Source organism: Theropithecus gelada, chromosome 1, assembly GCF_003255815.1.
Source record: "Theropithecus gelada isolate Dixy chromosome 1, Tgel_1.0, whole genome shotgun sequence".
NCBI lineage: Eukaryota > Metazoa > Chordata > Mammalia > Primates > Cercopithecidae > Theropithecus > Theropithecus gelada.
The window spans coordinates 25,703,888-25,829,796 of NC_037668.1; the positions used below are offsets into that span (position 1 = coordinate 25,703,888).

The 125,909-nt window shown below is 45.0% G+C and overlaps 4 protein-coding genes across 12 annotated transcripts; 3 read left to right on the plus strand and 1 right to left on the minus strand.

The window, feature by feature from the left end:
• The first annotated feature begins 4,621 nt into the window (after positions 1 to 4,621).
• On the plus strand, positions 4,622 to 41,614 carry LOC112619203 (sodium/potassium-transporting ATPase subunit alpha-4). Its single transcript, XM_025377155.1, has 22 exons — positions 4,622 to 5,234; positions 6,232 to 6,291; positions 8,129 to 8,332; positions 9,146 to 9,259; positions 14,089 to 14,223; positions 14,499 to 14,616; positions 19,055 to 19,323; positions 21,131 to 21,329; positions 21,570 to 21,679; positions 21,882 to 22,016; positions 25,742 to 25,931; positions 26,074 to 26,246; positions 28,067 to 28,203; positions 28,524 to 28,674; positions 28,992 to 29,160; positions 30,496 to 30,650; positions 30,883 to 31,006; positions 31,932 to 32,077; positions 36,104 to 36,234; positions 36,351 to 36,452; positions 40,913 to 41,004; positions 41,308 to 41,614. Exons 1-22 carry the CDS (start codon positions 5,088 to 5,090, stop codon positions 41,334 to 41,336), a joined length of 3,090 nt encoding a protein of 1,029 aa, XP_025232940.1. The 5' UTR covers positions 4,622 to 5,087; the 3' UTR covers positions 41,337 to 41,614.
• Positions 41,615 to 44,829: 3,215 nt separating this feature from the next.
• Positions 44,830 to 56,049, plus strand: CASQ1 (calsequestrin 1). Its single transcript, XM_025380008.1, has 11 exons — positions 44,830 to 45,665; positions 47,469 to 47,553; positions 48,392 to 48,492; positions 49,581 to 49,692; positions 50,067 to 50,140; positions 50,497 to 50,627; positions 52,101 to 52,146; positions 52,891 to 52,945; positions 53,118 to 53,218; positions 54,007 to 54,081; positions 55,393 to 56,049. The coding sequence occupies exons 1-11, from the start codon at positions 45,387 to 45,389 to the stop codon at positions 55,534 to 55,536; spliced, it is 1,203 nt and encodes a 400-aa protein (XP_025235793.1). The 5' UTR covers positions 44,830 to 45,386; the 3' UTR covers positions 55,537 to 56,049.
• Positions 56,050 to 59,348: 3,299 nt separating this feature from the next.
• On the plus strand, positions 59,349 to 69,320 carry PEA15 (proliferation and apoptosis adaptor protein 15). Of its 5 annotated transcripts, XM_025380054.1 has the most exons (7): positions 59,385 to 59,549; positions 61,132 to 61,235; positions 62,431 to 62,632; positions 65,493 to 65,666; positions 67,056 to 67,211; positions 67,368 to 67,456; positions 68,217 to 69,320. In XM_025380054.1, the coding sequence occupies exons 3-6, from the start codon at positions 62,572 to 62,574 to the stop codon at positions 67,430 to 67,432; spliced, it is 456 nt and encodes a 151-aa protein (XP_025235839.1). In that variant the 5' UTR covers positions 59,385 to 59,549; positions 61,132 to 61,235; positions 62,431 to 62,571; the 3' UTR covers positions 67,433 to 67,456; positions 68,217 to 69,320. The 5 variants fall into 5 exon arrangements, with proteins under 5 accessions (XP_025235855.1, XP_025235847.1, XP_025235868.1 ...); XM_025380070.1 differs by lacking the exon at positions 62,431 to 62,632 and having other exon boundaries at positions 59,349 to 59,549; positions 67,368 to 69,320; XM_025380062.1 differs by lacking the exons at positions 61,132 to 61,235; positions 62,431 to 62,632 and having other exon boundaries at positions 59,349 to 59,549; positions 67,368 to 69,320.
• A 336-nt stretch (positions 69,321 to 69,656) lies between these two features.
• On the minus strand, positions 69,657 to 116,424 carry DCAF8 (DDB1 and CUL4 associated factor 8). 5 transcript variants are annotated; one of them, XM_025379997.1, is made up of 15 exons: positions 115,768 to 116,117; positions 114,940 to 115,013; positions 97,432 to 97,506; positions 93,117 to 93,790; positions 92,030 to 92,170; positions 90,568 to 90,662; positions 85,594 to 85,704; positions 79,511 to 79,583; positions 78,981 to 79,038; positions 78,361 to 78,468; positions 76,583 to 76,713; positions 72,787 to 72,906; positions 72,260 to 72,376; positions 71,514 to 71,644; positions 69,665 to 71,412 (listed from the first exon to the last, which is right to left on the minus strand). In XM_025379997.1, exons 3-14 carry the CDS (start codon positions 97,478 to 97,480, stop codon positions 71,528 to 71,530), a joined length of 1,794 nt encoding a protein of 597 aa, XP_025235782.1. In that variant the 5' UTR covers positions 97,481 to 97,506; positions 114,940 to 115,013; positions 115,768 to 116,117; the 3' UTR covers positions 69,665 to 71,412; positions 71,514 to 71,527. The 5 variants fall into 5 exon arrangements, with proteins under 5 accessions (XP_025235764.1, XP_025235773.1, XP_025235782.1 ...); XM_025379979.1 differs by having other exon boundaries at positions 69,657 to 71,644; positions 116,099 to 116,424; XM_025379959.1 differs by having other exon boundaries at positions 69,665 to 71,644; positions 115,768 to 116,184.
• Between the last annotated feature and the right edge of the window lie 9,485 nt (positions 116,425 to 125,909).

Consider the following 125,909-nt stretch of genomic DNA (forward strand, 5'->3'; position numbering starts at 1 on the left):
TTTGAGACCAGCCTGGGTAACATAGTGAGACCTCATCTCTACTTAAAAAAAAAAAAAAAATAGCCAGGTGTGTTGGCCCACACCTATGGTCCCAGTCACTCGGGATGCTGAGGGAGGAGGATCACTTGAGTCTGAGAGGTTGAAGCTGCAATGAGCCATGAATGGACCACTGCACTCCAGCCTGGGTAACAGAGCAAGCCTCCGTTTCAAAAAATAAAAATAAATAAATAAATAAATAAAAGTTCTAAATAAATAAAAACTTTGTGTTTTAGCAAGCATAACTCCCTAAAAATCCAAGAAATTCAACCAATACAAAGCAACAGCATCAATAGCAAAAAAAAAAATCCTAGAAGCAATAACTTCAAAGTTACAGGGTACATGATATCAGTTTTCAAAGAATCAAATGTATCCCTAAATATTAGGGAGACAGAAAATACAGCATAAAGAGCTTCTATTTACAATAGAATGGAAACAAATTATACTCAGGGTTTACCATGTGCAGCATATAGTAATTATTAAAGAAAATTTAAAAGTACAGTGAAAGAAATTTTAAAAACATGAATTCATGGAAAGCTAAACTTGACTGCCATTTGGGAAGGCAGAATGTAGTAAAGATAAAAATAAGTTACTATGAAAGAGTCAATTCAATATCAATTAAAATCCTCGCTATATTTTTATAAAACATGACATATGGGTTGTGACATTCAGCTGCAAAAGTAATCAGGCACAGGGAATCTCAGAGGTTTTTTTCTAAGTAATTTTGAAGCAAATGAATAGATCACTGATGCTAACATATTTACCCCAACAGATTTTAAAACACGTCAGACCACTGGCTGGGCGCGGTGGCTCACGCCTGTAATACCAACACTTTGGGAGGCTGAGGTCGGCAGATCACAAGGTCAGGAGTTCAAGACTAGCCTGGCCAACATAGTGAAACCCCGTCTTTACTAAAAACACAAAAATTCGCCAGACATGGTAGCGTATGTCTGTATTCCCAGCTACTCAGGAGGCTGAGGCAGGAGAATCGCTTGAACCCAGTAGGTGGAGGTTGCAGTGAACCGAGATTACACCACTGCACTCCAGCTTGGGCAACAGAGTGAGACTTCATCTCAAAAATTAAAAAAAGGAAAAAAGAAAAAATCCGACCAAAGTGGCAATTATCAAAACTTTGTAGCATTAAGATAAAACCTGAAAACTCATCAGTCATTCAACATCTATTCAGGGACTATTTGTGGACCAGCTGCTCTGTGCCAAGCACTATCCTAGGAGCCAGGTATACAGCTGAGAAAAAAACAGGGAAGGTCCCTAGGGTCATGGAGAACCAGACAAGTCAACAAGACAAGTCAATCAGCCAAGTCAACAGTTAATGGGCAGGATAATTTCAGAGGGAGAGAAGTGTTGTGAAGACCAAAAGTGATAGAGAGAGGGCTGGCGCCGGAGGGGCTGTTTTGGATTTAACTATGAGAGAAGGCCTCTCCGAAGAGGTGGACTTTTGAGCTAAGATCTCTAGAACAAAATGAGGCTTCTAAAAATTGATTGTATCTCCATAAAGTTGCTTTTGGGCAATCCCCATGTGCAAGACTGAGCCAAGTGTTACTGTCGCATAGATGATGCATAGAAAAAATAGGAATTTTAACTTTAATTCTAACCTTGTTCTTAAGAATTTTATGTTCATCTATATTAAACACAAAGACTGGGAGAAAACATTTGTAATGTATGTGACAAGGGTTTCCTACAAATCAATATAAAAAAGAAAACAATGGAAAATTGGGCAAATCGTAAGAACGACAAGTCACAAATTAAATAAATAAAGTCCAAGACCAGGCATGGTGGCTCATGACTGTAATCCCAGCACTTTGGAAGGCCCAGGTGGGCAGATCACCCAAGGTCAGGAGTTCAAGATCAGCCTGGCCAACATGGCGAAACCCTATCTCTACTAAAAAATACAAAAAAATCAGCTGGATATGGTGGCTTGTGCCTGTAGTCTCAGCTACTTAAGAGGCTGAGGCACGAGAATCACTTGATCCCAGGCGGTGGAGATTGCAGTGAGCCTGAGATCACACCACTGCACTCCAGCCCGTCGAAAGAAAGAAAGAAAGACAGGAGAGAAGGAAGGAAGGAAGGAAGGAAGGAAGGAAGGAAGGAAGGAAGGAAGGAAGGAAGGAAGGAAGGAAGGAAGGAAGGAAGGAAGGAAGGAAGGAAGGAAGGGTAAAAACCAGAAAGCCAGTAAACATAAGACAAAATGCTCACATTGACAATTTAAAAATGCAAATTAAAACTACAAGATATCAAAGTTCACTGATTATAATAGTAAAAACCAAGGTCATCTAGCATAATCAAAGGTGTGGAGAGTGGACATTCTTGCATCTTGTTGTTGGGATGTAGATAGATAAACCCTTTTAAAGACCAATTGGCAGAATCTTTTAAGATTGTTAATGAGTGTACTCTATGATTCAGCAACAGGAACTGATTCTACAGAAATAGAAGCTCAAGGGCCACATTCTGTGTGCCAGAATGACACTAGCTATTTTATTAATGGTTAAAAAATGGAAAATATCTCATAAATCCAGCAGTAATGGGAATGATTGAATAGAGCATGGTCAATACAGACTGTAGAAGCCTCACAGCACTGAAAAAAATAAGCTTTATGTACATGACAGGTTGATAGAGAGTTGAATGATTGTATAAAAGTTGAAAAATATCTCCTTTTAGATATCTATTTGTATAAACATAGAAAAAAGACTGGAAGGACATGCAGCACATTGTTACCAGCAGTAACTTCAGCAGTGGGGAGAATCTGAGTTTGGAGGGAGGGAAGGTGGGGCTTTCAATTTTTATCTTATACATTTTTAATAGAGAGAAAAATCCAATCTGTTAAAGAAATAGATGATCATTTATCCCAGCTGGGAAGGGAACATTTCTATTTCTGAATATTGAAGGAGGATTGCATCAGCACCAAGATGAATGTTTCCAGATACAGTCATATTTTTAAAAAGCATGCCCAACCAAAATGCAATTAAATAAATATCAGGCCAGGCTTGGTGGCTCACTTATGTAATCCCAACACTTTGGGAGGCCGAGGCCAAGGATTGCTTGAGCCCAGGAGTTTGAGACTAGCCTGGGCAACACAGGGGGACCCCGTCTTTGCTAAAATAAAAAAAACTTTAGCTAGGCATGGTGGCACATGCCTGTGGTCCCAGCTACTTGTGAGGCTCTGGTGGGAGGATCACTTGGACCTGGGAGGTTGACGATAGAGTAAGCCATAGTCGTATCACTACACTCCAGCCTGGGCAACAAAGTGAGATCCTGTCTCAAAAAGTAAATAAGCAAATATCAAACAACAGAAAGGGAAAATCTATGTGACGTGCATAATTGAAAATATATATAATGGTTGATAGAAATGTATAGATGCTTCAGATTATTCTTGGAAGGAGGTGGAATCCTATGGACATGCAAAACATATATACAAATAATATAGTCAAAGCACTTACTGAGACACCAGAGAAGGTCAATGGAAGAGATAAGTACATCATTTTACAACGAGAAAATGCAATGCTGTCACATGGAAAAGCATATTTTTACTCTCACTGAGAAGAGCTGCATTTTAAGCCACAAATAAAACTTCTACTACTAAATTCAAGCTACCTATTGAGCACATACTATATATGTCACATAGTGCCTTTTGTAGAGCACCTCACTTAAGGTTAAAGGCATCGTCTTTTACAAACAAGAAAAGAAAGGTACAGAGGTTCGGTAACTTGCTCAAAGCCACACAGCTGACAAGTGGAGGAGCCGGGATTGAAATCTAGGACTGGTTCCAGAGCCCAAAATCTGATCTATTCTGCTAGCTGATCTCCTAAAATTAAAAGATCAAACCCAATGTTGGTGGAAAAGTGTGCCTCACTAAAAAACCATACTCACACACAGAGTACCTGCTTTTTCTTTTTTTGAGATGGAATCTCAAAAACAGACTGGAGAATATTAGTCCATACTGCAGCTGCACCATTTTGGAAGCTCCCTGCTATGGTTTTTTGTTTTGTTTGTTTGTTTTGTTTGTTTAAGATGGAGTCACTCTGTCACTGAGGCTGGAGTGCAGTGATGCAATCTCAATTCACTGCAACCTCTGCCTCCTGGATTCAGATGTTTCTCCTGCCTCAGCCTCCCGAGCAGCTGGGATTACAGGTGCCCACCACCACACCCAGCTAATTTTTGTATTTCTAGTAGAGATAGGGTTTCACCATGTCGGCCAGGATGGTCTCAATTTCCTGACCTCGTGATCCACCTGCCTCGGCCTCCCAAAGTGTTGGGATTACAGGCGTAAGCCACTGTGCCTGGCTGAGTACCCGCTTTATTTTTGAGTCAGCTGTTTGGGATACCTCTAAGCCTCCAAAGTCTGCAGGACCACACAAGAACTTTGTTCTAGTTCTGCCCTCAGACTGAAACTCTCTCTGTAGCAGGGCCTGCTCCAATCGTCCTCAAACCCAAAGACTGAGACTTCTAGGTTCTTGGTTAAAACCTTCATGAGGCCTTTGCAACAGCAGACCTGGACGATCGCCAAGGCAAGACTTCTGGATTCTTGGTTAGAACTTTCACGAGGCCTTTGTGATGCCAGACCTGGGTCATTGCCCCGGCAACCACAGGGCCTGGGATCCCTGAAGCTCACTCTGCCTCCTCACTCTCACTGCATTTCCCACCTGCCCGTGGGCCCTGCTGCATCTTCATCACTGAGGCACCTGGTTAAGCTTCACCTCCTGTTTCCTGAGGCCCTCACTGCATTTCCTCACCTCTACCTCTTCATCCTTCCACCCTAGACTCCTCTCCTCCCTCCTCCTTCACTCCTGACTCTTCCTCCTCCCGGCGGACTGCTCGAGGACCGCTGGGTCTTTCCTCCCTCACTCCCCTTCCCCTCTCTCACCTTCACCACCCAACGCCTCCCTCCGTGCCTCTTCCTTTCTGCTCCCTCATTCTCTCCCCATCACTCTCTTCTCGTGGCCCCCTGGCCCACACACCCTCTTCCCTTCCCCTTCCCTCACTCTCTCAGCTTTCTTCCCACAGTTCAGCTCAGGCATCTCTTTCTGGGGATAGCTATGGGGCTTCAGGGAAAGAAACGGACAGTGGCTCCCCAAGACCAGAACCCAAGCCGAAGACCTAAAAAGGGGCTTAACAAGAAAAAAATGGTGAAGAGGAAAAAACAGAAGAGCAATATGGAGGAACTGAAGAAGGAAGTGGTCATGGTGAGGTCACCCAAAGTGGGCGCTGACAGCTGCCCTCTCAAAACACTCCTCCACATATTTTTAACATCTTACCTTGAGAATGAAACACACAGGCCAGAGCCACATCTCTTCTCTGTTAGGTTTTGGAGGGAAGGAGAGGGTTAAAAAAAAAAAAAAAAAAAAAAAAAAAGACACACACAGAGAGACAGGGCAGCTCAACCGCAAACACAGGTATATTGTAGACACCTGCGGAAGTCGGGGACCAGCTTCATTCCACAGTCCACTGCCACTTACAGGCTGGGGTACTTTTAGGGATGGGCAGGAGGGGTCTGGGCTGTATGGCCTGCTGCCTGACAGGACATTGATAAGATGTTCTCATGATGAGGTGATTTTTGGCCCTTATTTCCACAGAATATGATCATGGTATTCCTTGGACCTTTGCCCAGCAGGATGTGATAGGGATGTTTCTTTCGTGGTGCCTTTGTCTTTAACTATGCCTTTGTCTGCCTTGTGGTCAGGTGATTAGGTAGGCTGTTTCTCCCGCCCAAACCCCCATGAAATGTTTCACTTTGACCAAAGTCTGTAAAATAGTGGGGAGCTAGGCCGGGCATGGTGGCTCACATCTGTAATCCCAGCACTTTGGGAGGCTAAGGCGGGCAGATCACCTGAGGTCAGGAGTTCGAGACCAGCCTGGCCAACATGGTGAAACCTCGCCTCTAAAAATACAAAAATCAGTCAGGCGTGGTGATGGGCCCCTGTAATCCCAGCTGCTCGGGAGGCTGAGGCAGAAGAATCACCTGAACCCGGGAGGCAGAGGTAGCAGTGAGTCGAGATCGTACCACTGCACTCCAGCCTGGATGACAGAGTGACCCCCTTTCAAAAAAAAAAAAAATTACAAGGAGCTTACAAAATGGTGCAGTTACAGTTTGCACTAACATTCTCCAGTCTGTTTCTCCCCCTCTCCCTGGAAATGACCTGGGCCACCGCCTGTCCCTCAATGCCTCTACTGTCCCCTCAGGATGATCACAAATTAACCTTGGAAGAACTGAGCACCAAGTACTCTGTGGACCTGACAAAGGTGAGTAAGAAGCTCCCTGAGGAGGCAGAGAGTCTCCAACTTCAACTGTGAGGCTGCCAGGACAAAAGCTGAACTAGGAATCCAGCCCCCTAACTTTAAGTCCAATGTTCCCACCCCTCACCCTCTGCCTGGCCACGTTCCATGGACACTACCTGGAAAAAGCTAAAAATGGTAGCTACCCCCAAAGAGAGTTTAGGACTAGATAAGAGAATAAGAATGCTTTAGGGCAGTGCTGGTCAAACATCTTATCCTTAGGTCTCCTTTACACTCTTAGAATTTATTTAGGACTGCAAAGATCTTGTGCTTATGTGGCTTACGTCTGTCTATATTTACCATATTAGAAATTAAAATTGACAGTTTTAAAATGCATTTCTCAATTCATTTAAAAATAACAAAAACAATATCATATATTCATATATAATATGTTTTGACAAATAGCTGTATTTTTCAAAACAAAAAAATTAGCAGCATCTTACAGTTTTGCAAACTTCTTCAATGTCTTGCGTTTTAATGGAAGATAGCTAGATTCTCAAATATTTTCCGTATAAAATCTGTTGGATGTTATGCCAGTTGGCCTTCAGAAAATTCCACTATATACTCTTAAGAAAATGAGAGTAAAAAAAGGCAAACAATGATTTAGTATTACTATGAAAATTGACCTTGTGGACCCCCTGAAACGGTCTTGGGGCCCCTTGGGTGTTTCAGGCAGAGGTTGGGGAGTGGCTGATGGGGACTGGCAGGTTCTAGTATCATTTTCATTAACAGGAAAAAGCATATAAGCTTGTGCACAAGAGTGGAATGAGAATCTATGCATTCATGGTTTTTGTTGGTGTTCTTTTCTATTTATATTTTTTAAAACTTTATGGGCCAGGTGCCATGGCTCACACCTGTAATCCAAGGCAGGCAGATCACTTGAGATCAGGAGTTCAAGACCAGCCTGGCCAACATGGTGAAACCCCATCTCTACTCAGAATACAAAAATTATCCAGGCATGGTGGCACACAACTGTAATCTCAGTTACTTGGGAGGCTGAGGCAGGAGAATCACTTGAACGCAGGAGAATCACTTGAACCCAGGAGATAGAGGTTGCAGTAAGCCAAGATCACGCCACTGCACTCCAGCCTGGGTGACAGAGCGAGACTCTGTCTCAAAAAAAAAAATGGATATGTAGATGTACGTATTTATGGTGTAGATGTACATATTTATGGTATACATGTAATATTCTGATATAAGGATACAATGTGTAACGATCAAATCAGGGTATTTAGGATAACCTCAAATATTTATCATTTCTTTGCATGGGAACATTCTAAAGCCACTCCTCTAATTATTTTGATATCTATAATAAATTATTAACTATAGTTGTCCTACTGTGCTACCAAACACTAGATCTTATTCCCTCTAAGTTGGAGAGTCAAAGTGTGAGTGTTAATATGTTATCAACATTAAGTATTATATTTCATCATGACATTAGCCCTGCACATTATAATTATCTGTATGTATTTATCTCCCCACTGGAGCACCTTAAGGGTGGGGATCATTCTTACTCAAGTTGGTATCCTCAGCACCTAGGACCCAAGATAGGTTCTCAAGTTCAAAAAGGTTTGTGAATCAATCCATAAACAAAAACTTTCCTATGTAAGCATGCTAAATGACATCCCTCCTCTGATGCAAATTTTAAAACCTCACCTTATCTAGGAAGAACTTCCAGACTGACCTTCCGAAAGTGTCTCTAGTCTCTAGACCCGTCCTGGGGCTCCAAATGTCAGGTTCCCCTTTGTAATGGCTGTTCCTCTTTTCACAGCTCTCTATCCAACCCTATTTCTTCTCTACACAGGGCCATAGCCACCAAATGGCAAGGGAAATCCTGACTCGAAATGGACCCAATACCCTTACCCCACCCCCCACCACTCCAGAATGGGTCAAATTCTGTAAGCAACTGTTTGGAGGCTTCTCCCTCCTACTATGGACTGGGGCCATTCTCTGCTTTGTGGCCTACAGCATCCAGATATATTTCAATGAGGAGCCTGCAAACGACAACGTGAGTCTGTTCAGCTACTACTAGCCAGCCCTATCTCTGCTCAGCCCCAGACACTCTTGCTCAGCAGTCTAGCACTCCTGAAGTCCTCTGGCCCAAATCCCTAATAACATTATTACATTAATGTAATAATGTAATAAATGTACATTAATTGTAAATGTAATTGATTGTAATTAATTGCAATGTAATTCATTAATTACACTGATTACAATGTAATTAAGTGTGCATTATATAATGCACATATAAAATATAATTGTGCATTAATATAATAAATGTACATTACATAATAATGTAATAAATGTACATTAATGTAATAAACCAAAATCCCTAATACTCCCAGCACTTTCTAAGTGCCATCTTGGTTTCTCTCACCTTTTATCTAAAAAGCTTCTGGTCCAGTTCCTTGAGATGCACAATGTCCCCGAAAAACTTGCTGTTCTTTGACGACCTTCCCAGTTGATCCCCAAAGCACTTTGCAGTCTCTTTCTCTTCTCCACAATTTTAACCTCATCTCCTTCCTCCCAGCCTCCCTCACGATCCGCTCCCTCCATCCAGAAATTAGCCTTCCTGGAGAGAAAAATACAGGCCTTCTGTGACCAGGAATTTTGCTGATGGCTCACCATGGCTCAGGGTTCCTTCACCAGGAAGCCAAGTGTACTGGCCCCACCTCAGATTCTTCTCTAACCCTCTGCTCTCAACTCAGTCCTATGGTCTCTTACACCTGGTGAAACAGCCATGCCCCTTGCAAACTGATTTTCTGAGGATGAAGAGAAAGACAAGGCCCCACTGATAAATGCTTTCTTTCCCCACCCCCAGCTCTACCTGAGCATCGTACTCTCCGTCGTGGTCATCATCACCGGCTGCTTCTCCTATTATCAGGAGGCCAAGAGCTCCAGGATCATGGAGTCTTTTAAGAACATGGTGCCTCAGGTAGGATTGGAGTGGGAGGATCTAGTGGGACGAGGAGCAGGATATGGCCAAATACACAATGATGAAGTCCCGTGGAAAATTATATCCTACGACGAGTGAGCTGAGTGAGGTTGGTGATGAGGTCAAGGTACTCTATTAGTCCTTAAAAGTACCTGGAAAAGCTGTGAAAGCCTGAGAAAGACATAACGTCATCTATGAAGTGGTCTGATCTAGAAGGCAGAATCTGAATCTGAAGAAGAAACACCATATAAACCCTAAATAAGAACATTCTATTTTTTTAAAGGGACAAGTGTTGGTGGGTCTGGGAGGGGGGTGAGGTGGGGCGGCTGGAATCTTCAAATGTCAGTGACCTCAAAGACAAAGAACAGCTGTGGGGATGTTCCAGATTAGACAGACCAGGCATCATGGCTCATGCCTGTAATCCCAGCACTCTGGGAGGCTGAGGCAACAGGATCACCCAGGATTTTGAGACGCTATCTCTACAAAAATAAAATAAAATAAAATAGCTGGTCTACATCTGTAGTCCAAGCTACACAGGCAGCTGAGGCGGGAGGATTACTTGAACCCAGAAATTTAAGCCTGCAGTGAACTATGACTAACCTGGGCAAGACCCTACCTCAAAAAAAAAAAAGAGGCTGAAGAGGCATGACAACTATTCCGAGGGTGGTGGCTCCCGCCTGTAATCCCAACCGTTTGGGGGAGGGAGGCAAGAGGACTGCTTGAGTCTAGGAGCTCAAGACAAGCCTGAGTAGTATAGTGAGACCTTATCTCTACAAAAAATTTAAAAATTAGCTGAGCGTGCCTGTAGTGCCAGCTACTCAGGAGGCCGAGATGGGAGGATTGCTTGAGCACAGAAGGCAGAGATCACGTGCCTTTGCACTCCAGCCTGGTGACAGAGAGAGATGCTGTCTCAAAAAAAAAGACACAGACATGGCAACTAAATGCAATATCTAACCCTAGATCTGATTCTGTGCCAGAGGAGAAAATAATGCTTTATTTTTACTTTTTATTTTGAGCTTTTATTTTAGGTTCGGGGATATATGTGCAGGTTTGTTTTATAAGTAAACTGTGTGTCACAGGGATTTGGTGTACAAATTATTTCATCACCCAGGTAATAAGCAGAGTACCTGATAGGTAGTTTTTCTATCCTCACCCTCCTCCCACCCTCCCGCCTCAAGTAGGCCTTGGTGTCTGTTGTTGTTCTTCTTTGTGTCCATATGTACTCAGTGTTTAGCTTCCAGTTATAAGTGAGAAGATATTTTAGAAAACCCCATTGTCTCAGCCCAAAATCTCCTTAAGCTGATAAGCAACTTCAGCAAAGTCTCAGGATACAAAATTAATGTGCAAAAATCACAAGCATTCTTATACACCAGTAACAGACAAACACAGAGCCAAATCATGAATGAACTTCCATCCACAATTGCTTCAAAGAGAATAAAATACCTAGGAATCCAACTGACAAGGGATGTAAAGGACCTCTTCAAGGAGAACTACAAACCACTGCTCAGTGAAATAAAAGAGGACACAAACAAATGGAAGAACATACCATGCTCATGGATAGGAAGAATCAATATCGTGAAAATGGCCATACTGCCCAAGGTAATTTATAGATTCAATGCCATCCCCATCAAGCTACCAATGAGTTTCTTCACAGAATTGGAAAAAACTGCTTTAAAGTTCATATGGAACCAAAAAAGAGCCCGCATCTCCAAGACAATCCTAAGTCAAAAGAACAAAGCTGGAGGCATCACACTACCTGACTTCAAACTATACTACAAGGCTACAGTAACCAAAACAGCATGGTACTGGTACCAAAACAGAGATATAGACCAATGGAACAGAACAGAGTCCTCAGAAATAATACCACACATCTACAGCCATCTGATCTTTGACAAACCTGAGAAAAACAAGAAATGGGGAAAGGATTCCCTATTTAATAAATGGTGCTGGGAAAATTGGCTAGCCATAAGTAGAAAGCTGAAACTGGATCCTTTCCTTACTCCTTATACGAAAATTAATTCAAGATGGATTAGAGACTTAAATGTTAGACCTAATACCATAAAAATCCTAGAGGAAAACCTAGGTAGTACCATTCAGGACATAGGCATGGGCAAAGACTTCATGTCTAAAACACCAAAAGCAACGGCAGCAAAAGCTAAAATTGACAAATGGGATCTAATTAAACTAAAGAGCTTCTGCACAGCAAAAGAAACTACCATCAGAGTGAACAGGCAACCTACAGAATGGGAGAAAATTTTTGCAATCTACTCATCTGACAAAGGGCTAATATCCAGAACCTACAAAGAACTCAAACAAATTTACAAGAAAAAAACAAACAACCCCATCAAAAAGTGGGCAAAGGATATGAACAGACATTTCTCAAAAGAAGACATTCATACAGCCAACAGACATATGAAAAAATGCTCATCATCACTGGCCATCAGAGAAATGCAAATCAAAACCACAATGAGATACCATCTCACACCAGTTAGAATGGCGATCATTCAAAAGTCAGGAAACAACAGGTGCTGGAGAGGATGTGGAGAAATAGGAACACTTTTACACTGTTGGTGGGATTGTAAACTAGTTCAACCATTATGGAAAACAGTATGGCGATTCCTCAAGGATCTAGAACTAGATGTACCATATGACCCAGCCATCCCATTACTGGGGATATACCCAAAGGATTATAAATTATGCTGCTATAAAGACACATGCACACGTATGTTTATTGCGGCACTATTCACAATAGCAAAGACTTGGAATCAACCCAAATGTCCATCAGTGACAGATTGGATTAAGAAAATGTGGCACATAAACACCATGGAATACTATGCAGCCATAAAAAAGGATGAGTTTGCGTCCTTTGTAGGGACATGGATGCAGCTGGAAACCATCATTCTTAGCAAACTATCACAAGAACAGAAAACCAAACACCGCATGTTCTCACTCATAGGTGGGAACTGAACAATGAGATCACTTGGACTCAGGAAGGGTAACATCACACACCGGGGCCTATCATGGGGAGGGGGGAGGGGGGAGGGATTGCATTGGGAGTTATACCTGATGTAAATGACGAGTTGATGGGTGCAGTAGACCAACATGGCACAAGTATACATATGTAACAAACCTGCACGTTATGCACATGTACCCTACAACTTAAAGTATAATAATAATAAATAAATTAAAAAAAAAAAGAGAAGATAAGGTATTTGATTTTCTGTTCCTGTTAGTTTGCTTAGGACAATGTCCTCCAGCTCCACTGAAAATAATGCTTTAAAGGATGTATTGGGTCCACTGGCAAAACTGGAATGCTGACAGATTAATACAGTAGATTAAAGTTATCAATGTGAAACTTACTGAAATTGATAACTACATTGTGGTTATTTAAGATAATATCTTAATTCTTAGGAAATACACATGAAGTTTTTAGGATAAAAGATCATGATGTAGGTAACTTACCCTCAAGTAGTTCAGGAAAAGAGTACACACACACACACACACACACACACAGTGGGGGGGAGAGAGAGAGAGAGAGAGAGAGAGAGAGAGAGAGGATGAAAACAATGACAGAGTAACTGGGGTGAAATGTTAATAGGTGAATCTGGATAAAGGTTATGTAGGTGTTCTTGGTACTATTTTTATTCTTGCAACTTTTCTGAAAGTTTAAAATTATTTTCAAGTTAAATGTTTTTTAAAGGTACTTGGAAAGAATACAACGGTAAACAGAGGTTCCTAGGCACAGGGCTGGAAACTTGCAAAGGAATAGTCTCCACATTTTCCCAAGAATATGATCATGTTCCAGTAGTATAGCCCAGGATTTCCTTCTCTCTTTGGTATCACTTAATTCCTTCCTTGGGTAAGAGATTTGGGACAACGTGTTTGGGCAGTTTTGGAGACTAGGAGTTTAGAGGTCAGTTAGCTTTTGCTACCTAACAAGCTACCCCAAAACTTAGTAGCTTAAAATAGCAAACTCCTATTTCTTATAATTCTGTGGTTGTGCTGTTGTTCAGATCTAAGCTGACCTCAGCTGGGGTTGGATGGTCTTAGATGACCTCATTCACATGTCTGGGCCCTCAGCTAAGATGACTGAGACAGTTGGAGCCTTTTTCTTCGTGATCTCTCTTTTTACAGAGAGGTTAGCTTGGGCTTGTTCGTATGGTGGCAGAGGATTCTCAGAAACAGGAATGCAAGCCCCAGCATGAAAGCACTTTTCTTTTTATTTTTTGAGACAAGGTCTCACTTCTCAGACTGAAGTGTAGTGACATGATCATGGCTCACTGCAGCCTTAACCTTCCGGGCTTAAGCGATCCTCCAACTTTAGCCTCCCAAACAGCTGGGACTACAGGTGCATGCCACCACACTTGCCTAATTTTTTTTCATTTTTTGTAGAGACAAGGTCTCACTATATTGCCCAGTCTGGTCTTAAACTCCTGGGTTCAAGCAGTCCTCCTACCTTGGCCTCCCAGTGTGCTAGGATTATAGGTGTGAGCCACCAGTCCCAGCCTGAAAGCACTTTTTAAACTCTTCTTTCCATCACATTCATTCTATGGGCCAAAGCAAGTCACATGGCCAAGCCCAGGTTTAGGGGTAGAGAGATAGACTCCACCTCTTAACGGGAAGAGCGTCAAAGTCACATTGCAAAGGGCCCTGCAAACAGCATCATGGGAATTTGCAATCTACCAAAGACACCTTCAAGAATGATGTGGTGAGTGATAGTAAGAAACGGGAGTAAGGAGGAAGGAGACCAGTAACAGCAGGTTTTAGGCTAAGAACGGGATGGGGGAAGCCAACAGTTTTGGAAATGATCCTGCACTATCCTCCCACAGCAAGCTCTGGTAATTCGAGAAGGAGAGAAAATGCAAATTAATGTACAAGAGGTGGTATTGGGGGACCTGGTGGAAATCAAGGGTGGAGATCGAGTCCCTGCTGACCTCCGGCTTATCTCTGCACAAGGATGTAAGGTAAGGGGATGCAGAAAGCTATGTGAGGCACCCAAGCATGATCTCATGGCAAGGTAGACACCTGTGCTGTTAGAGAAAGTATAAGCTTATTACTCAGAATCTTGAGAAGTTACAAGTGCAGATTTGATGTTAGAGACAATAGACGTTGTGTAAATGTGTTTCTCTCTGTCTGTCAATGATGACGTTGGTCACCAGATGAAGACATGCTATCTTTGTAAATAAATCTGCCTTTTTTCCTATGCTTACCTTACAACCCATCCCCTCTCCCATCCCAGGTGGACAACTCATCCTTGACTGGGGAGTCAGAACCCCAGACACGCTCCCCTGACTTCACCCATGAGAACCCTCTGGAGACCCGAAACATCTGCTTCTTTTCTACCAACTGTGTGGAAGGTGAATATCAAACCATAAGTAGCATAGATTCAAAAGCAGACACCAAAACATAAAGATTTTAATAACTGTCTTCTAAAGGTAGCTGGGTAGGTAAGAGCCAGTAACAGTCAAGTTTCTCCATCACTCATGAGCTGTATGACCTCTGGTGAAAGGTCAAGGCCATCATTTCCACATTTGCACAATGATAACAGTAAAAGTCGTTACTCCATAGATTTTTGTGTGAATTGAGATAATATATGTAAAATGCCCAGCACAAGGCCTAATACATTGTAAGTGACCTACAATTATTAGCTATTATTTTAGCTTGTAAATGGACTATGCTCTATAAGCTGAAAATGGCACAGAAGGGAGGAAAATTGTTCAGCCCTGCTAAGTCATTCTTCTCCTAAGGTAAACCCTAACTTCTAACTATTCCCCTATCCAAGAGAAGATATTGGCATTGGAAACTTGAATTACCAGAGGTGCCACTTAGACTTTACCACTTAAACTTTCGCTTTGTTCCTAGAATCTAGGAATCCTTGAACTGGGAGACAGTTCTGGCAAAGTGGTCATAAAAAGGGACTGAACATCATTCTGTCAATTTCTCCTTTGCCCTTTTGCCTTAAGGAGGCCTGAAGATTCCATGGAGCACACTTGAAAACCATTATTCATGCTTAAGAACAAATGTTTAGTTATCTAAAAATAGTTCTTTTGTTTGTTTTGTGTTTTTTTGAGACGGAGTCTCTCTGTCACCCAGGCTGGAATGCAGTGGTGTGATCTCAGCTCACTGCAACCTCTACCTCCCAGGTTCAAGCAATTATTCTGCCTCAGCCTTCTAAGTAGCTGGGATTACAGGTGCCCACCACCATGCCCAGCTATTTTTTGTATTTTTAGTAGAGATGGGGTTTCACCATGTTGGCCAGGCTGGTCTCGAACTCCTGACCTCAAGTGATCTGCCTGCCTCGGCCTCCCAAAGTGCTGAGATTACAGGCATGAGCCACCATGCCCAGCCTAGAAATAGTTATTTTTTAATTGAATGCATAGTATTTGTTAAATGTTATAAATATTATCTCTAATTCCCACAATGTGCACAATACCAGATATTATCCCTATTTTACACATGGCAGACTAAGGTTCAAAGAAATTAAGCACCATATCCAAGAGTACAGCTCAATAGAAAGGAGGTGGGTCAGGGATTCTAACATAGGTCTGTCTCCATAGCTCACGCTTCTTCCACAGTCCCTACTCTGTACTGAAAGATTGCTATTTAATTTGAAAATACCTTTAAGAAGAAGAGTCATGTTAAGACAGAATAGACTATGAGAAAGAATCCAACTAGAAAATAAAATACATATATTAAAAATGTTTTAAAATTGATTGGACAGAAGCAAGTTAGCAAGCTTTCCCCCAAAACAGTAGATATCTACTATTAGATTTTAGGAAAAAATTAGCCCAAATTTATCCTTACAAAGGAGGGTTTTCATCAACTAAGTACATGTTCAGATAAAGCGTATGGAGGAAAGTGGGTGGTGGCATTTCGACTGGGAAGCAAGGGTCTGTTTAGATAGAAAATGGTTTTGTAGGAGACTAACAAAACCCAAGATGTGGCGAAGAAGGTGGAGCTAGGTTGAAGGAGCTGAGCTGAAGGACTTTCAGTTGAGGAATTTCTCAGCAACTCTCATGCATCTTCAAGGGAGCCCAGGCTATTTCTCTGGCAATATATGGAAGGTGTATGAAGGAGCCAGTCTGGCCTGGGGTGCCGGATGCTTGGCTTTCTCAGCCTTCCCCGAGGTTGACATCAACCCATCCCCTTCTCTAGACACACTGAGATTAATTATTAAATCCCGTTTCTCCAATTGTGAGGAAACCATAGCAGAAGGAATAAAACGGAAGAACTAGACTAAACCATGACACAAAATATATGTAGGTGACACCATATTCTACCCACCCTCCCCCACCCGACCCAAAATAGAAAACTCCTCAGCATCTCTCAAGTATTTCAGCATCTTCATTCCACAGGACCAAATATATGCCTTTGGCAACCAGTTTGAAGCCCATCTATAGAATGCCTCGGCCTGGGAACCTTTTCAGGATTCCTCTTCCACATAAACACTGACCTGACCTGTCTGCTCCTTGAGTAGTACCCTGCTCTCAGACTCATACAGCTAAAGACAACCTTAGAAAATGGAGACCACCACGTGCAACAATGTTCACGGGCGCTCCCAGATTAGAGCTGCCCCTACTAAGTCACAAGCATGATTCTATGTTGGTCCTACTGGAATCCCTAAGTTCATCTAAATGATGAGAAGAAAGAAACTAATTTTCGAGTGCCTATGATGTGCCTAACCTTCTTCTGGACTCTTAAAAATAGTTTAGTAAGTGCTTTCATTCCATTTTAAAGATAAGGAAGCCTGACTCTCAGAGTTTAAGTAATTTGCCCCATTGAAAAGAGCTAGTAATTTAGAAAGCTGAACTTCCAGCCCTGAGTCTTTCTGCTTTTAAAATAAATGCAGTTTCGGTGATATGCTGCCTGTCTGAATGATTCTGACTCTGGTTTTAATGGTAGAAATTTCAGTCATTATGGTAAAGCAGGAAGAATTACTTTAAGAAAAAAATTTTGTCGTGTCCCTCATTTCAAGGTGAGTAGCCTGCATCATGTGTGTGTAAAGCCAAACATGACGTCCAAGCTGCCCTTCTGACTGGGGCGCTGCTGGTGGAGAGGAAAGAGGGACCTCATAAGCACAGAAGCCCAGCTGTTATGGCCCATGCTACCCAGCAGAGGTCAGACTGGCTCCAGCCAGCAAAGCAGGGAGGGGGTGCAGGTTAGAGCAGGATTTCTCAACCATTCACATTTGGAGCTGGATAATTCTTTGTTGTGCGGGACAGGAGGGCTGTCCTGTGCATGGCAGGATGTTTAGTAGCATCCCTGGCCTCTACCCACCGCATGCCAGTAGCAGCCTTCTCCCACCCCAGTTGTGGCAACCAAAAATGTTTCCAAGCATTGCCAAATGTCCCCGGGGAAGGGGGTTGGTGGGTAGGTATTGCCTCCAGTTGAGAACCACTGGGTTACGGGATAAGGGGATGTTGGAACATAGGGCTCCACCAGAAGGGTAACCACTCTTCCTGGGATCTAGAAACTCCTTAGCTGCTGAGGACAATATAAGAACTATATAGGCAATAGAAGATACTCAGATTAAGTATAATAAAGGCCTTCTTGACAGTGAAGGCAATTAGGCAATAAAATTGGGTGTTTCAGGAGAACTGTGAGACCTCTTCAGAGATTTTTCAGACTAGAAGACCTTTATTTGTATAAACTAAATATGAGGAGAGTAGAACATAATGACCTCTCAGAGGGCCTTGAGTCTCCACTTCGTTTTTGACCATTGACAGCTTCCTCTTTGTAGGAACCAAACCAAACAGCTTCCTCAATTCAGACTTGGCATGTCTTGGGTGACCATCTCTGATGGAAAAAAAAAGAAACAGCTTTTTTTTTTTCCTACACTTACACTGAACACAGGACACTTCTGTGGCCAACATGTAGACAGTTCTCCCCACCAACAACCAGTTCTCCAAAGGACGATGATTGGGTGTCCTATAATTCAATTCAGTTCTGACACAATCCACCTGGAGATAGTATCAGATCCCACACGTTAGGGCTCAGCCCCACAAGACAGTCCCTAACTCTAGACACCAATCCAAGTCCTAGGTTCTGGCCTGGCTGTAAATTGGGGTTCCCACGACTCCCTCCTCAGGTTTGATTAATTTGCTAGAATGGCTCACAGAACTCAGGGAAACACCTTACTTAGGTTTACCCATTATTATAAAGGATATTACAAGGATACAGATGAACAGTCATATGGAAGAGATGCATAGTGCAAGGCACGTGGGAAGGGGCATGGAGGAGCATCCGTGCCACATCCTGTCCAGGCTGCTCTCCAGTAACCCTCCACATGGTCACACATGTAGACATTTTCCAAACCCAGTCCTGTGGGGTTTTTAATGGATGTTTCATTACATAGGTATAATCAATTACATTATTGGCCATTGGTGATCAACTCAACCTTCATCCCTCCTCCCCTCCAAAGAGGTCAGGCCATGAACTGCAAGTTCCAACTCTCTAATCACATGGTTATCTGCCCTGGCGACCAGCCCCATCCTGTGGCTATCCAGGAAGCCACAAAGAGTCACCTCATTAGAACAAAGATACTCCTATCACCCAGGAAACTCCAAGGCATTTAAGAGTTCTACGTCCAGACGCTCCTATCATTCAAGAAATTACAAAGGTCTTAGGAGCTCTGTGTCCAGAACTGGGTCAGAGACCAAATATTAGAACAAAAGATTCTCCTAGCACCCTTATCTTCAAGGGTTTTAGAAGTTCTATGTCAGGAAGTGGGGGCAGAGACCAATATCTATACTTCTTATCACAACATCACATTGCCCTCTCCTGCTTCATCCACAGGAACCGCCCGGGGTATTGTGATTGCTACGGGTGACTCCACAGTGATGGGCAGAATTGCCTCCCTGACGTCAGGCCTGGCGGTTGGCCAGACACCTATTGCTGCTGAGATCCAACACTTCATCCATCTGATCACTGTGGTGGCCGTCTTCCTTGGTGTCACTTTTTTTGTGCTGTCACTTCTCTTGGGCTATGGCTGGCTGGAGGCTATCATTTTTCTCATTGGCATCATTGTGGCCAATGTGCCTGAGGGGCTGTTGGCCACGGTCACTGTGAGTAGACAGGGTGGAAAATGGCCGCAGGGCAGACAAATCACCCCAGGGAAAAGGGATCACTAGCATCTCTTTTGTCATCGAATCTCTCAAGTGCAGAGTCTTCCTGATATGTACCTAGGTATCAGGAATAATTCAGTTCTCAATATTACACTGACTCCTTCTGCCCATATATTTTGGTGCCTTCTCTTTCCTCAATGAGAGAGGAAGCAAGTTTCAATGGAAAATGCATTGGATTATCAGTCACTGAGAGTGAGTTCTAGTATTGGCTGAATCACTTAACATCTCCAGACCTTAATTTATTCATCAGTTTATAGAGGAAGATTAATTTAGAATTATAGAATCTTACAGGAAAGGACTTCAAAGATCATATAAATTCAACCTTTCAACCAATGCTGAATATCCTCTATAAAACCCATGGGAGATGATTATCACTTCTAGTCCACCCCTTTCTGTCTCAATTCATTTCATTGTTGGCTTGCTCTATTTAAATTTCATTGTGTTAAGCAGAACTATAAATCCCTGTTTGTCCTAAGTTTCCCAGCTGAAGAAACAAAATAAGTCAATTCTTTCTCTTCTACAGACTAGCCCTTTAGATTTTTGATGGTAGCCATTATGTCCCCTCAAACTCTTGTGGTAGCAGGTGAAATAATCCCTCTTCCCTTAGCCATTCTTCCTATGACATGGTCTGTAGGCCACCTGTCTTGATGATCACCTGTTGAGGGTATACTCTAGTTTGTCAATATTCTTAAAAGAGAAATGAGAACAATACTTGGGGTGTGTTTGGACTAGCACAAAAATGTAGGGTCTAGTGATATTATGTAAATAAATTATAACCCCTAATCCTATTATTAGAAGTCCATACTTAACATAACCACAGCCTAAGAATTCATTAGCTTTTAAAACAATCTTGCCTCACACTTGACTTACATTGCCTTCACGATCAACAAAAGTCTTTGCATTTAAATGATTTTTCAAGTCCTTTTCAATGCTGTGATATTATTGTTATCTCCTCCACATTCTTTGTTTAAACTATTGGTCCAACACCCCCTCTTATACCATCACCTAGCATCTTATACCATCATAAAAGATTAGCTATCTATGTGGTCCTTGGAAAGATTGGACTTAAAGGGGTGGGGCCTAAACTTGAATGAAAAAGAGATTGCTGAATAGAAAAGATGCAAGGATCCTGAGGGAGAGGAATATTCCAGGGGGGAATAAAGAGGATCCTTGTCTATGATACCCTAGTAAAGAAATACGCTCTTTTTTGGCCAGACACAGTGGCTCACATCTGTAATCCCAGCACTTTGGGAGGCCAAGGTGCACAGATCACTTGAGCCCAGGAGTTCGAGACCAGCCTGGCCAACCTGGTGAAACCCTGTCTCTACTAAAAATACAAAACTTAACTGGACATGGTGGTGCATGTCTGTAGTCCCAGTTACTCGGGAGGCTGAGGCAGAAGAATCGCTTTAACCTGGGAGATGGAGGTTGCAGTTAGCCGAGATCACTCTGCACTCCAGTCTGGGCAACACAGAGCGAGACTCTGTCTCAAAAACAAAAACAGAAAAAGACATTTTTTAAAAAATGCACTATTTTTTGAAACTCTTACCATAAAGCACAAACCACAATCACTTTCTTAATTCCTTTACCACAGCCAGAAATGAAATGTTTAAAGAGTAGGTGGGAACAAAAGGGAAATAAGTACAAAAAATTAAAATAGCATTAAAAATGATCAAACGTCCACAATGCAAAGTGGCGTGAGTATTCCATCTCCTGTGTGTATTCTCTCCTCTCTTCTTGGCTTTAGGTGTGCCTGACCCTCACAGCCAAGCGTATGGCGCGGAAGAACTGCCTGGTGAAGAACCTGGAGGCGGTGGAGACGCTGGGCTCCACATCCACCATCTGCTCAGACAAGACGGGCACCCTCACCCAGAACCGCATGACCGTCGCCCACATGTGGTTTGATATGACCGTGTATGAGGCTGACACCACCGAAGAACAGACTGGTGACTAGTGGTATTGGTGGAAGAAGAGTGGAGGGATTTGGGGGATGTGATGAGTGAGCTGAGAGAGAATGGTGAGTCCAGACAGAGAGGAGGGAGCCTGAAAGTAGAGTGAAGAAGAGGGAGGTGTGAAGGAAAGAAACACTGCTCCTGTGAAGTATCTGGGTGCCAAAGAGGATGTGAATAACTGCTTGCTTAAAATTCTCATTCCCTGCTCACAGTTCTTCTTTTCTTTCTCCCTAGGAAAAACATTTGCCAAGAGCTCTGATACCTGGTTTATCCTGGCCCAAATCGCTGGCCTCTGCAACCGGGCTGACTTTAAGGCCAATCAGGAGATCCTGCCCATTGCTAAGGTGTCAGGCCCAAAGGGGAAGAGGGTACCTCAGTGTCCAGGACATAACCTGCCCTCTCCCAAAAAATCCTCTCCTGGAGCTCAGTAATTTCACCCCAGGTACCCGCCCTCCCCCATTTGTCCGCTCTCCATGTTGCCACAGGTATGCCTCATGCCCAGGTGGCATGCCCCTGGGGCTTACTATACAAACCCCATCCTGGCAGAGAGCCACAACGGGTGATGCTTCTGAGTCAGCCCTCCTCAAGTTCGTCGAGCAGTCTTACAGCTCTGTGGCGGAGATGAGAGAGAAAAACCCCAAGGTGGCAGAGATTCCCTTTAATTCCACCAACAAGTACCAGGTACAGAACCCACAAAGGTAGGAGAATGCTGGTGGGGGATGGGCTCATCACTGGAGCAAGGGGAGCTTTGCCTCTGCCTTCAACTTCACCTCTGAGCAGTGGAGGAGCTCAGTAGAACCTGCATCCCAATTAACAGAAGACTCACATCAAGAGAACCTGACAAACAGGTAAAGAGAAGTGAAACAGGTGATAAAGGAAGAGGCATCAGTCAGTCCTATGCAGAGCTCTGAGCTGTGCCACTTGGGGAAAAAGCGAGTCATAAAATGCTCTCTGAAATGTCTGTAGATAGCAGAAGCTGGTTGATGAAAGTCATGTTGGAGTCACATGCAGCTGTTAGGGGGCCCCTCTGTGTCTACTAGGAGATTTGCCACTGCAGAATTAGGTTGCATTTGCAAGACACTTTATTTCGTTAGCCATCAAGTATTTCCTTTCACCCCACACTTGACTTGCAGTTCTAGTGGCTGTCAGTGGGTAGGCGATCAGGGGTCTCTGCCTCTGTTGGCACCTGACCCTCTCCCTTGTGTGTCTTGTATCTTCTTTTCTGATAAGAATGCAAATCATATTAGATTAGGGCCTCCCCTACTTCTACGTAACCTTAACTAATTACATGTGTTCATGTGCGTGAAGTTTTTCATTTCCCAGGAACATTTTGGTCCACTCTCCAGGGAGGAGTGGACGAGAGCAGGGGAAGTGCTGAGTGAGAGACTGTGGAGGGACAGGAAAGAGAGTCTTCTCTCCCAAGTAGAATCTGGGCAGACTGAAGAGAGGGTTATGGTAGGATGCAGGAACAGTGGCATTATCAGAACTGGAGCTTTGCCAGGCACGAACTGAGTTCCACAGGGCAATCAAGATTTGCTTAGGGAAGTAGATTCTTCGACTCCATGCATTACTGAAAAGGCCAGACATTCAGGTGTTGGGAAAACGTGTCAGAGAAAATGACAACGAGACTCCCAAGTCAGCTGGTATCTTTTTTTTTCTTTTTTCAGACAGAGTTTCGCTCTTGTTGCCCAGGCTGGAGTGCAATGGCGCGATCTTGGCTCACTGCAACCTCCATCTCCCGGGTTCAAGCGATTCTTCTGCCTCAGCCTCCGGGTAGCTGGGATTACAGGCATGTGCCACCACGCCCAGCTAATTTTTTATATTTTTAGTAGAGATGAGATTTTATCATGTTGGCTATGCTGGTCTCGAACTCCTGACCTCAGGTATCCAGCCGCCACAGCCTCCCAAAGTGCTAGGATTACACGTGTGATCCACCGTGCCTGGCCTCTATATAAATTTTTTTAAACTGAATTACTCATAGTTTTACACTGAACACTGAGCAAGTAAGGGTTAAATAGATCTATCCTTTTCTGTCTCAACTGGTTTTTAGTCAGTGTAATAAAATAGGTCTTTTAGGCCCAAATGGCAAGCTTATTCCCATCTTTTTCTGATGTTTAGTGGCCTCACTAGTCAGACAGGAATTCTGTGGCTTGGCAGGGCCTTTGACGGCAGCACAGCCTCTAACTGGAAAGAATTAGGTACCTCTCCTTCCATGTGATTCAAAATAAAAGCAAAAAATATTCACAACATATGTTGGCGCATCCAACAAATAGTGACTTTCTCCCAAATGACTATGTTGGTGCCTCTTCTGAGCTACTGAACATGTGGCTCAAATGGCAGACTTGTCCTCAGTGGTTCACCAAGTGTGACAGACTGTCCCACTGGCCACCAAGCTCTGGCAGGCACTTGCTCTGGGAGGCCCTCAGTTTGTGCCTTCCTTAGCTTGCCCTAACGATGGAGACTCCAGTCTTTGCAAGAGACATCTCAGACTGCTGGTGGTTTGCAGAGCTTGGTCTGTTTCCCTCTGAGATAAAAAGGAAACGAAGAAGATGCTCTGTTCCAGCATTTCCAGACTTTTCCCTCCGTCTCTTTTATTTGTAATTTTCTATCAACATGTGATTTTCTTCCGTGACCAAATTACTAATAGGTCTTGCCTTCACCTCCTGGGCCCTTCACTTATTCAACACATTTTACTGAGCACTTAGAAAACTGAGCTCTTTAAACCTTCTCCAGCTTTCTGCTTAAGTGAGTTACGGTTCTTCCTCTTAATTGCTTAAGCATATTTTGAATGTAACTGAACAAACTAAAAGAACAGTTGTAACCACGTTTTGTGCACTGGTTTCCCACCCCGCTTACTGTACTGTGGGCAGTACAGTCTGGCCTCCTCTGCACTCCCACTGTTCCTTTCAATGCCTCGATTTTGTTCTCAACAGGCGACCTAGCGGGCATTTCCTGTCCATCACAAGAGGAACCCCATGGAGAGCTCCTTTTCATACATCAGAGATCAAGAGGAAATGCAAAACCCACATTTCTCTCTCCTTGCTGTGGGTTGTCCCCTCGGGTTCATTTCATGAATGTGCCCTTTCCCTCCCTCACCACAGCCACAAGGATCCCCATGCCCAGCCACACTAGCTAGCCCCTCTCAGGAGACTTCTCATGCTTTTAGGAGACAGAGGCCCAGGCACTAGAATGACTAACTTATTTTTGGATTGTACTTCACAGTTGTCAAAGTATTTTCTACACTATCTCTTATAAAAACCCAATGAAGGGCCACGTGTGGTGGTTCATGCCTATAATCCCAGCAGTTTGGGAGGCCAATGTGGGCAGATGACCTGAGGTCAGGAGTTCAAGACCAGCCTGACCAACATGGTGAAACCCCCGTCTCTGCGAAAAATGCAAAAAATCAGCCCAGCATAGTGGCGGTGCCTGTACTCCCAGCTACTCAGGAGGCTGAAGCAGGAGAATCACTTGAACCCAGAGGCAGAGGTTGCTGTGAGCTGAGATCACACCACTGCACTCCAGCCTGGGTGACAGAGTAAGACTCCGTCTTCAAACACAAAAACGAAACACAACAAAAAACCCCAGGAAGGAGGCCAGGCAGACACTTTTATGTTTCGTCGAAGGAACTAAGATTTTGCAAGGTTAAATGAACTGATCTGAGGCCATAATGCATTCTTGCTGGCCCCAGAACATAGGTCTTTGGACTTTTTTTTTTTTTTTTTTTTTTTTTTTTTTTTTTTTTTTTTTTGAGGTAGAATCTGGCTCTGTCACCCAGGCTGGAGTGCAATAGTGCAATCTTGGCTCACTGCAACCTCTGCCTCCAGGGTTCCAGCGATTCTCCTGCCTCAGCCTCCCAAGTGGCTGGGATTACAGGCACATACCACCATGCCCAGCTAATTTTTGTATTTTTAGTAGAGACGGGGCTTTGCCATGCTGGCCAGGCTAGTCTTGAATGCCTGACCTCAAGCAATCCACCCGCCTCAGCCTCCCAAAGTGCTGGGATTACAGGCATGAGCCTCTACGCCTGGCCTTCAGACTCTTTTTCTTTCCTGTCTACTCTGCTTTCTTTCTTTGCCAGTCCCACTATTTCTGCTCTCTTGCCATCCAGTTGGCAAGGAAGGATGCAGGGGGAAAGTGAGAGTGCCTGGTCCTGCCCCCAGGGAGCTTCCGGCTGAGAAGATAATAGAGATTCCTGTGCAAATAATACCAGGCTGCAGTTTCCTGGAAAAAGGAGGAGGAGCTGGGCTCAACCTGGGCGAGATGTGACTGGGGAGGGGAGGGAACAAAAGAAATGGGAGTATGAAACACGTTGTCTGTCTTTTTACCTTTGAAATCTTCCCCTTCTTTTTGCCCCTGATCCTTGTTCTCTCCTCCTGTCCCATCAGTGCTCCCTCTGCTCTCCCTAGATGTCCATCCACCTTCGGGAGGACAGCTCCCAGACCCACGTACTGATGATGAAGGGTGCTCCGGAGAGGATCTTGGAGTTTTGTTCTACTTTTCTTCTGAATGGGCAAGAGTACCCAATGAACGATGAAATGAAGGAAGCCTTCCAAAAGGCCTATTTAGAACTGGGAGGTCTTGGGGAACGTGTGCTAGGTGAGGAGCTATAGGAGAATTTTTTAAAGAATGGCATCAAAATGGTTATTATCCGTGGCGTGAGAAATCAGGGATGTTGGGGTAAGCAGATAGGAATGTAGAGTGCTGGATGATACTGGTCCCTCCCTCTGTGTCTCTCCAGGCTTCTGCTTCTTGAATCTGCCTAGCAGCTTCTCCAAGGGATTCCCGTTTAATACAGATGAAATAAATTTCCCCATGGATAACCTTTGTTTTGTGGGCCTCATATCCATGATTGACCCTCCCCGAGCTGCCGTGCCTGATGCTGTGAGCAAGTGTCGTAGTGCAGGAATTAAGGTAAATAACTTGCCAGCCCAGGAGCCCCCCACCTGTCACAAGTTGGAGCATCTACTAGAAGGCCTTGCACAGAGTAGGTGCTCAATAATCTTAGTTTAATTGAGCCGATTTCTGTTTCCTTGGGCTTCTGATTCCTATTTAATAGTAAGTTTCCTCTCTAGTTAGAATTCCACTTGTATTGAACATTAGAATCACCAGGCAGCCTTTAAAAATTGGATGTCTGGGACACACCCCAGACTAATTTAATTAGAAACTCTCAGGATAGGATCCTGGCAACAGTATTTTTAAAAACTTTCCTGGAGTTTCCAATGAGCAGAGAAGTCTGAGAACCAGTGTCCAGCACAGTGCTTCTCAGACCAGCGTGCGTGCAGATCCCTCAGGGATCGTTCTGAAATGCATATCTGGCTTCAGAAGGTCCAGGAAAACCTGAGAGACTGCATTTTTGACAAGCTCCCAGGCGATGCTGTTGCTGCTGGTCTGCAGACCACACTAGGAATAGCAAAGTGCTAGAAGACATCGTGTAAATGTGCTGCCGAGATGGGTGGTAAAAGGGTGAGGCTAGGAGGGCTGGGGCTCTGGACCAGGCAATAGTGAGAACGAGATATTGAGAGCTGAAGGATCTTCAGTGGGTGTGAACAGCTGCCCTAAGAGGTATATGTCCAGGTGTAAAAACTGGAAACCAAAAATCAGTCCAACCGAGAGTGAAGTTCAGCTTCAGAACAAACCCAGAGGTAGAAAATCCTCTTTGGTCAGGTTGGGCCTTGAACTTCATGGAATGGCAGCAATAGAATTCTTCAAATTCTGAGATGTTCTGTGTCCCATGTGTCCTGGGTCAAATTCTAAGACTCATACACATCTTTACAGCTTAGATATAGACACCTTCCCTGCTCATACCTTACATTCTGGATTACCTGTATATTCTGGCTCCTAGGTTTGGGGGATTGGAGGTATTTAAAGAGAACTAGGTGCTCTCTGTTGGAACTGGCTCTATGTTAGACCTGTGACTGTTGGCAGTTTGTCTGGGGTCAGTCTGGGCCGTGTGTGCTGGGAGGGACTTGGGAACCTTGAGCAGTGATTTCCAGGTAGTGATCATTCCTCCATTCCTTCATTCAGTAATTATTTGTTGATGGCTTACTACGTGCTAGGCATTGTGCTAGGGCAGGAAACTTTACAAGGAAGCCACCCTTGCAGAGCTCTCAGTCTAGTGCGGGAGAGAGAGAAACAGGCAATCACCATACAGAGAAGTGTGGCAAGTGCTGAAATATGACAGGAATGGAATGCTATGAAAGCACATAGCCTGGGTATTCATCTTTGGGTAGAAATGGGACAGGACTAGGTACCAGGTATCCAAAACCAAGCTGAAACCAAGGGGCAGGGTGAGGCCACAGAAAGAAGAAAGGTAGAGTGAGAATTTCAACGCACTGGGCCTTAGATGAAATTTTGCTAGGCAGATGGATTATTCCAGACATTCCTTTATTACCACTTGTTCTATGTGTAGGTGTTTCTGCCTTTGCACTTAAGAAAGCAGAATAGCTTCTGGAGCAATTAAATGAAATTCTGAATATAGTCAAATCTCTGGCTTATTCCTGGTAAATCTAGGACCCAAATTGTCCTGTTTTATGGTCTCATGGTCTTGACCCACTCCCGAGGGTTGAAATCACAGTAGCATGGTTTTTGGTCTACACCACAAGTTCTTGGGAATGAGCAACTAAAATCCTTGTTGGAAAAAAGCAGTGGTCTGTCAGTTCTTAGAGGAGAAAGATGAAGGATCCAGGCTCTGAAGATGATTCTGCTCCTCTTCCCTCCCCTTCCCAACCCAGGTGATCATGGTAACAGGAGATCATCCCATTACAGCTAAGGCCATTGCCAAGGGTGTGGGCATCATCTCAGAAGGCACTGAGACGGCAGAGGAAGTTGCTGCCCGGCTTAAGATCCCTATTAGCAAGGTTGATGCCAGGTGAGATCACTAAAGAACTCAAGATCTGCCATGTTCCCTCCATCCCCAGCCTGCCCCACCCAGAGGCCACTTTACTAAAGTTCTTGGAGTCTCCTTCAATAGGTAGGAAGCAAGATGAAGAAAGAAGTAAAGAGAGAAGTGGTTGACAAAAGTGTGGGGAGGGAATAGGATGTGTTAATTTGGGGACAATATAGGGCTAGGGACAAGTGAGGAGACTAGGTTGAAAGAAGAAGCAATGAAGCTATAGTCAAGATTGGCACCAAGACCCCTGGTGAATTCTCAACACCCAAAACTAGCCTTTTGAAATTATTTTCCCTCAGTGCTGCCAAAGCCATTGTGGTGCATGGTACAGAACTAAAGGACTTACAGTCACAGCAGCTTGATCAGATCCTCCAGAACCACGCTGAGATTGTGTTTGCTCGGACCTCCCCTCAGCAGAAGCTCATCATTGTCGAGGGATGTCAGAGGCTGGTAAGGAAGGAAAAGGAGCCCCAAGGAAACTGGCAGAACTCCTGTGGCTTAACCCAGTTCCAAATCAAGCAGAGGAACATATGGGCTGGGCTGGAGGAGACTCCAGAGAGTACCCATCTGGAACCTCCGTGGTGGCCTTCAGTTTGGGGGCTCCCTGAAAGTTTAAATATCTCAGGAGGAGTGGAAGAAGAACAGGAGCCCTAGATCAAGCATGATTACATCAGGAAACGAGGGATGCAGTAATCATACTGATCTTTGGGACTAGTTCTGGATCTGATGCAATAAATTTTTCACTCCCTCTGTCTGGACTTCCTCAGGGAGCCATTGTGGCCGTGACGGGTGATGGGGTGAACGACTCCCCTGCACTGAAGAAGGCTGACATTGGCATTGCCATGGGCATCTCTGGCTCTGACGTCTCTAAGCAGGCAGCCGACATGATCCTGCTGGACGACAACTTTGCCTCCATCGTCACAGGGGTGGAGGAGGGTGAGGAGGCAGGGTGCCCAGGGTGGAGACTTCAACCTTGTACTCAGGTGGGGGTTGGTGTACATCCCCTCTTTCTGTGTTCCCATCATCCAACCTCCATGAGCCTGTACGGGCTCGGAAGAAAATCACTATAAGACAAAATTTTGCAAATTAGATCAGCTGGTACATCACTATCTGCACCTTTTGATGAGAGCAGAGAAAAGTCCACTTTATTCATTTTATTTTCCTATCAGGGAGACTGGGACTCTGGTATAACATAATATCTTCATTGTCCTCTCATTGGAATTCAAGTAGGCCCACAGCAAGTTCCAAGATGTAGCCACACCCCTGGAACTATTCCATGCGCTGCCATCTTTAGGAGGGTCTTCTAGGTACCTGTTGCCTAAATAATGGTGACACATCAGGATCAGCTGGAGCTTGACCCATGAATTGACTGCATGAGCCCAATTACACACCCTCTGCCCCAGAGAATTGTGAAGAGCATGCCCTCCGGCAAACAGGAGAGCCCAAGAATTCTGCATTCCAGGTTCCCTGCTTTCTGCCTGGAGCTATCTTACTAAAACATATAGCAATCCACATCATAATAATGATTACCATTTTATTGAAACCTTGCATAATCCTGACACTTTGCTTGGTATTTTATATCCACTCAATTCGATAAGTTCGTTTGAACACTGATTATGTGGGAGGCACTATGCTTGATACTGGGGATACAACAGTAGGGAGAACAAAAGACACAAATCCCTGCCCTCATGTAACTTAATTTCTAGTGGGGATGACAGACAATCAAATAAGTAAATTCTATAGTATGTTAAAAGAAGATAAGTGTCATGGGACAGACCAAGCAGAGAGTGCAGAGAGGGATTCGATCTTTGAAAAGGCAGTCAAGATGGATGCAGCAATCTTGCAAGGCAGGAGGAATGAAACTCACAGACGTGAGGGTGCCCAAGGTCACAGCTAGCTATGGCAGAAGATGGGATTTGAACGCAAGCCTGTCCCAAGCCCCGGCTCTTTCCATTTCAGCCTTAATCTTGTAAAGGCTTTTATACTGACATTCTCAAACATCGCAGGATTAACCAGGCCCAACCCTGCTAATTTTCAGAGATCAGATAACGTTAGCTAGGGTGAATCTAAGAACAGAGAGTACACAGACGGCATGGCTCCGATTAAAAGGCACACAATTTTGAAACAATACTGGGACCCTAGAGGTCTAGGACTTCCAGACCCTTTCCTGGACTGTGACACTTCTTTGAGGTGGCCTGTCTGTCCTGGAGCTGGTATGAGGAAGGTGTGTTCTCCCAGGGCTTCTCACAGAAGGTTGACCATCCTCTCCAGGCCGCCTGATCTTTGACAACCTGAAGAAATCCATCATGTACACCCTGACCAGCAACATCCCTGAGATCACCCCCTTCCTGATGTTCATCATCCTCGGTATACCCCTGCCTCTGGGAACCATAACCATCCTCTGCATTGATCTCGGCACTGACATGGTAAGGGCCAAGCTGGTGAGCCGGAGGTTCCCAGAATTCTGCCTCCTAAGCTCCCTTCTTTCTGCCTGGAGCTACCTTACTAAAACTCATGACAACCTACTTATGACCCAGCTCTCGCACCTCCTGTGAGATGGATTGAGGCTGCGTCAAGACAGAGGGGTAGAGCTCGAATTACTGCTGAGTTTCCTTCTGAACTTTGTGACCCCTGTCGTCCCCACCCTCCATCCTCCAGGTCCCTGCCATCTCCTTGGCTTATGAGTCAGCTGAAAGCGACATCATGAAGAGGCTTCCACGGAACCCAAAGACGGATAATCTGGTGAACCACCGTCTCATTGGCATGGCCTATGGACAGATTGGTGCGCCCAGAGGAATGAGGAGTGGAGGGAGCGGGGAGTGGTTGCCCCTGCCTGGCAACGTAAGCCATCTCAGTTTGGAAGTCAGGGAGATATTTTCTCAGCAACAAACTGTTCTAGGCCCTGAAAACACAAAGAACCACTCACCTCTGATCTGCCCTTGACTTAGAGTCCAGTACAAAAGGAACAAAGATACATAAAATGATAGCATCTCCAAGTGCCAAGTAATGAGTATAGACAGAACATGCTACAGGATTACAAAGCAAGTAGGCTCACCATTATGAGGATAGCCAGAGAAGCCTTTTGCAGGAAATAGGACTTAAACTTGGTGTGGGAAAATGGGGCTTAGACTAGTAAGTGTATGGTCAGGTGTGGGAGACCAAAGGAGTGGGGAATTTCATATGGCACAGTTAGAGAAGAGTGAATAAACCAGGTTGGTAGAACCCTTAGTCTTTATAAAGTAGTGAAAAATAAGGCTGTAGACATAGATATCACTTGTGTTGGGGTCAGCCTTGACAGACATTTGAGAGTCATTAGAAGTCTTTGTTCTTGAGTTTCCAAGTGCAATGGTATTTCAGAAAATAGGGTGAGCGATGAACAGAGTAAGATCCTGTCTCAAAAAAAAAAAAAAAAAAAATTGGGAGAGGGAATCAGTGGCCTCTAAAGTCCTTTTTAGTTTTAAGATTATATGATTCAAAGCTGACTCTGGGTCAGAGTTTAGAAATAAATGTCAGGGCTTGAAGGAAAGTCCCACAGAGATGAGAGATGACAGGCTCAGGCGGCTGATGGCAAGACTCTTCCACGTTACTCTTCACACACACACCAGCCCAGCCAGAAGCAAGTCCCAGCCCCCAGCCCTCCCCTGGCCTACCTTTTGGGGCCCTTCTCTGAACCAAGCTCCCCTGTCCTGCAACTCTGTCATTCACAGGGATGATCCAGGCTCTGGCTGGATTCTTTACCTACTTTGTAATCCTGGCTGAGAATGGTTTTAGGCCTGTTGATCTGCTGGGCATCCGCCTCCACTGGGAAGATAAATACTTGAATGACCTGGAGGACAGCTACGGACAGCAGTGGGTGAGTAGAAGGGATAAGGTAGGAGCTGAGACCAGTAAGAGTGAGAGTGACAGGGGAGAGTGGGTCTAGCAAATTTTTTAAGAGGGAAGAAGGGAAGCACCACACAAGCAGAGCTGATGCCTTTTCTTCAGTCCTGTATGAGCATTCTCACACTTGCCCTCAGTCTCCAGTCACAACAGCAAATCCTCTTCTGTTTAGCATAGGCTCATTCCAGCTGGCCCCTCCTGTCTGTTGTCTGGCCCTGCCTGTCTGGGTCCTTTGGCTCCTTGAAGTCTGTCATATCAACTTTTCTGAGCCGGTTTCTGTTGTCCCAGGTTCTAACCATGATTGCCCCAGAAATAAATGCTGGGTCCTCTCCTGTTATACTCTTCCTCCCTGACAGTTCAAATGATATGATTTAAAATTTGAGACCAGACACGGTGGCTCACATCTGCAATCCCAGCACTTTGGGAGGCCGAGGCGGGTGGATCACCTGAGGTTGGGAGTCAAGACCAGTCTGACCAACATGGAGATACCCCATCTCTACTAAAAGTACAAAATTAGCCGGGCCTGGTGGCGTGTGCCTGTAATCCCAACCACTCAGGAGGCTGAGACAGGAGAATCACTTGAACCCGGGGGGCAAATGTTGCAGTGAGCCCAAATCATGCCATTGCACTCCAGCCTGGACAACAAGAGTAAAACTCTGTCTCAAAAACTAACTAAATAAATAAATATAAATTCTGAAAACCAGCCGGGCACAGGGACTCACGCCTGTAATCCCAGCCCTTTGGGAGGCAGAGGTAGGTGGATTACGAGGTCAAGAGATCGAGACCATCCTGGCCAACATGAGGAAACCCCGTCTCTACTAAAAATACAAAAATTAGCTGGGGATGGTGGCGCATGCCTGTAATCCCAGCTACTCAGGAGGCTGAGGCAGGAGAATCGCTTGATCCCAGGAGGCAGAGATTGCAGTGAGCCGAGATTGCGCCACTGTACTTCAGCCTGGTGACAGAGCGAGACTCCATCTCAAAGAAAAAAAAACCTGAAAACCTATTTTCTTTGTATATCCCTTCCTAATCATTCTAAACCTTTTTAACCTAGAGGATACCTCTCTATAGTTGTCTTTTCTAACATCCAAGATGAATGAAGCTCAAACTGAAGCCCTCTCCCCAACAATATGTGTGCAAGAATTTTAGTAAGTATGCTTTTTTGGTATCTGTGAATACTCTTGTCCCAATTTCTAAGATAGTGGGACATGTGACATGTGACACCAATTATTGCTAGAATTGTGGTGTCATAGAGGACACAGTCAATTATCATCATTCTACAGATGAGGAAACTGATCTAGGAAGATTCTGTAACTTGCTCAAAGTCCCACAGTGAATTCCTAAAAGAGCTGGACTTGAATTCTGGACTCTTGATCCCTGCCCAGCACTTTCCCACTTCACCATGATGTCTCCAAACCTAGCCAATTGCAGGTTTCTCAAATTGTGTTCAAATCTGAATTGCTGGGAAGATGCCCCTCACTTGGCTTCCACTAGCTGAGTCTTATAAAGGCCATCAGATGTCAATATTCCCAGCTATCAACACTGCTCCAGGATCCAATGACACCCAAAGTTCTCATTGCTGTGCACCCTGCTGACATCTCAACTCCCAGCTCAAGCCCTTGTTTTCCATCTTGATACTTCCTCCCTGCTGCCAAGATGCAGCATGGCATAAATTTATTGACAGTAAATTAATGGTAATTAAAAGTAATTTGAGGTAAAAAGTTAAGAATTCCCCCCTGCACATTGAAGACATCTTGAAGTATCACAAAAATGTGTTGAGAACAGTTGCCCTGAGCAACAAACTCTATAAAGGCACGTCCGTGTCTCTTGTATGACTGTAATTTTCAGATAATCTAGTATAGAGCCACCCACCCAGGAAGTGCATGATGCACTGTAGAAGCAAGGATCGCTCCTTGCTTTCTAAATATCTTTCATTAATTCCAGTGATTCCCCCACTCACTTGTTCATTCAGACAATGTTTACTGAGCATCTTCTATGTACCAGGTACTGTTCTAGGGCCTGGGGATATGACAGTGAACAAAAATCATCAAGTTATTGCTCTCATGGAGCTTATTTCTAGGTGGGGATGGGAAGACAGATAATAACCAAATATATAACACATTTAATCAAGAGATTGTAAGTCCAGGGGGGGTCCAAGAAGTGTTGGAACTAGGATACTAGAGTGAGATGGAATTATAAAAATGCTGGTCAGAGAGAGAAAGATGCTTGAAATTACAAAGAAATAATAGGTATTGGAAAGGACAATATCTAGAGTTTAAGGATGGGAGCAAGCAGCCCAGGTGGGGAGTGGAGGACAGTATCATTGGAGGAGAAGATCAAGGAACTGTGAGACCACAGCATTGGAAGGATCATCAACATGGACATTTCAATCTCCAAAAACAAGGACAGAAGTAATAGTGGAGTAACAGTGTCAGAAGCTAAAATCTTCAAGAAATGATAGTGAGTGATGCAGGAAATGGCAACTGACTGTGATGGACAGTGGTGGGATGATCTGATGCACACAAACATGCTGATTGGTCTTAATCTAAGTTCCATGCTTGGCTCATCAATTTCCAGCCTTTGTCTTGTCTTCTATCGTTTAAGGCTCTATATTCCTCTCCAAGTACAACTTTACCCCATCCCATGCGGTCTGATACGTAGTATTTCATGATTGTGCAGTCTTCCATATTTTCAAATTTATTTGATCTACGAGTTATTTATAAACATGCTGTTTTAGTTTTTAAAACAGAAGCTTTTCTCTCCAGTGTAATTTAGATGCACCTCTTCTGTGTTCCCATAGCCCTCTGCAATCTCTCTTTTATAACCTATCTATTGTGCTGACATGGTGAGCATATTTATTTTCCCCACTAGACTCTAAGTTCCTTATGTGTAAAGTGTGAATGAAAGAGCAAGCGAATGAATGAATGTCTCCTATCTGATACCACTCTTTGGGGTATTTCTTTCCCCCCTGTATTCACACTGTCCTCTGGCCCCACCCTTTCTGACCTATATCTCCTGACTCTGCCTTCCTCTCTTTTTATTGCTTTTTTTTTTTTTTTTTTTTTTTTTTTTTTGAGACAGAGTCTCACTCTGTTGCCCAGACTGGAGTGCAGTGGCGCCTCCCAGGTTCACGCCATTCTCTCACCTCAGCCTCCCAAGCAGCTGGGACTACAGGCACCCGCCACCACGTCCGGCTAATTTTTTGTATTTTTCAGTACAGACAGGGTTTCACCATGTTGGCCAGGATGGTCTTGATCTCCTGACCTCGTGATCCGCCTGCCTCAGCCTCCCAAAGTGCTGGGATTACAGGCGTGAGTCACCATGCCCAGCCCTGCCTTCCTCTCTAACTCCACCTTCTTCTCTTACCCCTTCCTTCTTATTAACTCAATCCATATTTATTGACCACGCTACATGCCATCCACTGAACTAAGCACAGGGAGAGGACATAGAGCTAAATAAGGCAAGTAGTTTTTCTTGAGAAGCTCTCAGTCAGGCAAGGAAAACATAAACAAATCATAATACAACATGAAAAGCGCTAAAACAGAGACATCTGTGAAGTGCTGTGGGGGTCTAAAGAGTGAGGACCTGGCTGGGCGTGGTGGCTCACGCCTGTAATCCCAGCACTTTGGAAGGCAGAGGCGGTCAAATCGCCTGAGGTCAGGAGTTCGAGACCAGTCTGGCCAACATGGTGAAACCCCGTCTCTACTAAAAATACACAAAATTAGCCAGGCGTGGTGGCAGGTGCCTGTAGTCCCAGCTATTCAGGAGGCTGAGGCAGGATAATTGCTTGAACTGGGGAGGCAGAAGTTGCAGTAAGCAAAGACCACACCATTGCACTCCAGCCTGGGCAACAAGAGTGATACTTCGTCTCAAAAAAAAAAAAAAAAAAAAAATGAGGACCTGACTCAGCCCCAGGGTCCTGGAAGGTGGGAGAGGGAAGAAGCCTTAGGGTGTACAGAATCCCCTTCTGACACTGTCTCCTCCTCCCTGCCCTCTCCAGACCTATGAGCAACGAAAAGTTGTGGAGTTCACGTGCCAAACGGCCTTTTTTGTCACCATCGTGGTTGTGCAGTGGGCGGATCTCATCATCTCCAAGACTCGCCGCAACTCAGCTTTCCAGCAGGGCATGAGGTGAACATCCCACAAAACAGCCCCAACACTCTCCCAAACCCTACACACCAGAACACACCATTTCCCCTTGCCTTTTCCTCTCCCTCACCGTCACACCCATGTATGTTTCTACCCAGAAACAAAGTCCTAATATTTGGGATCCTGGAGGAGACACTCTTGGCTGCATTTCTGTCCTACACTCCAGGCATGGACGTGGCCCTGCGAATGTACCCACTCAAGTGAGTAAGGGAAGGGATGCAAGCAGGGGATGTCCAGGAATGGGGGAGCATGTAGAGGAAGGGTGTGTTTCACTAGGATTGTAATGAGCCAGGAGCTGCCTGGATACGTGGGGCTACATGTACACTCAGTGGTACAAGGAGAGTCATCTGTGCTCTGATAAGTGGATCTTATTTAGGGAGATATTAGAGACTGTGCCAAATGATCACAACCCACTAGACACACAAATTTAGCAGACTTACCAGTGTTTAACAGAATGAAATCTTTTTCGTGATGATGTGTGCTGTAGTTGTCCAAGGATACATATTGCTTGGAGCTGAAGTAACCATAAAAATAGCCTAATCTATGCTTAGCTAATTCTGTTGTACTTATGCAAATATGTTTTAATGTATATGTATGTGATCGTGCCTACTGAAATTCTTATTGTCTGGTGCCTTCTCTTGTTCAACTCCAGGTGTTTGCTTTGTTTTGCTTTGCATTAACATTAGTATATGCTTGATGTGGAAAAATTTATATTTAAAAATGTACAGAGAAGAAAGCAAATGTTCCATTCCACTCCCATCCCCATTACCCAACCCAACTTGCATAGGTAGCCTCAATTAAGGATGTAGTATGTATTCTTCCAACACATTTTTTTTTTTTTTTTTTTTTGAGATAGAGTTTTGCTCTTATTGCCCAGGCTGGAGTGAAATGGCACATTCTCGGCTCACTGCAACCTCCACCTCCCGGGTTCAAGTGATTCTCCTGCCTCAGCCTCCCGAGTAGCTGGGATTACAGGCACCCACCACCATGCCCAGCTAATTTTTTGTATCTTTAGTAGAGACGGGGTTTCACCATGTTGGCCAGGCTGGTCTCGAGCTCCCAACCTCAGGTGATCCACCCATCTCTGCCTCCCAAAGTGCTGGGATTACAGGCATGAGCCACCACACCCGTCCTTCTTCCAACACATTTCTGTGTATGTCCGTACTCTGCTCACCTTTCCATCCTTGTAGTGTTTTACATGATGCTTTATACAATGTAGGTACTCAATTAATGTTTAATAGGAGACGTTGGCACTGGCCTTAGACACTGACAATCCCAGGTGGAAATCTCATCTCTACTATGTATTATTCTGTGACCTTGGACAAGTACGGCACCACTCTGAGCCTCAGCTACACCTGCAAAGTCTCAATAATACACTCCAGGGATGGACCTTGCAGAGTGTTGTGAGATTTACACGTAGAAATGGGCATAAAGCACCAAGCATGCTTGGGTCATGGTGGACGCCTTGTTACTAGTAGCTTTATTCTTGTTGCTATTAATGCCATTATAGACATAATAACAAATGCCGTTGAGTATTATCTGTGCTTTCAAACACTGTGTACACCTTAACCATAAAACTTAGCACCTAATATTGCGATTCTGTATTCTGTGTGTGTGTGTTCACCCTCTTTTCTCTGATTCCCCTGAGCTCCTTGAGAGCTACATGAGACCAACATGTTATCATTTTTATTTCCCCAATACCTAACACAGACACACAGTATATAAAACAATTGTTTGTTGAATGAAGGGGTGGGGTGGCTGTTTGTGTAGAAATGTATATATTTGTCCGGGGCCTATCATGGGGAGGGGGTGAGGGAGGAGGGGGGAGGGATTGCATTGGGAGTTATACCTGATGCAAATGATGAGTTGACGGGTGCTGACGAGTTGATGGGTGCAGCACACCAACATGGCACAAGTATACATATGTAACAAACCTGCACGTTATGCACATGTACCCTAGAACTTAAAGCATAATAATAATTAAAAAAAAAAAAGAAATGTATATATTTGTGTGCATGTGGAATGAGCCATGGCCCAGGCCTGTACTGTCCAATACGGTATATCCATATACCGTATATCCATATACGACTACTGTGCTTTCAACATATGAGACTAGTGAGACTGGGGAAGTAAATTTGTAATTTTATTCAATTTTAATTAAAGTCAAAAACTAAAGCAATGTGAAATATTTTTCTATATTACAACTTCATTATTTTGGTTGGACCACATTCCCCTTCAACTGTTGAAATTTTATATCTGAGTTCAGACATTCTGTCAGTGAAAAATATTCACTGAATTTCCAAGACTTAGGATGAGAAGAAGAATGTAAAGTATCTTATTGATAATGCCTTTTTTTTTTTTTTTTTTGAGATGGGGTCTCACTCAGTTGCCCAGGCTGGAGTGCAGTACCACAATCTCAGCTCACTGCAACCTCCGCTTCCTTGGTGCAAGCAATTCTCCTGCCTCAGCCTCCTGAGTAGCTGGGATTATAGGCACGCATCACCATGCCCAGCTAATTTTTGTATTTTTAGTTTAATCATGTTGGTCAGGCTGGTCTTAAACTCCTGACCTTGTGATCCACCCACCTCGGCCTCCCAAAGTGCTGGGATTACAGGCGTGAGCCACCACGCCCGACCTTGATAATGCTAATATTGAGGCGGGGGTGTAGTGGCTCCAATCCCAGCACTTTGGGAGGCCAAGATGGAGGGATCACGTAAGGCCAGGAGTTCAAGACCAGACTGTACACAAAGTGAGACATTGTCTCAACAAAAAAATTTAAAACTTAGCCAGGTGTAGCCGTGCACACCGACGGTCCCAGCTACTCAGGAGGCTGAGGCAGTAAGATCGCTTGAGCCCAGGAGTTCCAGACTGCAGCGAGTTATGATCGTGCCACTGCACTCCAGCCTGGAGGACACAGCAAGTCCCTGTTTCTATAAAACACATTAAATGTAATTAAAATAAATAATGTTTATATTGATTACATATTTAAATGATAATGTTTTTGATATATTGGGTTAAATAAAAATATTATTAAAATTAATTTCATCTGTTTCATTTTACTTATGTTAATGTGGCTACTAGAAAATATTAAATTTTACATGTGGCTCACATTATATTTCTATTGGACAGTGCTGGTCTAGGCCATTTCTTCTGTCATCCAAGGGAACAACTGCTGTCCTGATTCAGCCCCTCCCCAGAATCCATCTTCCTGGTCTAATTATAAAAAGAGGTGGAGGAAGAAAACAATGTCCCCATCTTTGTAATACAGAAGCATCAGTATACTCGCTGACAAAGTATCCCCACACTAGATGTCTCAGATAGACCCCTCCTGCTCAGACAACCTCCCCTTTGTGGGCACAAGCCCTAGAGTATGCGGAGAGCACACGGGTCTCCCTCAGTGGCTCCACAAAAGTTGGCAGAGAATCTTGTGAACATTGCATGTACCTCTAATATGACATTTATCATATTATATTATCATTGGCTTTTTTTTTTTTTCCCGAGGAAGTCTCGGTCTCGCTCTGTCGCCCAGGCTGGAGCACCGTGGTGCGATCTCCGCTCACTGCAACCTCCACTACCCAGGTTCAAGCAATTCTCCTGCCTCAGCCTCCTGAGTAGCTGGGATTACAGGCACATGCCACCACACCCAGCTAATTTTTGTATTTTTAGTAGAGACGGGGTTTCATCACGTTGGTCAGGATGGTCTCAAACTCCTGACCTCATGATCCGCCTGCCTCGGCCTCCCAAAGTGCTGGGACTACAAGTGTGAGCCATCGCGCCCGGCTATCACTGGCTCTTTATGTTTCTGTCTCATGCCTCTCTTCTCCACTCCCAATCACTAATCCCACAGGCTTTGACCTCCTCAAAGGTAGGTCTCAGGCCGGGCACGATGGCTCATGCCTATAATCCTAGCACTTTGGGAGGCTGAGGAGGGCAGATTGCCTGAGTTCAAAAGTTCAAGACCAGTCTGGGCAAAGTGGCGAAAATCCAAAAAATTTAGTCTCTACTAAAAATACAAAAAATTGTCCAGGCACGGTGGCTCACGCCTGTAATCCCAGCACTTTGGGAGGCCGAAGCAGGAGGATCACAAGGTCAGGAGTTGGAGACCATCTTGATCAACACGGTGAAACCCCATCTCTACTAAAAATACAAAAGTTAGCTGGGCGTGGTGGTGCATGCCTGTAGTCCCAGCTACTCGGGCGGCTGAGGCAGGAGAATCGCTTGAATCTGGGAGGTGGAGTTTGCAGTGAGCTGAGATCATGCCACTGCACTCCACCCTCGGTGACAGAGTGAGACTGTCTCAAAAAAAAAAAAAAATGCAAAAAATTAGCTGGGAGTGGTGGTGCGCACCTGTAATCTCAGCTACTCAGGAGGCTGAGGCATGAGAATCACTCAAATCAGGGAGGCAGAGGTTGCCTCACTAGCCGAGATTGCGCCACTGCACTCCGGCCTGGGCAACAGAATGACACTGTCTCAAAAAAAAAAAAAAAAAAAAAAAGGAAAGATCAACCAGATGTTACGCAACTGCACTGTCCCCAGCACAGTCCCAGGCACACAGTAGACACAAGCAATGAAACACGCAATTCCTGTGCATATTACTCTCTGCACCTGTCCTCTAGCATCTGTCTCTCCTGCCACGCTGACTGGCTCTTGCTCTCTACAGGATAACCTGGTGGCTCTGTGCCATTCCCTACAGTATTCTCATCTTCATCTATGATGAAATCAGAAAACTCCTCATCCGTCAGCACCCGGGTGGTGAGGCTCCCCTGGGCCCCGCTCTGACTGAGTGGTCACCAGCCCCCTGACTAGCTCCGCCATCCCGCCTAGTCCCTCCAGACCCACCACTGACTTTCTCCCCTCCTCGCTGCCAGCCTTGACTGCACCTGGAACCCAGACCTCTCCACCCCTTGGCTGCACCCCCCTGCTCCATCTGACCCTCAGTGCCCTGTGTTCCAGACCTCCCACCTCCAACCTTGTCCCTGCTTTCCCTTCTGCCTGTCTACCCCGGATGCCTCTCCTCCCTTCTTCCAGTTCACACTGGCCTCTTCTCTTCCACAGGCTGGGTGGAGAGGGAGACGTACTACTAAACTCAGCAGAGGAAGAGCTTCCTGTGACACAGGGGTGTCGTGAGAGCTGGGGTGGGGCCAGAGATTATAAGTTTGACACAACATCTGAGACACTAGGATGAATTATCTTGGATGAGAAAGATGGGCAATCCTGGGCTGGCTTGAGGGCATCACAGGCAGAGGATGAGGTGGGCTGAAGGGAAGCCCGGCCTGCCTCTAGCTGGAGCCCTGCAGGGAGGGGCATGGTCCTGCTGAATCCTGTAGCCAGTCTAGACAGTAAATGTCTGGAAAAGCCCTCACCGGCTGGATGTGTCAAATCTGATATTGGGGGAGTGGGGATTACTGTGAAGCTCCCTCCACAGGTCTTCATGATGACCAGGCTGGGGAAGTGTTTTAAGGACCAGAGTCAAGGCTGGGATAGGATCAGTATCAAGCATCCTTGCCCTTTAAAGTCACTCTCCGAGCCACTGGACAGCAAGGACAGGGCAAGTGACTGCCTCAAAACTCCAGCTGAGATCAGAGAAATGGAAGGTGGAGGAGAGAGGAGCAGCTGAGCCACACATAGGAGAGGGTCCACAGCATCCACACGGGGTGGGTGGGGTGGACTCATCCGACCACACCTTGCAGTTTGTGAGACCAGCTTGCAGACCACAGCGCTGTGGTGCTAGAAGAGATCAGACTGCATCAGTGAAAAGCCTGAAGTCCGGAGAGGTTAAATGACTTGGGAACGGTCATGTGCTGAGTGGTGTCCCTCATCTGAGAAAGGGACAGGTAGGAGGGACAGACTCCAGGCATACTGGTGGTCCCTGCCCTCTGTCATCAGGACTCCTCAACCCCATTCTGACCCTCAGCCTGTTTTCTCTGGTGTAACCTTGAGATAGAGGCTATAACAAGACTTTCTGAATCCCTGTGGCCTTTACTATAGGTAAAGCAGCCGCCCGCGCTCTGCATGGGGTGATGGACTTTCCCAAGAGCCTGGCCTCTGTGCCTGGGCCCAGGTGCCTTCTCAGATGAGTGAAAAGTCCTGGGGGGCCTTCCTCTCCTGCCCCTCTTCATCTCAGCATTTCTTCCTTCCCCTTCACCCGCTCATTCACTTTTGCTCTGTGAGCCCCTCCACCGTGCCATGTGGGTCAGTTCATTCTCAGGCCTCTTTCAGAGTAGACCATTGGCTGTGCCAATGTCTACAGGGTGGAAGAGAAATGCTAAAGAAAGCCAGGGGAAAACCATCAGCTATTATCCAAAACAAAACACATGTACTAGGAGTCAGCACACTATGCCTAACACTGGGACGAGGGCTTTATATACACCATCAAGTAAGTCACAAAAATATTTCCCTACCACACACTCCATGTTATCCAAGAAGAAACCAAGGTCTGTCAGTTTTCAGAACATGTGCCCTTAATCACTTTCAGACTAGTCTTTCAGCGAGGGCTGGGTCAAAAATACACAAAAACAAAGCAAACAAAACAACAACAAGAAAAAAAACAGGCTAGTGATGGGGAAGGACCCGGGGTGGGTCTGGAGGATGAGGGGCCATGGGCTAGCAAGGAGAAGGCCATCATGAGTATTGCCTGCCATTTTCCCTACATCAGGCCCCTCCTCAGAGGTCTCTCTCCCTCTTCTCCTCCCTCTTCCAACACAAGGTCTCCTAGGGACAGTGCTATATCAGCCTGGGGTCCTTCCCCAGTTGCTGACATGGCTGAACCAGACCCTGGAAGATCAGTGGTCCAGGGTATATGTGAGTGAGGTGGGAAGCGGGAGCACAGAGGGGCCAGCTCCTCAGGTTTCAGTAGCAGGAGCTTCAGGTGTCTGGTGGGTTAAAAATACAGAGGCCCCAACTCACGGTCATTTGATACCAGTGGTTGAGGCTTCTCAAGTCCAAGGGCCTGAAGGAAAGGAGACTGAGTAGAAAGCAGAGAGAGTGAAGCATCAAGAGAGAGAGCAGCAGGGACAGGCGCTGGAAAGGGGAAGGGTGGGACTGGAGCCAGAGAGGGCAATGAGAGGGAATGGGATGGATGGCAATGTCCAGTAGCTGTAGGAAAGGACTAGGAGATGGAGCAGACTCGCCATCAGAGTCCCATCTCACACTCTTGGGGGTACAAAAGGTCAGATTCAAGATGGAACAAGTTTTATATTCCAGCATCTCTGTCCCAGTGTCTCCCTCCTCCCCTGGAATGCAGAAGTGAGAAATCGGGGCTGGACATCACCTAGGTCATCTGCTTCTGGCCAGGCCTCCCCATCTCACCTGGCTGTCTTCCTCTGGCCATGGTGCTTTCCCACATTAGTCACTCTTCAGGGAGACCAGAAGATGGGCTTCTGAGGTCTCTTCAGCTCCAACGTGCTGTGCTTAGGCTAGCTCCGACCTCTCCTACTACAGTGACAGCTGTCCCTCTTGGCCTCACTCCTGCCATGCTTTTGAGATTTTCTGTGGCCTTCTTGTTTAGCTGTGTAAGGTCCACTGCACAGACATGTGGAAAAGTTATTCTGCTAACATAATTACATGCCCCTCCCTGGATGCAAAAACGAAAACAAAAAACCGGCACTCTCTCTCTAGAATCAGAGATACCTCAGGGTGCGGCGGCAGCATGTGACTTTGATCTGACCCTCTATGGTCTCCCTCATGCCTCAGTTTACCTGTGCATAGTAAGAACCCTGGAGGGCCATGAAGAGGATCCTTCCTTCCTACGTATCCAGAGTTAAACTCACTACTCTGTCCTCACCCCCAAGCTGGATCCAGAAGTTTAAGCCCCTGCCTGCCCAACTCTGCTTCGGATCTCGGGTGCACAGAATTAATCATCAGTCTTGGTTCAGGGCACAGGGTTCACCTCTTCATACTTACCTAATGTTAATTTTTTTTGCCCTAGTGTCAGTAACTGATCCTCTTTGTCTTGTCAAAGACGTGGGAATAAATAGTAGCTATTCACTCTCCTTGGAAGCAGGCAGCCTGGGAAAACCTCCCTTCCCACTGTGCCCCAGAAAACTGAGTCCCATAGGATCAGGGGAGGGAGTGCACACACAGGTGGCAACCAAATGACAGTTCCCTTCTCACTGTGGGCTGTATGGGCAGAGAAACCCCAAACCCACATCTCTACAGGACAGGATCCAGGTCAGCCCTGTCCTTCCCTGCATTCCCAAGTTAGGAGTGCTGAGTGAAGCAAAGGAAACTGGCTGGAGCTGAGCCAGGTCGCCAGTCTTGGACGCGGCTCCATCTTTTATTCAGAGAATGACCTCATCCTTGGTCCTGATTCTTTAAAAGAAAGTGGAGGGGGGTCTCTTTCCTGCAGCCTGGCTTGCACTTTCATTGCCCCACTCTCCTACACAGGATCAAAGAATCAGAATCAGACTTCACCTACAGAAGATTCCCAGGCTTGAGGACATACAGCCAACACCACATGTGCCCCCTTTTACCCTATATTATCAATTTAGCCTCTGACCCCGTTAGCTCCTCCTCTCCACTGCATTTAACTTCTAATTACCCTTGCCCTACCCTCGGCCCTCCCTAATTACCCTTATTCCTCCCCTCCCCCAGCCCCAGCTTCATTTACCTCCGACTCATCTGGTCTTATTTTTAGCTCCGGCATCTCTCCTTTTCCTTTCTTAATATGGCGATGAGCTCTTAGGCCAGCATGGGGACCAGGGCTGAGGTGCCCTGGACACCAGAGGAGGGGGAGGGAAGGAGCCCCCGGGAGCCTGGGGTAGAAGTGTAGGAGGTGGGAGGATTTCAGCCCACATGGAGCTGTCCTGGCCTCAGAAGGTTATCCGTCTCTCCTGCCAACCATGGAGACATATTTAGACAGGACCAGGTGGGGACTGAGGGGTGCCAATTTAAGGGGGCAGCTCCGGTTCCCTCCCCGCCCCCTGCTCCTATTCCTCCTCCTGATCCCTTTTTCCCTTGGCTCTGTCGGCAGTTTCTCCAGGACTCAGCAGTGTCCTCTGTCCACTGCTCTGGGCCATTCCCCAATCCCCCCTCCCACTTGAGCCCCTAACTCAGAATCTGGGACCCAGGGGCCCCTCCCTACCCCAGCTAACCTCTTCTGGACCAGGAGAGCCAACCCAGATCCCACTGCCTCCATGAGTGCTACAGGCAGGATGGGGCCCAGAGCTGTGCCGGGCCTGCGGCTAGCACTGCTGCTGCTGCTGGTGCTAGGGACACCCAAGTCAGGGGTACAGGGGGAGGAAGGGCTGGACTTCCCTGAATACGATGGTGTGGACCGTGTGATCAATGTCAATGCAAAGAACTACAAGAATGTGTTCAAGAAGTATGAGGTGCTGGCACTCCTCTACCATGAACCCCCCGAGGATGACAAGGCCTCACAAAGACAATTTGAGATGGAGGAGCTGATCCTGGAGGTGAGTTGGGGGCACTGCAGGCCTGCAAAGCATGTCTGGCCCCTCTCTGGAATCCCCTATCCTACATCCCAGCTCTTTGAGGATGGGATCTGGGGGCAAGGGGCAGTGTGGTAGGACCCCTGTCTTGACCAACAGGACGCAAGTGGCATGTGGCTTTAGTCAAATGAGAAGCAGAGTCTCAGGAACCTCAAAGTACTGTCGTCGTTAGGTAATCCTTTAGTGGGGGTGCTGCCGGAAGAACTCCCCTCCCTGCTGTAGGAGGCTGGTAGTATTTGACTTAGGTTTCGCTAGGACAGTGGGGGGGGGAAAGGGAAAAAGGTACTTGGAGGGCCAGGGGAGAACAGCAGTGTATATTGCACTCCCCTACCCCACCCATCCACTTAGCCAGAACACACCTCTCCATATATTTCAGGGGCTGCACCCCAACGAAATCCAAATTGAGTGTAAATGTAAATGTTATGATACTTGTGTGCCATGTTTAAATATCTTCTAGAGATCATGCCTCCCACTGGACTCCCGGTCCCCCCCCTTTCTTCCCCCTCCCTAATTCCCCATTTGTCTCCATTGGATGAGCCGGATGCCTTCACTGGAAAATTTCTTACGGTTGCGGGAGGTGTCAGAATGTCTTCCCCAATCTTCTCTTTGTGGGAAGAGCCTTCTCACCTCCAAAATGACTTCAGGTCCAAAGGAGAAACGAGTTATCATAAGAAAAGAAAAAAAAAAAACCCTATGTTTGGGAATGACGGGGCTATGTGGTCGTACACACCCCTTTAGGAGCTGGGATGTGTGAGTTTTCTTGTCCAAGCTCCTGTGGCCCCTTCTCTGGCTTGGCATGCAGATAGGACTCAGCTTGTCCAGAGCTTGGAGCATTTCAGGGTGAGACACCAGAACCACAGGCTCTCATTTTGTACACCCCTGCTGGGTGCTAGAACCTGCCATCTGATTAATGAGCCGAGTATTTTTATCCTGACTGCTCAGTATCCCTGGCCATCCACCTGCCAACCGCCTCCCTTCCCTGCCCCTCTGAGAATCACAGTGCCTGAGTCTGTGCTGAGTGGGGGTAGAGCTGCAAGCTGTGCCCACAACAGAGAGAATCAGGGTTGAACGCTAAGCTGGAAGACTTACGGCGGCAGGGACCTCCAGGAGTGACTGTCCACAGCCTAAGGACAGGCTGAAGTAGAGTGTGGAAGGGGAAAGTTGGGCCCTGATGGGGAGAACTGTCCAGTCGTCGTCAGTCTCTCTCCCTCTGGGGGATGACAAATAGTGACCTCTTCTCTCAGCTCTCTGGCCTTCCCCACTCCTCAGCAACATGACCAGACCCACCACTACCCTCCCACCCTCCAAAATTCTTCCCATTGGGAGTCATTCTGAAGAATCTCAGGGACTTCCAAGATCAACCCCACACTAAGCTTGGCCCTTGACCAGGTACAGGGACCTCCAGGTGTGACTTGACCCAGATAGAATGCAGGGCTCAACCCTGAAGGAAGGAAGGGGCCCTCAGTCACTCTGAAGCCAGAATCCTCAGCACCTCTCAGGCACTAGGAAGTATTGAGTGCAGTGTCTTCAAGTCCAACATAATAAGCACATTGCAAACGAGCAATCAATATTCATGAACTAAGTTGAGCCAAAAACAGAACTGTGTGACTGTAGGGAATCTGGGGGATATTCTGGATCTCAGCAAAGGGTCAAGGTCAACTCTTATATCTCTTGCACCTCTACTGACCCAACCTGAAAGCATGAGAGGGAGAATAGGGTATAATAAAAATTCCAGGGGCTAATTTTCATCATAATCCTTCCCTCCAGTTAGCAGCCCAAGTCCTAGAAGACAAGGGTGTTGGCTTCGGGCTGGTAGACTCTGAGAAGGATGCAGCTGTGGCCAAGAAACTGGGTAAGAGAGGGCAGGGCAGGGGAGGGGAAGGTGGCATTGAGACCAAGGGAGGCTTAGGGCGGAGGACCTGTCAGACAGACCTTGGGATCTGAGGGGCTTGGAAATCTCAGATTTATGTCTATTCTGAAAGAGGGGGTGAGAAAATATGAAGTTGGGAGGGTTATGGCTGGGAGACTCTGGCTCTCTATTCCTTATCAAGTTCCATGCTCAAATCCCAGAAAGAGGTAGGGGAGGCCTTCTTTATACTTACCTAAAAAACATGGTAGGTGCTGGAGCAAAGGAATACAGGCTGGGCTGGCCAGACCTCTGCAAACTCCGCTTCCAACTCCTCCCCTACAGAGCCATGGTTGTTACAGCAGCGAGCCACCAGGGGGAAGCACAGGCTTGAGACGGGATTCTGGACATGGATGGGGGAGGGGTGGTTAGTAATAATGAAGTCATCTGGTCAGTAATAGCAATTAAAGAGCTTGACTGGGAACCAGCTATTGGAGTCCTCAGAGGGGGTGGCATGAATACTCATCTCCTAGTCGTGGCAGTCAGAGAAGGGGAGAAATACTGCTAGAATCTACACCTCTCTATTCCCTCCCCTCACCCTACCTGATCCCCCAGCTCCTCCCTAGAAAGCCCTGGGGCCAGGCTAGCCTCCTGGGCTAAATCCAGCAGCAGAGACATCAGGCCTGTCGGCCTCGGGGTCAGAGGAGGTGGGGGGGGCAGCGGGCTCATGTGGTGGAGCATGTGGGGCCCCGGTGATTATCAAATGGGCTGTGGCCCAGGATTTGGACCTTGGATCTGTGGGAAGCCTGGGATCATGGCTCACTCGCCCTGGCTCACTCCCTAGGCCTAACTGAAGTGGACAGCGTGTATGTATTCAAGGGAGATGAAGTCATTGAGTACGATGGCGAGTTTTCTGCTGACACCATCGTGGAGTTTCTGCTTGATGTAAGGACTCTCCTGGACCTGATGGCTTTGCTTGAAAACTCCACTGCCTGCCCCCTAGTCCCTACCAACCCCAACCTGACACTGCACACACACACCACACGCACACACATACACCACATGCACACACACCACATGCACACACACCACACGCACACACACCACCTGCATACACACCACACACATGGACGCACATGCACACAATAGGCCACACATCACCTACATACCACACACTACACATATGCACCACATGCACACCACACACACTACACACACCACACACACATCATATACATACCACACACCCACCACCACACATATCACATGCACACACACCACACATGCACACCACACACTCCACGCACATCACACACCACATGCACGTACACCACACACACCAGACATGCACACACACCACATACATGCCACACACATGCACGTACTACACACACCACACATGTACAAACACTACACACATGCACACACATCACATATGCCACACATGTACACAATAGGCCACATACCACCTGCATGCCACACACTATGCATATGCACACCACACACACACTACACACACCACACACACACCATCCATACACACCACACACACATCATATACATACAACACACCCACCAGATATACCACATGCACACACACCAAACATGCACACACACACCACATGCACACATATACATGCACACCACACATGCACACACACTACACAGATGCACACACACCACACACATTCACACACATCACACACATGCCACACATGCACACAGTAGACCACACATCACCTACATAGCACACAGTACGCATACGCACCATATGCACACCACACACATACCATCGACACACATCACACACAGATCATATACATACCACACACCCACCATGCATATATATCACATGCACACACACCACACATGCACACCACACACTCTGCACGCATTGCACACAATACACACACACACACACACTGTCAACATCTAGCCCCCTCCTCCAGTTCCCCAGCCTTCTTTTCCCTAGGTCCCTTTCTGGTTCTACTCAAGGATAGAAACCCTCTTCCTGCAATGTCCTCCTCTTTCAGGTCCTAGAGGACCCTGTGGAATTGATTGAAGGTGAACGAGAGCTGCAGGCATTTGAGAATATTGAGGATGAGATCAAACTCATTGGCTACTTCAAGAGCAAAGACTCAGAGCGTGGGTAACCCTCAGACTCCACTGTACCCCTCCCTGGATCCCCATCTCACCCGTCCTCCCACCTCCCCATGTCACCCAATGTCTCAGCCTCTACCTCTACACTTCCCACCTCTTCCTCTGGCTGTGGTCGGCACCATCAACAGCTCTGACCTCCCTGTACTCTGGGGGTTCCCAGACAAGCACCTGAACCCCCTGTACTCTGGGAGTTCCCAGACAAGCACCTCCAGTATCCCACCTTCCCCTCACTCTCAAAGAACTAGAGGGGGTGGGTCTCAAAATCAACCCCGCCTGCAAAGAACTGGGGACGGTAGTGGGGGATGATTCCCTGGCAGATCCTGGTTTCCCCAGAGACCAACTCTGCATTCCCCCTACAGATTACAAAGCCTTCGAGGATGCAGCTGAGGAGTTTCATCCCTACATCCCCTTCTTCGCCACCTTCGACAGCAAGGTTCTCCTCGCCACAGCTGTATTGGTTCTCCCTCATGTCCCGAAGCTGTCCTCCACCTTCCTCTCCCAGAATCGATGGCTGACCTAGTCCCTTCCTACGCATTGGCACTCCCTACCCCACCCCGGCTCCTCCCACTCCATAGATTTAGAGCTGAAGAAGGGCTTTAGATGATCTAAAACCCGTCTTATGTTAAACCCAACCCTAGAGAAGTTAAGACACTTGTCAAGTGTCACAGTGGCAGTGACAAGGATCCCAGCTTTCTGACTCCCTTCCTAATATTTGTTCCCCCATAATACTGCTTCTCAACATGACCCTGTGTCTCCTGCTCCACTCCCCTCCTACCCCCTCTCCCAAAGGTGGCAAAGAAGCTGACCCTGAAGTTGAATGAGATTGATTTCTACGAAGCCTTCATGGAAGAGCCTGTGACTATCCCAGACAAACCCAATAGTGAAGAGGAGATTGTCAACTTCGTGGAGGAGCACAGGAGGTGGGGACCAAGGGCAACCCTCTGAGTGGGGTCGGCTCCTCCTTGGGCTGGAACACACTGCGTGAGATGGGCTGGGGAAAGCTTAGCCAACCGGGAAGCCAGTCTTGCCTGGAGATTAATACACGTTGGGCACCAGTGCTCTCTGATACACTGATAATTTTGCACAATATTTTACACCCCAGTACTTAGCCCTGAGCTCTACAAGGAGAAGGTCCTTCATACATATGTATAATTCAGTGTGAGGTTGATTGAGACTTAAATAATCTCTGTCAACAAATGAGTGTTGACTGCCTGTGGCCGGCCAGGAACTGCAAGGTGGTTTCCATCTTTATGATTATATTAAGCCCTTTTAACCTCAGTGAAAGGTTCTACAGGTAATAAGTGTCAGAGCTGGGATTTTAACCCTGATGTGTCCCATGTTTGTTCTTTTTTTTTTTTTTTTTTCCCCCAAGACCGAGTCTTACTCTATCCCCTAGGCTGGAGTGCAGTGGTGCTATCTTGGCTCACTGCAGCCTCCACCTCCCAGGTTCAAGCAATTCTCCTGCCTCAGCCTCCCAAGTAACTGGAATTACAGGCCCGTCACCACACCTGACTAATTTTTGTATTTTTTAGCAGAGATGAGGTTTCACTATGCTGGCCAGGCTGGTCTCAAACTCCTGACCTCAAGTGATCCGCCTGCCTTGGTCTCCCAAAGTGCTGGGATTATAGGCATGAGCCACTGCACCCGGCCCTGTGTTCTTTCTAATACAATATACCCTAAACCAATGGTTCTCTAAAAGGTAGGAAGGAGTGGTGAGGTGGGCATAGGTTTTTGCCCTCTGAAGGATGTTTGGCAATGTCTAGACACATTTTTGGTTGTGCAGAGTGCTACTAGTATTTAGCGGATAGAGGCCAGGGATACTGCTAAACATTCTACAGTGCACAGGACAGCCCCCTACTTCAAAGAATTATCTGGCTCCAAATGGCAATAGTGCTGAGGTTGAATAACCCTGCCCGGCACTTACACATAATTCCCTTCCTTCATAGTAGTCCACAGCTGGAAATATCCAATCACCAGTATAAACAGTACTTACTCTCTCCCATACTGCTGGCTCCCTTCATCAAGGCAGGAACATGCTTGCCTGGTTCAACTGTACCCAGCACCCAGCATAGTGCTTAGAACATATCGGGCACTCAATCATAGTGACTGAGTGAATGAATGAATACATTAATGAATACATTGATGTCCAGTTCTTGCCTTTCTCCCCAGAGTCTCTCTTCCAGTCCCTTTGCCCACCCTCCCCTCTCCCACCGCTTTAACCATGCAGTGAGCTGGGCCTGGTGCCCAGAGTTGAGGCCTTGCCAGATGGCTTTGTTCTAGGCTACAAGCTGTCTGTGCCCTGGGCCTGACTTAGAGGCAGCCTCTGCTACGGGACCCTCTGGAGGGGGCGTACTTCTAACCCACTGAGTAATGACCCTGTCTGTCTCTTCTAGATCAACCCTGAGGAAACTGAAGCCAGAGAGTATGTATGAGACCTGGGTGAGTGCCCCCGGCCAGGGTCAGGCCCTCAGGGAAGCAGGAGTGCTAGAAGACTCAAGTCCTAGCAAAATCCCACCCTGCTGCTCCTCAGGCCCATTTGTAGAAAAAACAGTGCACTAGCAGCAGTTGAAGGATTTCTACGCTGAAGAATGTGTGAGGAAATGGGAGACAGACATAACTGAAGATGACAAGGGAGGAGCCTCAAGCCTGGGGATAAAGGGATTATCAGAGGAAGTGTGGGGCTTTGGAGCTGAAAGGAGTGTCACTTGGAAAAAGGTCACCATCACAAGAATATATCTGGCCAGGTGCAGTGGCTCACGCCTGTAATCCCAGCACCTTGGGAGACTGAGGGAGGCGGATCATCTGAGGTCAGGAGTTTGAGACTAGCCTGACCAGCATGGTGAAACCCCATCTCTACTAAAAATACAAAATTAGCCAGGTGTGGTGGTGCACGCCTGTAATCCCAGCTACTCGGGAGGCTGAGGCAGGAGAATCGCTTGAACCTGGGAGGCAGAGGTGGCAGTGAGCCGAGATCGTGCCATTGCCCTCTAGCTTGGGCGACAGAGCGAAACTCCGTCTCAAAAAAAAAAAACCAGAAAACAAAAGAATATATCTGGTCCCGAAGCTGGACTTCCACAAAATTGAGGTTCAATGAACATCTAGGATCTGTTCTGGGCTCCCCAACTTCAGGGAGTATAGTAAGGTCTTCTCCAAAACCCTGTTCTCCTTCTTACCGCCCGACAGGAGGATGATATGGATGGAATCCACATTGTGGCCTTCGCAGAGGAAGCTGATCCTGGTGAGGGAGGAATACTGGGTTGGACACTCGGAGGTTTTCCTGGGAGTTTGCAAACAGCCTAGGGCTAGACATGTGAAGCTTGGGGAGCAGGGAGGTAGCTCTGCACTCCTGTTTCATCTGGGTCCCTTTCCTCTTCATACACCTCACACCTTGCACTTGTGTTCCCTCCAAGATGGTTTCGAGTTCTTAGAGACTCTCAAGGCTGTGGCCCAAGATAACACTGACAACCCAGATCTTAGCATCATCTGGATTGACCCTGATGACTTCCCCCTGGTAAGAGGCACAGCTCAGGCACTGCTATCCTAAGGCAGGGACTTGGACTGTGGCATCTTCTTAGTGAGGGCTTTGTTTCAGAGTTCCTATCCCCAGCTTCTAGCTGGGGGGCCCTGGGAGGGTATGTGTGTTGCATGCTTAAGGGCACTGTTGGCATGGAGGGCATCCTGAGCAAGGGGAAATAGGACGGGACATCACACATGATTCCCAGAAGCAGAAGCTCAGGTGCTAGGGCTGACTCCTAAAGAAAACCAGTGTTTTGAGGCACAATAGCCCTGCATATGGCTCTACACACTCCATCATAGAATCATAGCACAGAGATTCCATGTTTCGGGAGATGATTTTGTTCTCAGCTACATTCCTAACACCTAGCACTCATTGTTGAATGAGTAGCTGAAAGAACAAAGAGAAACGTGAGAAGCATTGGCACTTACCAGGTATACTTGCCTTATTTCAGAAATGTAAGATCGGAGGGCCAGAGAGAAGTGACTTGACCTTGAACACAAGGATCTGATCCAGGATCAGAACAGGGTTTCCTATCTAGTTTTCCTTAGAAAAGAGGGGCCAGTATGCCTGGCTGACCCTCCCGATGCTCTCCCTTTAGGATTTCTCCTTTTTCGCTGTTTAGTTCTACCCATTGCCTTGATGCCCTCACAGCTGGACCTGTCCCCATCCACTGCCAGTTCATGTTGTCCCATCTCCATCCCTGGGCTGACCCTTGCACTCATCCTCCTGGATTCCTGTGCTCCTAGCATCCATTAAGTTGCCGTATTTGGATCTCTCTACAGCTGGTCCCATACTGGGAGAAGACGTTTGACATCGACTTGTCAGCCCCGCAAATAGGAGTCGTCAATGTTACTGATGTGAGTGTCCTGTCCTCATACCTGGACCCTTGACTCTACTTCCCAGCATAGCTAGCTCTCCTCCTCTCTGCTAACTAGGAGTTGGGCCCTTCTCACAAGACACAGACATGCCCAGTCTAGTGGCTGGATGGAGGGGGAGACTTAGGATCTGAATGTGGCCCTGTCCCACATGTTGGAATCAGTGGCTCATCCTTCAAGGCCCAGTGCAAATCCTTTCTCCTCTGTGAAGTCTTTCCAGATCTCCCATTAGAATCATTCCCTCCCTGGCATTCCCAGGGCTCATTAGCCATTGAGAACATGACATTTAAATGGCTATTTATGTATTATGTCTGTCTCTTCCAGTAGATTTTTGAGCTTGTTCAGGGCAGAAGTCTTCTCATGCACACACAGTAGGTGCTTCAAAACTGCTAAGTTGAACTGAATGAGCCACAGTCTCTACTTTCATAGAATTCTCAGACTAATTGGAGAGGCAAGTATTCCATTAACTACAAGGCCAGATCTGATAAACTTTAAAATAATGATACAAATAAAATAAGACACAGGAATCACATTGATTTCTGCTTAACAGAATCAGAGAAAAGTTTAAGAACAAGTGACATTCAAAATGGAGATTATACAATGTATACGATTTCAACAAGTGATGATTCAGGGAAGTCAGTTCCAAACTGAAGGAAAAACAAGATCAAAAGTTCAAAACAGGAAAATGAATATCAGGTTCCCGGAAAAGGCAGGTAGATTTTTATTGTTGAGAGTCTAGAGGTCACTGAGAATGGTACTTGAAAAGCAGGTTATGAAAAGCCCTGGGGCCGAGGTGGTGGCTCAGGCCTGTAATCTCAGCATTTTGGGAGGCCAAGGCAGGAGAATCACTTGAGCCCAGGTGTTCAAGGCTGCAGTGAGCCATGACTGCACCTCTGCACTTGAGCCTGGGCAATAGAGTGAGACCCTGTCTCTTTTAGAAAAGAAAGAAAGAAACATCCTGAATGTTGAAGAGTTGCTAACTTTATTCTTATAGGCCATGAAGAGCGGCCAGTGGTTTTGTACCAAAGGCATGATAGGGAAGTTCAGTGTGGCAAGAGCATAGAAGACAGATTGAAGGGAGAAGGTCTATTTGCCAATCCACCTTTTCTTCCCACTCTCACCTGTCACTATTCTAACCCACACCTTCACCTGGACAGTTTCTCTGGCCATTGGCAGATGAAAGGAAGAGAATGAGGATGTAGGGAAGGATGTACAGAGTACAGTGAGTGGGAGCACAGATCCCAAGACCTGGGTCGGACTTAGCTTCCATCCCCTGCCTGTGCCATCTCCTAGGCGGATAGCGTATGGATGGAAATGGACGATGAGGAGGACCTGCCTTCTGCTGAGGAGCTGGAGGACTGGCTGGAGGATGTGCTGGAGGGCGAGATCAACACAGAAGACGATGACGATGATGATGACGACGATGATGATGACTAGTTGCTATGGCAACCATCTTTCAACCCCACTGGTCTTTTCATACTCTCTCCTGCCTTCCCTTGTCCTTCCCTGAGTTCCTCCAGAGAGACTAGGTGATTCTCCGCCATAGAGCTAACTGGGGTCTATACGTTGGGTGCTGAGACCCTGATCCCCCTCATTTGATGAGGAAATGAGCTACTTTTCCCTAGACATCAGCCCAGTTCTCTCTTATCTGACTTCTGTTTCTTATCCCATAACTTACTTGTATCTATTATGTGTCTCTTCCATCACTCTCCATACTCTTTCTTGTGATTCTCCTCTAGCCATATATATGGGCCCCATCTCTGTTCTGTTCCCTCCATCTACGCACAGCTTTCCCCCACTCTCTCTAATCCTGTATCTTTCTGACTGTCCTGTCCCTGGCCAGAAGGAAGGGAGGATACTGTGTTTGGGACTGTATCTCAGCAATCACTTGTTAATGTATTTGGGTCAAATGAGAGGCCTCAATAAAGACATCTGGGGCAGCATGAACAAGTGTATGTTGGTGAAATCTCCCCGCTATGGCAGGAGGAGGTGGCCTCTGATAGGGGATTCAGATGTGGGTGCCTTGCTAGGGATGAGCTGGGGGACTCTTATAGTGGGGGCGGGGTTCCTCCAGGCAGCTTTCCCAGAGAAGCCTGGATTATTTATCTACTTCAAGTTGACAAGCCTTTTCTGAACACATAGTGTTTGTCCAGGGCCACTGTTAGGCTCTGGGAGAACAGAGTGTCAGGCCTGTCCCTGCTCTTGAGCTGATTAGCCTCACCGAGAAGTCAAGACAATCATACTAAACAATCAAAGAAGAATACAAAGCAATATGTAATTAAGTGATTATATACTGCTCGATAGCACCCTCTCTGCAGCTCTTACTTGAACATCAAGACAGAGCTCCAATTATACTTCCTTGGTGAAGCCTTTCCAGAGGTGGCCCCTCCAGCAATGACCTCTTCTGAGTTCCTGTTGCACTTCCATTCCAGTACTCAGCATAGTCTATTATTGTTCATTTACATGTCTGTCTTGCCTACTCAATTGTGAGCCCCTTAAAGGCAGGAACCCAAGCTTTTTCTTTGTGTCCACAGGGTCTGACACTCAAAAGTTGTCCTTAATAAATGTTTTTTAAAGGAAGAACAAAGGAAAGAACAGAATGGACTCAGAAGAGAGATCAGAGTGGGCTTAATGACTTCACAAAGGAAGTAAGCCTTTGCTAGGCCTTAAATTGAAGAATGGGATTTGGTTGCAGACAAAGGAGCTGAGGAGGAGACATTTCAGTCAGTGGAAATATCAAGCACTGGCAGGATGTGTTTGTCATATTGGGGGCACAGAGACCAGAGAGACAAGAAGAGAAATTCAAGTTGTGGCCATGAAGCTGGGTAAGCATAATGGGGCTGGGTTGTAGAGCTGTTTGAATTGAATCCTGCCAGCTGAGGAGGCAGGGCAAAATTTAATCTGGTAGTGATAAGCAGGATGGGGAGGGGAGATGATAGAGATGCCAGAGGTAAGGAGCCCAACCCATAATCAGTGACTGTTATAATAATTGGAGTGATGTTGGGAGAACATGGACCCAAGTGGTGGTCATGGGAATGGAGAGAAGATAATGTATACAATGGGGATCTCCCAGACCTGGGCCTGCTGGAGGTCTTGGCAAGAAGGACCCACAGTTTTTCCAGAATAGGCCCAGGCTGGGGTAAGCAAAAAGGAGTTTAGGGGGTTGGGGATGGGAGGGCCAAAAAGCTAAACAAGCCCATAAAAGATATACATTTTATATTTGAGATGATGCCCATAATTTTGAATATATATATACACACTTTTTTTTTTTTTTTTTGAGATGGAGTCTCACTCTGTCGCCAGGCTGGAGTGCACTAGTGAGATCTCGGCTCACTGCAACCTCCGCCTCCCAGGTTCAAGCGATTCTCCTGTCTCAGCCTCCCGGGTAACCGGGACTACAGGCACCCTGTAGTAAAATACAAAAAAGTTAGCCACCACACTTGGCTAACTTTTTTGTATTTTTAGTAGAGATGGGGTTTCACCATGTTGGTTAGGCTAGTCTTAACTCCTGACCTCAGGTGATCCACCCGCCTCAGCCTCCCAAAGTGCTGGGATTACAGGCGTGAGCCACCATGCCAAGCCAACATTTTATTTCTCATGGATCAGGTGTAAAGTTGTTGCTGGGAGACTTAGAGGATTTCTAAGTATGGAAAGATGAGACCTGAGATTAAATATATTTTCACTCTCCACAAACAAGTCCAGGAAGTGTTCCTGGAGAAGGTGGCAAGGGTGTAGAAAGCAGAAACTATGTATTCATTCCAACTTGTCGCTATTTAATAAATGTTTAATAGTAGTATGGGCACTAAGCTAGTATTACAATAATATTGTGGAGCTTACTGTCTAGCATAGGTCAGTGGAAGGCCCCGGTCTAAATAATAGATCCTATTTTTTAAGCACCCATCTGTGCCAGTCCCTAGAGACTTACTATTTCTGAATCTCAGAAGAACCCTCAGAAATAGGCATCGGCACCCTCATCTGACCGGTGAGGGCACTAAGGCTTTCAGACATAACTTGCCCAAGGAAGGGGTGGAACTAGCATGCAGCCCAAGGCCCCCGGGTCTTGTTGCCTCCAGACCTGAGCCTTTCACTTAGAAACTACATGAGTCTCAAAGATGGGTCAACGAAATAGGTTTTGTCCCTACAACACAGAGCAAACATGATATATACAAAGGCAAATGATTAGGGTGTGACAGGGAATGCTGGGGAGAGGAAACAGCAGAGACAGGCTATGAAATCCAGAGCAGCAGGAACTTGAGCCTCTTCTAGGAGTGGTGTAGACCTGAGAAAGGAGGGGCTCATTTGAGGTTTCTGGAGGAGTTTCTGCCAGGTAGGAACTGAGGCGAGATGGGGTGATCCTGGAAGTGGCACAAACATTGAGGGGAATCCCCCAACCTGGGCCTGCTGGAGTTCTTGGCAGAAAGGACCTACCCAGGGTCAGACTTCTTTCCAGGGCCAAACCCTGCCCAGAACTGAGACCAGACCCCTTAAGCTATAGAGATGGGGGTGAAAACAGATGCTTCTCCAATTCTTCCTTTCCTCTTTTCAGTCTGGCTGAGAATCTGGGGGAGGAAAGTCCCTGGGGTAGAGGGGAAGTGAGAGCTGCCACATTGGGCCTGGGCAGAGGGGCAGAGCTAGGAGACAGAGCTAAGTGTGGCTTTGCAAGTTGTCTATATTTGCATGCTGAGCTCACTGCTGCTCTTTTTCTCCCCAGAAAATAAAATTACATCATGGTAGGGGGAAGGCAGGAGTGGGGCATGTTTGGGAAAGGTGAGAGGAATGCAAGAGGGCCTGCAGGCATCATCCTGGAAAGAGAAGATCCAGGGCTCCTCAAGACCCCATGTGGCCCGGACCCCTCACTCCCAATGTGGATAAGTCTGATCAGTCATTTACCACTGCGCCCCTGACCCTTAAGGCAAGGAAATAAGTTTTTACAAATATCAAAGCCAGCAGCTAAGAGAATCCAGCCCCCAAAGACTTTCCAAACCCCTAAACCGAACCTACTCTGTGCCTCCCAGGGGTCCTAGGCCCCGTGGTCATCCAAAGGTCAAAAGGGGAGGAGGGTGCCCTACTGGGTAATAATTAAATATGAGAATTGTTTCGCAGTTCAGGGGGAAGAGACCATCTCTGCTCCAGCCCTTCGCCCAATTCTGTCCCCCATCCTAGGAGTCTTCCAGAACCCCAGCCCCTCTGTCCCCCGCCCCCTCCTGCCTCCCCCTCCCTCCCCCTCCTCCCGCCATTCCCCGCCCCCCGCCCCTCCCCGGCTCTGACATCACCGGCCAGCCGGGTGGAGTGAGCGACGCTGGGCTCGGGCTCTGGCTCCGCGGGCGGAAGAGGCGGCGGCGGCGGCAGAAGCGGCGGCGGCGGCGGGAGCCGAGGAGGAGGTTCCGGACGCTGCTCAGGAACCGGGGACTCAGGAGTGCCCGCGCCCTGAGCGCTCAGCTCCAGAGGCGGTGAGAGGGGCGGAGAGGAGACATGTCGCGGGGAAGGGGCAGATTTGGGGGTCTAGGCTTGGAGGGGCAACGATCTGGGACACCGGGGCCAGACGGGGAGCGTGGGGACCCCGGTCGAGTCCACTTTGTGTCAGGCCCCACGGGGTCCGTCCTTCGGTCGGTGCGTCCTGAGCGCCGAGCGTGTGCTGGAGGCGGCGTGGCTCTGGCCAGCCCATTCCACGCTGAACGGCAGTTTGAGAGTCGGACCGGGGCCTGGGGATTAGGATGCAGCCTGCTTCCCGCCCAGCCGGCTTGGCCAGGCCAGCGCCCGCCCCTCCCTCCCCGCTCAGGCTTCGGACTCGCCTCCGCTGGCGGTCTCCCGGCCCAGCCCTGTCTCGGTTCCATGTGCCCTCACCCCCAGCCCACTGCACCTGAGGAAGAGGTGGGCTTGGTGGAAAGCTTGTCCAGAGGGAAGGAGGAGCTGGGGGTGTAGAGGAGTGATGTATCTAACGTAAAAACCCTTATTAATTTCATATAATCCGTGTCAAAACTGACAGGGAAACACGCACACCTATAAGGCACGCCAGCACACACAGTGACACACACCCATGTGACTTACACACATAGTCTAGCACACTCCAAATCACAAACGTCCCTGCACTACGCATCCGGCCGCCCACCACACCCCCACTCTGTGGGGTGGGGCATCCCATGAGGAGTCTTCTGAACTGCGGGCTCCAGGTCATCAGTCCGACAGGACAGCTGAGTGGACAGAAAGGGCCACTGTCCCCAAATCCATCCTGATTTTCTGGCAGCTTTTCCTAGCCCCTGGCTTCAGATTGTTCCTCTTTAACAGTGGGGAAAGATGGGAGAAAATCTTGGTCTCATTCCTCTAAAACAAGGAGACAGGATTTTGCGGGCTAATGAGAGTAGGGGCTTCTGGTGGCCTCTCTTCCTGGGTCCAGTTAGGGCTTAGGGTGCTGGGAATGGCTAGTTTCTGGGTAAGAGTGGCCAAGGGATGGAGGAGGAGGGGGTGGAAGAAACGGAGAGGAAAAAGAATGGGTATGAGTCAGCCAAGAATGGAGCCCGTCAGAGAGAGAATGAGAGGAATGTGTGTGAGAAGCAGATAGACATCTCCAGAGAGGTCCAGAGATAGTCAGGGAACCAAGGAGAGGGAGGAAGTGAGAGACAGAGATGGTCAGAGAAGTGTGAGAAGTGCTTGAGAGTGCACTAAACAAATCAGGGAGGATGAAGGTGGGGGAAGACCACTGGGAGTTAGGGAAAGTGGTATGTGTGTCTGGGCCCCAGGCTGTCAGAGCGATTAGCTTTAATTGCTCTTCCCTTTGTGGTTAAATACTCCGTTGGGGAAATTGCCAGTGATGCCCTAGGCTGCAGGCTTCCCTGGTTGCCTACTTCCTCAATTCCGTGCCCATCATGTGTGGATGTATTATCATGCATGAAGAGGGTCACAGAATCAGAGCGCCTCACTCGCTCACACAGATCCTCACCAACAATGTCATGATGGATATCTTCACCAGCTGGTAGGCAGCCAACCACTGAATCTCCAAGCCACTCCCACCAAACTTACTCTGTTTTGTAGCAGGGATGCTCACCCCTTCCTAATTGCAGCTCTGAGTATTCAGATGGGGACACTGAAGCACAGATCCAGGAGTCCTAAGTATTCATTGCTATGACTAAGTTGGATAGGTGAGTAGGAAATGCTAGAAGGGGTGAAAGCCTATAGAAAGGAAGAAAAGAGATACTGAAAGATGAAGTAGAAAGGAAATGGATGACGAAGAGTGAGAGAGATGGAGAGAGATGGAAATAGAATCAGGGAGTGCCACACCAGAAGAGTGGAGACAGAGATGGTCTGGGGAGAGTCCTAGGCCTCATTCCCCTCCTCACCATCAGCCGGCCTTCCTCTGCCCTGCCTGATCCAGTGCCAGCTATCTCCTGATGCCCCATCTTGCGTCTAGCTCTTCTCTAGACTAAAGGCTGAAGGCTAATCCCTGTCCCCATGCCCGAAGGTAATCCATTTTGCTTCTTGGACTGAACATTTTGGGGCCCAGATGTCCTGCCTTTCGTCACTTCCAGGCTGACCCTGGAGCCTCAGAACCCTCAATTTCCTTGTTACAGGAATAAAGACAACCCCCTCCTCCCCCGCAAAGCTAGATAAAAAGCTTAAAGAAGAAATCGAGAATGATATTAAAGGAAATAAACTACGGGACTGCTTGAATTTGGGGCCCAGATATAATTTAAAAGAGGAAAGCTGGACCCCTACTCTCTCCCTTCCAACCCCTCTGTCTCTCCATGATTACTTCCAACTTCAGGCAGAAGACTGACAGACTTGAGTGCCTGGGAGTCCCCTCTTGCCCAATACAGGGACCTCTAGGTCCTTGCAGCTGTGTGGGATGGCCCCTCCCCTTAGCCTTAGGCAGCTGCAACAGATGTAGAAGAGGGAGGGGCAGCAACTCCTAATCTTCAGGCTTCCTTCTCGAATTTACAGAGGATTTGGAACCAAACATTAGAGAGAAGGGATAATCTACCACGACTTAATGTCAAAATGCACAGAAATTCTTTTGGTGCTGCCACCTCCTCCACAGGTGGTTATCCCAATTGCCAGGCTTCTCAAAGCACTCCCAGGGCCTGACTCTTCTTACCCCAGTGCCCATGGAGCTCCCACCTGTCCCACCCTAAAAGGTCAGTATATAATGGTCCTTACAGTTGGTTTGACCTTTGTCAGGGCTGTGCCTGGGGCCAACTTGGAAGGAGAGGGAGGCAGGAAGGAAGGAAGGTGTGAGGAAGCGGTGAGCAGAGCACAGAAAGCTGGGAGGGAAGAGGACTGACTTCCTGGCAGCCAGGGCTCCGGTTCCTGATTCCTGCGCTGGTATCCTGTCCCAAGAATGGCCTCCGCCCAGACTGCCTGGTGATCCCTGAGCAGCTCTCTGCACTGCTCCAGAGATCAGGAGGATTTTTCAGAGCCCAGAGAGCAGATTTCTCCACAGGCTCTAAGGAAATCTGAATCCCTGGTGAGGAAAGTGACATGGAGGATGAAGGAAACAAGCTCTGCCAAGCCCCACCATGGTCAGGCCAGACCAGCCCAGGTACAACAGTTATCAGTGAGAATTGACAGCAGTTCCCCTCAACAACACTCTCTTTGCTTCTGCCATACTAAGGCCTAGGCAAATGTATCTCTCCAAGAAGGGAGGCAACAGGGTGGCCTTTCCTTGTACCCTCAGGGGGCCTTACTCCTATCCTTTCTGTCCCTTCTTATTCACCATTCCCCACACCCCTCCCATCTAGTGGTGTCATTGTCCTAACGACTGGGGGGTGGGGGGACCCAGAACTGAGGTTGCCATAGTAACAGATGAGCTGAGGTTATAGCCTTCTATAGTTGACTGTATGCTCTCCTCTCCCTCGCCCCCCCATGCCTCATTTGCAGCCTTAGTCTCTTTCTGTCTCCCAACTCCAGCTCTCTTCCTCCATTCTGCAGGCTTCCCTCACCCCTCTGGATGTGAGCCTGTGGTTATATGCCTTCTTACACATGCTTTTGGCTGGTTTAGACACATAAAAACACACACCACAGATACTCACAGCCAGTGCACCCACAGCCATATATCCAGTGCTGGCACATACACCTCCATTACCGGAACATCCAAACACACCCACAGACACCCAGCCACTGCCTCCTCCAGAGCTGTGCCCACAACCCAGGGATAAGCATCCATAAGATCCAAGCACACACACATTTCTCCTCTGCCACTTTAACATTCCTAACCCCGTCTCTCTTACGGGCCTCTTTGTATCTTTCACTCTCTTAGAAAGCTCCTACCCACTGCCCCCAAGTCTTTGTGGGTGAGTGTGTTACACACATTAATTTCTTCCCGCCTACCTCCTCTGTAGATCTGTTTTAGATTCAAAGCCCTAAATCTTTAACTCCTCCCGACACACACACACACACACACACACGCATGCGTGCACTCTTTCCTCCTGCAGGATCTGTAATATTTACAAACTCTCCTTCCATATGAAAGCAGGGAAGTATAACCCCCAATCCTGCCCCATTTCCAGCTAAGGGCTTGACCCCAGAGTTTCCTCCACTGGGGCAGGGTCTTGTCTCCTGCTGCGCTTTCCCTTCCAGCTCTACTCACGCCCCCCCAACCCATTCTTATCTCCATCTCTAGTCCCCTCCCCATCATCCCCCTCACCCGTATCCCCCTCCTTCTGTCCTTGGATTATCAGTGGAGTGAGGGGGGTTGGGCTCCAGAGCCTGCTGCTGTGACCTAGATTTCAAGACAGAGACAGTTCCTGGTGCTGACAGTCAGAGAGCATTGTTCCTGGCCCGGCCTGGCAGGGCCACTGCTGGGCCCTTCTGTCTGGTTGCACCTGGGTGTGCAACTGAGCATGCCTATGACTGCCTGTTTCTTGCGGGGGTCATGGTAGCCCTGCTGTCTGGCTCATTGTCTGTTTGTGTCACGGTGCCTGCCGCCAAGGGAGGCTTGTTTATTCTGGTCCAAGTAGGGGGCTGGGAATGGGGACTTCTGGGTCCGCATCTCTTATTTTGTGATCACCATGCCAATCTCAGTTCCCCTGCAGTAGAGCAAGAAAGAAGGAAAATGGGAGTGTGTCAACCAGGCCCCTTTGATCTGCCACATTCCCAGCCTAATGCTGGGGTGATTTGCGGGCAGCCTCAGTCAGGGACGAGGTCATCTTGCTGCTTGCCCACCCCTTGGTCTAGTCGCATACAGTGTGTTTATGATACAATTTACTTTTTAAAACATGCTTTACTTTTCTGACTAAAAGAAAACAGATACTCATTGTGGAAATAAGTTCCATTTTTGAGCTCACCCACTAGTGTCACATTTTATGAAATCCAGAAAGTTCATTCAAATATCTGACCTTCTTTCTTCTGTCTTAGCCACAGTTCCTATCTTAGTGGAAGGAAGTCCTTGAATGTTTTCTACTTCTCACCTAAGGATCACGAAAGAGGGATGGGGTGAAGGCCTAGGTGAGATCTGGCCTTGCTGATCTCATCAGACCATGCTGAAGGTAGTGCCAGTAGGATGTTGATGCAAGAAGAGGGGGCAGTCCCCTTTTGCCATTCTCCCAAAGCCGCATCTAAAGTCCCCTCCCTCCACCACCCAGCCAGCCTGGGAACTGGGCAGGGGGCCAGAGCCAGTCGCTTGGTATTCTTGGGCATGGGGGCTGCAGGCACAGCACAAAGGGTAGGAGAGAGCTGAGTGGGGGCCTGGTAACCATCAGGGGAGAAAATGGGCTCCACAAAGGTGGGGGTGGTCCTTGCTTCCCCCACCTCGAGCCCTAATGACTGAATACAAGGCTAGCATGGAGAGGCCAAGGAACCACTGGACCAAGCAACTAGGCATCCATCCAAAATGAGTCATTAGTGGAGTGGCGGGGAGTTGAAGTGAGGGACCCCTTTGCCTCTAAGGCAGAATGGGGAAGCTAGAACACACAACCTCCTACCAAACCCTCCAGCTCCTTCTCAGCTTCTCATTGCCACAGCAAGCCTCGCCCTGGTTGTTTTGGAGTTTTTTTTCCCCTGACATGGGGAGGGGTTGGAAGTGGGTGGGGCGATTCTGGGGGGGGGACTTGGAGAGAGCCGGTGAGAAAGTCGGGAGCAGGTTGCTATGGTAACCGCCTCCTCAGTCAAGGGAACTGTTGCCAGGGTTACTGTTAGAGGGGGAAAACAGAAGAAAAAGATGGTGGGGGGAAGGAGGTATGACTTGTCACTCTAGGCTGCTGCCTGGCTCCTAGCATCCTGTCTACCCTGACCGCCTCCCCTAGGTCTTCCTTTTCTCCCTCAGCCCTAGCCACCTCCAGCCTCCATGTTCCAGGCACATGCCTGGTACGGCAGAGTGGGGAGTAGGAGGGTAGTGCCGGGGAGTAAACCAGACTCCGTACCTTAAGCTCAACTCCTATTCCTTTGTTGCCTCCCAACCCCAGTCATGGCTGAGTACGGGACCCTCCTGCAAGACCTGACCAATAACATCACCCTTGAAGATCTAGAACAGCTCAAGTCGGCCTGCAAGGAAGACATCCCCAGCGAAAAGAGTGAGGAGATCACTACTGGCAGTGCCTGGTTTAGCTTCCTGGAGAGCCACAACAAGCTGGACAAAGGTGGGGGAGGGGAGCACAGGGGTCCTGTCATCAGTCTTTCAGGCTCAGTTCATTCAGCAAACAGAGATGAGCTCAAAGCTCTTACATCCACAATGTGTACCCCTCTATAGCAAGGCAGAAGAGAGGTGCTCTAAGAGTATGGGGGCCTTAGACATTTTTCATTGTGCCCCTCATCAGTAAAAAATGTTATTCAGATACTCCTGTGCTATTATCACATACACAACAGAACGTAAAAACAATCTAACAATAGTAAAATTTTAAGTGACAAAAATTGGGAAGAATTCTAGACAATAAAAATAGAAGAATACTTGAATGAGGGGAGAACTCGAAGTGTAATCTCATCTGGTAAATAGTAATACTAATCTTTGTTAAGCACTTTTTAAAAACTGGTAAAATTTAAAACTACAAGTTCTAACACTTTCTTATCCACTTTGAGAGACTACTGCTTGGGGAGTGGGGTCTATGGATTAGACTAATCCCACACAGCTGGAGGCTTTAGGGAAGAATTGGTGTTTAAGATGGCCCTGAAAGGTGAGTGGGATTTCTAAGGCAAGATCCAAAGGAGGGCATGTCAGGCAGAGGAACACTGTCACAGAGTATCTAGTGTGTTTGGAAATGCAAGCAGTCCTGCTTGGCTTGACTAGGATGCAGGGTGTTTAGAAATGGCTGGGAAGGTAAGGGTAAGACTGTGTTGTAGAGAGCCTGGGTATTGGATAGGTGAGGTGAGTGAACTCAGAGCCCTTCAGATACACTATTCTGACTGCTGTGTGGCTGGCAGGGAGAAAGTATAAAGGAGGACATGTTACAGTTAGACTATGGCAACAGTCAGAGGGGAGGAGCCAGGGAAGAAGGTCTAAGGGCATCTATAATCTCCTGAAATTGGCCAAGCCATGGACATCATCCTTCTGGTGGTGTCCATACCTTCTCTCATTTAGAATAACCTTTCTCACCAGGCCCAGATTCTCTCCTGGGTTGCCTAGAGATTCCACTCTGTTGGTCCTACAAGTGCTGTCAGCAAATTCTTATACTTACTTGGATGGAAAGTGGAAAAGGATGGGGGTGGGGATGGGGTATCTGGAAGTCAAGTTTTTCTTTTGTCCCCTCCCCACAACATATGGGAGCTAGTATCCAAGCTAAACCCCTCATTCTAACCACAGTCTAGAAACTTCACTGACCAATTATCTGTCCCCCCTGCAAACAGTCCCCTGTATTGTTGTTTGGGTGCCTTAGCTTTCTTTTACTGGATTAGTAGCCCCTCTTCTTCCAGTGTTGTACCCTCCCATAACCAATGTCAGCAACTCAGCTTTGGTTCCAGGTCCCTAGTCTGGTGGAGTAGGGGAAGCTGACCTCTACAGCCTAGCTCTGACCCTATCTCCTGCCTTCCTCCAGACAACCTCTCCTACATTGAGCACATCTTTGAGATCTCCCGCCGTCCTGACCTCCTCACTATGGTGGTTGACTATAGAACCCGTGTGCTGAAGATCTCTGAGGAGGATGAGCTGGACACCAAGCTAACCCGTATCCCCAGTGCCAAGAAGTACAAAGGTAAGAGGCCACTCCTTTAACTAGCTGCACCTCTGCCTCATCCCGTTGACTATCCTTGGAGTACTTGAGTTTTGGGAGAGTGGAGGCAGATGCCCAATGGGCCTGCCTGGCATCTCCCATACTGCTGTCCCTGGACACATCCCTTTTTGTCCCCAGACATTATCCGGCAGCCCTCTGAGGAAGAGATCATCAAATTGGCTCCCCCACCGAAGAAGGCCTGAGCAAGGGGGAGGAAGAGGAGGAAGGTTGGACCTTCATCAGACCACTCCCTTCCCCCATCCTCCAGGGGAGGGGGCAAGGGCAACCCACCATCTACCCACTTACTAACCTGGTCCTAACCCCCTTACTGTGCGCGTGTGTGTGCGTGTGCGCACGCTCTGGCTGTCTGTCTATATGTCTAGCTCATCTAGTTCCTCTTCTTAAGGGGATGGGGGTCAGGGGCTAGGGGAGGGGGCTGAGTTTCCCCACTTTAGGAGGAGGTGGGGGCTATTTCTATGCAAATAGAAATCAGCACATTCCTCCTACTTCCCTTTCCTCCACTCTCCCCCCATATCTTTAAAGTGTGGAAGCAGAAAGGACCTGCATTTTCCTACATTGAGGAGCTGACATGGGGGTAAGGTATGGGAGAGGTAGGTGGATCCAGGGAAAAGCAGTGGGGAGGGAAGGCAAAGAGGCCACTCAACCCCCACCTGGAAGGGGCAAAGAAAAGCCAGAGTTCCCTGTTTGTACTCCTGTGCTGGACTAGCTGTTTCCTGAGTACCAGCAGGTCCCTTTTTTGCCTCTCATGGGCCTAGCATAGGTATGAGCCAGGGATCCTTTCCTGGCCCCTAAGATCAAACCCCATGGAGTAGCCAGCATTAGATGCCCCCACCCACCTGTACTCTGGAGAGACTGTGCTGGGAACATGTACCACTGAGCCTGAGATGGGGATGAGGGCAGAGAGAGGGGAGCCCCTTTTCCGCTCAGTTGTTCCTACTCAGACTGTTGTACTCTAAACCTAGGGAGGTTGAGGAATGAGATCCTTAGGTTTTAACCTGCATCCTGACCCCACCATCTATAGGGTCCCAACTTGGTTATTACAGGCAACCTTCCCTCTCTCCTTGGTGAAGAACATCCCAAGCCAGAAAGAAGAGAAGTTAACTACAGTGTTTTCCTTTGCACTGATCCCCACCCCAATTCAATCCAGGAAGGGACTTAGGAAACCCTTCTTTACTAGATATCCTGGCCCCTTGGGCTTGTGAACACCTCCTAGCCACATCACTACAGTACAGTGAGTGACCCCAGCCTCCTGCCTACCCCAAGATGCCCCTCCCCACCCTGACCGTGCTAACTGTGTGTACATATATATTCTACATATATGTATATTAAAACTGCACTGCCATGTCTGCCCTTTTTTGTGGTGTCTAGCATTAACTTATTGTCTAGGCCAGAGCGGGGGCGGGAGGGGAATGCCACAGTGAAGGGAGTGGCAGAATCAAATTGCTACATAGTCCAAACAAAAAAGAAAGCTTTTTCAAAAAACATTTAATTCACATGCAGTCTCAGAGACTATTTAGACAAAGTTGAAGTTAGGAGCTTTCAGAATGTGAGAGTAAAACTTTAATGGGAGGGGAGGGCTGGCTGCTGGAAGAAGGAAGAAGCCAGACTGGTTAGACAGTATTCTTAACTCCTAGCCCAGCCTAGCGTGTCCTGCCCCTCTGGCCACTGCTGCAGACACCTGCCTTAACACACACACCTCTAGGACTCCACAGTTTTGCCTTAAAGGACCTTCCCAAGTCTCCCTTTCCCTGTCTGGCTTCTCCCTTAAGAAGAGAGAGATACTTGTAGAATTGGGTGGGAGGAATGAGCATAAACTGTCCTTCCATTTGGGATATGTTACATTAGAAAGAGAGAGAATAAGGAGCCTTTCTTATGGAAGAAATGGGAGAAGAGAGACAGGGTTATTTTCAGCAGAGTCTAGTAGTTTCTCTGTAAGGCAAAATAATCTAAAAAGACTAACCTGCCCACCCACTCCTTATATTGCTGTGAGATTGCCCCTATCTTGTGCTCTTCTGTCTGCAGTGTGCACGGCCTTGTTCTAACCTGGAATAAAGGTGATTGATTGTATTGTAACTAACTGATTTTAAAATTTCTGTGAGTGACGAGGATTTTGGAGCCTTTGAATCACTGGGAAGGGAGGGGGAACAATATTTATGCCCCAGAACAAGGACTGGGAAAATACCCCGAGTGTATACCCTCACCCCACCCAATCTCCTAAGTATCACTGAGCTAAATGGAGCGTATCCTACTTCCAACAGTCTCCAATTGGAGCCCAAGCACTGGAAATACGGGTCTCCCAAAATGGACTTTCTAACACTGTATCATGTGCAGAATCAGAGGGGTAGCTACATTAGTAGGAGCAAAAACCATCCATTGTGAACAAATGGACCACATACCACACAGAGCAGCAGTCAGGGGGAAGAAAAGCTTTACTGGGAGAAAATACAACAAATTCCAGAGTGCATGGTTTTTAGCCCACCCTATCACCCCACCAGCAATAGGAACACAGACCACTCAATCACACATTCCCTACCTCAGGGAATAAGTACAGCAGCCAACATCTGGTCTGAGAGCTGCTGGGAAAAGGGGCAGGAGGAAGAAGTGTCTGGGAATACCATTCTCTCACTCTTTTCCCCTCCTTCCTGGCCTGATTTAGTAGAATCTGACTGTCCCAGGATACAGAATTCTTGATTGGATCTTGTGGAAACTGGGGGCAAAAAAATAGCAGCAAAAGCACTTAAAGGCAAGAATTCAGCTGGGACTTTCAGACTCAGTGACCAGTGATAAGACAAGTGCCCAAACTCCAGCCACTGTAATCAGTCCTTAGATTAATGACTTGTTCCTCAATCCTAAAATATCAAGAGGTGGACAAGGTTTAAGTCAAACCCAGGAAGTCTTTCCCTTCACTCTTCTATGAAGAAGGGAACTGGCATCAAGTTGGATGCCTTAAAGATCAAGCAGCTAAAGGTAAGAGAGACAGAGAGAGAGTGTGTGTATGTGTATGGTGTGTGTGTACGTGTCTTCTGTCACACAAAGTACCACAATAGTCTGCAGTGGTGGCACCACCCTAAAGTATTTTAAGTTTTAAAGACAGGCCAGCCTCTGGTTAGAATAGCCATCCTTGGAACCCCCTACAAGACTTAAGGAGAGGTAGGAGATCTGAGGCAAAGAGCTGAGAGGAATTTCCTGGTTTTCCCAACCCCCACACCAAAGCAGGGAACGAGGAAGGGTAGAAATGAGGATCCTTCCATTCTTGAACCTCCAAAAACCTAAAGGGTAAGTCCCAATCTCTAGTGACCATACATAGAGGTAAACTGACCCCAGGTGTCACCTCCACACCATTACTCTTGTTCACTCTTAAGTCCCTTTATTGCATTCATAGAGAATATATAGGTATTTAAACTTTGACAATAATTTTACCTTGATACATCCAAGTTTGACTTGCTTTTTAATATATTTATAGATATAAAATTAGGCCTCTAACAGTGATAGGGACAGGGAGATTGCTGCCACCAAACAATGTTTTTTAAAAAAATAACAGAAGAGGTAACATCCTTCCTATTCTTCCTTCACGTCTGCCCCTCTCCCACCTCTCCCCAACCTCCCTCACCTGACGTATTAGGGGGTGATGGGATGAAGAGAAGAGAGTGAAGGATATGTAATCAAGTGCAAAACACTGTGATAAGTACAAAGAATGAATAAGGTGGATAGGAAAGTGAAGAGTGTGGGATGGTTAGGGGCTTTAAGGACTTCCCAGGAAAATAGGATTCTGGGATGGGGTTGCTGAGGGGGGGAAAAAACCAACTGTCATATACTTTTAAAAAACAAAGGAAGAAAAGGTCAAAAACCTAAACCAAAGAGAGAGTGGCACTCTTGCCCTCCACTCTGGCCCCTTGGTACTGAATAGCCAGTTGTTCTACCCACCCCCCCTGCCCAACAAACAAGGGAGCTTAAAGAAAAAGAAACCCCATTCCCTATCCCAAACCAGTTAACAAAATAGGCTTCCCTCTCCTCTCAAAAAGAGGCTTTGGGGAGAGGCCATTTCTACTGAGTCCTATGCACCTCTCCATGGAGCCCCATTCCAGGGGTCAACTCCCATTCCTAGGTACTCTGTTGGTTCACTCCTCTGGTTTGTCCTTCTCCTGGGATGTCTTTCTTTTATCTAAAGCAAAAAGTCCAAAGTGCGTTTCTGCTGAATGTAGGACCTGGGACAGGAAAGGGTTGCCCAGGCAGGATCAGATTGGCAGCCCCAGCCTGCCCCACCTAGGTATGAGGCCTCAAGATGGCATGCACTGCACCCGGTCAGGGCCCTCCTCCTCGTCCGATGTGTCTGAGGAGCTGGGAGACTCATCAGAGTCCGCGTCTGTGGCCCCAACCCCAGGTTCTCGCCAGCGCTGTGGATGGGAAAGGCTTGTTAGTAACTTCCCTGGATGGAACAAGGACAAGCCTGTTAGGTCTTAGCTAGAATATAGATGCTTTAGGCCGGAGATCAGCAGAATTTTTCTTAAAGGGCCAGATAGTAAATATTTTAGACTTGTGGTCTATATGGTCTTTATTGCAACTATTCAACTCATTGTAGCATGAAGGCAGCCACAGACAATACACAGAATGGGTGTGGCTGCAAGCCAATGAAACTTTATTTACAAAAACCAGCAGCAGGCCAACTGCCAGTCTGCCAACCCCTGAACTAGGCCTCTTTTGGCATAAGAGGAAAAATAGAAGGGTCACATCGAGACTTGTTATTTCTTCTCAATTCCCTCCTCCACCCTCCAGCCTTTGCCTTTATGAAGATAGGATTACACATGGATGGCAATGGACAAGAGTAGATACCACCCTTTTCTGCTGATGTCTCTTCCAAGGCTGTATCAGGGATCTGATGGGGATAGAGGACAATGGATAGGAAATCCAACCAAGATCACCTGATTCCTCCTTAAAGTCACTACTCTGGAACTTTTTAGCCCTCTTAAGAGGGTCACTCCCTTGGGAACTCATTTCCAACCCCAGCTTACCCGGTGATGGCGTCTCTGTCTCAAGTGATGCATAAGGAACCACAGCATGTGACTATCAAACAGGTCAGGGTGGTGCAAACTATCTTCATCCCGCTCCCGCTTGTTCTTCTTAATCACCTGGAACCCAAAAAGGTTGGGAAGAGGGGGCAGCAATGAAGAGGAACCCGGGACCTGATCAAGAAGGCTGATCTTCTACCCCAATAAAAGCTAACCGTTAAGTTGAAGTGGAGCTACATTAGATTAGGAAACGATGCCCTAGGTTCAGCTGCTGCAAAGGTAGCAGGCTTTAATATAGGATAATTCTTAAAGATGCTCCTTATCCCCATCCTATTACAAATTAGTGCTACTTCACAGCTGCCCCCTGGAGCAGGACTATTCCCACAGAGGAAATTACAGGAATGTTGGGGAGGGTGTTAGAGCAGTGCCTTTAAAGAACTGGGCAGCAAGTTATTCCTCCCTATGACAATTAAGAATCAACAGTATGTGGATAAGCAGAAAGAAAATAACTTCTGCAGTCAGCCACTTACATCTTTTAACCCTGTCAGCTCAGTGGAAGCTTCAGCTGTGGGTGCCCAGATCTTCACATCATGGTCTAGGCCACTGGTTGCCAGCACAGGCAGGTGAGGGTGGGGCTCAAGACAGTTTACCTGGTCAGGAAGAAAGGAAAACAGACTCAGTAGTGTGTGGTAGTAGGGTTTAAAAACCACTACTCACCTTGAGCCAAATAATTGCCCTTGATCAGGGCTGATGCAGCTGCTGGGGAAGGGAGGCCCACCCATCCTGAGCCTAAGCCAAAGGGCACTGGGGGTAGAGAAACCAGACACAGACTGGGTATAAGACCAGGCACATCAATCATTTCCTATGTTTAGGTCAGGGGTGGCTTCATCCCCAGATACGGCCCTAGGGATGGGTGAGTGGACTGCCCAAGCTTACTGCTGGCTTCATAAGACAATGAAATCCAGATGACCTCATTCACTCCAGATTCCAAAGCTCCAACTTGCCCAAGGCTGGAAAAAACCATCTCAGTGGCTTTCACCAAATGGCAAATAAATTTTAAAAAATGAAGCAAGCAGCAGCTGCCAATGAACCCCCAGAGAAGAGTCGGAGAACAACTACATTCATTTGGCACTGTTTACTAGAACTGGAGGAAGGCACAGGCTGAGAAGAGGAGGCTGAGTTGCAGGGAGTGGTGGGAGTGATGGAGGCTCATGTCTGCTTGAGAGAACCTTGCACATCCCAGGGGGAGCATCCTACTACCTGCCCTGAGCACAACAGGCTCAGCTATAAAGCAGCACATTAAAATAAAGCAGCTTCTTGGGGCTCCCATAGCCTCAATCTCAGTCACCCTCTGGGTAAATTCACTGAACAAGGCAAAAGAAATAAACTACAGCAGGAAGGCCTTCTAGCTTAGGCAGTTTCCTTCTGTCCGAAAGGCACCCATGCCCCCTGCTGTCTGACTTGGAAATATGAGCTTCCCTAAGGGAAGGGCAGGGAAGTTCCTACCCCATCCAGAAGAGTTAGTTCCAGATCTAGCTGCTAAAGCATTTTGAGTCTTTTAGTGAAAGGAGGAACACATAGGAAAGGCACCCTGCCTTGCAGCTGGCCATATAGTCCAAGAAAATAACTTCTTTTAGTTCTCTCTGGACCAACCACCTCCCCTGCCTCACCTGCACAGGCAGCTGAGGGTAAGTCAAGGGCAGGCATGGAAAACAGAGCTGACCTACAGACTTCCCACTTACTTTGACTCCATCTTACAAATAAACAAATGCTCAGAAAAGACTGAAGCTAAGACTGAGCTTATGAATAAAACAGAAACCTCATTCTTTATCTCCTCCCATTCCACACATCAGCCTATTGTGAAGTTTATCTTTGGGCTGTTTTAGGCAGTGCAGTTCAATGCCTGGAATAATATCTATCTCTAGTAATGGACAACTTACACATACAAACCTGAACTTTTTCATCTATCTCCTAATAAGCCCTTGTTACAGACCTGTACTCTTTGAGCTAGCTCTGCTTGAATAAGTCAGCAAAATAAAAAAGCGCAGGGGAACAATTCCTTGGAACTTAAGACTAAGGAAAAAGCCAGTGGCAAGAGGAACAAGAGAATAACATACAGTACCTGAATTGGAGCCTGCGGGGGGAGCCGACAGAGAACTTCTGGGCCAGAGTACCTGGTCACTTCACCAGACCTGTCTGAATGCCAGGACTTATCCTGTCAATAATGCCTGAGCAGAGAAAAGAGCTCTGGCCTTAGATGACTGGGCTGGGGGAATGTAGAGAATGGGATCAAGCATCAAAGTGCTCTTGGGAGACTAAGGGGCTGTCCTCTGATACCACCCCCCATTCTTGTCCCTGTGAAGCTGAATGGGAACAAAGAAATGATCCTCAAATCAGAGTCAGGAGATCTGGGCAAGTTAGAAAATAACTTCTAAGATCTTTGGTTCTAACATTCTACGTTACAATTACATTCTACTCTACATTTACAATTTGCATGATATAGAACTGCTGAGTCTACTACATTGAAACTAGTGCCTGGTGACCCCCACTGCTGGAAAATTAGGACCAAAAACAGAACAGAGGGAGCCAAGTAAAAGACCACATCGATCATTCAGCTTACACAGAGACAAGAATATGTAAGGAAATTTGCTTCAGGGGGAGCCTCTATATCTCTTATTCTACTTATTTACTCTTAGGACCACTAAAACTTAGGCCTAGGGCCCACCCATCCCAAGTAAATGCCTTCCTCACCTGGGCAAATGGGTTAATCATCAAACCCTGGCATTGGCTGAGCTAAAAGCAAACTGGCCTGCAGAATGCTTTTGGAGAATGGACAAATGCTGGCCTGGCAGAGGGCATTCAGCCCTGCATCTCTCTGGAACAGAATGCAAGGCAATAGCTTATGTCAAGAAAAAATTCACTGGCCCCTTCTGACTTCCTTTCTCTAAATGCCTATTGCATAATTCCCATTAAGACTCAAGTGTTTTGGGTTTGTTCACTGCAGATGACACAGGGGGACCTATGGAAGAGTAGGAAATGAAGCAGGGAAGAGTGAGACACATCTTGAACTTCTAGATTCCTCTCCATTTGTATTCAAACCGTAAAAACCCTAGATCTATGCAGGTCCCAGGTCCCCAAAATTTAGAGGAAACCAGAAGAAAATTTGAAATACCCTCATACCAGGGCAAGAAAAACATAAGGAATGGGATCCTGATTGCAAGGAACCATTCTACATTCTAAAACCACTCTCTGAAAAAAACTTCATCAAGAGATGGCTAGGCTCTTTAAAGTTCCCCACAGCTAAGAAGGAATAAAAAGGAAGAGAGACTAAGCTGTCTCAGTCATTCCTTAGAGGTCTTGGGTAACCAGACTATTCTAGGCAATCAGTATAATTTAGTCTTTCAAACTGTCTTTCCATCTCCTGTGGTCCAAAAACCTTGTAACAGAAAGCAATTGAACTCTTTCCTAATTCTAGGTCTCAAAAATGAAAAAAAAAAAAAAAAAAAAAAAAGATAAGGTTAACCAGATACATCTTAAGAGCTGATGGCTCTTCATTCCCTAACTCGATTCTCACTCTTCCTTTTTGACCTAACTCCACAGAGGTCTGCAGAACTCAAAGGACAGGCAGACTATGATATGATCATGGGTTATACAGCAAGCAGACTGCTCAGCTACTAGAAAAAAATTACATTTGCTTTCTCCTTACATATACACATTTATATGTGTTTGTTACCTATTTGAATGTAAGCATGACACTTCACCCCTAAATACTTCAACATGTATATCTTAAGTACAAGAATATTCTCCTACGTAAGTAATCAAATCACATAAATTTAATATTGAATACCATGTTATCTAATGTATAAACCATATTCTAATTTTCCCAACTGTCCAAAAAATGCTCTTTATAGTTTTTATCTGCTGATCTAAGATCCAGCCAAGATCACTACTTAGTTTAGTTTAAAGGGAAGAGACACAGAGAAATCTTTAGCCTTGTGTAGGAGGGTGTGCCCTGAACACTAACACTTTTTCATTTGGAAAAGGTGCATGCCTAGAGATAAGTTACATCACTCAGGACAGGACAGAGGTTCTTCCCTAAGATCTCTTTCTTGTCTCAATAAACTGTGCTTTACAGGGACAGAAGATAGGAACAGGAAGAAAATACTCCATCAAAAACTCAGCACCCCCAGGCTAACTAGCCTTTTATGGCTGGTTGGACCTCTAAAACATGGTATTATGTAGTCACAGAATTCAGTGTCCCTGCTAAAACCTACCTTAATGACTGGAGAGATTAGGGAGCCAGCCAGCTCAGCATACCATACTCACCACGCCTCCCTTGTCCCCCTCCATGAACTGAATAATCTGGCAGGATGATTTCTCCCAGAGGAAGATGTGCCCACAGTCACTACCGCTCACCACAAACTCACTCTTAGGGCCATAGAAATTGACGCCTTTTACTGAAACGATAAATGAGGGAACAAACCACATGAGGGTTGGCATCAGGCCTATATATATTCATCTCAAAGGGAATTTAATTATTCACAAACTCTAAATCAGCTGAGGGCCAAAGAATTATTTTCATTTTCTCAAAACACATCAAGAGATTATGCATGTTTAACAGATAGTTATAAGAATCACAACAGTCCCAGAGATGATTTATATTCTCCCAAAGAGCTCGATCCTTAGGGCAGAGGAATCTGCAATCCTTTAGCAGCAGCCTCAGTCTCTAAGTTTATACCCTAGCAAGCAACCACAGGCCTCTCTAATCCCTTACCTGTCCCATCCTGATTCGTCCCAGCTGTGTCCACTCTTAGGCAGTACTGTCTTATGGCCTAGGATTATCTTTGGTATGTGGGCTTCATTGGTACTTTGTCAATATTTTTGGGGTCATCAGTTGATCTGAGACTGATGAAGGCCACAACTGCCTCAAGAAGCAAGTCATCTGTGCTTGCTACCATTAACAGGGTTCCACTCTCCAGAATCAGTAAAAGAAGCCAAGAGTTCCAATGACTATGGTCAGTACAATATTGGCCATGAGACTGGCACCCTTCCTTTATCTGCCTGTGTACTGAGATCCAAGAACAGATTTTTCCCTCCCTTCTTACCAGCTCAGGAAAAAAACTAAAAGGAACTGCTATCTCCAAGACAAAATCATGACAGGTATCTGTTAGGAGTCGTAACAACAGAGTAATGATTCCTCAACTTTTCTGGACATTAGAATCATGTGGGTAGTTTTTAAAAATCTCAGTGCTCAAGTTCCATCCCATCCCTACTAAATCAGAATATAGAGGGTTAAGGCCAAACGTATTTTTAAAAGAACATCAGGATTGGGATTGGTGGCTCATGCCCAGCACTTTGAGAAGTCAAGGCAGGCGGATCACTTGAGCCCAGGAGTTAGAGACCAGCCTGGGCAACACGGTGAAACCCCAACTCCACAAAAAATACAAAAATTAGCCAGGTGTAGAGGCATGCACCTGTAGTCCCAGCTACTCAGGAGGCTGAAGTGGGAAGATCATCTGAGCCTGGGAGGTCGAGGCTGCAGTGAGCCATAATTGCATCACTGCACTCCAGCCTGGACAACAGAGTGAGATCCTGTCTCATCAACACAAAACAAAACAAAACAAAACACATCAGGTGATTTCAATGTGCCCCAAAGGAACAAAACAGGCCAATCTTGGGCTAGTTACCACCACCATTCCTCCTCTTCTGCCTCATCTAAAAGAATAGTTTACTCCTCCTCCTAGAGGTGTAAGGTCACTCCCTATTTTAAGCAATTCAGGACCACTGACTAAACAGGGCTTTCCCTGACTCCCTAAGACATTTGTGCTTATTTTGAAGTTACCTGAAATCTTAAAAAACAGTCTAGTCTCCTTATGTCCAAACCAATTAGAAGCAACATTATTGGAGTGGCAAGAGATGCTCTTGAGTGCATTCCCCTCTAGCATAGTGGAGAAAACATGAAAACTCCAGCCCAATTCAGGATAATCGCTCAGTGCCCATGGCAACACAGGCAGGTAGTTTCTATTTCTATAACCTGAGCAAGACACTGTGGTTCTCCAAAGCCAACAGGCGTGGGCCACAGAAACCTAGGAAGACAGTCTCACCTGTGGCATTATTTCTGTGGCCCTTGTATCTCTTAACATACTGGGCCCCATCACTGTGAGAGGAGTTGAAGAGGTAAATGTCTTCATCATTGTAACTGGCCAGGAGCTCTGCCAAGAACAAGAACATAGCAGTGAAGGCAAAGGCTGAAAAAAGCAGGGACCAGGAGTTGGGGGTTGGGGTGGGGCTTCTTGCCAGTAGTGCCCCCTCCAAATACCCAGGTGTAGCACCCATCTTATTTGGAACACCAGGCAAGTCCGACTGTACAGGGTAGACTAGGAACACACTGCCAACCCAGGGGCAGCAGAATGCTCAAAAAGATCATACCCATTAACTCAGGAATGAGTCAAAGGCATAAGAACCTGCTCAGGCAAGCAACCTGGGCTTCAGGACAGGCCCTGCCAAATATCATCTGCAGCGTTCTGCAAATGGTACCTGGCATTTCCAAGGGTCATCTGCTGTATCCTCCCGCTATGTGCTCACCATCAGCAGTTACTCCCCAGCTGCTCTACTTGGAGCTATAGCACAGTGGTGAGCACTGGAGGGCACATGCCTCACTGGCTCAGCAGCTCCCTAGACAGAGGGGGCATGCCAGCCTAGGAGCTGGGCCCTGCTCACGTACCTGTGCCGTCGTGGCTGTACACAAGACAGGTGATGTTTGCTTTGGACTCACTGTTCACCTGCAATAAGGAGCAGATACTGACTGATGCCCCACCCCCCCATTTGTTATACCATCTTCAGGAAACCGCTTTTCCTTCAAACTCCCCTATATCTTCTCCCAGAGATTTGAGAAAGACAGACAGAGACAAGAGTACAACTGATGAAACATGACCACCTCAGGGGGTAGCATCTTGGGGCTTTCTCTTGGTTGCCATCTGTGTGCTAGCCATTTTATGTATACTGTCTCATTAGGCCTCACCATCAAGGTGCAAGGCAGTTATTTTTATTTCTATTTTGTCAATTAAAAAAACTGAGCCTATCAGAAGTGAAGTGACTGCCAAGATCACAAGGCTGGTAAGTGGTAAAGCCAGGAATCAAATCCAGATGACTGACTTGAAAGTCCAAGCTCTTCCCACCATACCAACAAGTTCAGGTGCAGCCTTGGGGTTGAGTCAGGGAAGCCTGGAGCAACTGGCCCTTCATGAATCTTACCAGGTGATGAGGACAGAACTTCTTGAGTACTCCATTGTTCTCATTCTCATCAATTTTCCTCTGGTCATAAATCCTATAGGTGGAAAGCAATGAAAATGTAAAAATTTACAAACAAATCCCTTAACGAGCTGCAATTTTATATAGTGGCAGGAAACTGCCAGCTGGATGAAAATAAACAACGTTTTCCAAACCAAGTTCTGGCTTGTGCTCTTCTTAAAGGGCATCCCTTTTCCAATCCATTTCCCAAGTCTTTGTTTTGTTTGTTTGAGACTGGGTCCTGCTCTGTCACCTAGGCTGTAGTGCAGTGGCATGATCCCGGCTCACTGCAACCTCTGCTTTGTGGGTTCAAGCGATTCTCTTGCCTCAGCCTCCTAAGTAGCTGGGACTACGGGTACACGCCACCACTCCCGGCTAATTTTTATATTTTAGTAGAGACAGAGTTTCATCATGTTGGCCTGGCTGGTCTTGAACTCCTGGCCTCAAGTGATCTGCCTGGCTTGACCTCCCAAAGTGCTGAGATTACAGGGATGGGCCACCACACCTAGCATCAAACCCTAAATCCTTCATCCACGTACTTCCCATTTTAAGTGGCAATCCTCAATTCTGTCAGTTTGAAGTTGTTTATCTCTCTCCTCAAGTGTTATATCACATACTGATAATTTTCACCGAAACAACTAACATTAGTATGGAGCTTTTTATGTGTACATTACCTACAGAAAAGGGTTACTCACGGGCAGAAACCACGCTTAATGTAAGTCAGTGGGTCCGTAATCCCTCCTTGAAACTTTATTTGGCCTGTTCTCCCTCTCATACCCCACAATACTTATTAAAAACTACCACCCATATGCTCAAGACTCCCTCTCCTTTCCACATTCTTATCAAGCACACTACACCTTCACCTTCCTTCCTCTCTCTAATCCAAGCTTTAAACTCAAATATTTAGGATACACATATTATGTGTCAAATATTATGCTAGGTGCTAAAATTACAGTGAGGAACAAGACAGATCTACTAGTATCTGTCCTCACCCAGTCTCCTCCAATCTCAGGGTCAATCTTTTGACAAACGCTCTTCATTTCATCCTTCCAGGGACCTTGTTTGATGATTATCTAATTTCTCAACCTCTTCCTCATCACCAGTTGGCCACTTTCTAAAAATCCTTCTACTGACTGTCCTTTCCTACTATTGCTTTTTTCCTCCTTCCCCTTACAGTCACACTGTAAAAGAACGATCAATTCAATATTTCCACTTCCTTATTTCCTATTCACTTCTCAGTCCATCCTAATCTGGTTTTGGTCCTCAACTCACCACTGAGACTTTCTGGCTGAAGTCATCAGTTAATTATATCCATTTGTCAAGTAGGTATAAGTCTAGAGCTCAGAATAAGTGTGTGTCTGCAGACACAGATGTAAGTCATATATCCGTGTATAGGTGGTAGTTAAAGCACTGGTAATGGAATTAGATCTCCAGGGGAAAATATAGAGAGGATTTTCCCTTCCTCCTTTAGAATCTCTGGCCTCTTTCAGAATACAATGAAAACTCTAGTCCCTTCTCCCCAGAAAAATGCACATAAGCACACTTTCTAGAGGTTCACATAATACTTGTACCTCAAGTTAAAATTCCCTGGTATAGAGCAAGATGAGAGCTGAAGACTGAGATGCTGAAGAACATCAGCATTTAATGGGTGGAGAAAGGAAGACACACCCATGAACAACACTGAGGAGTGGCTGGACATCAAGGAGAGAAGGTGTTTCAGGGAAGGAGTAATAATGTCAAGAGTAGAGAAAAAGACTTGAAAAGTATCTTGTTGGCTTTGGCAGTTAGGTTACTGATGACTTAAGCCTTGACATCCCCAGCTCACACGATCCTCCCGCCTCAACCTACCAAGTAGCTGGGACTACAGGCACACACCACCATGCCGGGCTAATATTTTTATTTTTTGGTGGAGACAGCATCTGCCCAGTTTGGTCTCAAATTCCTGGCCTCAAAAGATTATCCTGCCTCAGCCTCCCAAAGCGCTGGGATTACAGGTATAAGCCACTACACCCCAACTAAGTGTTTATTAATAACCTACTATATTCTACATATGATGCTAGAACAAGGTTTGGCAAACTTTTTCTTAAAGGACAAGACAGTAAATGTTTTAAGTCGGTCAAGAGGCAAACCATCTAATCTCTATTATAACTATTGAATTCTGCCATGTAGCATGAAAGTGGTCATAAACAACATGTAAATGAAGGCCATGGCTGTGCTCCAATAAAACTTTATTTATAAAAACAAGCAGTACAGTTTGTCAAGCCCTGTGATAGAGACAGTAAGCATAGAAAGATTAATACAAACTTTCCTACTACTTTCTGAACATATGATAGGTCCTTGATAGTTTATATTTTACTTTATTTTTAGTTATTTTTTTTTTGAGACAGGGTCTCACTCTGTCATCCAGGATGGAGCGCAGTGGTGTAATCATAGCTCACTGCAGCCTCAAACTCCTGGGCTCAAGAGATCCTCCCACCTCTGCCTCCCAAGCAGTTGGGACTACAGGAGCATACCACCACACCTGGAGATATTTAATTAATTAAAAAACTAAAATGTTTTAATTTTTTTTTTTTTGGTAGAGACACAGTCTTGCTATATTGCCCAAGTTGGTCTTGAACTCCTGACCTCAAACTATCCTCCGGCTTTGGCCTCCCAAAGTACTCTAGTTTTATAGTCATGAGCCACCACACCAAGCCCCTTGACATTTTAAGTCACATAAGGAATAGTTTTAGCATCCTCTCCATACCTTTACCACATCTCTTCCCACATGCCTTCAGGCACCCACTAATTTGTTACCCTAAGTCTTCTGTACCTGCCTTTAATCTAATGTTCTCTCAGTGTTGCTGATTTTGGCTTAATAACTGGGAAGCGAAGAGATGATTTACTGACTGTGCTTCATCAATCAGGGCCTATTCTTAATCCTTTAGCAATAAATTTTCATGTCAGCCAATCACACTGCCAAATTTACCACTAAAGAATTCATCTGATATATCCTCTTTTTCTTTACTCCTATAAATTCTTAAAACTAAGCTAAGCAGGAATTAGCTTAGCTTAGCAGGTATAGTAGGGACTCATACCTATACCTCCTCTACTTGCCTACTTTTTTTTTTTTGACCACAGGCCAAAAAGCATGTCTCCCCAGAGCTTCCCTTAAATACTTTTTAATAACCCTAAACTAAAATTCAGTATTTATGATGCAAAAGCCTTGAGGATGAGTAAGCTATTTCTCTGTATTCCCTTGAAGTAATTTCTTTAGGCTAGGAGTGAAAGTTAGTGATGTTATGATATAAACCATTCAGCAAAAATGTTTTCAAATTTATACCAGAAGATGAGCTGTTCGGGTTCTTTCAAAGAAAGAGTAAGAAAGGAGAAACCTCAAAACATTCAGTTGGCTGCGCAGGAGAGGTGCCAGAGAAGTTGAGTGTAACCTAATGTCAGAGAAGAGCTGGAGTGCTGAAAGGGCTACCTGCTCAAGTAGGATCAGTGTGCCTCAAAATCTTCATGTAGCCAGGCACGGTGGTTCACAACTATAATCCCAGCACTTTGAGAGAACAAGGCGGGTGGATCACTTGAAAACAGAAGTTCGAGACCAGCCTGGCCAACATGGTGAAACTGTATCTTTACTAAAAATAGAAAAATAGCCAGGCATGGTGGCACATGCCTGTAATCCTAGCTACTTGGGAGGCTGAGGCATGAGAATCACTTGAACCCGAGAGGCAGAGGTTGCAGTGAGCCGAGATCAAGCCACTACACTCCAGCCTGGGCAAAAAAGTGAGACTCTGTCTCAAAAAACCCAAAAATCTTCACATAACTTCTGCCAAGTAAATGGCCAATAGAGGATACTGAGGCTGATAAGAGACAGAAGATTTCAGTATTTCTCCTTGTGTTGAAATGTTAAAACTCTTAAGTCCTACTCTAACCCTGGGAAAGTATCAGCTTTGGGTTAAGGCAATATGAACTACAGTTCTCAATACAGCAAATTCCTACATTCCCCTCCAAACACCTTGGTCCTAGTGGTGGAATTCGTTAGAGACACAGACTTTTCAAGTAACCTGGAGCTCTAAGTAGGAACTCCCAACTCGAAATTTCAGTGAATGCTCAACTTGGAGGAGGTAGCAACTGAAAATGTGTAAAAGTGCAACCCTTTTTGATCAACAGCTTCTTATCTAAAAAAAAAAAAATCAGCCGGGCACAGTGGCTCACGTCTGCAATCCCAGCACTTTGGGAGGCCGAGGCGGGTGGATCACCTGAAGTCAGGAGTTCGAGACCAGCCTGGCTAACATGGTGAAACCCCGTTTCTACTAAAAATACAAAAAATTAGCCAGGCGTGGTGGCACGCCTGTAATCCTGGCTACTTGGGAGGCTGAGGCAAGAGAATTGCTTGAACCCGGGAAGTAGAGGTTGCAGTGAGCCGAGATTGTGTCATTGCACTCCAGCTTGGGTAACAAGAGCGAAACTCTGTCTAAAAAAAAAAAGAAAAAAAAAATCTATGGCTACACATTTGAGGACTGTTGGTAACTAGAGGAAATGAGTTTTGAAGACATGGGAATAGGGGAAGAACAGAGAAACAAGGTTTTGTCCAGGATTCCTGAACAAGGCAAAGTCATCTCTCATGTATTTTCTAAAAATGTACCCTATTCCCCATGATTCTTACTGATAAAATGAATCTGGAAATACAGCTATAAAATGTGCTCTCATTTCAAAAGGAAGATGACGCTTTTCACTTACCATTAGGAAAGCAAAAAGTCACTCATTTTTCTAGTGATCTTGTCCCTCTCTCTCCTTTCTAACTGATGAGCCCAAAGAAACATAGTTAAAATAGGCCAACTGGATAGGGATGAATACAGCTTACTACTAAGGGTCAGAGGAAATTAACTAATACATATGGAGATTGAATCCACAGTGTCTGTTTTCCTTAGGTCATGTATCAAGAGCCAGTGTTAACAAAAGGTGTTCACGGTAACAAAGATATCACTATGGATAAAAAAAAGTGGTAGCTCAGGACAGTGAGAGCCAAAAAACCCTCAGTTCACACTAAGTGCTCCCAAGTCTAACTATTTCTGAATTGAAAACCAGTATTTAAAATTTCTAGGCCGGGTGTGGTGGCTCACGTCTGTAATCCCTTTGGGAGGCCAAGGTGGGTGGATCACAAGGTAAGGCGTTCAAGACCAGCCTGGCCGAGATGGCAAAACCCCGTTTCTACCAAAAACTACAAAAATTAGCCAGGCGCGGTGAGAGGTGCCTGTAATCCCAGCTACTCGGGAGGCTGAGACAGGAGAATCACTTGAACCCGGGCGGCAGAAGTTGCAGTGAGCTGAGATCACATCACTGCACTCCAGCCTGGGTGACAGAGTGAGACTCCATCTCAAAAAAAAGGATAAATAAAGTAAAATAAAATTTCTAGTGCATGTTTATTTATATATGAAAAAGGTAGATTATTTACTAATACAGCAGCTGCTGGTAAACCTAAATTCACAGCTTAGCTGCCATGTGAGGACCTTGGTAAATTCATCTAACTTCTTCTCTTTTCTTTTTTGAGAGAGACTCTCGCTCTGTCATTGAGGCTGGAGTGCAGTGGCACAATCTTGGCTCATTGCAACCTCTGACTCCTGAGCTCAAGTGATCCTCCTGCCTCAGCCTCCTGAGTAGCTGGGACTACAGGCATGCACCACCACGCCTGGCTAATTTTTGTATTTCTTTTTAGAGACAGAGTTTCACCATGTTGGGCAGGCTGGTCCCAAACTCCTGACCTTAGATGATCCACCCGCCTCGCCTCCCAAAGTGCTGAGATTACAGGTGTGAGCCACTGCACCTGACCATCATCTGACTTCAAAATTTGATAATCTCTAAAATATGTAAAGTCACCCCTCAGAGACTGTTACATTAGAGAACAGAACATCTCCAAAGGCATGTAAGATTTTTGGAAAATGGTAAAAAATCCAAGATAATAGTTAATGGATTCCTAGAAAATTCATAACTCCCCATAAAGGAGCACCGGGTAATCAGTCTTATAAACTGTCAAAGACACAAAAGAGCCACAAACTCACCTTACAAACTGATCTCGTCCACCCACTGCAAACTGGTGGGTATTGGCAGGATTCACAAAGATCGTATACAGTCCCACTTTCTTCTCTTTCTCTTTTGTCACCACCAGTTTCCTTTAAGAGTAGAAAAGCACAGAAAATTATATACTCCAAAAGATCCAGATGGCCATGGTAAAGGAGAGCCAAGAGAGTAACATGGCTAATAAGTAACCAAAGAGATTCTCATTTGGAAAGAAAGTTTGTTTTGTACGTAACAACAGGAAAAAAGCACACACATGTATTAAATGGGACTTCGGGGATTGGGGAAAAAAAACCTGTAGTGAAGTCACTTTCTAGTGTTCCTTAAGAAGTATAAACTAAAGGTATATGAATGTACCGCTCCTCAGGAAGCCTCAGTTTAGCTGGAGTCCAACACAATAACAGCCAGTTATTAATCAGACAATACTACAGATACTTTCCTACCCTTTATTGATAAATACATCTTATCTTCCCAATCACCTGGGAACAAAGGGAGAAGTGGAAGAATCACAGAAACAGTAGGCTAAAAAAGACCTTAAGGTCAGAGACTCGCTCTCAGATTCCATTAAAATGTGACTTAAGGCCAGGTATGGTGGCTCACGCCTGTAATCCCAACACTTTGGGAGGCCGAGAAGGTGGGTCACATGAGGCCAGGAGTTTGAGACCAGCCTGGCCAACATGGCAAGACCCCACCTCTACTGAAAATACAAAAATTAGCCAGGCGTGGTGGCGCATGCCAGGAATCCCAGCTACTCAGGAGGCTGAGGGAGGAGAATCACTTGAGCCTGGGAGGTGGAGGTTGCAGTGAGCAGAGATCATGCCACTGTACTCCAGCGTGCGCAACGGAGCAAGACTGTCTCAAAAAAAAAAAAAAAAAAAAAAGTCACTTAAAACCCAACTTAAGCCAAGCACTGGCTCATGCCTATAATCCCAGCACTTTGGGAGGAACCCTCGAGGCTAGGAGCTCAAGACCACCCTGGGCAACATAGCAAGACCCCATCTCTATAAAAAAAATTATAAAAAGCCGGGTGTGGTGGCTCACCCCTGTAACCCCAGCACTTTGGGAAGCCGAGGCGGGTGGATCACAAGGTCAGGGGTTCAAGACCAGCCTGGACAACATGGTGAAACTCCGCCTCTACCAAAAATACAAAAATTAGCCGGGCATGGTGGCATGCACCTGTAATCCCAGCTACTCGGGAGGGTGAGGCAGAAGAACTGCTTTAATCCGGGAGGCAGAGGTTGCAGTGGACCAAGATCATGCCACTGCACTCCAGCCTCAGTGGCAGAGGGAGACACTCTCTCAAAAAAAAAAAAAAAAATTGTTATAAAAAATTAGCCAGTGGGGTGGCATGCACCTATAGTCCCAGCTACTCAGGAGGCTGAGGTGTGAGGATTCCTTGAGCCCAGAAGGTTGAGGCTGCAGTGAGCCGTGGTCTTCCCACTGTACTTCAGCTTAGGTGACACAGTGAGACCCTGTCTCAAAAAGCAAAAAAATAAAAAACCCAGCTTAAAACATGCACACTGAAAACATACATTTTTCACTGAAGAAATCCAGAAGAATCTGAATTTGTTCCAGGTTAAGGGTGGCATGATGAATATTCTTCTCAGATCTAAGCATTCGATTAGTCAAACATGACATAATGAAGATTGGTAAATTTACAGGAAAGGAAAGACTTCAAGAAACTATAGGAAGAGGCTTGGCTTTAGCTTTTGTTTTTAAGTCTAAGGTTTTAATTATTTCTGATGCTATGGAAACAAAAAGAAATATAACCATGACAACAAGTTTCTTTGTAAAGAAATGATTTTAGCATATTTTGCATAGCCAAAGTCACTTCAGCCTAGAACTGTTCTAGGTAAAGTGGAAAGATTTTACTTAATATCTCTGCACCTTTTCATTAAATGAATACAGAGGACCAGGTGCACTGGCTCACGCCTATAATCCCAGCACTTTGGAAGGCTGAGGTGGGCGGATCGTTTGAGCCCAGGAGTTCAAGACCAGCCTAGGCAACAAAGTGAGCTCCCATCTCTATTTATTTTAAACTTAAAAAAAAAAAAAAAAAAGAGAGAGAGGGCACTGAAAATGAATGTCATTAGGGGAAACCTCCATCCCCTAATGGTATTCCCCACACACCTCAAAACCACAAGGCAGGAAACATGTCAAAAGAATAACAGCTTCAGGGACAAAACTAGCTAAGAGACTGCTCTAATATGAGCTTCAGACAGGGAAAGAAAGTAGGAGCTGATGCTGCTCCTTCCCACAGGACCATCTCATTTTCTCAGCAATTTGAAATTTCAGAAGGACAAGGTCAAACAAACACAAAACTTATCATGTGGAAGCAAAATGAAGAAACTAAGGAATAGATTATGAAGTACTGGCTCCACAGTTTTGTAATCCTGACGAAGAGCTCAATCTTTCTATGCCTCAACTTAATCCCATAAAACAAACATTTCTCCCTCCTGATGGGTAAATGTAGAGTACCCTGAGCTCTGCAGGTGACATGCAGAGCTGCTATAAAAATGATTATCATGGCAATAGGAAGAAAAAATGTTCACATTAGAGGAAACATGAAACAAATTCACCAAATTTTGCCTTAAAATTAATGAATAAGTATTTCCCAGCAAAAAAGGAAAAATAATTACAGGTGAGACCAAAGGATTTCTTTGAAGAATACCTCAAACTGGCTTGCACTGGCTAAAGGAATATTACATCCACAATTTCAAATCAAATTCTTTTCCTAAGATGTTAGTCAATTGTATTAGCTTTCAGAGACTTGGCTATCATCATATATATACAAAAGAAAATCTCCCTTATGCCAACTTCACACAAAAATGCCTCTGACAAGATCATGCCACTGCACTCCAGCCTGAGTGACAGAGTGAGACTCCACCTAAAAAAAAAAAAAGCCTCTAACATAAGCAGATGTTCAGCTTTTTACCCCATTCCAGCCTATAACACTACTTTAACCCTTATAACAAAAACTTTAAAGACTCACTGTCTTTATTATTCAAATCTAGGTTTGGGTCTCCTTCTACTCTTCCTTTTCTCCTTGTTCCCCTCTTTAGATTCTATCCTATCATTGCTTATGTTCAGATTCATGGTTAACTTGCAGCCAGACTTTCTGCCTATATAATTTCATTACAAATTCAATAATCTGCCAAAGTCATTTGCTCTACTCATTACTTGAACCAGATTCAATTCCTGGTGGCAAAAGTGTATATGGAGAGAAAGTTTCCTTCTGAACCTGATCCACAGGATAAGATCTCATTCTGTTTCACAACTCTTTAACACAGCAGATTAAATAAACTTATTATCATTTTTTGCTTTTTTGCCCTTCCCTATGAAAAACTTGCTAATCTTCCATTACCATTACAGAATCGTGGAACTTTAGAACTAGAAATAACAAACATTGTGTAGTTCAAAAGATTAAATGATTTCCTCAAAGTTAGATAACTACAAAGCTAGTACTAGAAGGCAGAACACTTGTCATTTAGGGTTGTTTCCTTTCCAGTATAAATCTCCCAACCTTTGTCCTCCTGAAGGTTACATAAACAAGCAACATATTTTTTCCCCAAGCCTAAAACATTTCCATCTTTTCAGTAGTCGCAGAAATTCTTCTACTATCCCAACAGCTTTTTCTGGACTTATCTCTCCAAAAATAAAAGGCTACTAATAATCAGTCTTCACATTATATTCCCCAAATTAATTTATATTTTACTTATGTCCTATGTAAATCATTGCCATCCCTTACTCAATACTGGTACTGACCTATAAGATGTTACAATAATCTATATATTTTTTTTTTTTTTGAGACAGTCTCGCTCTGTCACCCAGGCTGGAGTGCAGTGGCATGATCTCAGCTCACTGCAACCTCCACCTCCTGGGCTCAAGGGATTCTCCTGTCTCAGCCTCCTGAGTAGCTGGGATTACAGGCATGTGCCACCACAAACGGCTAATTTTTGTATTTTCAGTAGAGACGAGGTTTTGCCATGTTGGCCAGGCTGGTCTCGAACTCCTGACCTCAAGTGATCCACCCAGCTGAGCCTCCCAAAGTGCTGGGGTTACACACATGAGCCACTGCACCCAACAAAGATTTGCTGTAATAATTTTTAAGACAGACAAGGCAATAAACAATAAACAATCTAGATATCTATCAATAAGTCATAACTAGTAGTGCCTGAGTTGAGATTTGACCTAGGTCTGCCTGGATCCAAACAAGATGCTGTGTTTTTTCTATGATATCACCCAGTTAAAAAGGAACAAAATTTACCTATAAGTCTCAGATTCACATACAAATGAACTGTGATAAAACAGAACTCAACTACAGCTACTAATATTTTTGTCCAAAATTTATCATATTTGTATGTTTCTATAAATAACTAAATTTAAAATTTATTAAAATTTATTAAAATTTAAAATTTAAAATTTATTTCAATTTAAATTTTATTTTAAATTTTATTTTATATTATTTATATTTAAATTTTATTATTTATAATATTTATATTTATAATATTATAAATTATTTATAATATTTAAATTATATTATATTTATATATAAAATATATAAATTATTTATAATATTTAAATTTTATTTTATTTTAAATTTTAAATTTTATTTTATTTAAATTTTAAAATTTACAGGACCTATCTCTAAATGAGTTTGTGGAATAATGTGCTTTCTGTGGGTAAAATGATTGATATCCGAGTGAATAAAGAGCAAAAGATCATCAAATTATTAAAGGCCACATATAATAAGTAAACTGTTTGAGAAATGAAGGTAGACTGAATAGAATTTCACTGCTGAGAAAGAGAGGAAGTAAGGAATTCCCCTTACACTACCTCTTAACCATAGGCACAAAGGTACTATTCTGATGAATCAGAGTTAGGCATTACCAAGACATAATGGAATATGTTCGAGGCTAAGAGATACAGTTCTATAATGATACTACTGCTACACTTACGAAGCTGGGCGGTCTTGTCTCAGGTCAATGGTGAAAACAACTGCATCTTCACCTGCAGATAAGAATGTACAGGGAGAGTCTGGTTCCAGAGCCAACTGAAGAAGAAAAAGGAAAAACATGAGGTTTCTAAATATTAGAATTAGAGGTCATCTAGTTCATTCCTGTAACTTTAGGAAGGGCTGCACTTAAAATGTACCAAAAAGAGAAATGTCTACCTTTTTGTCATAAAATCCCAGGAAAGGAGATAATTTAAGTCCACTTACTCTTATTCTATGTGAATTATTTATAGCTTTGTTTATTCTATACAAGTCAAAGGACAGGTGATTTGCTATTTCAACTAAGTCCCCAAGAGATATGAACAGAGATAGCAAAGAAAAATATCAGCCATTAGAGTTCATTTCCTTTTTCTCCAGTCAGGGTCTCATTTTGCCACCCAGGCTGAAGTGCAGTGGCATGATCATGGCTCGTTAAAGCCTCAACCTTGTGGGTTTAAGTGATCCTCCCACCTCAGCCCCCCAAGTAGCTGGGACTAGAAGCACAAGGCACTATACCTGGCTAATTTTTTCACTTTTTTTTTTTCCCACAGATGGGGTCTTGCTATATTGCTCAGGCTGGTCTCAAACTCCTGGCCTCAAGCAGTCCTCCCACCTCAGCCTCCCAAAGTATTGGGATTACAGGCATAAGCTACCATATTCAGCAACAGTTCATTCTCGAAAAAAATCAATTCCGTACCCTTAGGTGCAGAGAGAAATGGTGTCCAACTTCATTCCTTACATCTTAGTTCCTTATATCTAAAAATTAGTTATCTAGTGGGTTAAGAGTAGACTTAAGAATCAAAGAAATAGGTAATTTTCACATATCCTGGGCCGTCTTGGCTAGAAAAGGATACTCCAGGTCCACCTACATTTTTGCTTAGGGTTTCTAAGAGAGTACCAAACTCTTTTCATGGCACAAAAGAACACCACCATGCCTACCTTAAAACTGGCAGCTCTTAACTCCTCGCTAGCTGCCACCATGATTATTTGGCCTATATTCTCAGCTTTAAATAGGGCTTCCAGAAACAGTGCTATTTGTGAATTCAGAGTTTAAGCAGGTAAGCTGAAGCTCTCACACATGAGGAATCAACCACTAGCACCTTGAAACTGTCAAAATACCCTAAAAAATCAGAATAAATGTAAAAGGTTTAAAGGGCACAGGAGACCTCAAAGATCTCCAAACCAGCTATGGCTTAGCTTAGGGGCCAAGTACTGTAAGTGCATGATCCAGGGATCTTTCAAATACTTGCCTTCCTAGGAGTTTAGGGTGGCTGCTTTTGCTCCTTTAACTACAAATCTTAGGACTGAAAGAGGTGAGGCATGTGACCACAACAAACGTGACACTATGGGCAGAGATAAGGGAGAACCTTGGCTGAGAACCACAGAGGATTTGGATTGCACAAACTTGGGAGCAAGGTCTTACTTACCTTGTGGGACGCTCCTTTGTGCTGGGCCACACGTTTTGTATTCTTGCAACACTGTGTAGCAGACAGTTCTGCTACCCGAACCTGCCCATCACGGGCACACATGGCCAGAGTGGAATCACCACTGTTAGGAAGAAACTTGGCCTGGGGTGTTAAGAATGAAAACAAGGACACACAAAAGAAATGAGAGAGGTAAACTTGAGAATGAAAAATACGATGATGACCTCAACTTACCCCCTTTTCTTACATGACAGCTGGAAACTTAGCTTTCCTACTCTTGTACAGCTGGCTAAGCCCAATTTCTTCCAGGAGTTAAAGGAAAGGGAGAGAAAAAACGTCCTTTGATGTAAGAGAGCATTTCAGTTGGCTCTGGAAGACTGAACTGGCACATAAGAGCTCAGGTGAACTAGGACTGTACCTAGCAGGGGAGAAAAGGAATAGAGGAGGAAAATCTACCTTGATTCAGAAAGCAAATATAAATTTGCCACAAAGAAAAAGGAAAATAGGGGGAATGTCAGGGAAGAAAGGAGAACACCCTTAGGATAAATGGCTGGTACCAATATAGTAGATGGGGCCAAGGAGTAAAATCTTTACAGAATAATAACAGTATAAGCTAATATTTATCAAATGTTTATTAAGTACCAGCCACAGTTCTAACTGCTTAGCTTCTATTGTTATTCAATCCTCATAACTCTATGTGTTATTAGTCCCATTTTACAGATAAACTGAAGACAAAGGTAAAATAACTTGCCCAACATCACTGAGCTAGTAAGCAGAAGGGCTAGGATTTGAATTCAGGCAGTTTGGCTCAAGAGCCTGTGCTCATACTACACTGCCTCCTACCAGCACACATTTAATAAGCTGCATGCACCCTATCTATAAGGCTTCCAACAGTCCATAATGCTCAAGGAATCTAAGGTTGCCAAGAGTCTTTCAGTGTATTCAGGTTATTATGGGAGCCAAAGTAGGGTCATGTTGCGATACCTAATTCCTAGAATAACTCACTATCAGCTCCCACTCCATGCTGCAGTTCAGATTTCTCTAACTCATGCCTGATTCTCTCAGTTGCTATTATGCTCCCTTGCCTCACCTGGAACACATTACTTTTGTGGCCACTCTCAAAGTCCAGTACTGGCTGCCGCCGCACCCAATCCCACACCACCACCTTCAGGTCATCGCTGCCACTGGCCAGCCAGGTGCCGCGCTGGTTAAAGTGCAGGGTATTGACACAACCAGTATGGCCCTCAAGCCCATGCTGTAGGCGGAAACGCTGCACAAAGACTCTTGCCCCACAGGCCTCATAGACAAAGCGGGCACTTGAACCCAGCTCCCGCTCCCGAAGGGCAGGGAGGGCTTGCCAGCGAGGTCGGGGTAGAGCTGATGTTTCTGAGGACACCCAGTCCTCTAGGGCCCGCTCATCATCTGATGAGTCCTGGTCACGGTTAGCCCGCTTGCGCTGTACACGGCGCCGAGGCTGCTCTTCTTCCTCCTCTTCTTCCTCCTCTTCCTCTTCCTCTGAGCGGTCATGGACTCGATTTTCATCATTAATGGAGTAATGACCAGTGTCCTCCATGCTGTCAGAGTCCTTATCTTCACCTGAGCTCTCTGTGTCTGTGCCTCGACTTTCTGTGCTGGTGCGGTTGGGGCCACCATCATCCCCAGTCAAACTCAAACTCAGGTCTGAGGCCTCCACTTCAATGCCTGAGGATGTCTCCCTCCCCTCTTCAGCTCCAGACATCTCTTCTGGACTGCTAGACAGGCTTCCTGCATGTTAGTGAGGAATGGGTAGATGAGAGGGAAAAATAAGAAAACAGGATAGTGATCAGAAGGACTTCCCACCTTAGTCTAAGAAATCATCACATCAAAAGACCAAAAATGGAACTTTGGTCAAAGTGTTTTCATTACAAATGATTACAGAGAGTACCCTCTGAGGGGAAATCTTGTAAAGGACAAGAAACTGGAAAGATTAAGATGAAATCCAAACACATAAAGTACTTCAACAAAAGCAAAGAATCTAAGGACAATCTAAGATTACATTAAGTTCTCAAGAGGCAAAACATTGGCATATTGTATAAAAGTGTGCCTGATACATCTACCATTGGCTCTGTTATATTGGATGGCCACTTATTAAATTATAGCAAATAATTAAACAGAATATAAAAAGAAGAGCCAACTCCAGCCAAGAGATAGCATAGCCATCTTTTTAGTGAAAGATGGAAACTAGTTGATAAAAATCACTGACTTATGGATGTGGAGTTGCACCATTTTCTACTTTAAGCAAGTATTGGGCGGGGTGCAGTGGCTCACAGCTGCAATCCATCCTAGCACTCTGGGAGGCCAAGGTGCGTGGATCACAAGATCAGGAGGTCGAGACCATCCTGGCTAACAGGGTGAAACCCCGTCTCTACAAAAAATACAAAAAATTAGCCAGGTGCCTGTAGTCCCAGCTACTTGGGAGGCTGAGGCAGGAGAACGGCGTGAACCCGACAGGCGGAGCTTGTAGTGAGCCAAGGTCGCGCCACTGCACTCCAGCCTGGGTGACAAAGACTCTGTCTCAAAAAAAAAAAAAGAAAGTACCACTATACCTCCTGTCACCTAAATCCTAAGTTTCTTCCCCTAAGTTTCTAAAATTCACTAAGAAAGGAAGCTGAAGGGGTAAGTGGGAATTGTGATCATTTGAGTGGGTTCTTGCTCACCTTTTGCTAGTAAATATATTTTTGACTTACTTCCATTAGCTTGAATTTTTTAATATAATTTTTAGTCACATATTTTTAGTCTCTCTATTGAGACAAAATTTTATTAGGAAGCATATATGAAATTGAGAAAAAGCTGGGCAACTATAGTGGTGCCTAAAAAGAAAGTTCAGTATATTCTAGGTCTGCTATGCTGGTAGTTAAATAACAAGGTCACTTTCATCGATCTTATCTCCTATAACTACATATTGCATTCTCTTATCTCACACCAGCCAAGTCAATTCCAATGAGCACTTGAGGAATGTTCTAGAGCCAATACAACCACAACTTCCAACCTAAGTCAAGGTGTGAAGAAAAAAAGAGGAGAATAAAGATTTTAAATGCTGCTCATGGGCCTCCTTTCCTCAGATGGCTATAAATTTTATCCTGCCAGAAGTAAAAGCTGTCAGGAAAGGCAGACCATCCAGTATGAGCTATTCAACTCCAATAACACACTGATGTTTAACGTTAACTCCAGTATGAGAGAGCTATTCAACTCTAATACCACACTGATGTTTAAGGATTCAAAGGTGGAGCACCTTACTGCCTAGTCATGTGGGTTAGAGCAGTAATTTGTGAAGATCTCTGAAGCAATGGAAATCCTTTTCAATGTACTCTTAGGCAAAACCCAATACTGAAAAAAGATCAACAATACAAGTGCTTTGATTCAAGCAGTAACAGAAGGCCAGGAGACATAAACAGTTCTTGCAGGTTGGGTGCAGCGGCTCACGCCTGTAATCCCAATGCTTTGGGAGGCCAAGGTGGGTGGATCACCTGAGGTCAGGAGTTTGAGATCAGCCTGGTTAACATGGTGAAACCCCCATTTCTACTAAAAATACAAAAAATTAGCCGGGCGCGGTGGCATGCGCCTGTAATCCCAGCTACTTGGGAGGCTGAGGCAGGAGAATCGCTTGAACCTGGGAGGCGGAGGTTGCAGTAAACTGAGATTGCACCATTGCACTCCAGCTTGGGTAACAAGAGCAAAACTCTGACTCAAAAAAAAAAAAAAAAAAAAAGCCTCAACTAAGAGCACAGTATAAAACAACTGGGCTAGGGGCTGGAAGAAAAAGTTACAAAGTACAGAAATTTAAACCCAAGAACCCCATGTGCTGAGCCTGTTATATATGCTACAAAAGTTTAGCAGTTACAATTTCTTGAAATGCTACTGGGCTTGAGCTTGGGAGTGGTGAGCAGGAACTGAAACACACCTAACAGGTCTGTAGAAAAGAAAAAATAAAGAAAAGAAAAAATAAAACACCAAAACATCTAGTGTTTATTGCTAAAATTATAAGTAACAAATACAGACAACTTTGGAGGCCTTAGGTATCACGAGCTCATCAAAAAGGCCCCAACAGTAAATCACCAAGATCTAGAGTAGGGGTTTGCAAATTTTTTCTGTAAAGGGCCAGACAGTAAAAACTTCAGGCTTTGCAGACCATATGGAGCTCCACCACAACTACTCAACTCCAGTATGTAGAACAAAAGCAACGCATAGACACTACATAAATGAACAGGCATGACTGTATTCCATTAAAACTTTACAAAAACAAGTGGCAGGCTGGATTTGGCCTGCAATTTATAGTTTGCCAATCCCTGACCTAGCTAATGGTCAAGCTCCAAATCAACAGTATACTTTAACTCCTCTAGAACCCTGTGCCTTTCAACTAAACCCAGTGAAAAATATGAAGCACTTTCCTTTACAAAAGATGAATGAATGGCAGTGATAAGAACATATGGAGCAATGAAAAAACATGTTGAAAATCTCACCTATCCTTCCTCCAATCACATCAACTAGAATTTAGCCTGTTATCCTGACCTTCAAGGTGCTAAGGAATGCTGGACTCTGTACTGCCCAACTATATCCATTTAAAGGCAGCTTCTCCAGTTTAAAAGTTGGCTCAGAGGTGAAGCACTGGTTAAATAACCCAGGTGGTAGTTACACTGTATTAGAATTTTTATATTCTGCCTTCAAATCTGCCCTAAAGCCAGTGATCTGACACTTGGCAGCACTGGTCCTGAAAAGGAGGAGGGAAAGGAAGGAAGGAAGGGGAAGAAAGGGAAGGAAATAAGGAGCGGAAAGATGTCCCACTCCTAGTTGGGTTCTAACTTCATCCCTTATGAAATCACCTTTTTTAAAAAAAAGATGGGGTCTCGCTATGTTGCCCAGGTTGGTCTCAAACTCCTGGGCTCAAGCGATCTGCCTGCCTCAGCCTCCCAAAGTGCTGACATTATAGGCATGAGCCACGATGCCCAGCCATGTAATTTCTCTATCAAACTACTACTTACTGTGGAAAAGGGCCTCTCAATATAACTGGGGAAGCTCATCTTCCCTAAAATTCCCTTGTTCCTACCAGTCATGGGATTTTATTTTTTTCCTTTATTAACAGCATTTCCTAGGTTCTCCCCATCCTTATAGCTTTATACAACTCCAAACCACTTGACCTCTTAGAAGTAGAGCTCTATTATTGATCTTCTGAAAATGATCAGACAAAATGAGAAGAAGCAAAAGCACAATATAGTCCAAGGTGTTTCCTGTGTAGTTTCCTATACTCAGAACAATACAGCAAAGTTTCCCTCCCTCCACTAAAATCCAGGCCTCCACTCTATCTTGCAGGGAGGAGGAGAACCTCAGTTGATAGTAAAAATAGCTTCACCTTCATTTTGGCCCCTTACCATTAGCTAAGTCTGTTCTGCCATCTGTGCTGCTCCCTTTGCTGGACATCTTGAATGATGTTTGCTGTAGCCAGCCTGGGTTTGGGAGAGGAAGAAACCAAAACAATTAAGAAACCACTTGGGAAAGAAGACAATAGGGACAAGATTTAACAATGTACAGGTTTTATCATTTTTATAAAAATGATTTGTGTATGCATGCTTAACACAGCTTCTCAGCTTGTGAAAAGCACACCAGAAATTTTTTCTTCCCTATGTTTAAATTCCATATAATGACATATTTTGGGGGAGGTCAAGTGCCATCTCTTTACTTCACTCACTCAGTAACTGGCAGTGATTTTTCAGATGAGAAAGTGGGAACTAAAAACCTGGAACAGCAGGCGCATATCAAATGACAGGTACTGTAAGCCAAGAGTCTCAATACATAAAGCTAACTTCAGCACTGCCCCCTAGGCAAGAATCTTCCCACGTAAATAAGTGACATATGTATCCTCAAACTTCGTACAACACTTGTTTTCACAACATGAAGAGGTGAGTCAGATTCTGAATATCATTTTACACACAAATCAACAGATAGAAGAAATCAAGCTCGTGGGGGAAGAGATTGAACTTTCTCTCTCTATTCACTCAGATGCCTAACTTCAAACCTATTATTTCTTTTTTTTTTTTTTTTGAGACAAAGTCTCACTCTGTCACCCAGGCTGGAGTGCAGTGGTACAATCTTGGCTCACTGCAAGCTCCGCCTCCCGGGTTCACACCATTCTCCTGCCTCAGCCTCCCAAGTAGCTGGGACTACAGGCACCCGTCACCACGCCCGGCGAATTTTTTGTATTTTTAGTAGAGATGGGGTTTCACTGTGTTAGGCAGGATGGTCTCGATCTCCTGACCTTGTGATCCGCCCGCCTCGGCCTCCCAAAGTTCTGGGATTACAGGTGTGAGCCACCACGCCCGGCCCAACTAACTTCAAACTTATTAAAGGCACAGATACTAAGGATTATAGAGCTGAAACTAGAAATCAGGAGCACCCTATCCCTAGGAAAGAACCTTAAGTTGTTTCGTTTCTCTTAGACTAACAGTCAGAGTCTCTAAGCACAAAGACAAAGGTGGGGAAGAAAAGGGCAACATTTCCATTAAACCATCTCATCCCATTTCATATAATAATGGCAAACATTGTTTCACCTAACAGCACCAGCTTTCATTAGACTCGTCTTTCTTAAGGAATCAGGGTATCTAACTCATTTCCTTTTATGCCACTATAAAACATATTTTTTTTCAGAGCCTCACTGCCACCTCCAGTAAATTCCAAAGAGCAAAGAATAATATTATTCAGATCAGAATTTTGTTAAGCCCTTTCAGTGACTTGGACAAAAGGCACTGGTAAAAGACAAAGTATAATTATGACCCCAGTCCTTGTACCCAGGCACCCTGGCCTCTAATCTTTCAACAGCCCTTTCATTCCCGTGACAATGATTCCAGAATCAGCCTCATCCTTATCCTTTTCCCTGCTACCCTCTACAGAAATCTAAGCTGCTTCATTAAAAGTATCCTCTGTCAAGAGACAGCGGCCCAAAGATTGTTCATAATAGGTCAAGGTGGGAACAGAAATACTGCAAGAGTGGGGCTGAAGCTGACTGAATTTCAGGAAAGGACACCTGGAAGGGTGACGATGAAAGACAACGCCAACAAAAAACAGATATGTGAAGCAACATAAAGAAAAATAGTGAGAAGCTGTTTGCAATGCATTTTGTTTTTGAGGTAGACAGTTTTGTATAGCATTCCTCACACAGCATTTGTTTTTCCCTCTCAATAGTCCTGTTTATATTCTTTAGCATAGGAGCCTATCTTCTCCATCTAGAATTTAAAAGTATATTAATTCCTATCAAGTGGGGAAAATGCACTACTTTGTTAAGATTAATCCCAGCACTTTGGGAGGCTGAGGAGGGCGGATCACCTGAGGTCAGGAGCTCTAGACGAGCCTGACCAACATGGAGAAACTCCGTCTCTACCAAAAATACAAAATTAGCCAGGCGTGGTGGCACATGCCTGTAATCCCAGCTACTAGGGAGGGTGAGGCAGGAGAATCACTTGAACCTGGGAGGCGGAGGTTGCAGTGAGCCGAGATTGCGCCATTGCACTCCAGCCTGGGCAACAAGAGTAAAACTCCATCTCAAAGAAAACAAAAATAAACAAACAAAAAAACACATTAAAAACAAAGGTAATACGCAGACCAGTGTAACACGAAGAACAGATCTGCTGTTTTCCCACCTCCATAATCAAAACTCTTTACCATACGTTTCACCCCACCATTATCCACTCCCAGAGAATTAAAAAGCAGCTCCAGAGAACCTCTCTTAAAACCAAGTATCAACTCCCACAGGAGTCCAGACTGCCTGAACTTTTGACTCATAATTGCTCTAGAAAATACATGTGCACAGATGACAAAGGTAAGTAGAATTAAATGTCAAAATTTCTGCAGAAGGATACTCTAGAGCAGTGGTCTCCAAACTCTGATTATGAACCTCTATCAGTGAAACCTTTGAGCACGAACCTGATGTTCAAAGGTGTGGCATGCACCTGTAATCATAGCTACTCAGAAGGCTGAGAAAGGACTGTTTGAGCTCAGGAATTCAAGACCAGCCTGGGCAGAACTGTGAGACCCCTGTCTCAATCAATTAATCAAGGAGGCAGAGATGCTGTGCCCTAGGTGTCAAGTACAGGAGCCACTGAAAAATCTTTTCTAGTCAGGCACGGCAGCTCATGTCTGTAATCCCAGCACATTGGGAGGTCAAGGCAGGAGTTGGAGACCAGCCTGGGCAACATAAGAAGACCCCCATCACTACAAAAAAGAAAAAAATCAGTCAGGCATATGCCTGTAGTCTCAGCTACTCGGGGCGGGGCTGAGTTGGAAGGATCACATGAGCCACAGAAGTTGAGGCTGCAGTGAGCTGTGATTACACCACGTCTCTCCAGCCTGGACAACAGAGCAAGACGCAGTCTTCAAAACATTAAACAATAAAAAATCTTTTCCATCACCAAAAAATACAGTTTTAACTTTATAAACTGAGGTCTGCAGAGAACATATTTGACCCAAATCCAAACTATCTTCTTCACTTTTCACTATATTTCCAACAAATCCACTATTTTTACTTTGATCAACTTTCACGTAAAATTTAGTCCAAAGCTAATCTCACTGAGGTTGGAAAAGCTGATAAGCTCACTGTCCCAGGTAGTTGGAAGAGTTTAATTAGATTAGCTCCACTGTTCATATTCTAAAAATAACCATAACCCCTGCCAAACTGAAGGTTAAAGAGTAACCCATTGGAGGGTGAGGAAAAAAGGCCCAAGTGCCATTTTAATTTCACTAAGAAATTCCAGTGACCTAGATTTTTCTTGTCTTAGTAAGAATAAAGCCTTAAATTTTTAACCAATTACATGACAAAATATTAACTAAAAACCAGGCAGAAAGACTTTAATACGCTGGATAACAGTACTTTGTAAAAGAGATATGAAGTGTCTCTTGTTTAAAACTACTGGGGCTGCTCTTTCCCCCTAATGATGAAAGATCTGTACAAGAAAGAGACTACGTATCCCTTGTCTGGAGTATCCTCTTATCCAAAATGCTTGGGGCCAGAAGTGTTTCAAATTTTTGAATATCTGCAATATACCAGTTGAGCATCCCAAATCAGAAAATTCAAAACCCAAAATGCTTCAACGAGTATTTCCTTTGAGCATCAAGTTGGCAATCAAAAAGTGTGGCACATATACACCATGTAATACTATGCAGCCATAAAAAAAGATGAGTTCGTGTCCTTTGTAGGGACATGGATGCAGCTGGAAACCATCATTCTCAGCAAACTATCGCAAGAACAGAAAACCAAACACCGCATGTTCTCACTCATAGGTGGGAATTGAACAGTGAGATCACTTGGACACAGGAAGGGGAACATCACACACTGAGGCCTATTGTGGGGAGGGGGGTGTGGGGAGGGATAGCATTAGGAGATACACCTAATGTAAATGATGACTTAATGGGTGCAGCACACCAACATGGCACATGTATACATATGTAACAAACCTGCACGTTGTGTACATGTACCCTAGAATTTAAAGTATTAAAAAAAAAAAAAAAGTTTCAGATTTCAAAGCATTTGAGATTTCAGATTTTTTAATCTGGGATGCTCAACTTGTACCAGAATAACTGAACATTCAACTGCCAAAAGAAAAAGAAAACCTCAATCCATACACTGTTCAATATACAAAAGCTAACTCAAAATGAATCACAGATCTAAATATAACTTAAAACAATACAACTTCCAAAAGAAAACAAAGAAAATAATCTCTGTGACCTTGGGTTAGGCAACAATTTCTTAGGATAGGACACAAAAAGCATATACAAAAAAAATTAATCATTTGGATTTATCAAAATTAAAATCTCACTGGGCGCAATGGCTCAGGCCTGTAATCCCAGCACTTTGGGAGGCCAAGGCAGGCAGATCACCTGAGGTCAGGAGTTCGAGGCTAGCCTGACCAACATGATAAAACCCCATTTCTATTAAAATACAAAATTAGCTGGGGTGGTGGCACATGCCTGTAGTCCCAGCTACTCAGGAGGCTGAGGCAGGCGAATCGCTTGAACCTGGGAGGCAGAGGTTGCAAGTGAGCCGAGATCGCACCATTGCACTCCAGCCTAGGCAACAGAGAGAGACTCCATCTCAAAAACAAACAAAGAAAAGAACTGTAAATAATAATCCCTCGAAAAGATCCTCAACATTATTAATAATTAAGAAAATATAAATTAAAACCACAAAGAGAATCCACTAAACACCTATTAGAATGGTCAAAAATTGTTTAAATAACAAAAATTTACTTTATTAAGTACTAACAAGAAGTAGCACAACTCTTATACACTGTTACTAGACATGCAAAAGAGTACAGTCATTTTGAAAAAAGCAATTTGGCAGTTTCTTATGAAGTTAAATATACACTTATCATACAACTCAGGAATCCCACTTCAGCTTCAGAAATTTATATAAGAAAAAAGAGGTTCAGATCTGTTAAACCAGCAATTTGGGAGGCTGAGGCAGGAGGATAGCTTGAGTCCAGGAATTAAAGACCAGCCTGGGTAACATAGCAATACCCCATCTTTAAAAATAAATAAATAGCCGGGCGCGGTGGCTCAAGCCTGTAATGCCAGCACTTTGGGAGGCCGAGATGGGCGGATCACGAGGTCAGGAGATCGAGACCATCCTGGCTAACACGGTGAAACCCCGTCTCTACTAAAAATACAAAAAACTAGCCGGGCGAGGTGGCGGCGCCTGTAGTCCCAGCTACTCCGGAGGCTGAGGCAGGAGAATGGCGCAAACCCGGGAGGCGGAGCTTGCAGTGAGCTGAGATCCGGCCACTGCACTCCAACCCGGGCGACAGAGCAAGACTCCGTCTCAAAAAAATAAATAAATAAATAAAATAAATAAGAATGAAAATGTATGCCACAAAATTAAAAATATCCTCTAGGTGAATGTTCTAATAGTTTTACTTAAATTCATCAAAAAACTGGAAACAAATGTTCTTCAGCTGGGTCATGGATGAACAAATTGTGGTAGGTCCACACAATGGGATACTACTGAGCAATAAAAAGGAATGAACTACTTACTGACACAAGCAACAACATGGATAGATCTCAAGTATGTTATGGTAAGTACAATAATTCAGACTCAAACAGCTATACAATATATGATTCCACTTATAGTACTTTCTGGAAAAGATAAACCTATAGGAATAGAGAGATCAGGGACTACTAGGGCTTGTGGGTAGGGAAATGAAACTGACTGCAAAAGAGCATGAGAAAATTTTTTGGAATGATGGAAATGTTCTATGCCCCAATCATGTTGGTATTACATAACTATGCCTTTGTCAGAATTAAAAGAATAGGCCAACTTAAAAAAGGATAAATTTTACTGTATATAAATTATACTTGAATAAACGTGGCCTAAAAAGAGAGAACGCAGGTCGGCGCGGTGGCTCACGCCTGTAATCTCAGAACTTTGGGAGGCCAAGGGGGGCGGATCACCTGAGGTCAGGAGTTCAAGACCAGCCTGACCAACATGGAGAAACCCCATCTCTACCAAAAGTACAAAAAAATTAGCCGGGCATGGTAGCGCATGCCTGTAATCCCAGCTACTCGGGAGGCTGAGGCAGGAGAACTGCTTGAACCCGGAAGGTGGAGGTTGCGGTGAGCCGAGATCGCGCCATTGCACTCCAGCCTGGGAAACAAGAGAGAAACTCTGTCTCAAAAAAAAGAGAGAGGATGAGAGAAGAGTGATGGGGGAAAAATAATGCAAACTGTTAAATGACATAATACCATCAAAAACACTAAATTCTCAAGGCTGTGATTAATAGAAGTTGACTAAAATGGTCAATATGTCACAGCAAATGACAGCATAATGTCCAGACTTCTCACCTGAAAACGAAAGTGCTGAAACAATTTTTGCTGCAACCAAGACTGCCTATGTGATTTCTCAGCGACCACATTAATGGCAAGATGAATTCTAAATACATAAAAAGTCTACAACCCTATTGTCTTGGTGATAACTAAGAAGAGCAGAAATTTAAGTAGCTCAAAGTTATTCTTGTGGTTGTACTATTAATTTGTATGTTTATGCTCTTTATTTTTTTTAATTTCTCTGAAGTTCACTTTAAATCCTTTGGTGTCTAGGGTCTATGAATACTGGTCTGACAACTACCTTACCTTGAGCCCGATCGAAACATCAACATCTAAATATTATTATTGTCCTTTATCCCTTTACTAAGACCTGACCTCAGTCTGTCAAATCTCATGGTTTATATAATCCCAGCATTCTCTCAAACCAGTGCCTGTCTCATTCTGCTACTCAAGTACCCAACTCTCCTACATAAACATCCATATTTAAATGAGACAAGATTTTAGAATTTCCTCTGAAACTAGAAGATGATGAGAAAATACTTCAATTATTATTAAGACAGAGAGCCACAAAGTCCCAAGTTTCTCTCAGGAGGACAGATGTCCCTTACCACTCATAAATGAACAGCTGTTCAGGGTTGATCTCCATCCAAAGTACAAATTTGCTTTTCTAGGTCCCACAGTCCATCTGGTATCAACTAGTTCTACTTTCTCCACCTCCAATTTTTGTTTCCAAGATGAAATGGCTCATTTTAACTTCATTTTACTTTCCTTAATATTTCTCCTTCACAAGAAACACTTACTTCTCCAAGCCTACTTTCCTGACTTAGAATAGTGGTTTTGCAGATTTTTTTTTTTTTTTTTTTTTTTTAAGACAGGGTCTCGCCGTTGTCCAGGCTGGAATGCAGTAATGGGATCTCAGCTCACTGAAGCCTCGACCTCCCAGGCTCAAGTGATGCTCCCACCTCAGCCCCTTCAGTAGCTGGGACTACAGGTGCACACCGCCATGCTCAGCTAAATTTTTTGTATTTTTTTGTAGAGATGGCGGTGGGGGACATGTTGCCCAGGCTGGTCTCAAATTCCTGGACTCAAGTGATCCACCTTCCTTGGCCTCCCAAAAAGCTGAGATTACAGGTGTGAGCCACCGCACCTGGCCGGGTGGTGTTTATCAATCAGAGAACCTCAGGCACTGAAACTCAAAGGATGACCCCAAAGAGGCTGAAACTCATTACATAAAGCGTGTTTATTGTAGGTAGGACTTTAGTTCTGGGCTATTTTCTAATAAGTACTTGGAGGGGTCGAACATACGACACTGTCTCCTCTGGTAGGCTGGACAGATGAGCAGAAAGAAACTGAATGTTTCTGGAATGGGAAAATTAATCTCTATTCCTACTGTGCTGAAGATTTGACAGTACAAACAACCCAACTGCAGAGAGGCTCTAGCACGTACACTCTAGCTGGGAGTCTAGGCTACTCATTTTTATACAAACTATAAGCCTCTGGCACCACCCAGTGGCCTATCTGTAAGCAAACATGCTGTTACACAACAGCATTGGTACCAGGCAATACAGAAGCTACAAATATAAACAAGGCAGTCACAATCCCTTTTGTAGCCAATTAATCAATTAGGAAAAATGAGTATATAACCATGATACAAGAGATACAAGTATCAATATCTTTTTTTAAAAAGATAAATAGAATGCTGTTGTGGTTGAACAGAGGAAAAGATTATATTTAGTTTCAGGGAAAAGGAAACGCTTCTATGGAAAATAAGGTTTTAAGATGGGCCTTAAAAGACAGGCAGGATTTCAATGGGTAGAGTTGAGAAAGACATTCCACAGGACCAGAGCGAGAAAAGACATGGAGGTTAAAAACCTGACATGGTCAAGAAACATACACAGGTAGTCTAGTTTGGCTAGCCAGTAAGGTATAGTTGATAAGAGGTATAATGAAAGCTTTGTTCTTGCGGGGGGCAGTGTCAGGCATCAGGGAAATTATTTTGTCAAAGATAATAAGATGGACTAAAACAAAAGAAAAGGAAAGAGAAACAAGTTTAAAAGCTATTATAGTTGCCAAGATAAGAAGTAATGAGGGGCTGTCTTGAGTGGATGGCAAAGGGAATTAAAAAGGGATCAACATGAGAATGGTCGTAAAGGGAGGTAATGTTTAGCTCAATAAGCAGTTACAAAGCTGAGTCAAAAAAGACAAGTTCTTAGTCTGGTGCCCAGAGGAAATCAAGTGACACAAATGAGATGCTGGTAGGTGGGATAAGAGATTATTCTGAATATATTTAAAATCCAAGCTGACATGTTAGGTAGGAAAGTAGTGACAAACAAATTTAAGTTTGAAACTTAAATAAAGTAGGGCCAGAGATATAGACTTGTGAGTTATCTGTACAGAGAAACTTCAAAATCAAACACCTTGTAAATCATACCTCAAACAATTAGGCACCTAAGAAGGCTCTGGGAGAGGAAGTTCAAGGGAAGAATCTTCAGGAATACCTACTCTTAGAGAAAAGAAAGGAGAGCAGAGAGAAAAATTGAGAAGAACGAATGATAAAAATTAAATCTCTGGAAGTCAAGAATAAAAAGGTTTCAAGGTGGCCGGGCGCTGTGGCTCATGCCTGTAATCCCAGCACTTTGGGAGGCCAAGGCTGGAGGATCGCTTGAGCCCAGGAGTTTGAGACCAACCTGGGCAACATTGGGAGACTCTGTCTCTACAAAAAATTCAAAAATTAGGCCGGGCACAGTGGCTGACGCCTAAGTGATGCTGGTAATCCCAGCACTTTGGGAGGCTGAGGCGGGCGGATCACCTGAGGTCAGGAGTTTGAGACAAGTCTGGCCAAAATGGTAAAACCCTGTCTCTACTAAAAATACAAAAATTAGCCACACGTGGTGGCACACGCCTGTGATCCCACCTACTCGGGAGACTGAGGCAGGAGAATCACTTGAACCTGGGAGGCAAAGGTTGCAGTGAGCCGAGATCGCACCATTGCACTCCAGCCTGGGCGACACGGCGAGATTCTGTCTCAAAAATAAATAAATAAAATAAAATAAAAAAATAAAAAGCAGGGTGTGGTGGTATACACCTGTAGTCCCAGCTACTTGGGAGGCTGAAGTGGGAGGATCACTTGAGCCCCAGAGGTCAAGATGGCAGTGAGCCGTGATGGGGTCACTGTACTCCAGCCTGGGTGACAGAGCAAGACCCTGTCTCAGAAAAACGAAACCAAGAAGGTAAGGAGGACAGTCCATGCTTTCAAAAAATACAGAAAACAGTATACTGTTAAAAGGCTGTAAGAGTCAGAACAGCTTTTCCCCTGGAATTATCTCAGAGATTGAATGGAATGCTGATTTTCTCTCTAGTAAAGAATCATAAAACACTAGGATTCGGCTGTCTCTTAGGTCTATAAAAATTATTTCCTGGGCTGGGTGCAGTGGCTCATGCCTGTAATCTCAACACTTTGGGAGGCCAAGGCGGGTGGATCATGAGGTCAGGAGTTTGAGACCAGCCTGGCCAACATGGTGAAATCCCGTCTCTACTAAAAATACAAAAATCAGCTGGGTGTGGTGGAGCATGCCTGTAATCCCAGCTACTGGGGAGACTGAGGCAGGAGAATCACATAAACTGGAAGGCGGAGGTTGCAGGGAGCCAAGATTGTGCCACTGCACTCCAGCCTGGGCCAAAGAACGAAACTCTGTCTCCAAAAAAAAAAAAAAAAAAAAATTGTTTCCTTAAAAAACTCATTAGCTTACCAATATAGCATAACTATGTCTAAACAATGAAAAATGTCTTTATTCCTACTGTCATTTGAATACTTTATATACATATATTTTTAAGAAATATTTAATTCTACCTTTCAGTTCATTTGCTTCATCATTTGGCTTTGAAAAGCCCTGTTTTTTTTTTTTTTTTTTTTGGCCAGGCACTGTGGCTCATGCCTATAAACTCCACACTTTAGGAGGCCAGACCGGGCGGATCATGAGGTCAACAGATCAAGACCATCTTGGCCAACATGGTGAAACCCTGTCTCTACTAAAAATACAAAAATTAGCTGGGCATGGTGGGATGCACCTGTAGTCTTAGCTACTCGGAGGCTGAGGCAGGAGGATTGCTTGAACCCAAGAGGAGAAGGCTGCAGTGAGCCAAGATCACGCCATTGCACTACAGGCTGGTGACAAAGCAAGACGCTGTCTAAAAAAAAAAAAAAAAAAGTCCTGTTTTTAAAGACAGCATGTGTTATGAAAGAAAGAAAAGGGCTCTGGTGTCAAGCAGACCTGGGTTTGAATTCTACCTCTACCACCTGCTTTCAAGTTTTTTTTTGTAAAATGGGATAATATCACCACCCTGCAGGAATTTAGAGGATTAAAGACAAGGTATGCTAAGAGCCTGTTTGTACATAGTAGGCATTTATATTATTTTTCTAGTTTCCCATCTCTATACCAGACTACATTTCCTAGAAGCCTAGACTTCCTTACCACTCAGCAATGATTCTCCAAACATCATATACAATATAGGACACAGTTCCAAGTCTATGAAATCTGCCTACCCATTCTCTCTGGCGTTTTAAAGAATTCAGAGAGCTCCGTTAATATCTTCTTTCAAGTATTCATGTTCTACGAACTACAGTAAGGCAGTCTACCCAGGAACCCACAATATAAGCCTCCCTAAGTTTTTCTCCCTCTTTTAATTAAAAAAATTTTTTTTTACTATTATTATTGTAGAGACGGAGTCTCACTATCTTGTCGAGTAGTCTCAAACTCCCGAGCTCAAGTAATCCTCCTACCTTGGCCTCCCAAAGTGCTGGGATTATAGGCATGAACCACCAAACCTGGCCTCTTCTCCCTCTTGAAGGTTCTGAGGATACCCAAGATGGAGGACTGCAAAGCAATCACCATGGATAATGATAAGGATTCAAACTATGAATAAGGAACTTTGTTCCTTCTTTGAATTAATGCCTTCTCTCCCTACTGGTAACATCAAATGCCCAGTGTTTATAGTTTACTGGCTTTAATTCTTTTTTTTTTTTTGAGACAGGGTCTCACTCTGTCACCCAGGCTGGAGTACAGTGTTGTGATCCTGGCTCACTGCAACCTCTGCCTTCCGGGTTCAAGCAATTCTCCTGCCTCAGCCTCCCAAGTAGCTGGGACTACAGGCGCATGCCACTGCAGCTGACTAACTGTTGTATTTTTAGTAGAGATGGAGTTTTGCTATGTTGGCCAGGTTGGTCTCGAACTCCTGGCCTCAGGTGATCCGCCCGCCTCAGCCTCCCAAAATGCTGGGATTACAAGCATAAGCCACCATGAGTGGCCTCTGGTTTTAATTCTAATAAAAGTATTTCAGACTATGTCAAGAACGCACTCTAACCCTTAAGTGTTAATTTCCAGCAGCAGAACTAAGAAACTTTTTTTTTTTTTTTTTAAAGAGACAAGGTCTTGCTATGTTGCCCAGGCTGGCCTGAAACTCCTCGGCTCAAGCAGTCCTCCCAACTCAGCCTTCTGAGTAGTCAGGATTACAAGTACACGCCACTGCACCTGGCTAAGAGACCTTTCTATAAAAACATCCAAGCGCGTTTATCTCAATTTAACTAATTCTTAGGGAAATCTACTTTTCATTTTGTTTCCATCTCGATTTACGTTTACATCAGAAGTCTGTTGCCATTAACAGTTTTTGCCATTTATATTTCAAATTTTTCTTAAATTGCTGGAGAGGATTTAAGATGAAAAAATGATGCTCCAAAGGTACAACTTACAATAAAACAGTGAAGAGAGGCTTAAAACATCAAGAAGTGCCTTCCTACAGGTTAGGTTAGAAGAAAGGGTCTAATGTTGGATCCTAAGTAAGGTTACCAAAACATACCTGGTAATGTGCCAATGATTAAAGTACACCAGAGGAATACAGTCACTTGGCTACCACTAGAGGTAAACCCTATAGTAGCTTTCCAGATGGCTAAGAAAAAACCAGGAAGAAAAAAAAAAAAAGGCATGTGAGGCAAATATGTATGCTTAACTTCAGAACTTGGCCAGACTTCCTTAAACAGTATCTTCAGAGGATAAATAGCAAATATCTAATCTCAGATACAATGATGAGAATTTTTGCAATGACCCAATCCACTAGACATACTATTAATACATTTCATTAATAAGATGCCATCTTTGTCATATTAATTACTCCCCAGTGCCCTACTGGCAACCTCAAGGCAGCCTCCGTTCATTAATTTATCTGTATCATAACACATTTCTGAGGTTAGGTGGTACTTGAGAAATCTGGCTTCTGGCCCAGGAACTATGTCCTGTAGAGGTAGAGATTAAAAAAAAAAAAAAAAAAAAAAAAAAAAACCCTCAAAAAAAAAAAGAAAAAAAAAAAAAAAAAAAAAAAAAAAAAAACCTGCTACAAAGAAGTGACTAATTCATAAAATTCATCACTCACCAATTTTTGAAAAGCTTTCAAAGACTTTCTACTCACTCCAAGAGCAGAATGACTAAATCAATAAAGAGCAAGTAGCCTCCTTTTCTGACTGATTTTAACAGCAATGACTTTTCTTGGGTACATTCGTGAAAATAAAAGATGAAGTTTTAATACTACTACAAAGCTAAGCTAAAACTCAATGGCTTTTGGCTCTAAAATGAAAATATATAAAGTCACCACTCCATGCCTATTGCTAATTCAATTAATTCAGTTGCCTGCATTCCAAACAGATGAGGGTAAACAGCAGATTATCTTAGCTCACTGATAATCTGCTTTAAAAAAAAAAAAAAAAAAAAAAGCTAACTCAGTCTCAGAGACTTAAAAACTAACTCTAACACCAATGTTATGCAATACAAAGTCTTGTGTGGATACCGTTATTTCTCTTTTATAATCTGGGTATTTCCTAGACATGTTTAGAATAAACTTTTCTACAGCAAAAATAATGGAGTAATGAATCTATCTACTGAAAGCATTTTAATAGTCACTTTATGATTTTAAAAGTCTATAACTCACCTGATAGAATACAAGACTTAGAGGATGAAACTCAAGATCCCAGTCTTTCACAACAGGGTGCGCTTCTATACAATGTCTCCTTACTAGAATCTGTTTGTTTTTAAAATGTCAGTATTGTTTTAAACTGGCAACAAAGAGGCTGCTTTCTTTCAGCTCTCTGTAGACAAGCTTCTGTCTTAGGTTGGTCCTACTCAACACTAAGGACCATGGCACCGGGACTGATTCTTTTTTTTTTTTGAGACCAGGTCTCGCTCTGTTGCCCATACTAAAGTGCAGTGGTGCAATCTCAGCTCACCGCAGCCTCTACTCCTGGACTCTATCTTCCCACCTCAGCCTCCCAAGGAGATAGGAGTGCAAGTACTTGCCCCATGCTTGGCTATCTTTTTAACTTTTTGTAGAAACAAGGTCTCAACATCACCTAGGCTGGACTTGAACAACTAGGCTTAAGTGATCCTCCCACCTTGGCCTCCCAAAAGTGCTGGGATCACAGCTATGAGCCAACTGCACTTGGCCTGGCAGATTTTTATACATTTAATTGACTGCACGTAGCAGGGCGCAGAGGCTCACGCCTGTAATCCTGTTCTGGGAGGCTGAGGCAGGAGGACTGCTTGAGCCCAGGAGTTCGAGATCAGCCTGGGCAATATGGTGAAACCTCATTTTTATAAAAAATACAACAATTAGCCAGGTATGGTGGCGTGCACCTGTAGTCCCAGCTACTCAAGAGGCTGAGATGGGAGGATCACCTAAACTCAGGAGGTCGAGGTTGGAGTGAGCCATGATGGTGCCACTGCACTCCACCCCAGGTGACAGAGTGAGAACCTGTTTCAAAAATAAATAAATAGGCCGGGCGTGGTGGCTCAAGCCTGTAATCCCAGCACTTTGGGAGGCCGAGACGGGCGGATCACGAGGTCAGGAGATCGAGACCATCCTGGCTAACAGGGTGAAACCCCGTCTCTACTAAAAAATACAAAAAGCTAGCTGGGCGAGGTGGTGGGCGCCTGTAGTCCCAGCTACTCGGGAGGCTGAGGCAGGAGAATGGCATGAACCCGGGAGGCGGAGCTTGCAGTGAGCTGAGATCTGGCCACTGCACTCCAGCCTGGGCGACAGAGCGAGACTCCGTCTCAAAAAAAAATAAAAAATAAAAAAAATAAATAAAAAATAAATAAATAGACTGCACTTTAAGAGGTTGGTGGTGAGAACTAAAAGGTCATAAGCATTCTTAGCCTTCCACTCCAACCATCCTAGGAAATACTACCTAATAAGATGTCATAATTCTTAAGTAAACACCTAAAACCCTGGAAATATAAAAATATCTTCAAGCTGGGTGCTGTGGCTATGCCTGTAATCCCAGCACTTTGGGAGGCCAAGATGGCAGCATCACTTGAGACGAGCTGGGCAAGTAAGACCTCATCTCTAAAAAAAAAAAAAAAAAAAAATTAGCTAGGTATGGTGATATGCCTATGGTCCCAGCTACTCAGTTGAGGTGGGAAGATCACTTGAGCCCAGGAGTTTGAGACCAGCCTGGGCAACAATGTGAGACCCTATCTCTACAAAAACCAAAAATAAAAAAAAACTTTAGAAGACAAAAAGTTTACAGTGTGGCCCACAGACTAGAAATACTGATTTACTATACACAGATGTTACCTGGGGATTCTTACCCAGCACATAAGGAAATAGAGTCCAAGTTATCCCTTTCAAAGTATTTTCTTTTCTCCTCCCACCCTTTCCGTCACCCGACATGGATCTTCAGAGTTCATAAAAACACAAATGATACAAATGCAATCTCAACCCATCTCACCACCACCCTGAAGAGTCCTTACCTTACAATGGAGAATTCAGACCCCAGATGATGGCAGTTAAAAGTTCATCAAATCTAAACTGATCACTGGTCTGAATGACACAGCCGCTTTCATTGCGATATTATCAGTACTTAATTTTCATGTGCCCTTGCCAAAAAGATGTGAAAGAAAAGCCAACAAAGGGTTAAAAACTCTTCATCTGTGCTGTCATATTATTAAGATGGTCCAGCTGTGGAGCTGAAAAAAGAACTCTTTGGCCGGGTACGGTGGCTAACATCTGTAAACCCAGCACTTTGGGAGGCCAAGGCGGGCGGATCATGAGGTCAGGAGATTGAGACCATCCTGGCCAACATGGTGGAACCCCTCCTCTACTAAAAATACAAAAATTAGCTGGTCAAGGTGGCGCATGCCTGTAATCCCAGCCACTCGGGAGGTTGAGGCAGGATAATCACCTGAACCAGGAAGTTGGAGGTTGCAGTGAGCTGAGATCGCGCCACAGCATCCCAGCCTGGCAACAGAGCGAGACTCCATCTCAAAAACAAACAAACAAACAAAAAACAAACCAAAAAAACCCTCTTCATTCCTAACTCCCTAGCCCTGATTCACTTTAAAAAGAAATGAAAACCTTCTCCTCACACAGTTCTTTGATAATTTGTTGATGAGGATCACTGTACAGCCCAACGACAAGGAAAAAAAAGTATTCCCTTCACGGCAAAAAAGGAAAGTATAAAGGGTAGTTGCAGGAGAGGTAAACAACATTGTAGCAGAAAGGGAAAGAATTGCAACACTGCCAACTCTGATCAGGTGTGCTAACAGAGAGACCAAGAAGAAGGAACCAATGAACAAAAAAATTTACTGATGTTTAAGAATACATTTTGAAATATACATACACCAATATCTAATATTCTGTCCTCTGGTTATGAACCCCCACCAGGGGATTCATGTTCAGAAGACAATTCTAGGTGGGCACTTACAAAGGACACGTCTAAGTTGATCAATTAAAAATCTGTTGGGAAAATTAACCAGTAAAATATGTTTTAAGGCGAAATGTAAAAGAAGCATAAATTGATGTATAACTTATTCAAAGCTATATCAATGATATGCAGAAAAAAAACAAAACATTTTTTGAGTGTGTACCACGTGCTCTTAGATTACTAAGAGCTTTAAATAGATTCCCTATAATACTAACAATGACCCTGGGAGGTAAGCGGTATTATCACACTTTTAGAGTTGTGGAAATTAAGAGTCAGAGAAGTTTAAGTAACTTGCTCAAGGTCACATGGCTAAGAAATATTAGTCTAGTATTTAAACCTTAAAATTAAATTAAAAGTCTGTCCAATCTCTAAAGACTGTCCTTTTCTCTTTATATCTTACTGATACACATACACACCATCACTAATCATTTTATTCCAGTACATAATTAGCGTTTTCTAATTCAGTCATCAAATGGAATAAAACTCACCAGCGTCACTCAATCTTTTCCCACTACAAATCATAAAGACATTAGGAATCAGCCAGGCCTGCCTTCCAGTCACTTAGCTTTTCTGTCACATGCCATGAGCCTCTAGTCTCTGCTACCAGAAACCTGAAAGCTTCAGGAAAACTGCATTTATAAGTATGTTCTGAGTCCCTTTTTGGCACCAACCCATGCTGCTGAATGCCCAGGATGTTTCTTCTGCTAACCAAGAATTCTTCAGACCAGCTACAAAAGAAAGAGCAGCCACTATTTATTTATTTATTTTTTTACAAAAAATTTCCCACTATATCCTAAAAAGTCGGAATTCTGAAATAGACTGGACTCAGACACCAACTAAAAGCAGCATCACTCATCACTCCCCAGCTTTTAGTTACAAGCAGCTAAATATTCTCCTCTAAATACCAAGGGATGACAACCCAAAGCTGTGAGAGGGGAAGAGATCTGATTTGACAACAGGCTGAACAGAACGCAGGCTAACTAAATTCCAGTTTTTAACAACGTAAGAAATATGATCGAAACATAGACAAAATACAATGAAAATGAATAAAGAAGAAAAGAAGACATGGGGTAGGGGGCACGCACTCACTCCTAGGCATAAGTCATTTGAAGACATACAGCAATAGTTTAGGACGGAAAGACAAGAAGCCCACAGACAATTAAACTTGTAAAAGTAATTCAAACAGAGCTGGAACAAAGCCAAGAACAACACCCAAACTCTTTGGGAAACTGGTAGGAATTTTATGACTGTAGTGGTCAGCAGCTGAGCATCAGGGTAGTCTGTCTTGAACTCAAGAATTTTAATGCCTCCAACTCCCACTCACCTTTCCTCCTTTTATCACTGAAGTAAGGCCAGGTTGAGCTCCTGAGAAAATAGGTCTGTCGATTCACTGAAGGACTGAGAAAAGTTAAAATTTACATGGCAAAGGTGTGTCTTCTACTGAACATAATAAAAATATTTATGAATACACTTCAGTATGTTTAGGCCTTCTCAAAACTATTTAAAAGCAGAATAATTTATCTAATTCTAATTACTCAATAACCTACACGCATATGGAAATAAAATGAACCAACATGAAGATTAGAAGCCAGGCAAGTAATCTCCCAGCTCCACTAAAACGTAAAGTCATTTAAAAGGATAACCTGAATCTTTTCAACGCTAAACCATAACCAAACAACCTCTCAACAAGAAGCCACAGAGCAGAGGGGGAAATCCCGGAGAGAATGTGATAGCGCTAGTGCCGGTTTGTTTACAGAGACTCCAGTAACAATCATGAGTCAGAAATTCAAGCCACCAGATGCTTTCCAACTAACAGGGACCAAATGGGACCGTTCTAAGATATCCTAAAAGATCTGGGAGTTAGAGGAGGTAAACTAAGAGAATTATAACACAAAGGGTACAAGACCACAAGGCAACAACCGACTCCGGGATTCTTGGACCTCCGCCTTCCGTACAAAGTGCTGGGCCTGGGAACTTGGGATGGGGGAGGGGGACCCATTGCGCGGTGGCCCTGAGGTGAGGGGGAGACGCAGGGCGAGCCATGTCCCTCAATCTAAGGGGAGAAATAGGAGCGCACAAATGGGTCACCCAACGAAGCAAGGCGTCCCTGTGAACTGTGGGGCTGGCTCTTGGGGGCAACCCCAGGGCTGACCTGAGGAAAGGACAACCGGTATTCCCGGCGATGACTTCGGGTCGGCGGAAGGAAAAGACCTGAGCGCTAAGAGCTTGGGAAAGGGGTCAGGCCCATCCTTAAGGGAAACCGGCTGGGGAGCGGAGAGGGGGCAGGCCGAGCCGGAACGAGACACAGACCGGGTAAGGTCAAGGGGGGGGGGTGTCCGGCTGGGGCAGTTACAAGCACGGGAATCGGCGAGGCTCAGCAGCCCGCTTCCCGTCTTGGGTCATCCTTCTGCTAGCGGCTGCTCCGACTGTTCCAGGCCCAGCCGCCCCGTCCACTGCCACCACCAACGCCGCCGCCATCTTACACTGGCCAGCGGCCGCCACCACCACCACCACCGCCTCCGCTCTCTGCGCTTGCGCCTGCGCTGCCACGCTTTCCGGCCCCGTTTGCGACGATGTGCTCGAGAAGACTGAGGGAAGAGTGGTCGCGCGAGCTCACGGCTCGCAACCCTCCTCGAAGGACGCACAAGGGGCGGGGCTTAAGGCCAACGGAAAACAGAGGGAGGGGCGCGTGCGCATTACCGAAGAGGCAAAGTTGTTTTTGTAGTTTCTTCGGGCTTGCTTTTCTTGTGATACTCAAAACAAATGCGAGTTAGGGGCTTCCCAGAGTTGTGATAGAAATAAACTAAATTTCCAGGCTACCTCCTGGATGATGGCCAATTTTGCCGTTTTTGAATACTGGGAACGAGCAATGATTGCCACAAGGATTTTTCTGAAAATCCCCGTTTCCTTTCAGGACTTCGTTTCCTTAAGTGGTTTCTATACTATCGAGGCCCATTTTCCCCTGAGAGTCTCCATTTACGTATTTTTAAAGAAGGGGCTCAGTAGCTTTAAGTGTAGCTATTCCAGAGGCTCTTTTCTGAAGAGGGGTGGTGTGGTAAAGGTTCCCATATCGGGTGATATGGGGTGACTGTTGTACTCTGTTTGGTTATGACACCTACAGGAACCGTGCAGAGGATTAATCCCAGCTGCCAAGCTGGGGAATTTTTTTTGTTTTTTTCCCCAACCAGAAGGCCAGGGTGCAAAAATCTGACCCTTTCTCACCTCCCCTACCGCTACTCTCCTAGTCCAAGTCATTATATATTACTTAAGACTACCGCAATAGAAACTTACCTCGTTTGTCTACTTCCATTATTGCCATTGCAGTTAAACATAAGGCAGCCAGAGTGATTTTTTTTAATGTAAGGTCTGGCCAGGCGCGGTGGCTTATGCCTGTAATCCTAGCACTTTGGGAGGCGGATGTGGGCGGATGCGGATCACTTGAGGTCAGGAGCTCGAAACCAGGCCAACATGGTGAAACCCGTCTCTACTAAAATTACAAAAAAAAAAAAAAAATTACCCGGCGTGGTGGAGCGTGCCTGCAATCCCAGCTACTTGGGAGGCTGAGGCAGGAGAATCGCGTGAACCCGGAGGTGGAGGTTGCAGTGAGCCCAGATCGCACCACTGCACTCCAGCCTGGGTGATGGAATGAGACTCCATCTCAAAAAAAAAGTAAGGTCGTATTATTTCCCCAGTCCCCACCTTGTTCAAAACCTCCAGTGCTTCCCATCACATAATAAAAGTCAAAAGTATGATAGCCTTAGAGGCCATCAAAAAATCAGTTGCCTCTAAGAAGGGCCCTACATGATCTGATCTAGCACCTGCCTATTTATCTGATTCATCTCCTCCCGCACTGCCTAGCTCTGTTCTAGCCTCACTAGCCTTACTGTCACTCCAATCAAAGCATGTCCCAGCCCTAAGGTTTTTTCCTTTTCTTGGAATGTTCATCTACTAGATCTTTACTAGACTTGAAGTGACTATTGAAATCCTACTTCCTAAGGCAGGCAGCTCTTGACTATTTTAACTAAAATGGAACCTCATGCCATTATTCTCCTCTATCTATCCCCTTACTCTGCACTGTTTTTTTCGTAACATTTTTTACCTATAACATTTAATCTAAAATTACATATTTGTAATCCAGCTATACTACTAGAATATAAATTCTTGAGGGCAAGGACTATGTTTTTATCATCTTTGTAATCTCAACACCTAGAAGAGGACTACAGCACAAAGTAGCTATTTAATGCCCCACCATCCTATTCATTCTTTCATTCATTCAGTCAACAACTAATTATTGAATTCCTGCTCTGGAAGGCCCTGTTCTATGTGCTGGGGCTGCAACAGTGAATAGAACCAAGATTCTTGCATTTATGGAACTTACTAGTGCAAGGGTTGGGAGCATAGGAGGAGAGGAAAGACACACAGATAATAAAGTTATTAAGAGTACTGTAAAGGAAAATAAAGCAGAATAAAAATGGGTTACATGGATGGGTGTGCTCTTTTACATAGGGGGTTCAGGGAAGGCTCCTCTGCTGAGGTGACATCTAAATAAAGGTTTGAAGTGAGACAGTAAGCTATACATACTTGGGAAAGAACATTTCAAGCAGAAGAAACAACAAGGTAAAGACCCTGCAGCTTGAGTGTGCTTGGCAAGGAAGCCACCGTGGCAAAAGAAGAGATAGGAACTTAGTTTGGAGAAACAAGATGGGAGCCAGATCACCTACCGACTTATGGACCAATGAAAGGACTTTGAATTTTATCCTAAGAATGCTGGGAAGCCATGGAGGGTTTTGAGTAAAAGAGTGGCATGATCTGATTTGTAATTGAAGATGTTCACTGTGGTTGATTCTTTGAGAACTCCCTATAGGGAAGCCAAATAGAAGCTAAAAGACCAGTTAGGAAGCTACTGAAGAAGACCTACAAAGACGAGTGTTGCAATGAAAGTGGTAGGATTCAGGATGTACTCTGAAAGTGGTGGAGAGGTGATGTGTTAATAGATTGAATGTGGGGGACAAGATAAAGACAAGAATCAAAAATCAGTAAAAAAGTACAAAAGTCAAAGTACAAAATACAAAAATCAGTTTGATTTGAGTAACTGGATAGTGATGTCGTTTACTGAGATAGCGCATGTGGGGAGACAGGAGCAAGGGTTTCTTTTTTTGGCAGGGGGAACGTCCAATTTTACTTCAGACATATGAAAGTGGAGATCCCTATTAGATTTCCGAATGGAGTTACTGAGTAAACAATTGGAAATATGAACCTGGAGCTCACAGAAGGGACAGTGAGAGGTATAAATTAAGGAGTAGTTAAGTTATAAATGGCATACATAGCCACGGGGTGGAGAGAAATCAATGTGGAAGAAAAGAGAAGCAGTTTAAAGACTGAGACCTCTAATCCTGAGGCATTCCGAAATAAAGGTCAGAGAGGAGGAACATACAACAAAATTTATTTTAAAAGAGTAGCCAGGAAATAGGAAGAAAACTCAAAAGTGAGGGGTCTTATAAAACAAACCAAAAAAAGGCTTCAAGAAGGGGCTATAATCTCCATCATTCCTGCTCATAAAACAGGTTAAGATCACTGAAAATTGACCATCGGATTTGGAAAATGGAGGATCAGACCATGGCAAGTCATCTTAGTGGAGCTATAGGGATAGAGGCCTCTCTTTCTACGATCTGCTTTTTGTACCGTTTTGTGGACACAATGGTTATTACCACCAAATCAATTGCCATTACCACTGAATTGTCCCTTTCTTATTTGGGCTTTCCTATTTGAGGTTGTGATGATTATTATCCCTTGTGTATCTATCTTATCTCTCTAATCATTTATTCAATTAGCTTCTCTTCCCCTTCATTCTATGTGTTCTTTCAGTGATTGTATCCATTCTTACATTTAAACTACTGTCCAGGGCTGGGCACAGTGGGTCACATCTGTAATCCCAGCACTTTGGAAGGCCAAGGTGGGTGGATCATTTGAGCTCAGGCCCAGCCTGGGCAACATGGCAAAACCTCGTCTCTCCAAAAAATACAAAAATTAGCTGGGCATGGTAGTGTGACCTGTAGTCCCAGCTACTCAGGAGGCTGAGGTAGGAAGATCTCTTGAGCCTGGGAGGCAGAGGTTGCAGTGAGCTGAGGTCACACCACTGCACTCCAGCCTGGATGACAGAGTGAGACCCTGTTTCCAAAAAAAAGAAAAACTACCATCTACATAATGATGACTTCCAAGTCTTTATTTCCAACTCAGGCTTTAGACTCACATACCTGATGGCCAATGGCACTTTTTTTTTTTTTTTAACAGCTTTCTTTCTCCTTTTTTCTCTTTCTTTCTTTCTCTTTTCTTTCTTTTTCTTCCCTCCCTCTCTTTCTCTCTCTTTTCTTTCTCTTTTTCCTTTCTCTCTCTCTCTCTTTTTTTTCTTTCTCTCTTTCTTTCTAGACAGAGTCTCTGTCGCTCAGGCTGCAGTGCAGTGGCACAATCTTGGCTCACTGCAACCTCAGCCTCCCAGGTTCAAGCTGTTCTCCTGCCTCAGCTTCCCAAGTAGCTGGGATTACAAGCACCCGTCACCACACCCGGCTAATGATTATATTTTTAGTAGAGATGAGGTTTCACCATGCTGGCCAAGCTGGTCTTGAACTCCTGGCCTCAAGTGATCCACCCACCTCGGCCTCCCAAAGTGCTGGGATTACAGGCATAAGTCACCGCACCAGCCTTTAACAGCTTTATTCATATAAATTCACATACATATAATTCATATACAGTTCATTCATTTGAAGTATATAATTGGCCAGGCACAGTGGCTCACTCCTGTAATCCCAGCATTTTGGGAGGCTGAGGCAGGCAGATTGCTTGAGTCCAGAAGTTCGAGACCAGGCTGGGCAACATGATGAAACCCCATCTCTACAAAATAAAATACAAAAATTAGCCAGGTGTGGTGGCATGCACCTGTAAGTCCCAACTACTTAGAAGGCTGAGGTGGGAGGATCACTTGAACCCAGGAGGCAGAAGTTGCAGTGAGCTGAGATCACACCACTGTACTCCAGCCTGGGCAACAGAGGGAGAGGCTGTCTCAAAAAGAAACAAACAAACAAACAAAAAGTATAAATTCACTCATTTAAAGTATATACTTAAATGGCATTTTTTGGGGAAAAAATGTATTCCTAGGTTAAAAAAAAAAAGTATACATTTCAATGGCTTTTTGTATACTCATAGATACATGTGACTATCACCACAGTCAATTTTAGAGTATTTTCACCACCTCAAAAAGAAACCTAGTGCCTTTTAAGCTAATCCCCATTCCATCTTCCCATTCCCCCAACCAGAACCCTAAGAAACCATTCATCTATTTTCTGTGTCTATAGATTCCTTTACTCTAGACTTTCATATGAATGGAATCACATAGTATGTGGTCTTTTGTGACTGGCTTCTTTAACTTAGCACAATGTTTTCAAGGTTCATCCATGTTGTAGCATTAATCAGTACTTCATTGCACCTTATGGCCAAATAATATTCCATAGTGTGGATGAACCACATTTTATGTGTTCATCTGCTGATGAATATTTCAGTTGTTTCCACCTTTTAGCTATTATGAATAATGTTGCTATCAACATTAATATACAATTTTCTGTGTGAATGTGTTTTCATTTCTCTTGGGTATATACCTAGGAATGAATGGAATTGCTGGGTCATATGGTTAACTCTATATTTAAACAGCTGAGGAACTGCCAGGCTGTTTTCCAATGTAGTTGTACCATTTTACATTCCCAGCAGCAGTGTATGAAAATTCCAATTTCTCCCCATCCTTGACAACACTTATCTCACTTTTTGATTCTAGTCATCCCAGTGGTTGTGAAGTGGTATCTCATTGTGGTTTTGATCTGCAATTCTCTGATGACTGATGATGTCGAGTATTTCTTCATGTGCTTACATAGGTCATTTTTATGTCTTTTCTGGAGGAATGTCTATTCAGATCCTTTGCCCACTTTTAAATTGACTTTTCTTTTTAAAAAAAAAAAATTTTTTTTTTTTTTTTGAGTCAAAGTCTTGCTCTGTCCACCCAGGCTGTAGTGCACTGGTGTGATCTTGGCTCACTGCAACTTCTGCCACCCAAGTTCAAGCAATTCTCTTGCCTCAACCTCCCACATAGCTGGGACTACAGGTGCACTCCACCACGCCCAGCTAAGTTTTGTAGAGACTGGGTTTCGCCATGTTGGCCAGGTTGGTCTCAAACTCCTGACCTCAGGATATCTGCCCACGTTGGCCTCCCAAAGTGCTGGGATTACAGGCATGAGCCACCACACCCGGCCAAAAAACAATTTTTCAAGGAACCGTGTCTCACTCTGTTGCCCAGGTTGGAGTACAGTGGTTATTCACAGGCACGATCATAGTATAATGCAGCCTTGAATTCCTGGCCTCAAGGGATCCTCCTGCGTAGCTAGGACTACAAGTGCATGCCACCATGCCCAACAGATTTTCTTTTTTCTTTTTTTTTTTTTTTTTTTTTGAGACGGAGTCTCGCTCTGTCACCCAGGCTGGAGTGCAGTGGCCGGATCTCAGCTCACTGCAAGCTCCGCCTCCCGGGTTCACGCCATTCTCCGGCCTCAGCCTCCCAAGTAGCTGGGACTACAGGCGCCCGCCACCTCGCCCGGCTAGTTTTTTGTATTTAATAGAGACGGGGTTTCACCGTGTTTGCCAGGATGGTCTCGATCTCCTGACCTCGTGATCCGCCCGTCTCGGCCTCCCAAAGTGCTGGGATTACAGGCTTGAGCCACCGCGCCCGGCCTCTTTTTTCTTTTTTGAGACAGGTCTTGCTCTGTCACGAACACAGTTTATCGCAACCCTGACTTCCTGGGGTCAAGCAATCCTCCTGCCTCAGACTCCCGTGTAGCCGGGACCACAGGCACATGCCACCATGTCCAGCTAATTTTTTTTTTTAGAGACAAGGTCTCTTTGTTGTCCAGGTTGTTCTTGAACTCCTGAGCTCAAGCAATCCTCCTGCCTTGGCCTCCCAAAGTGCTGGGATACGGATGAGAGCCACCACACCCAGCCCAGACTTTTTTTTTGAGATAGAGTTTTGCTCTTGTTGCCTGGGCTGCAGTGCAATGGTGCGATCTCGGCTCACTGCAACCTCCACCTCCTGAGTTTAAGCGATTCTCCTGCCTCAGCCTCCCAGGTAGCTGGGATTACAGGCACCCGCCACCACATCCAGGTAATTTCTGTATTTTTAGTAGAGATGGGGTTTCACCACGTTGGCCACACTGTTCTCAAACTCCTGACCTCAGGTGATCCACCCGCCTCGGCCTCCCAAAGTGCTGGGATTACAGGCGTGAGCCACCATGCCCGGCCCAGATTGCCTTTTTATTATTAAGGATAGATTCTAGATACAAGTCTCTTATCAGATATGTGATTTGCAAATATTTTCTCCCTTTCTGCAGGTTGTGTTTCATCATGATGTCCCTAAGGCACAAAACTTTTAAATTTTGATGTGTTCAAACTTATATTTTTGTTGTTGCTCATGCATTTGGTGTCATATCCTTTGCAAAACCCAAAGTCATGAAGATTTTACCTCTGTGTTGTCTTCTAAGAACTTTAGTTTTAATTCTTTTATGTCATTCATCGATTTTATCTTTTGTAAATAGTGTGAGGTAAAAATTGAACTTCAATCCTTTGCATGTGGCTATCCAGTTGTCCCAGCACCATTTGTTGAAAAACTATTATTTCCATATGGGATGGTCCTGGCACCCTTGTCAAAAATCAATTGACTATATATATGAGTTTATTTCTGGAATCTTAATTCTATTCCATTGATCACCACATCAATTCTTGTGCCAGTTCCACATTGTATTTTTTCTTTCTTTTTTTTGGACAGGGTCTCACTTTATTGCCCAGGCTGGAGTGCAGTGGTGTGATCTCGGCTCACTGCAGCCTTGACCTCCTAGACTCAAGTGATCCTCCTACCTCAGCCTCCCAAATAGCTGGGACCATGCCTGGCTAACTTTTTAAAATTTATTTTACATAGAGACAAGGTCTCACTATGTTGCCCAGGGTAATATTGAACTCCAGGGCTCAAGGGATCCTCCTGCTTTGGCATCTCTAAGTGCTGGGATTACAGGCATGAGCCACTGCACCCACCCTTAACTTTTTTGTAGAGATGGGGTCTCACTGTGTTGCCCAGGCTGGAGGATTTTTTTGTATGCAAGATAATGCCATCTGTGAATATAGTTTTGTCTCTTCCTTTCCAATCTGGATGCCTTTTCTTTCTTTCTCTTGCCTAATTGTTCTGGATAGGACATTCAGCACAATGCTGACTTGAAGTGGAAAGAGTGAATATCCTTGTGTTCCTGATATTGGAGGAAAAGTATTCAGTCTTTCACCATTAAGCTATGATGTTAGCTATAGGTTACTCATAGGTGCAATTTTATCAAGTTGACAAAGTCCCCATCTATTCCAGCCAATGGCACCTTAACATTCCAAAACTGAACTCACTTTTGCTCTACCTTCTGTCAAACCCAAACTGTTCTGATTCTTGATATTTCTTAGTTGGCACCACTATTAACCTCTCTTAGGTTGGATTCTCTAAAAGCAGAGCCTGAGAAAGTGATTCTGTACAAATGGTTTATTGAGGGAGTGCTCTCAAGTAAAACCTGTAACAAAGTGAGGGAAGCAATATAGGACAGGGGGGAAAGTTAGCCAAAGATATAGATTCAGATGGTAAGTTTAGCCTCCACTAGGAACTCTGGAACATAAATGGCACCACATTTGTCCTACCTTGAGGAAACGGGGAGGAATTTTGTAATATTTCTTTTTTTTGAGACACAATCTCACTCTGTCACCCAGGCTGGAGTGCAGTGGTGCAATCTCGGCTCACTGCAACCTCTGCCTCCCAGGTCAGGATAAATTTTTGCTTTTTCCAAAATGGAAAAGGTTCAGTGTAATCAACTCACCATCAAGTGTCTAGTTGTTCTCCTTGAGTAGTACTGAACTGGGGGTTCAGCATTGGTCTCTGTTGCTGACAGGTCTCTATTGTTGAACACTCAGCAATAGCAGTAGCTAGGTCAGCTTTGGGTGAGAGGAGTCCATGTTACTAGGCCAATGAGTAGCGTCCATCTCTGCCACCATGGTGATTCTATTCATGAGTACACTGTGCAAGCACTGGGATAGCTGAGGTAGTTCTGATAAATTCATCCTGTCCAACATGGTGAAACCCTGTCTCTACTAAAAATACGAAAATTAGCCGGGTGTGGTGGCGGGCGCCTGTAATCCCAGCTACTTGGGAGGCTGAGGCAGGAGAATCGCTTGAACCTGGGAGGTGGAGGTTGCAGTGAGCCAAGATCTCGCCATTGCACTCTAGCCTGGGCGACAAGAGCAAGACTGTCTCAAAAAAAAAAAAAAAAAAAAAAACCAACCAAAAACATCTTGTCCATCTGGTTACTTAGTCCTTTGCTGGCAATGCTTTAATAGGCTCCACTCTCCCTGGCCCATCCAAATGCTCTTCATCCAACCTTGTCGCCCATTTTTAAATCTTGTTTCTTCCAGGCCCCTGACCAGCAAAGCCAGTGACCATGAGTTCTTGTATAACTTTATCTCCAGCCACTTTTTTCTTTCCTCAAAGGAAATGATCAAGTACATTGCCTGAAGCCCTACACATTAAGATTTCCCTCATCTTTGTCTTTCATGACCACCCGAGTAGGTCTCAGTGAGAGGCTGTAGTCCATCTGGCTTGCCCCAGCATAACAAGGCAGTCTTACCCATAAACCAGGCCTAGAGTTTTTCCTCCTTTGTAAGGTGGCTGAAGGAATTTTTGTATGGCCAGAGGCATGAGATAAGAAAAAGGTATCAGTGCACCAGAGTAGGTGACATGGGAGTGCTGGGGCCCCTTGTTCAATTTAACTTACTTGTGCCACTAAGTTTGCTTGGGCTTCTTCCCAAATGTACCATTTCCATTGTAAGATGGTTTGCTGCTGTATACACCCAACCTCGTGACTTGGAAGGTCTAATGATAACCAGCTGGTTATATGGGCAACTGGTCACACTTGATATCACTTGATATCTCATGGCCAGACGCTGAGTCTCTTCCAGGGCCTAACAGCAAGCCAGAAAATGCATTTCAAATGGTAAAACTTTCTCTGCTAAAAATGGCATCACCTTACTCCAGAATCCTGGAGGTCTGGGCTGGAACTCTCCCTCCTACTGGGTATTATCAAAGAATCTACAATCTCTTCCTACCATAGATACCTCTAGTACAATGGAATTTTCCAGGTGATATGGCCCCCTGGACCTGTTGCAGAGCTGTTCCTTGCATACCCA

Excerpts from the sequence above, each read along its gene's own strand:
- PEA15 (XM_025380054.1), top strand. The coding sequence starts at position 62,572 with ATGGAGGATGAAGGAAACAAGCTCTGCCAAGCCCCACCATGGTCAGGC. Across the intron at positions 62,633-65,492 it reads GTCAGGCCAGACCAGCCCAG|TCATGGCTGAGTACGGGACC; the intron begins GTACAACAGTTA and ends TCCCAACCCCAG. Across the intron at positions 67,212-67,367 it reads CAGTGCCAAGAAGTACAAAG|ACATTATCCGGCAGCCCTCT; the intron begins GTAAGAGGCCAC and ends TTTTGTCCCCAG.
- CASQ1 (XM_025380008.1), top strand. The coding sequence starts at position 45,387 with ATGAGTGCTACAGGCAGGATGGGGCCCAGAGCTGTGCCGGGCCTGCGG. Across the intron at positions 50,141-50,496 it reads TCGCCACCTTCGACAGCAAG|GTGGCAAAGAAGCTGACCCT; the intron begins GTTCTCCTCGCC and ends CCTCTCCCAAAG. Across the intron at positions 54,082-55,392 it reads GAGTCGTCAATGTTACTGAT|GCGGATAGCGTATGGATGGA; the intron begins GTGAGTGTCCTG and ends GCCATCTCCTAG.
- DCAF8 (XM_025379979.1), bottom strand. The coding sequence starts at position 97,480 with ATGTCCAGCAAAGGGAGCAGCACAGATGGCAGAACAGACTTAGCTAAT. Across the intron at positions 92,171-93,116 it reads ACAAAAGTAATGTGTTCCAG|GCCAAGTTTCTTCCTAACAG; the intron begins GTGAGGCAAGGG and ends TTAACACCCCAG. Across the intron at positions 72,377-72,786 it reads AGCTGACAGGGTTAAAAGAT|GTGATTAAGAAGAACAAGCG; the intron begins GTAAGTGGCTGA and ends TTTGGGTTCCAG.
- LOC112619203 (XM_025377155.1), top strand. The coding sequence starts at position 5,088 with ATGGGGCTTCAGGGAAAGAAACGGACAGTGGCTCCCCAAGACCAGAAC. Across the intron at positions 22,017-25,741 it reads ATTCCACCAACAAGTACCAG|ATGTCCATCCACCTTCGGGA; the intron begins GTACAGAACCCA and ends TGCTCTCCCTAG. Across the intron at positions 36,235-36,350 it reads GCTTTCCAGCAGGGCATGAG|AAACAAAGTCCTAATATTTG; the intron begins GTGAACATCCCA and ends GTTTCTACCCAG.